The sequence below is a fragment of the Macrobrachium rosenbergii genome, chromosome 33, assembly GCF_040412425.1.
Source record: "Macrobrachium rosenbergii isolate ZJJX-2024 chromosome 33, ASM4041242v1, whole genome shotgun sequence".
Classification (NCBI taxonomy): Eukaryota; Metazoa; Arthropoda; class Malacostraca; order Decapoda; family Palaemonidae; genus Macrobrachium; species Macrobrachium rosenbergii.
In genome coordinates this window covers 7,141,979-7,270,000 of record NC_089773.1, presented here as the reverse complement: position 1 = coordinate 7,270,000, position 128,022 = coordinate 7,141,979, and the positions used below count along the sequence as shown (strand labels likewise).

At 36.6% G+C, this 128,022-nt stretch overlaps 2 protein-coding genes and 1 long non-coding RNA gene across 3 annotated transcripts; 1 reads left to right on the top strand and 2 right to left on the bottom strand.

The window, feature by feature from the left end:
• Positions 1–36,593: 36,593 nt before the first annotated feature.
• Positions 36,594–98,999, top strand: LOC136855877 (apolipophorins-like). Its single transcript, XM_067133286.1, is given in 59 exon segments — positions 36,594–36,783; positions 40,168–40,257; positions 51,506–51,714; positions 52,456–52,650; positions 53,114–53,269; positions 54,186–54,390; positions 54,594–54,840; positions 55,360–55,519; positions 56,487–56,619; positions 56,870–56,976; positions 57,381–57,530; positions 58,240–58,387; positions 58,875–59,089; positions 59,742–59,876; positions 59,878–59,952; positions 60,279–60,455; positions 60,851–61,038; positions 61,363–61,480; positions 62,128–62,545; positions 63,430–63,579; positions 64,244–64,353; positions 65,214–65,376; positions 65,581–65,720; positions 65,903–66,064; positions 66,523–66,709; positions 67,279–67,448; positions 68,391–68,602; positions 69,690–69,934; positions 70,629–70,773; positions 71,365–71,481; positions 72,779–72,878; positions 73,133–73,285; positions 73,803–74,075; positions 75,241–75,387; positions 76,000–76,185; positions 76,379–76,525; positions 79,785–80,044; positions 80,545–80,680; positions 81,130–81,387; positions 81,861–81,981; positions 82,638–82,897; positions 83,443–83,595; positions 84,038–84,250; positions 84,943–85,111; positions 85,519–85,694; positions 86,592–86,827; positions 87,338–87,543; positions 87,990–88,117; positions 88,571–88,645; positions 89,403–89,571; positions 90,748–90,953; positions 91,743–91,991; positions 92,146–92,291; positions 92,599–93,011; positions 94,027–94,192; positions 94,361–94,598; positions 95,150–95,264; positions 95,399–95,505; positions 97,916–98,999. Coding segments are annotated over 59 exon segments (10,341 nt in total). The 5' UTR covers positions 36,594–36,719; the 3' UTR covers positions 98,060–98,999.
• On the bottom strand, positions 95,967–103,059 carry LOC136855879 (uncharacterized). Its single transcript, XR_010858161.1, has 3 exons — positions 102,690–103,059; positions 99,834–99,974; positions 95,967–97,605 (listed from the first exon to the last, which is right to left on the bottom strand). It is a non-coding gene; the product is annotated as an uncharacterized lncRNA (long non-coding RNA).
• Positions 103,060–103,990: 931 nt separating this feature from the next.
• Positions 103,991–114,458, bottom strand: LOC136855878 (uncharacterized). Its single transcript, XM_067133287.1, has 11 exons — positions 113,965–114,458; positions 112,136–112,280; positions 111,706–111,849; positions 111,066–111,166; positions 110,641–110,851; positions 110,253–110,393; positions 109,150–109,544; positions 108,488–108,641; positions 106,884–107,062; positions 105,420–105,585; positions 103,991–104,898 (listed from the first exon to the last, which is right to left on the bottom strand). The coding sequence occupies exons 2-11, from the start codon at positions 112,235–112,237 to the stop codon at positions 104,722–104,724; spliced, it is 1,770 nt and encodes a 589-aa protein (XP_066989388.1). The 5' UTR covers positions 112,238–112,280; positions 113,965–114,458; the 3' UTR covers positions 103,991–104,721.
• Positions 114,459–128,022: the final 13,564 nt, after the last annotated feature.

The window sequence follows — 128,022 nt, the reverse complement described above, 5'->3', positions numbered from 1 at the left end:
GTAAACATCCATGAGAAACGTGACGTGTCTCCCTTACGTACCTTAATTGTACTTCGGAGGACTGCGCAGACACAACCAACCGTAGTGGTTGCACCAACCAGCCACCAGATGTCAGGTTGGTTGAGGTTAGAGCATCTGGAAGGGTCCGTACTCTTCTTCTTCTTAGCATTTTCATTCGTTATAATGTCTCGGGGCCCCAGGAGGACCAGATGTTCCGAAATTTTACAGGTATGAATATTTCTGGTGGTCCTGATACTCCTACCTGGAGAGATTTTGGTTAGAGTGTTTGCACCAGGTTAATTAAATTCTGGGGGGATGAGTCTGCCTGGGTCATTAGGACTAATCCTAGCGGATGATTTAACCCCCTACTTATAAATTTGTTAAATACATAAACAAATTAATAAGTATGAAGATAGAGAAATGGGAGAAAATATATGGTTTTGTCAATGATATTATTTATGGCCACTCTTTTCAAGCCAAAGCTGGGAACATCAAATATTTGATTCGGACATTCTTGACTTTTCACTGCGAAACAAAGCCTCTACGATCAAGAGCCACATTTATTTGAATAGTTTTCCCGCATAATCCTTATCTTAAATTTGGCTAAGTTTGAAAAATAATAATTCATTTTTAATATTTTCTTCAAGAAGTTGTAATCGTCTATTTCATTTTGATAATCATGCAGAAATCGTATAGGAAATGAGATTTAAAAAGCGAGAAAAAGCGTCAGTCACAAAAGCCGTGTCCCCTGTGCCAGGTAAGCCCTGATATCTTTCTGGCTTCTTCTTCTTCTTCAGCCAAAGGAGGAAATATTCTCTGTCCTTCATTACCTCTCAGACACCAGTTGCCTCTGTCCACGTTGGAGGGAACGAATAATATCATGGTGGTCAAGAGAACAAGTACCGAGGAAGTATGATGCAACATCCTTCGATATAATATAAAGAATTACTATATAGTCTATTTTATTCCAGTGTCCTATCACCCACCAAAGTAGGCTAACTGTGGCAAAATTTAGATCGTATAAATATACAGTATGTGTGTTTACCTATAGCATATATTTATTTACTGATGTAATTATATATATATATATATATATATATATATATATATATATATATAACTTAAATTTCTTTCTTTTTAGTTTCCTATTTAATTCCATTACGGCTTCGATAACGTAGCCTAGGCGCTGCCAGTTTCAATCACAAAAAATCAATCGATCAACCCCCTCTCGATATTTTCTCTCTCTCTCTTTACGCTTTTTCATATTCTTCATATTTAACTTTCTCTTTGTATTCCCGTTTGTATCCGTCTCTCTCTCTCCTTCTCTTCAACCTCGAGGGAGAAGTGAGCACTGAGGAAAATAAGTAGAAAGGAATTTCCTCTCGAAAGAGAAAGCAGCAGACACGCAAGGTCACTTTCTAATACAGAGCGGAGGCGTCTGATTTCCTTGAAGCGCCGAAGGTGAACTTGAGCGCGCGCACGCGCGCGCCCCCGCGTTTGTGCGCGTGCATATGTGAGCATGGGTGTGTGTTTAGTATGTTTAACATATTAATTATTCAAACATTTTCAAGTTTACATCATAACTACATTCAGTAATACTATTATTATTATTATTATTATTATTATTATTATTATTATTATTATTATTATTATTATTATTATTATCCACAAACAAAAGGCTTTGGAAACTATCTTCAAAATATAGCTATTAATACACAATCATAGAAGTGTATTTATCATCAAATATATTGATCTTTTAAGATTGTAAAAAATCACATGATATTGGACTTATACAGGTATTTTTTTTTTAATTAAAATATTGGAGATAAGTTATTTTATGTATAAATATCCTATACTGATATACATAAAATACAGTGATGTATAGCTCGTTGTTATAGGAATGTTTTAGTGAACAATACGTTTTGAATAAGATTATTCACGTGGTTTCAAAATTTTATAATGTTAATTCATATTTGGTGCCTAAAAGGACTGTCACATATATATGTGTATATATATATATGATGCATATATATACATGTGTATATATAGAAATATATGTATATGTATATATATTTAATATATATATATTTAATATATATATATATAATTTGAGCCCTAAATTCTTTTCCGTTGGCAGGTCCGAATCCAGAGATCCACACGAGAACACCTTTTTCCTTCAGCACCTTACCATACGTACGGGCAAGATTATCCCATAAATAAAGAAAATGAAAAATAAATAAAATGCGATAAAATAAAAATTTCTTTCTTTTTCCTAAAATCAATTTTCACTCGCCCAGATTTATATCTGAGGTCACCAAAGGCGTGTCTCAACAGTTCTCAGCGGGAAATCGGCAGAAGAGCAAAAATAAGAAAAGGATAAACAAAAATTGTCGCGCTCTGAAAATGTTAGTGACACCCAGATCGGTCACGTGACTTCGCCTTAAATCGGCTGCGCGTTGTGTTGTGTATGGTATTTAAAAAAAAAAAAAAGGCCCAGTATTATTTTAATTATCGTTAACACCTAGTTATTGAAAATTGTGGAATTTTATTCATTCCTTCGTGTATCCACAATCATTTTACCTGTACTTTAAAACATAATTAAGATATAAACAAATAAACAAGGAATTATGCCAGGTATAATGTCTTAAATTTCTGACAGGTATCAATTTTGTTAGATTCTGTCTGGTATAAAACTTGTTAAATTCTGACAGGCATATGTTTAATAGATTCTGTCAGGTATAAAACACGTTAATTCTTGTCAGAATAAGTTTTGTTAAATCCTGACACGTACAAGTTTAGTTTGAGTCTGACAAATATAAATATATGATTAGTTAAATGCTGACAGGAATGAGGTATATCAAATTCTGACAGGTACAAAAGGTCTATTACATTCTACCAGGTATCAGGTTTGTTATATTCTGCCACATACAACGTTTTTTTAATTCTATTCTTATTCAAGAAAAAAGTACAAATTTTTTGTGTTAAACTGACCTTGTTTTGGAGAGACATAATTTAATAAATAAATAAATAATTTTTTTTATTCTATTCAACTTTTCGGTAGACTTTGTGCTTCCCCATGAAAGAAAAGATTCTGCCTGCCCTAACGTCAAAAGGCGCCTGATGGCTTCCTTCCAGCAATATTTTTTCCCAGCGAGCAAAAACCAGGGAGCGAGAGGGAATATTTTTTCCCAGTGAGCAAAAGGCAGGGACTGAGAGAGAGAGAGAGAGAGAGAGAGAGAGAGAGAGAGAGAGAGAGAGAGAGAATCGTTCCAACATCCTGGTTGCTCTTTTTGCAAAGTGAATTTCTTATGCACAAAATCGCCAGATATTTTTTTATACTGATATTTTTCGCTTGTAAGGACAAAACCCGGTTTGTATATCATACAATTAATAAATTATTTATCTGCTAATTAATCTACATCTTGCCTTCTAATCTACAACACTTCTACGTCCCAGAATCCTTCTTTTTTCTCCCAATTCATAGTAACCAATTTCAGGACCTTCGTCTTTCCCAGAGGGCCAGATTAACCTTGGCTGTATCCTTCCTGCTACAATGCAAATTACCTGTAATCTACCTGAGGCAGTTTTCAAAGCGCACCGCAGAAATGCGCCGGATGATGCGTCTGCGTTTGCTTGTCACTGCTTTTATCACAAAGGGGAAACTAAAGTCAAAGAATTTTAGTTATTTTTGAAGATTTCTCAGAGTTTTAGTTATTGTACTGAGTCAGAAGATTTTATTGTAACTGATGACGTAGTTTTCTAAGTCAAAGAATTTTAGTTACTGTAGAAGATTCTAAGAGGAGTTTTAGTTACTATACTTGAGTCAAAAGATTTTATAGTCACTGTTGATGTCGTAATTGTCGCACTAAAGTCAAAGGAATTATAGTTACTGTAGAAGATTCTAAGGAGTTTTAGTGACTAGACTATAGTCAAAAGATTTATAATTAATTAATAATGTTGGTGTAATTAATTGAACTAAAGACAAAAGAATTACAGTTATTTCTCAAGTATTCAAAGAGCTTTAGTGACTATAGTCTAAGGATTTATAGGCATTTTTGATGTCGTAATTATTCAACTATAATGAAAACAATTTATAGTTATTGTAGAAAGTTAGATGGAGTTTTAGATACTAGACTATAGTCAAAATATTTATAGTAATTTTTGCTGTCATAATTATCGAACTAAAGTGAAGGAAATTATAGTTGCACTGAAGAATTCAAGAAGTTTTAGTGACTACAGTAAAAAAAAATCTTGAGTCATTGCTAGAGGCTTGAATACAAAGTTCCAAGTTTTAACAGAAACTTTAAATCGTTGAAATCAACGCTACGATTTTTAGTCAGTAATAAAAAACTTAGAAAGTCATTGAACAAAGAGCTTTATTTGAGACATTTGTGAAACCGCTAGAAATCGCGCAAAAAAAAAAAAAAATTCAAAAAGAGGTTTTCATCTCTACAAAAACAAACTTTCCCATTTTTTGCAGACACTTTCAGATTTCGTTTTACAAAAAAAAAAAAAAAGGGAAACTGATAAGAATATAACAAATAAAATCTCCACAAGACTGTATATATATACATACATACATATATATATATATATATATATATATATATATATATATATATATATATATATTCAGAGAAGTAATTAGCAAAAGAACACATCTTATAGACAAAGAAACAAACACGAACAAGTTTAAGTTTACCCTCAAAAACAAAAGCATAAAACAAATACGCATATATAATTTTTTTTAAAGAACCAAGACCTTACCAACACACACATAAACCACACCCGACAAGCATGACGACCTCGGAGTCACGCACAAGAAATAACGAAGGCGACGCAAAACAGAAATATGTAAAAAAAAAACTTATAAAAAAAGAGGATAAATTTAAGAAGGAGAAATACAGATAAAAATATGACATTTGCAAATCATGCTGTTTTGTGTTTCTCTTTTTTTTTTTTTTTTTTTTTTTTTTTGCTCAGAGGAAATTGGTGGAGAGACCTTGAGGTGGGTTACAAATACATACATACATATATACATATATGTATATATGTGTATGTATATATATATATATATATATATATATATATATATATATATATATATATATATATATATTATATTTGGAGACTTGAAGTACAGGAAGAGGGAGGTGCGTTTGGGAGTCTCTCTCTCTCTCTCTCTCTCTCTCTCTCTCTCTCTCTCTCTCTCTCTCTCTCTCTCTTCATATACACACACAGAAACACACACAAACGCAGCTTCATATACTGCACTAAATCAGTTGACATTGAAAATCTCTCTCGCTCTCTCTCTCTTTCTCTAAAACAGCTTCACGTACTTTACACCACTTTAACATTCAAATTTTCAATCTCTCTCTCTCTCTCTCTCTCTCTCTCTCTCTCTCAATAGCCAGAGGTAGATGCTGGCATATTGTCCACGCAGACAGGTTCATGTCAAAAGGTACAATTCTGTCAGTATCAAGAAGATAACTGGAAGAATTTCTCCATTTGCTTAATACTTTCTTCATCTTTATTTTGATAGCTTTATTTCTTCAATTTTCTAATTCACTGACGATGTATATACACATACATGCACACATACACACACATATTTATTTATTTATGCATGTATATGGCTTTGAAATAAAGTCGAAACCGGTCAGGACCTACACCCCGTCTCCTATTTTTCACCTGTGGTAATGTGTGATAAAAGAATCATGTACAAAAGTGATAATAATCATATATATATATATATAAATATATATATATATATATATATATATATATATATATATATATATATATATATATATATATATATATATATATATATATATATATATATATATATATATCAATTTGTTAAAAAATGATGGTAATATAAACGAGGGTCGACAATGTAGTTTACCACCAGTAAACTAACGTTATTACACACAGAAAAACGTAAAAATAAACACTGTGTTTTATTATATTAGGATACTATGCTGTATAATAATAATAATAATAATAATAATAATAATAATAATAATAATAATAATAATAATAATAATAATAATAATAATACTCTCCACGTAACCGTAGGGAAAAATTATTCATCTAACAGGAAACACCCAAAAATGACTTTTAAAGGACCCTTCAGAAATAAACAAAAAAACATAAATAAAAATTTAAAAATTTAAGAGATAACAGTAATATAAGAATTCATAATTATACCTGTCATTTGTATTCTTGAAAATAAGGTATATGCTTGTTTCCACAATAATAATAATAATAATAATAATAATAATAATAATAATAATAATAATAATAATAATAATAATAATAATAATAATAATAATAATAAACAGTTTAACCAACAAATGATCTGGATGCCCATGAATACAACCTGTTTGCTCAGATACAAATAGACCGAAGAAGATTATATAAAATATTCAAGGCAAGTGATGAATAATTATTATGAATACTGATTTCAATAACAGGTTATTCACCCGCTCATGTCTGTTAAATCACAAGATATATCAAGAACTAACTGATGAGTTTCAGTCAAATTTTCGGGAGGGGTTGGCTATTAAATATGGAATATTTGGATAAATTTCGAAATGGATCCAGATGTTTAATTAGGATGTTTTTTCTTATATCTCAAAAAGTTTCCTATGGAAAAGTCAAATTTTGAGGAAAACTGGGCCATGGGATGAAGAATATTGGGTTAAATTTTGAAATGGACTTTGATTTTTAAATCAGTTTGTTTTTTCCTTATATCTCAAAAAGTTCCCTATGGAATAAAGTCAAATTTTGAGGAAAGCTGAGCTATGGAACTAAGGAATGTGTGAGGGAGTTCTGAAATACATCCCAATATTATAAGCTTTTTTTTCTATTATATGAAAAAGTTAAAACCTGACCAGCAGAAGACTTCGACATAAAAAAAAGACCACAGTTTTCTTAAAACTCTCCTCGAAGAAGTATACTGAGAAACATAAAAAGTAGACTAGATAAGGCAAAAATATAGTTTCTCTCTCTCTCTCTCTCTCTCTCTCTCTCTCTCTCTCTCTCTCTCTCTCTCTCTCTCGTCTATTACTGTCGAAGGTTCTGTAACTGTCTGTCGCTCAAGGCATAAAATGAAGCCTTAACAAAAAAAAAAAAGTTTTGTTTCCTCGTAATTTCTCTCTCTCTCTCTCTCTCTCTCTCTCTCTCTCTCTCTCTCTCTCTCTCTCTCTCTCTCTCTCTCTCTCTCTTCACTATTTTTTTAAGGTCAAGCAAAAGTCAACCAGTAAAAGAAAAATAGACTTGAAAAAATTTCTCGCCATTCTCTCTCTCTCTCTCTCTCTCTCTCTCTCTCTCTCTCTATATTATTCAGGTTAAGCAAAAGTCGATCAGTAAAAGAAAAATAGAGATTTGAAAAATAATGTCCTCACTTCTCTCTCTCTCTCTCTCTCTCTCTCTCTCTCTCTCAGAGATAAATAGGATGGTATTTAACTCTGATAAATTTGAATCAATGAACTATGGTGATAAAGTCTATATGCATATAAAGGACCTCTCAATCACAAACAAGGAAGCAGTTAAAGACCTTGGTGTGATGTTGAATAGAATATGTTATGCAATGATCAAATAGCAATTCTATTGGCAAAATGCAAAGCAAAAATGGGAATGTTGTTCCGGCACTTCAAAACAAGAAAAGCTGAACACATGATTATGCTTTATAAAACGTACGTACGTAGTCCACTTGAATATTGCAATATAATATGGTACCCACACTACCAAAAGGATATTGCACAAATAGAGAGTGTACAAAGGTCATTTACAGCTAGAATAGAAGAAGTTAAGGACCTTGACTACTGGGAAAGACTACAATTCTAAATTTATATAGTCTTGAAAGGAGAAGAGAACGCTAGGTAATAAGCATGGAAACAGATCGAAAATATCATGGAACTAAAATTATCAAAAATAGATTAATAGTGCCAAAACTATACCAGGAAAATTAAGGAAAAATTAATCCACCACGCACCAGCATCGATAATGCAGCGTCTATTCAATGCGCTACCAGCTCATCTGAGGAACATAACAGGAGTGAGCGTAGATGTGTTTAAGAATAAGCTCGACAAATATCTAAGATGCATCCCAGACCATCCAAGACTGGAAGATGCAAAATATACCTCGTTAGCAACTCTCTCTAGACATCAAAGGTGCCTCACACTGAGGGACCTGGGGCAACCTGAACGAATTGTAAGGTCTGTTAAGGGTCAAGCAAAGCCGATAAGTATAAGAAAAATAGATTTGAAAACAATGATTTTCTCATTAGTCTCTCTCTCTCTCTCTCTCTCTCTCTCTCTCTCTCTCTCTCTCTCTCTCTCTCTCTCTCTCTCTCTCTCTCTCTCTCTCTCATCTATCTCTCCCTCTATCTCTCTCTTTCTGTCCCATCCATTCCAACCCCACGCAACCCAAAAGCCATTTAAATCAAATTTCTTAAACACAAACGAAGGCAGACAAGCGCTTTCGTACCTCAGCTAATGACTCACACAGGTTAATTACCCAATTACAGGTGTTCTTTAAAGGGTACGCTCTTTACGAGTCTTCCTATTGGCTGGGCACAGGGTATATAAATAAGAATTCTCATTGGGCATTTGAAGTGCAAAAGTATCTTGGCATTTTCCAATACCCATCTTCGAATAAGGATGGGTAAAAAAAAATTTTTTTGTGGGTGAGATATGGAATGCACAAGTCATGCACGCAAGCGCGCTTGCACGCGTGCGCGCGCACACACACACACACACACACACACATATATATATACATTGTGTTTTAAACAAAAATCAGAGAGAGAGAGAGAGAGAGAGAGAGAGAGAGAGAGAGAGAGATTAATCTCACCAGTCAATCAATTGACGTATGACTCTGAACTGGGTCAGATAAAGCACCATCTGGCATCTTTTCTTACGATGTTGCCATATGTAGGCGTTTATATTTTGTATTTTAATTTTCGTTTATATGCTTTGCTAATATATAGAGACCCTTTTCCAGCCCAGACCCGAAAAAAAGCACCGAAAAGCGGTGAAACGAGGCGGCTTAACCACCAAGAGGTGATGGACGCGCCTCTCAGAGGAAAGAAGGTTATATATAGACTATTTTAAGTCATGCTGAAGTTAGTGTAGTATGTCAGTTCTCAAGCTATTCAGCTGATATCGGTGGCTCTTGAACCCAGTCTGGGAACACAGAAATGGAGAGAGAAAACCAGAGGGTATTCTGATTAGTGAATTGGCACTGATCACTACTTAGATGGGTGACCAGCAAAGTAAGTCATGCAGTAATAAGTTGATACACAGCTGGTCTCTCAAATAACAAATAAAAAAAAAATTGGTCTGGTCATTATGCGGATGGGTGACCACCAAAAGCCATTACCACATTAACTGACCATTCCTGACCCTCTCCACAAACCTTAAGAGTCCGACGGAAGCGGCAAAGAACGACAAGAGTTCACGTGAGTTCAATGCAACACCAGAAGTACTGGAGTCACACAAGTGACCTTTGACCTCTGTAAAGGAAGTCTCTAATGCGAGGTCACGGCTGGTGGTGACCTCCCCCTCACCCCCACCCATCAGAAGACAAAATGGAGAGGTCACAGATACCTAACGGGATACAAGACTGGGTCACAGGTCAGCTAAGTCATAGCACTGGCTGCTTGCGAAAAGGTACTCAGGACTTCCTCTCTCTCTCTCTCTCTCTCTTTCTCTCTCTCTCTCTCTCCTCTCTTTATTTGCTCTCTCTCTCTCTCTTTCTCTCTCTTTCTCTCTCTCTCTCTCTTTCTCTCTCTCCTATGACTGATTGCTGTAAATTATTTCTCTCGAATTTCCACCTTCCTCTCCTTTCCGTATAACTGATGGCTAAAATTCTCTCTCTCTCTCCTCTCTCTGATAGCTGAAATCTCTCTCTCTCTCTCTCTCTCTCTCTCTCTCTCTCTCTCTCTCTCTCTCTCTCTCATTTCCGTATAACTGATTGCTGAAATTCTCTCTCTCTCTGACCCAAGAATCCTATTACTTGTTATGATGCATAAACAAAGGATCATTTCTTAAAGAAACTATTTACACTCAAAATGGAAAGATTATTTTAGTTAAAATAGTTTAACTACATCTAAAACGAGAAACAAAAACTTACACAGAAACAAAGTAAAAGGCAACACACAAACACACACACACAAACAAACAAAGCCCAATAATCATCATGCAAGACACGACAGATCAACAAAAACACAAATACTTTGTCTTTATTTTGCCGCAAAACAAATCCCATTCGCGTTAAAACATAAACAGTAATTACCCCGTTACGCATTTCCAAGCTCATCTTAATGCAATGGCTAACGAAATTCCTGCTCGATCTTACCCAAGTACCCACTTACCCACCAGACGCTTCGTTGGATCGCCTGACTGGCTGTTGCCCTGGGCACGAAAGCTTCGTACCCCAAGGTCCAAAGGTCCAAAGAAAGGGAGGTCAACCTGTGGCCACCGGTCAACCAAGAGAGGTGCAGAATTTGTCGCTACCTGGGCATCCCGGATTATGACGTCAGAGTAGACCCACCAGACCATGTTTACAAACCAAAATGGTGACTGTCAGGAGAACACTTGTATACTTCCCTATTTTCATTAAATCAGTAGGTCTTGTGTCTAACCGGAGTTGCGCTGCTGTCATTCAACAAAATGCCAAAATGCTGTACTGTGTGCTGTTGTTCACCAATTTTCAAAAAATTGGGTGACAGTGTTAGTTTTCACGGCTCCCCTCAGAATGAAGAATTAAAACATTTCTTTCTACGAAAGCTTCGTTCCCCCCCACAGCCACAGTTCTAGACTGCCCCACAGCTAAAGGAACGGGCAGGAAAAGGACCCACGTTGTGTCCCAAAGTGACCTCTAAATCTCCTTGACCAACCAGAAGGAAGATGAAAGAAAAAACTAAAAAAAAAAAAAAAAATTCTGGGTTTTCCAGCACTTTTCCCAGGGAGACCCTGGAATTTCCAGCCCAGAGTGCCTCCACTGGAAATATCTGGAACTGGTGGCCTTCACACATAGCTTTCGGCTATAGACGGGTTTTACCAGCCATCGTCTGAGTGAGTTACAGCATCTTGACGTCACATAAACCTAGGTTATTGATAGTGATGTTTAAGATATGTTGGGATGAGGCTGTCAGTCCCTACGCTTCTCCGCAATAGTAAGGTCCTACTATGGCTGACTAACTGTCAGGTATCATAATTCATAGCACATGTAAACAATACTCACACATACACACAAAAATAAAACCAGTAAGGAGGGTGTCCTGACCACTAGAGCACGAGGTCTCATTTGTAGGAATTGCTTGCCTCTCTCTCTCTCTCTCTCTCTCTCTCTCTCTCTCTCTCTCTCTCTCTCTCTCTCTCTCTCTCAACGTATGCCTCGCTATTGTTGGTAAACAATTCGCAAAAAAAAAAAACAATGTTTTTGCAGAACAGGCAAGAACACAAACATCGTTCTAGTGTTTATGTATGAGTAACACGTTCGCTCCCAGTACCTTCCCGCGCACAGCGTTCTTTCACGTACACATACAGTTGTGTACGTATGTGTGTATGTACGTGTATTGCACGTAACTGAACGTACGCAATGAAAATTACACACACACATATAAAATAGGCAAAGAATGTTTCATAATGTGAAGATACACGTCAGCTTTTGTGTGCATGAGAGAGAGAGAGAGAGAGAGAGAGAGAGAGAGAGAGAGAGAGAGAGAGAGAGAGAGAGAGAGTCTATATGACCCCCTCCACCCATCCGGTTGTGAAGGATAATGAACACATTCGGTTATTGGTTGTTATTATTACCTGGCTGTATTCTTCCGCCTCGTCAATATTTAACGAGAGAGAGAGAGAGAGAGAGAGAGAGAGAGAGAGAGAGAGAGAGAGAGAGAGAGAAAATAAACAGTTAACATCGAACGTGCTCTACCTTGGAAAATACATATCCCCATAGATTACTGTATTTTTTCATGAGAGAGAGAGAGAGAGAGAGAGAGAGAGAGAGAGAGAGAGAGAGAGAGAGAGAATTAATGGCAAAATCGTGTTTATATGACCTACCCTTAACCATTTTATCTAACCCTACTTCAATCGTCCCAGAGCTGAATTCAGAAAAAAAAATTTTTTTCACTATTTTCGTTCAACCTAAGTAGTGAAACATTCTGGAACTGGTTAGAGAGACGGCGCCCGAAGGATTCTGGAAGGTATTCCGGAGTCCTAACAGTTAGGACCTCATAGCTTGACACACCACTCCCCTCTCTCTCTCTCTCTCTCTCTCTCTCTCTCTCTCTCTCTCTCTCTCTCTCTCTCTCCTATAGTAGGATGTTTAAAGCAGTTCCTCGCTTGCACACATTAGAAAATAAACTTGCTTTGGGTTCTACGAAGGTGGGGTTGCATTCTCTCTCTCTCTCTCTCTCTCTCTCTCTCTCTCTCTCTCTCTCTCTCTCTCTCTCTCTCCTCAATTAACACGTAACCCATCTATGAGCTGTTTTTGAGCTAGAGCTTATGCTGGCATAAGGCCACAATGATGTAAACTTAGCATCTAAAGCTCAAGAGGAATAAAACTTGCGTGAGAGAGAGAGAGAGAGAGAGAGAGAGAGAGAGAGAGAGAGAGAGAGAGAGAGAGAGAGAGAGAAGGGGGCCTGGAATCAGGCTGTTCAAATTTTTCTGGTAGGCCTACGGTCCAGCGTAGGCGCCACAGGACGATTACAGATATGTACTGACAAAGCTAATCTTGTAAACCTGTCCTCCACACCTTGAAGAGAGAGAGAGAGAGAGAGAGAGAGAGAGAGAGAGAGAGAGAGAGAGAGAGAGAGAGAGTTTTTGTTATGTCAATTATGGGCTTATATTTGCCCAGTGCAGTATTGTACATCCCACTGACAATGCTAATCCCTATTTATGCATAAATCCAAAAATAAATAAATTGAATAAACAAAAAAAAAGCTTTCATTGACCATAGCTTTTGCGACGACAATAAACAAAAACTAAGGAAACGAAAATAGAAATGGTACAATAGAATAACTATACAGAAAATACGCATAAGTCCTATAAACCAAACAGGCCTAAAATGAAACAAAAAACGAAAAAAATAGGCCTAGGAAAGCAGCTAAAAAAATGAAGGTCTCTGGCTGCTTGGGCATAGTGAAGGTCAAGGGCCCGACATCCCTCCCCAGATTTGGGCATCACAGCCCCAGGATAGACCTGGGTAGGGTCATTAAAGGAAAGATAAGACAGAAAGGGCTTAATGGAATGTGGGTTGGAGGGAGAGAATGAATTGAGGTGTTGCTGACTAGGTTGTGTAAGGTTATTCTGGACCAGGGAAAAGTTCTTAAAGGAACAGATGACAATGAGAGGCAGCGATAAAAGATGGGAATATGGAAAAGGATTAAGAGATAGAGACTCAAAATATGAGAAAAAATGAGTGTGAATTACTTACCATATTTACTACGAATAAACACTGGCTGCGGTCAGTGCACGAAATGGTGACCACCACTGAATACCAGTTAGCAAGCGTTCTCTACACTGCTAATCACACAATCAATGAAGTTAAAAGACCTTGGGTATGGTCAGCCCAGGGTTTGGTGACCAGAAAGGAATAGCAAATGAAACTGGGTGACCATTGTTAAAAAGACGTTAGGTATGGCCAATGGATGGATGGGTTACCAGAAAAAACTGACAAATGAGCTTAAGTGACCATTGCTGAAACACAAAACAGACCCTAAGGGTTTGTTGTCTGTTGGGGGGTGGCAACAGGTCGTAGTAAATTTAGAAAAGGCAGTGGGGTGAACGGGTGGGGTGATTGTAACAGAAGGGTGAATGAGAGATGTGACTGTAATGGAAGGATGCAGAAAATATAAGGTTGTCAAGAGATACAATGCACAAGAACTGTTTTTCTAAAAACACCGCGCTCTGATAGCTACAATAAACATGTGTTTTTTTAATTTTTTTTTTATTAATGGTACTTTTTTTAGTTTTTGTAATATCACGCTTTGATACCGACATCATTATTCTTAGTGTGTTCATTACAGTTCGCTATCTTATTTATTATCATGACCGTGCGAATGTGATTCTTTTACATCTTTTTATTTTATTTTTCATTGTTATTTCTGTCATTGTTATTTTCTCTCAGTCTATCTCTGCATATATATATATATATATATATATATATATATATATATATATATATATATATATATATATATATATGTACATATATCATAAGTGTATACTATAATTCGACAGAGAGATAATCTCAAATGCCACATTTTATTTCACATACTTGAAACTTAGAGAGAGAGAGAGAGAGAGAGAGAGAGAGAGAGAGAGAGAGAGAGAGAGAGAGAGATCAAACGTGATTCTTGTAAAGTTCCACAAAACAAGAAAATCAAAACAAACCAATAAATTATAAAAAATAATACATCATAAGAAAAAGTTGTGCACTTTCTTATACTCCAGCAACATTCGAATATATACATAATTTATATATACACAGTAGTATATATATATATATATATATATATATATATATATATATATATATATATATATATATATATACATATATATATATATATATATATATATATATATATATATATATATATATATATATATATATATATACTTGTCATACATTACTATCATCATTATTTTCATTCACCAGCTGCACACGTTCTTATAAATTAGCAAATACTTACGAAAAATAAATAACGCCAAAATCGTCTTAGATCATCTAATACGAAATCACGAATTTCCCTTGAGGAATTAAATACGGACCCAATATATGACAACACCAACCTAAAACCTGCAGTACTGTTATAATTCTTCACTGTGAATTAGTCCACACGATTGTGGAATCTGGGTTTGCGCGAATAAGTTAACTCCCACGCCCATATTCAAATTCGCCAGCCAACGCCCAAATGGATGAGAGAGAGAGAGGAATGAGTTCACGGATTTCGGTCGCATAGAAACTTCTTTTTAAACAAATAGGTTGACAACGAAAACTGCTACGATTTCCCAAACGAGAGAGAGAGAGAGAGAGAGAGAGAGAGAGAGAGAGAGAGAGAGAGAGGAGTTCACATTTCCGATTGTATATCCTACGCATACTGTAGTAATCGCATACAGCATAACTCACACGAATAATATTATACTTCGATGTATAAATTTTTTTAGAAAATATTTGACGTCTTACCCCGTGACGTCACTACTTCCCCCCAGGAAGGCAAGCAATTCTGTTACATCCAAAGACCAACAGTCTTTTCTCGCTTTTTACATTTCATTTTACATTTTATTTAAAATTAAATAGAGAAATAAGACTTTTTGAGTAAAATATTAAAAAATAACGATTATTTTCCAACTGTAGCTAAATTTAACATAAGAATTCTTTATACAGAAAAAACAATCAAATAAGTATGGGTAGTGATCGTAGCGTTCACCGTTGGTCGCCGATGTTGATGTCGGTAGGGCGATTCCATTTTTGTACTGCTCACTTGCGAGCACTAATTATGTCCCATCTCGAATCTCTCCCCTTTACCCTATCTGGTGCAAGTGGTCATCAGACTTCTGAAATACCACGATGCAAACCTTTGACTCACTACCTTTACATCATGTGTGGTAACTGAGTGTTAATAATTATAACAAATTCGAAAGTTGCCCAAATGTCGCACTGCTTGAACTTCCCCAAAAGAAACTGATGGCGGTGGTTGACTGAGCACTGACGAGACAAAGGAAACTCTTGGGAAACGACAAATGTGCTCTAGATCGTCTGCCACTATGGTCTCTCTGAACTGCCCTGACCTCCCACAGGGGACGATGTGACATATGTAGCTCAAACTATTTCTTCAGTCACATATTTGGATGTTTATATATATATACAAGAACCCTCAGAGCTTCTTAAAAAGAAGCCGGTTTGTATTTACGATATACCAACACAAGCACAAGAAAGATGAGCTTGTATCAGCCTACTCAGATGAAAACAAATTGACAATAATTTTTATGTCACCGATATAGCCCAGGCTACACTTACACCTATGACCACAAACTGTTCAGATCATAGATTTCCTTTCATTCAAACTGTATTCCAAGTAGATTTCATTTCATGAACATGAAATAGCCTTATTGTGATACCAAAGTCAAATCTTCGTCCGTAAATTGGAAAAATAATCTTTAATGACGCTAACTACGAGAATGGATGCACTGACAAGCGAACGTTAGGCCTATGCAAGATATTTGATTTTACTGGCAGAGGCGTCGTGAGGGGGGGGGGCTTGGGGGACATATGTCCCCGGGCGCAGCATTGTGGGGGCGCCAAACTGAAGTTGAGAAGATTTCTATTTTGGGGGAAATTGGGTGATGAAACCAGTAACTTAGAATCTTTCAGTTTTTATGAGTTTTCAGTGCATATTTTATATTTAACGAAGATTGACTTTCTTTAATGTTCATTATATATAAATGTAATCGTTATGTGTTAATTACTATACTATCAAATTTTATTACGTACTTATCAAATATGTGGTTCAGTGACTGCGAGTCAGTGCAAAGATATTGGATAGTTACCCCCATCAATCTAGTATTTCGTTTTCTTTCGTGAGCATTTTTTGTGCATAACAAACTGTAAACAACAATTATTTCTGCAATTTCATAAATGATGTTATTATCAATACATAAAGTATTTTATTTATTTATCTTTTGCAACGAAAAATATAGTAAGAAATTTTAATTTATGCAACCTTTTTTCATTCTCGAATGAGAAAGACGTCAGTCACAACAACACTGTCAAGCTGTCAACACAATTTCACAATTTGATACACGCCGTGAGAACCAAGGAATGAAAAATTTAGCAAAGACGGTAGCCACAGAGCCCAGGCCCCAGAGGTAGACTAAATCAATTTTACTAATACTAGACTAGGAAGCGATTGCTAGTTTGTCTTAAGCGGCTATTACAAGGGTAAGTTTTGCGTGAGGACAGCACCTGGTATTCCATCAACCATCCTCCCAGCATGCTCAGGCTAGCATAATCACGATATACTGCTTAAACAAAGTGTCCAATCCAAAGTCCCCTTCATATTATTTGTCTGCTAAAGTTCAAAATGAATTCATCCAGATTATTGTATCTACTGTTAGAAGCACTTTACTGAATGACATCCGAAGAGCTAAGTGTTACGGTACAATGCTTGATTCCACTCCAGATGCTGCACACAGGGAACAAACGTCAGAGATAATAAGATATGTAGAGATAAACTATAAAGAAAAAACAGTTTGCGTGAAAGAGAGTTTCCTTGGATTTATTCAAGTACACCAAAAGGATGCAGCAAGTACGGTAAATAAAGTAATGCAGCAGTTAGAGAAAGATCATTTGCCTTTTGAAGACTGTCGTTCTCCTCAGTGTTATGATAATGCTGCTGCTGTCATGTCTGGACACAAATCAGAGTACAACAAAGACTTGCTACAGTGAACCTAAAACAATATATGTGAACTGTAACAACCACTCACTAAATTTGGCTGGGGTTCATTCCGCTAGTCATGAGGTGGTGATGGTCACATTTTTCGGAACTGTGCAGGCAGTGTATGTTTTCTTTTCAAGGCCGATCTATAGATGGGAGAGATTAAAGAAGAATTTGCCTATATCTGTGAAAGCTGAATCTGAAACACGCTGGAGTGCTAGAGCTGATGCAGTTCGACCCATACATGAAAATGTGGGGGATTTGGTCCAACTTTTAGAGACCACCGGAAGTCATTTGAATGAAACAGATACCAGAAGTGAAGCAACACAGCTATTGAGCAGAATTTTGACATTTGATTTCTTTGCTGCACTAAGAAGTTTTTGGAACATTTTACTTACCAAGATTGACAGAGTCCAGAAGCGGCTGCAGGATCCAAAATTGAATTTCCATGAGGCAGCACAAGATATCCAGGCGTTGCAAGTTTATTTCCTTGCTAATCGGGAGGATATCTGCCAGACATCTATCAAAAAAAGCAAAGGAGCTCTGTTATGCTTGGGATGTGAGAATTGCCAGACGATGTAGAGTGAGGAAAAAAATGCCTGGTGAAACTGGAGATGATGCTGCTTCTGCTGCAGGCCTCATTCTCAGCAGAAAATGAGATGCAACGTCTGCTAAAAGGTACTATTGACAGAATGCATAATGAAATGGGCGAACGGTTCATCAGACTACATAACTTGGATTCAAAGTTTGGCTTTCTTTTGGATATTAAGGAGTTGCTATCTACAACCAATGAAGCATACATCAAAGAAAGGTGCATTAATGTGGCAAGTTTCTATGACACTGATTTAGATGGCTTGGAACTGTTCAGCGAAATTGTAGATTGCAGAATGCTGCTTAAAACACGAGATGATGTTCTGATCACCAACCCACGCGAATTACTTCGTTTCATTGTACAATATGGGGATGAAAGTGTTTTCCCAAACCTTCGAGTTGCCCTTCAGATACTTCTGACCATTGCAGTATCAATTGCTAGTTGTGAGCGATCATTTAGTAAGTTGAAACTTATCTTGTCGCATCTGCGAACATCTATGGGGCAAGAGAGATTGTCAGCTTTAACTCTACTAAGTGTAGAGCAAGAGATCGCAAACAAAACAAACTTTGATGACGTGAGAAACAGATCTGCGGCTGTGAAAGCTAGAAAGGTAAAACTGTAAACACATTGTAACGTGCATCAATACTTAATGTCCTACAATTCATTGTCAATCCTTTTCTTTGTTTAGGTTTTCTGTTATCAATATCTGTCTAATTATCTTTACATTCTAATACCTTTATACCGTCTTATTTCCTTGTATATGGTTGATCCTAAGCATCCATCACTTCAATCTTTTTGTTTTCATTATTTTGACGCATGTTAAACATTCTTTAAAGAAACGTAAGGTTTATAGTTAGTTCTTATCAGTTTTCTTTTCAGGCATTATAACTATTCAGTCTTTTACCACAAATTCTATTTTTTTCTCTAGTATTAACTTCTATGCTGGCAACATATTGTAGATTTTCAAGATTTTCTTAGCCCCCTGTATTCCCTAATGTTTAACTCCTTTTTTTACTCAAATTTATTTAATTTGCCATTTGTCTTTGATTATTAATTGTTACTGGTTACTGTGATGCTTTACTATAATCTACAATTTTAGCTATTTTATCAACATTTTGGGATTTATTTATGAGGGCTAATGATTTAATTAATTGCAGTAAAATAAACTATTTCAGTTTGCAAATTCGTCCCAGAATATTATCGTCCCAGAATATTATTATGCAAATTAGAATGTTTTGTTTTCAACACAATATATCTAAAATAATGAAGGCAAACATCTACTGCCAAGATTAGCACACTGAAATGAAAATAGTTCTTCCCCCGGACGGGCCCCCTTTTGGGGGCGCCATAAAAGACTTTGGCCCCGGGCGCCAGCAACCCTCACGACGCCACTGGACCAACTCACTCATTCTCGCGTAGTAATACCTCGGAAAATTCTCAAATGACAAGAAACGAATTCTTTTATTTGGTTTTTCGATCAAAATAACACACAGTTAATTACACACAAAATCGCGCTGTTTCAAAGATAAACACTCACAAGAAGAAGATTCAAGCATAACGAAGTCCTGGTTCCTGGTTCCTAAGCGCTCACTCCGCAAACACAGTTGCGGGCACACTACACGGTTCTCATGAGGTGCGAAGCTTTATTCCCTTGAATACATTTTTACACTTTTATTTTTACTTTACCTTATATCAATACAATTTTTCTCAGTTTTATTTTTTCTTTACATTATATATATTATTTAACAGTTTTTCATTTAATTTAGCACCCTACCCCTTAACCTCCCAAATGATCCTTAATATTTCGAATTTATTTACTTTTATGACTCCTCCTTTTTACGTTACTGTTACTTTTTAACTGGTGCCGTTGTTTTCTGGGTTGGTGACGTCCTTTATTTTCATGGCTATTCTTATGTATTCCACTAGTTTTCTGTTCGGGGCTTTCAGAGTCTCTAATGTTAAGTTTTCTATTTTTTGTACGGTTTTACATCTGAACAAATGTTCTGTGCTGTCCTCCTCTATTCTGCAGTTATCACAGACCTCATCCTTATATCTTCCCCGGTAGTTAGCTTTCAGGTCCAACATATTCAGCCTGGTTTTCATTATTAAGCATGCATCCTTTGTCTCTAGTTCCCTTAGATACTTATTTTCTTCAAAGTTATCTATGAATCTCAGCTTCTTCATTTCTTTCTTCTTTTTTTCCAATGTCTTTTCGATATCTTGCGTTATTCTTCTCTTAATTTCCTGTTTCAGTTCTTTTTTTGCATATTTTCCCATTCCATTTATATCTATATTGTACTTTTCACCTATCTTTTCTATGCCTTTTGTCCAGCACAGCCCGTAGGGGGCTCTTAACTGGTCTTCTACTATTTCTTTGATTAGCCTTTTCTTGTCTGAATTTATAATATTGTGGAATAACATTATTTTCTTGTATTCAATTCTATAGGCAACTGGCCATATGCCGGACTCCGCTAAAATTCCCCAGTAGGGCGTGCCCTTTGGCTGTTCATACATTCCTCGGAGGATCCTGTATTGCAATTGCTCTAGAGCGTTTGACTCGTTTTCTGTTAAGTTGCTCCAGGTCTCTATGTTGGCAAATAATGTTGGGACCACCACTGTTTCATAGATCTTTTTCCTCACTTCTAATGCCATATTTCCAACTTTCTTTACGTCTCCATATTTTCTTATTTCTCTTAGTAGGTACTCTACTTTTGTTTTCTCGATTTAATACTTGTTTCTTGTGAACCATTTTGGTTGTACCACTCTCCTAGGTATTTATATTCGCTTACACTACTAATTGGGCCGTTTTTAATTCTGTTCTTATGTGGACTGTCTGGCCCTTTGTTCTTCTATCTATTATCAGCACTGCTGACTTGCTTGGCTTAGTGTTAAATTTGAACTTTTTTCAGTTGCTCCAGGCTGCAGCAGTTGCCAATTGCCATTTCTATACCTTCTTTCCTGCTGGTGGGGAACATTATATCATCAACAAATATTAGGGACTCTATTTCTATATTCCTTATGATTGTTATGTTCTTCCTGCTTATTTCATTCACTTTGTCTGTTGCTATGCTGCATAGTTTTGGGCCGTAAATTGTACCCTGCCTTACGTTTTCTGTAATTTCGATAGCGCCTGTTTCTCCCGCAGGGCATCTTATGACTGCTTTGCCGTTCTCATTCATCTTTCTTATCAACAGTGCATCTTTCCATCCTATCATTTTCCCAATCTCTTTAATGCAGTCCTTCAGGTCTAGTTTGTCAAAACATTTATACGCATCTCCAAACCATATGTACGTCGGGGCTCCAAGCACTGTGTTGTAGTCAATCACTGCGTTCAGGGTTAGCAGGTGATCAACTGTGGATCTTCCTTCTATGCCACCACATTGGAATCGGCTTATCTTTTGGTTTATTTTTTCGTTTGTTAATTCCAACCTCACTTTTTCAAATACCTTGCTTATGTTACTCGTGATAAATATTCCTCTCTTGTTTTCTAATTCTAATTTGCTTCCTTTTTTGTGAAGTGATAGTATTTTCATTTTCTCCCATTCGTCGGGAGTGTTTAACTCCTCTTCTATTTGCCCAATTAAGAGTGCCAGGCTTTCGGTCATTTCTGTCCCCATACTTTTATCATTATGTTATTTATTCCTTGGCTGTCCGAGGGTATATTTATTCTTCAGCTTGCTTACTGCTCTTTCTACTTCTTGAATGCTTGACCTCTGGATTTTTTCGTTTTTTCGTCCCATAGGGACATCCATTTCTGGTATTGTATATTAATTTCTTCTGCCAGTTTCCCTACTTTATCTTCAGGTTTGTCTAATATGAACAAATCTTTGTAATATTGCTCGTATTCTCTTCTAATTTCTTTCACGTTTTCTATTATTTTCCCTTCCTTATTTTTTATTGCCACCATGTTGTTTGACTTTGTGCCGTCAAGTTTTTTCTTGAAGTCCCAGAAGGCTGCTCCATTTACTCCCCCTTTCGATTTTATTTCGGCTGCTGTTTCCTTTATCCTGATTCCATCTTCCTTCCTTTTTTCTCTAATAATATATTCACTTATTAATCTCTCCTGTACTTGCCTTAGCCTCTTCTCTTCTGTACTTCTAGACTTTTTGTTCTCTCTTTTGATCCTCCTTCTGGCCCTCATTAGGTCTCTTAATACTTTTGTTTTTCTTTCCTTTTTCTCTTTGCATCTTTTCATGCACTTGCTTAATATTTTGTCTAGTTCTGTTTGCCATTTGGTGTACTTCTTTTTATGTCACTTTTTCTCTTGCTATGTCTACAAGGCTTGTCTGTCTCTGCACTCTTTAGCTTTTTTATGTCTACTCTGTATTTTTTCTTCCTGCTTCTCTCCCACACTAATCTCCAGTTCATGACCACTCTCACAGCACAGTGGTCAGAGTGTACCAGTTCAGATGTTATTCTGTAGGGAGTTATTTCTTTTGTTTCGTCTATTTCCATTATCTGTATTCCTTCTTCATCGTCTTCTTTTATCATTACATAATCTATAATAGACTTCTGTGTGTTTTGTATTCTTGTCCATGTTCCTTTGCACTTTCTGTGATTATTTATCACCATAAGTTTATTTTGTCTAATAAGTTTCAGCAATTCTTTTCCTCCTTTTGTTACTTCTTCCTTATTGTTAGAGATGATTTTTCCTATTTTGCAGTTAAAGTCCCCAAGGATCATGACTTTTTCACTGTTTTCTTCTGCTTTATTTATTTCTTCTTCTATTGAGAGTACATACTTTTCAGCTGGTCATTTTTGCACTTCCCTTCCTGAGGGGCATATATGACACCTAGTCTTATCTTGTTTGTGCCATTGTTAATGCTGACCCAGATGGATTCGTGAGATATGTTTTCTCCTTTGGTTTGGACTGTGACACTTGCCAGCTCATTTTTAATGCCTATTATGACTCCTCCTCCATCTTTCTTTCTATTGTTATGAAATACTTTGTAGCCAGTTATTTCCACATACTCATTTTCATGTAAGTGAGTTTCTGTTAAGCACACAATTACTGGGTCCACCTTTTCGATTATTTCTTTTAGCGATTCTAATTTTGACTTTATGCCCCTAATATTTACATAGTATATTCTACAGTTCGTATATAGTCTTTTTTTCTTTATACTTCTTCTTGTCTTCTTACATTTGTTTTTTGTCTTGTCCTCTTTTCTCTCTACTGTCTTCTCTCTAGGTATTGCCCTCTCGTGTTGTCTATTATGGGGTTTCTTAGTACTTCTGCCCATGAAGCTGGGTTTGGCTTCTCTACTTGCATATTCCTCATTTCTAAAAAATGGATCTTGTGCGCCACTTCCTCCATTCTCTCTCTTAGCCTTTCCATTTCTTGTTTTGTAGTGTCTTCTTGAGTTGTTTTCCTTATCTGGCTACTCCTTTCAGGGTTTTGTGTGTTGTAACACCTGAAACGGCACCCTCTCGTCCCATGGGCATGGTTCCCTATTTATGTAGTACTGGCACATGTCCTCATCCTCATCCCATCTCATTCTTTTGTTTTGGCTCTTGGTTCTTTCTGTGTAATTTCCCCTTTCATTTATTATCTCCTTATTTTGACTTCTTATTCTGTGATTGTACCTACAGTTTCTACCATATTTGCAATACCCCTCTTTGAAATACTTACATTCTACCCTTAGGCCAGCTTCATTTATTCTTCCCATATCCCTATTTTGGCTACTGATCCTGCTGTGCCTATATTTGCAATTCGTGCCATATTTGCAGTGCCCCCTTTAAAGAGCCTACATGCTATCCTTTGGCCCAATTCTTTTTCTGTCCTGACTGTACTGGGTTCTTTTATAGGTTTTGCTCTTCCAATTATGCAGGTACTCACAGGAATCTCCTGTGAGTTCATGTAAACAACAGCTTCTTCTTCTTCCTTGCTGGACGAATCTTCAGGGCATCCGCAACCTCGCTCGTTTTTGCCACGTAAATGTTTTTTTAAGTGTCATTTACATCTTTTATATCTTATAGAGTCGTTAAACCGTATGGCTGCTTAAACAATTGTGTAATAGTCTCTTGTAACGTCTAAATCGTGGCCAGAAGCATTTGAAATGAAGGTAAGCAATATCTGATTCTTGTTTGAATTCTGGTCAATTTAGACCTTGGAAGTTGCGTATGATGATAGCTTTATATATTTTTTAAATTTGAAAGTCTCATGTATTTAAGTTTATTTTCCACGCATGGTTAGACCATAAGCTTTAGGCAACCATTACCGGTAATTTAGGCTATTCGCCTTTCATTTTAGTAGTGTTACCAACGGTCTGTGGTAGGCTTGTGTAGGTTGTGTAAGGTAATCCTGAAGGCTAATGAGGTCGGTTATGATAGCTTAGCCCGTCCACCAATGCAGATGTCTCCTAGTATAGGTAATGGCCCATACTAGTGATTCTGATAGGCTACACCGTTATAATGAATGTGTTGGCCCGTTGTTAGGCCAGGTTGCTTTGCTTCACACAGTTCTGTGGCTTATCCTAGGTTAGCTTAGGCAAAAACTGAGTCTGAAATATTCAACCAAATGGTACAGTTAACAGTTGGGAGTCTCCGGTAGAACTGTAGGAGAGCTCCGCATCGCCGACGGCACTAAAACTTGACTTTTTCTACAGTTTTTTGGTTGCTAATTATGAATTTACCTTTCATTTTTGGCGCTCGAGTCTAATTAACCTGTAATTAACCCACGACATCCATCCAACAAGGGGTTTCCATACGCGATCTTCACAAGATAGAGCACGGGTACGTCTGTTTCAAACGGTTCATATCCCGTCCGGCAAGTGCAATAACTTGTTAACGTGTGGGTACCCAACCCCTGGGCCAGTACTAAACACGAGGCGAAGGACATTCCATTTGGCCGACAACAAATAGATGCACCGCCAGTATCAGAACCCCTAAAGTGTAGAAAAACCAGTTGAAAAGGTAAAAACAAGCGTGGAGCTAATATATAGAATTACCGTCTCCTTGTAGCCAGCCCGACCTGACAGGCTTCCCACATTTTAAATTTTCTAATTGATCAATAATCACTATTTTCGTGAAGTATGCCCTTATATATGCTTTCAGCTACATTGTAAATTATTATGTTATTGCTGGGTTATCTTTTAGAAGAGTTGCTTTTCATGGATAAATGACTTAAATTGGATGACATTTGTAAAGTACGGGTTAGCTCTGGCTAGATATGGATGGGGTAAAGATTTTGTAGTTTTTGTAACCTAATGAATAATAAAATTGGTGGAATATATCTTTAATAAGCTTGGCACACATGTACAAACAAAGATTTGAATTAATATCTCGTAGATTTTTAGTGTGACATATTAAAGTTCCCATACAAAACGTTGGGTACTAGCAGACATATGCATATGCGTGCTGTCATGTAGTACATTCAGTATTTTTTTACATTTTCTTTTGTCTACTGTTATAATGAAATAACAATAATTAACAAGAGAGACAAGAAAGAATGGGACAGATTTTCACACAAGTGCTACACTGGCTAGTGGGTATCCTGTAGTCTGTATTAGCGGGTCTTCATCACTTGTCAGGTATCCAGACACCTGAAGTCCTTTATGTTGAGGTACTACAAATCACTCTGTAAATAGGATACATCGAGATATTTTCTACTGAATATGAAACAGCATTATATTATTACACTTTTGGAATAGAGCTAAACAAGCAAGTAACCCCTTGATCATTCGCAATAATACACCCAAGGTGGGGTGTGAATACATCCCATGTGTGAAAAAGGGAATAGTGACTAGGCAAGCGTAGGCTATGCTACCACAGTATTCAGTAATGCCTCAGCTTAATGGACGTCAGCTGCATCATTATGATTGTTTTTTGCTATGCAGCCATTTTAGATGTAATGAATTTTTGGATGAATCTCTTAAATTGAATGTTAAGTATAAAGTACAGCTTCTTTTAGGTTAGGAGCCATGTGAAATTGCTGTTAGCTGCAAGCTATCCAAAAATATTCAAATATGGTCTTTGTATCTTAACAAACTGCTGCTTATCAGTAAGGCAGATGAACTGATGTGCTGTTGTAGTTATATCATTATCCAGTCATATGTACTGTATACCATTCACCCAAGAGTACCAATTGAAATACTGTACACATATCCAGTCAACAGTTGTACTATATAATGTTTATCTCTTTCTTGCTCGTAATTCTATCAGTACAGTATCCCAGGAAAGTAATTTCACCACTTATCAAATTGGACATTTCTTTGTTTGTGTTTGAAGGCACTATCCTATATGCATAGTGGTACAAAATTTGATCTTGGCTCTGCACATCCATTTGCACCAGTGCAGTTTTCTGGGCACTTTTTCCATTTCGTGCAAATTAAAACGTAGGCACAGTCTCTCTGAGAGAGGTGCAGTCAAGGCTGCAGTGTTTAAAGGATGTACAAAAGATGGAAGGGTTACTGTATAACACAAATAATATAGGGTCACAAAGGAGCTAAGAGTACATAGCAAGCAACTGTAGGAGAGTAAACGTTCATATTTTGGTAAATTAGATTGATTTATTGTCACATGGGTTTTATAGTAGGTAATTAAGTTGATAAATGTGCTTTTATGGTTATCAGCTAGCTTTAAACTTAACCTTTTGCAAATACTTTATGTCCCAGAACCAGAGCTTTGACAAAGCACAATTGTACATTATTTGCAGAGTTTATGAAAGCCCCATTCATGCTATGATACTCATTCTAGTATCATTTTAAAAGAGGATTCTTTACTTTTTTGTGGTATTTTTGAGAAAAAGCAGATAACAAGGCAAAATAAGGAGTTGAAAATCACTGACAGTAGTTTGTCAATTGCATAAATGGGTTAAGATTTCTGAGAGATGTCTAGTCAATATTTAGGTAAAATTCAGTTTCTCAATTTTGGAAGTTAACCATGGTTTGTTTTTTGTATCTCGTGACATCAGTCTGCTTCCATGATAATGTTGAAAGTTTTCCTACTCCAGTAAATAAATGGATAGGTACTGTACCTATGACTTAGCAGTAACTCAAGGGCTGTGAGTCAAAGATCACTCTCCATCAGTGCTAAGAGGCAGTGTGTTTAGGCAGCACTGTGTTGGAGGGTTGGGTTAGGGGGCTGTTTTTCGGGTATACTAGAGGGACCAAAGTGCGGGTAAGAGCCAAGGGCCCAGGCAAGGAGAAAGCCTTATCGTGTTGAAGCAGTAATGACAGCAGACTCCTTTGGATAAAGAGGATGTTCAGTATTGTTTTTATGTTGATGATCAACTGCACATTAGTAATGATGCTTTAAAATTCCTCTATTGTAGATACAAAACTAGGATGTCATGGTAGGTTCGCCCTCCATCCACTCTGTAGAGGCTATTGCTTTTCTTATGGTGCCAGATTTGCGAGAGCTTTGGAGGCAACTTTGTGTATTGTCTTTTATTTAGAAAGGGTATCTGATGTAAGGCTCCATGTAATATTTGTGAGAAATAAAGTAGGGTGATGACTGACAGAACTAAATAATACCACCTCACAGAATAGCCTACAGTAGATGTGAAACCTGGATGGATGCTGTGTGATTAATGGATGATTTTGTTGTCTTCCAGCAGACTTGTCTTCGTGATTGCTAGCAAGGTTGAACTAAATGCCCCTTTGTGGCATTTTGGTTGAAAACTGTAGTTGGAGGTTCTGTTTGGCTAAGATTTTAGAGTAGTGTTTTCCTAGTACTGAACAGTCTTCTTTAACATATTTTTGTTTGAGGACCAAGTATTACTTTGGCCTCATGTCTGTGTAAAATATCTCCTTGATCAGTAGGCTGTATGGGGAGGCACCTACAATTATTATGGCTTCTACCAGTCACCATTTCACCTCCATTGAATTTGATTAACCTCTTGGTATGCCAGATTTATTGGAAAGCGTAGTAAAACTGAACTTTTTACAAATTTGGTGTGATAGTATAAAACCAAGAAGTGCACTTTTACACAGCCCCTTCCAAGTTAATGTGGGAACTAGACTTCCAAATTAATGTGGAAACTAGTACACTTGGCTTTCAGCTTGATAATGTCAGAATGCTCTTCTGTGTTGTATCAAGGATACAAAGCTTTACACCCTTGGTCAGAGTTTTTTAATGTCATAACGTTTGGAAACATGTTCATTGCTCCAGTTAGCATCCATCTTGCTTAAGGAATGAGAGTTGTGTGAAATGGTTTTTCTTAGAGATGGTTTGTTCTTGCTATCAAGTAACAAAAAATAGAACTATAATTGTACTATAACAGGCAGGTATTCAAGGTAGTTAGACATTCAGTAAAGAATGAAGCTGTTTACTGTACAAGGCCATCACATTTGATGTTGGAGGTAAAGCAGTTTTAATTTTTTCTTAAAGTATACAGAGATATACAAAACATAATTAGTATAACACAGCCTTTATGCATAATGGGATGTTTAGTGATTAGTGATTACATTGCCTGGAGGTACAGGGTGTTTTACAGTGGTAATAAAAGATGTGTATATTTATTGTAATAATATTTGATGACTTTAGATAATATTCATGCTCATAATGATGGTGGCACAAATTCATAATGATGGTGGCAGAGATATTTAGGTTAGGACACTGTTGAACTTTTAAAGAGAAGAACAAAACACTTCTACTTATTCATTTCTGTAGGCATTCTTACTGCACAAGGCTATCTGTTCTCTGCCCCGTATATTCTGCACTCAGATGGTGCATCTGACTTTCCACTGCAACCTTCTCCAGTAATTGTTTCCACCTTCTCCAGTAATTGTTTCATAGTGCAACTGCCAGGTTTTCCTCCCATTACACCTTTCAAACCTCAGTACTGTCAATTTTCCTTTCAGTGCTGAATGACCTCATGGGTCCCAGTGCTTAGCCTTTGGCCTAAATCTTTTATTCTATTCTAGTCTCCTGTGGTCTGGCTTTGGTTGATTACAGACAGTGTCAAATCTACCATTGATGCTAGTAGCTTCTACTGTATTGAACATGTAAATGCTTGGATATTGGTTAGAATAACTGTTGGTTCTTGGTCTAATACTGACTTTCAGACAGTTAGTTCATGTTTTTAAATGTGTCCTAGGCATCTCTCAGTTCACCTTGCTATTTTACCTGGCATATGTATAGACTGTTACTGTATATTCTGATTTAAGTACTGTATTGTTTTCCCCTAAAGAAATTAGTGGATTAACTGATAGGCTTTCATACCATTCCTAGCAGTGTAATGTGTCAATGAAAAGTGCCATTAGGCCTATTGGGGAGTTTAAACCAAAGCTTTGCTTTACCAAAGGAAGGTTAATGTTGGTTATTTCTGGTTTTTAAAGTATTTCAAGTAAATTTATAACATGGTATTGGCCATAATCTAAATGATTTTAGTGTATATTACTTTTTATCCAGTCGTGTAAACTTTATATTAATAATGCATTGGAGTTTCACTGAGAATTGTTCAAAGACTAGTCTTAGCTTTGTTCTTGAAAGGGGGAGTGGGGGAGGAAGTTAGAGTAAGGTAAAGGTAAGGATAAAAGAGGTGGAAAGGTAATGGGAAAGGAATTAGACTGAACGAATTTTACCCAAAAGTGACCTTTGATATTAGGACACCAAGGCACTATAGACTTAAGTTATACCCTTACATTGTTAAGGTGACCGTGGATGTTACAAAGACTAAGAAGACATCTAAAATGGCGGGATATGACCATTAATTGTTATTAGCAATGAAATTTTATAACGGTTGACGAATACCAATGGTCTTTTTGTAGCCATTGTTATTTTTAGTAAACCAAGATTTATGAGAACAGAGTAAAAGTGCTGTGTATTCATAATAACTTAGGAATTGAATTGATTTATGGTATGGTGAAAATTTTTTTATTAATTTCTCTTATGCTGTTGGAATGAAGTTTGAAAAAGTATGTTAGATGTTAATTAATTCTAAATATTTGAGCTTAGGAAATTTAAGTTTTGTTACGATTTACGTAAGACTCTCCTGAAATAGTATAAACGTTTTCTTTAAATGCTGCACATGTATCGTTTTCAATGACATTTTGTTATCATTATAATTATTATTATTATCTGTTAATTAAGAGACCTCTACATTTCAATGTAGAAAACATCAGTAATTTGTAACTAAAAAAATACTTTACATAAAAAGACGAACATACGTGTACGATTTTAATACTTAATTAAAATCTGATTCCAATAGACTTAGAGGCATTTTAACGAGATTTTTAGATATTTTAGTGACAATTTTAACCGGAGTTTCACGTTTTAATGACTAAATTTGATAGATTTTTGTAGGATTTGCATATAGGCGTATTTGGAAAGTTTAAATAGATATATATAAAAAGATAATCCCATGTTTTACAATGGACTTAATGTAATTATTTTATTCATTAAAAACTTTATAAATATGAATATTTTGAAAGAAAAATTTATACCTCATAATTTGGTTGCCAATTTTTTTATTCGATATAAAATAAGAAAAATTGTGCATCTTTGGCAATTTAGAGTAAATTAAGCAAAATTATATTATATATATATATATATATATATATATATATATATATATATATATATATATATTTTTTTTTATTATATATATATATATAATATCCGTTTTGATTAATCCGTTTTGAATATCGACCGTAACGTAAGTAGTTATAGTGGATATGAACTCGACTCGAGAGAGAGAGAGAGAGAGAGAGAGAGAGAGAGAGAGAGAGAGAGAATATCTCACATTGCAAGATATATGCTTACTGAGGCTATGGGTTCGATGTTGCCATGAATGGTAAGATTTGGAATGAGGTGCTTTATGGTAATGACTCACTCTCTCTCTCTCTCTCTCTCTCTCTCTCTATATATATATATATATATATATATATATATATATATATATATATATATATATATATATATATATATATATATATATATATATGTATAATATATATATAATATATATATATATATATATATATATATATATATATATATATATATATGTGTATATAATATATATATATATATATATATATATATATATATATATATATATATATATATATATATATATATATATATATATATATATATATATTAGTGATATTAAAGACGGAACTGGGAGAAAAACCCGAATAGTTAGAGGTGTTGGACAGCAAGACTGTAGAAAGGAAGCGGGAATGGAGGTCAAGTAAAAGGCTTAAAGTGGGTGTAGCTTTGGGCCGAAGGGACGCTGCAAACACTCTTCTTTTTTGTTAATGCCTACAATGCACCATGTGAAGTGCACTGACGGCACTAACCCCTCGACGGCGGGGGGTGGTTGGGCGCTGGGGTGGAGGGGGTTCCATTAATGAGGTGAATCTTATTTTAGAGAGGATAACGGTTACTTAATTAAAAGACCTGCTAAGTGATATAGTACAGGTGTAGATCTGGTTAACATTAAGAGGAGAGAGAGAGAGAGAGAGAGAGAGAGAGAGAGAGAGAGAAAGAAACCATCTAGAAGTTGTGTAGAGAGTAGAGAGAGATATATATATATATATATATATATATATATATATATATATATATATATATATATATATATATATATATGCATTTATAAGAGTCCATCTATAGTTATATATATATATATATATATATATATATATATATATATATATATATATATATATATATATAAAAACTGAACCACGAAAATATGGAACATGATGAATATATATAAATAAAGGCAATGCTTTGAAGGAAAGTGAAACAATGGAGTGGTGCTAGGCCTTTCGACTCACTGTCCTTTACTTAGCAAGCTGATAGAAATATAAAAATAAGTTTACAAAGAAAGCTCATATAAATGACAGATGGGGATTACGAAGGAAAAAATATGTACCTGGAATCCAACGCAGTTGAAGAATTAGTAGACCTACCAAAACAAGGGTAAGTATTTAAGAGGTTTTTACAAAAGATTAGCCCCAACAGCTTGGAAGCAGGGACAAGCCAATTAAAAGGTTACACAGGGAAAGATAATGACCACCAAAAAATAACCGTGGAAAGAATAAGCTGATAACATATGTTATAAAAGTACAACTCGGTAATTCTACTTATGAAAAACAACAATTTTTGCAAAGTGAACATTTTCACAAAAAATATATTAGACATACAAATACATAGAAAATATATATAAGGTAACTAATTAGTAATCAAGTCAGTGATATTATCTTTTAGGTCATTCTTGAACATTTTTCTAATGCAGGGGTCCGAATAATACATGCCAGGGCTAAGGTTAACATTGCAACTGGAAGTAAGCTGTACAATAGCAGATTCTTGAACCCCTGTATGTATGTAAAATGTTCAAGAATGACCTTAAAGATAAAATCACTGACATAATTACTAATTAGTTACCTTATATATAGGCTATATTCTATGTATTTGTATGTTTAACATATTTTTGTGAAAATGTTCACTTTGCAAAAATTGTTTTTGTTTTCCATAAGGAGAATTATTGGGATATACTTATAGCATATGTAATCAGCTTATTCTTCCCATGGCCATTTCTTGGTGGTCACTATCTTTCTAACCTTTTGTCAAACTTCTTAAATATTTACCCCTGTCTTGGTAGGTCTACTAATTCTTAACTGTGTTGGATTCCAGGTTCATATTTTCCTTTATAATTCCCATCTGTCATTTATATGATCTTTCTTTGTAAACTTATTTTTATATTTCTATCGGTCTTCTAAGTAAAGGACAGTAAGTCGAAAGGCCTAGCGCCACTCCATTGTTGCACTTTCCTTCAAAGCATTGCCTTTATATATATATATATATATATATATATATATATATATATATATATATATATCCCATCTGTAGTTATATAGAATATAATATAATATATATATATATATATATATATATATATATATATATATATATATATATATATTCCTCTTAAAAATATAAGTAATTATCCTCTTAAAATACTTTTTCTTTCTTTCGTTAATATGCCCAATTCCTTAAGTGATAACGCCACGGCCTCGTGAAAATAGGCGTGTTATAGGTTTCAGAAAACATTGAAGAAGGATAATTCCAGCACATAGTAGCCTGAATGCTTATGAAAACGCTTACTTGTTTGGCTGACTGTCGTAAGGAATATTATAATAGGTATCTATGTTTCAAGAATATATGGGCACATGCTCTCTAAAGTGTGTAATCCTATAGTCGCGCTCTCGCGCAAATGCAAGCGCGTTTGCACGCGTGCATTACCATTGGAGAATTTTGGGTTACTGTGGGGTAAAGTAATTGTTTAATACGTGCATTAACACTTGCTATTACTGTACGTAGATTTTTGCACGCGCAGTACACGTAGAGAAATACATACACATGTAGTCCTCACGTACACAGGTACATACACTTACACTACTCTCATTCACAGGTGTATGCAAATACAATACACGTAGAGAGACACGTATACCCGTGCAGTCAGTACACCAAAGAATACATACATATTCCGTATTCACGTACACAGATACGTGCATATGGAGACGTACTTACACTACAGTAAATACATGCATAGATACATGCACATAAAGTATACAAATATAAATACGTGCGAATAGAGTATGCAAACGTATACACGTACAGGATTCGTATACAATCTCATGCGCATCAGTAGACTACAAAACAATCACACGTGACTGTGTTAGGGGTCAAGGGTTCCATTGTGGCCCGCGGCCGCTCATATCCGTCTCCTAAGGCACGTTGACAGTTTCTAAGACTTAATGGCCACAGGTCCAGGTACTGACCAGACCCGCCGAAGGCTGTGTACAAGTTGTTTGTAAAAATGGTGAATGTTTTAGCATAGATGGATTAGAAAAGGTGGTGTTCCTAAGTAACTATCATTCTCTCTCTCTCTCTCTCTCTCTCTCTCTCTCTCTCTCTCTCTCTCTCTCTCTCTCTCTCAGTCTAACCCCCCTTACTGAGGAAAATGGGAACGAAGATAAAAGGGAGCAAAGGGAGATAAGCGTGAGGACAAAGGGGGGTATATACCAGCAGATTAGGGACGGGTGACTGTGCTTGGTATAATCACGACCCACTGGCGTGGACATCAGACATCAGCGCCACTGTGGGCACTTTGAACACTCCCACAGCCCCGACGGGGTACGCCAGTGGGTATTGCTCAATGCCATAAGGTAGGGCAGGATACCCTCCACCATCTGGACCCCCTGGGAGACCCCTGGGATCCCACCCCGATCCCGTAGGACACTCTCAACTCAGGCACTACTTAGGTCCTGTCAGTGACTCTTAGTGACAGTCGGTAGCCGGGTGCCGTCGTAGGCGGTTGGCTTAAGTCTTGGTTGTTGGGGGACGAACTCTCCCCCCATCTCTCTCTCTCTCTCTCTCTCTCTCTCTCTCTCTCTCTCTCTCTCTCTCTCTCTCTCTCTCTCTCTCCCCTGGGATTGATTTAGTGGTGGTTCTCGGTACCAAGTGACTGAAATTGCTTACTGATAATTCGGTGGTGCGTTCAATCGTTCAAGTTCTTGGAATAACAGAATCGACAGCAGTGAACGACTGTTATTGGTCGTTGGAACTGAATGGGTTAGAGGTGACATGATCCAAATAGTGTTATTTGAGGTTCTTGAGAAAAATTACAATGGATTTTGACGAGAGCAGAAAGTTTTTGTAACAAGAAAACTGTTCGTCAATATATTATAAATTTTTAAATTCAGTTTTGACAAATGCATTATTTTACCTCTTATTATCCCCATTTTGTACAAATAACATGTGAATCATTTTCTGTTAAACAAAATATTGATTATAGTTTCATATGTTTTTAAAAAACAATGTAACATGTTTGTATCACCTAAGATCAACTTTCCACTTCAAGAAAGTTTTGTAATTAGTTTAGATACATTTTTATGTTTTTTGAAATATTTTTAAATTTGTTTAAAAAATGTTTTATCATCTTAAAGTAATTTTCAGAATTCGTTCAGAAATTGTTAATGGTCCTTGAAAATGTAATTTATTTTGATGTTTAAATATTATATAATCTAATCCTTTTGAGGTCTAAATATGATCAATGTACGCTTTCCTAATCTCTTTCGTAGCCTCAAAATGTTTTCTCAATTATTTGGTAGATGTTATTACGAACTTAGATTGTTTTCAAAACATTTTTGTGTTTTTAAGACATTTTTATGACCCTCTCAGACATTGTCAAAATGTTTTCACAATTATTTGGCAGATATTATTATGAATTTAGAATGTTTTCAAAAAATGTTTGTGTTTTTAAAACAATTTTATGGCCCTCTCAGACATTGTCAAAATGTTTTCACAATTATTTGGCAGATGTTACTACGAAGTTGAAATGTTTTCAAAACATTCTTGTGATTTTAAAACATGTTTGTGACCATCGTAAACATTGTCAAAATGTTTTCACAATTATTTGGCAGATATTATTACGAACTTGGATTGTTTTCAAAACATTCTTGTGATTTTAGAAAATTTTTAGGACACTCTGAGAGACATTTTTAAAACTAGAACATTTTTTAGTTCATCTCGTAGATGTAATTCCCTTTAAAATGTTTTTGTAATTCTGTTTGCGACAGAAGATTATATTCCTGTGGCCACTACAAGTGGCTTTGTTTTTTCGGTGTGGTGGCCAGTGGTGGCCTCTTCGGTGTCCACTGAAGATTTTTTGGACCACTTAAGTTTTTTGGGCCAGCAACTTTTTTTTGTAGGTCACTAAACAGTTTTTTTTTTTTTGGGTCCACTAAAGATTTTTGGGATAACTAAAGTTTTTGGGCCACAAAAATGTATTTGTAGGTCACTAAACAGTTTTGTGGGGTCCAATGCTTTGGGACCACTAAAATTTTTAGGCCACTAGATTTTTTTTTTAGGTCACCAAACAGTTTTTTGGGGTCCAATAAAGAATTTTGGGACACTAAAAGAGTTTTGGGGGCCACTAACAAATTTTTAGGTCACTAAACAGTTTTTTGGGGCCCACTAAAGATTTTTGGACCACTAAAAGAGTTTTGGGGGCCACTAAAAAATTTTGGGGTCATTAAAGCTTTTTGGGTTCACTAAAGATTATTTGGGGCCACCAAAGATTTTGGGACCACTAAAGATATGTTTGGAGACACCAAAGACTGTTTGGGTCCCTACAGATTTTTTTTTACCACAAATTTATTTTAGGTCATTTAGGCCTTATCATGGTGTTTAGAGATTACTGAAGGGTTTTTTATAAAGCCTCCAGAGGCACTCTCTCTCTCTCTCTCTCTCTCTCTCTCTCTCTCTCTCTCTCTCTCTCTCTCTCTCTCTCTCTCTCTCTCTCTCTCTCTGTTCTGTGATGTAATTACAGAATGTATGTGTCACCTCAATACAAGACCTTTTTCCTCATATAAACAAATTTTTCTATTACTGGATCAGTGATGAATGATAACCATCTAGGTGTCTAGGTAACTGACTTACACAAACTCGCAAAAGGAAAATTTCCAAAAACTCACTTCGAAGACAATTTTAAAACCCACATACAGAAAAAAAAAGCTTTAAAAGGTGAAACCAAGAACAGAACTCTTTAAAAACATCCCTTCGAAGTGTTTTGAAAACCCACCTCAGTCCAGAAAAGTTTTCACAAACGCGCCAAAAGGAAGGAGTTTTTTTTTTTTTAACACGCGATCGAAACTCACCGAGGGAAGGGATCAGTCAGTTTTGGCTCGATGTTCACAGAAGGAATTGAAGATGAAAGTTGAAAGTCGAATATTTGTTCAAACAATTTATTTTGTTCTGGCTTCGCTCGTAGCTGGTAAGTAGACTTAAATGTTGTTAAATTAATAACTCTGTATTGTTGATTATTACACTTTTGCATTTTTGAATGAATATATATATATATATATATATATATATATATATATATATATATATATATATATATATATATATATATATATATATATATATATATATTATACACTATATATATAATTTATATACTGTATATATATACATAATTTATATGTTTATATATATATATATATATATATATATATATATTATATATATATATATATATATATATATATATATATATATATCTTTATATCTGTATATATGCATTAGTTATTTTCTCCACTTTTTCTTAACTTGAGTTAAATAAAATGAAATTTTAATGTTAATTTGATCAGATTTTTTATATTTATTTTAAGACGAGTAGTGATTTATGATTATAAATATGTATACCTAATTCGTCCACTTTGTTTCAAGTTAACATTAAAAAAACTCGTGAGATTTAAAAAAATGATTTATTTTAATACGAGGAGTGAATCTGTGGCTATCAATATTTTTTCTTAATTTGTCCATTTTTTTAACTTACATTAAACAGTGGGTAATTTTAATGGTAAATTGATCATATTTTGCTAATAATTTATAATTTAGACATGAGTAACAAGTCCTATCTGTTGAATGTTACTGAACCCAAATTATTGTCTAGGAAAACAGAAAGTAAGAGAAAGTTCTAGGTCATTTCGAGTTGTCTATGCGTGCTCCAAGTAATATCTTCAGTCTGTGGGAGCACGGAAGAAGATAGGAAATTCCAGAGCTCAAGTTTCACTGTGTTAATGTTAGGACATTTTAATGCATTCTGGGGGATTTCTATTTGGTTTAAGGTGTTTATTTATTTGTTATAAGTACAGGATATGAATAGATGGTTTTTAATTATTATTATTATACATCGATTTTGTGTTTCAGTAATAATAATAATAATAATAATAATAATAATAATAATAATAATAATAATAATAATAATAATAATTTCTTTTATTTGTTACAATGTCAATAATATTAACATTCTGTTCTTGTTAACCCAGAGGACTGTATATGTCATCTGTCTTCGTTTTATCTGTGACAAATTAACTCGTATTTGCGACAAATAAAATCCTGTTTGCGACACCTCTAATCTCTACGCTTCGGAATTCTCTTCCAGTGTACGTGTTCCATCCCCCCAAAAAATTCCTTCCCGAAAATCAACGATATCGAGTATTTCGCGCATGCATGCTTTGCGTCACGTCACGCAACCTCAATGCTCAGGGCACGGCGGGGCATTGAAGCCTGGGCCTCTCATCAATGCCCAGTGCATTTCCTTTTAGTCATTCTCACACCTACGTAAGGTTTCCGAGAAGGTTTAGAGAGAGAGAGAGAGAGAGAGAGAGAGAGAGAGAGAGAGAGAGAGAGAGAGAGAGAGAGAGAGAATCATCAAACACTCACGGAAAATATGAAAATGTGTGTGTTTGTTTTGATAATTATTACGGGGAAGTATTATTACTGTGTGTGTTTTTTTCAAGTTGATTAAATTGGACTCTCTCTCTCTCTCTCTCTCTCTCTCTCTCTCTCTCTCTCTCTCTCTCTCTCTCTCTCTCTCTCTCTCTCGCTTGTTAATGAGAGAGAGAGAAGAGAAAGCTGATAGAGATTCAGGCCTGTACTAATCTTGGTCACCGTCTGAAAATTAGCGAATGTATTTTAAAAACTCAAAAAAAAAAAAAAAATGTCACTCTCAACTCCAAAAATTGACCTTACAGTCAGTTTTCGTTTTCCAGCATCAGGCTTAAAACTACTCACTTTGCTAGGAGTTCTAGAACAGTTTGCCTAGAGCAGTTGTGGAACGAAGGTCCACCCAAATGCTTGAGTGAGGAGCAAATTCATTCCTTGCTTCCTCTGCTAAATGATGACTCCTCCCGAATTTCAAGTGTATCCCTTTTTATTTTCCATTCCTTCATTTTTACTTATTTATCATCTTTTCCTATGAATTGTCACTCTTTCGTATTCATTTATTTGTCTCCTCTTCCTATAACTTGTTTCGCATTCGTGTTTATTTGTTTATCGCCTTTTCCTATAATTTTTATCTCATATTTTTGATTTATCACCTTTTCATATAAGTTGTCTCTCCGTCATGTTTTCGCATAAATTATCTCTCCCTCATATTTATTTGTTTACCGCCTTTTCCTCTCTCTCTCTCTCTCTCTCTCTCTCTCTCTCTCTCTCTCTCTCTCTCTCTCTCTCTCTCTCTCTCTCTCTCTCTCTAGTAAGGTGAGGTTAGACTCAACACAGGTGAGAATCTTTCAGCTAAAACGTATCTACTCTAAAAACTCGATAACGGCGACATATTTCAATGAATTCAGGAATTCTGTAAGATTGGATGGTTACTGAATTTTTTCTAATTGAAAATGAAATCCACATTTGTACTTCTGTAATATCGTCTGTAATTAAAGGCAGGGGGTATTTTGCCTGTTCAACAAAAATGCTTGTTTATGCAACTAGCTCTTGTTAGCAATAACAGAACATACGTTTTCCTCCTGAAAATTATTATTTTTCATTGACCTAATCTGCCAACTTCTTCTTCTTCTTCTTCTTCTTCTTCTTCTTCTTCTTCTTCTTCTTCTTCTTCTTCTTCTTCTTCTTCTTCTTCTTCTTCTTCTTCTTCTTCTTCTTCTTCTTCTTCTTATTCTTATTATTATTATTATTATTATTATTATTATTATTATTATTATTATTATTATTATTATTATTATTATTATTTAGGCTTTTACTTTACCGCCAGCCTTGCTTCTGTTCTGCCAGCTGGCTGTCCAACCTCTTTAGCTAATACTTCTTAATGTAAATGTGTGGTTTTCTCCCAGTTCCACTTTGTTTTGCTGTCCAACCACTCAAACTGCTTTTCACTGCCTTAAAACCTGAATAGCCAAAATAGTAACCAGTGCTTGGCTTGACAGTCTACCAAGTTTCATAAAAATCACTTGATTGAGTCCCAGTAATATCTCTCTCTCTCTCTCTCTCTCTCTCTCTCTCTCTCTCTCTCTCTCTCTCTCTCTCTCTCTCTCTCTCTCTCAGTCCAGGAATTACCGTAGGGGGTTAGTGTCGTCAGTGCACCTCATGCGGCGCACTGTAGGCAGTACTTAAGGTTCTTTGCTGCGTACCTTCAGCCCCGAGCTGCAATCGCTTTTATTCATTTTACTGTACCTCCGCTCATATTCTCTTTCTTTCATTGTGCAACTGCAAGGTTTTCCTCCTGTTACACCTTTCAAACTTTCTATTCTCAACTTCCCTCTCAGCACTGAATAACCTCATAGGTTCCAGCACAAGGCCTTTGGCCTAAATTCTGTATTCCATCATTCCATTAAATTCCATTCCATTCCAGGATCATCTGGAATCACCTCAGAGGACGATGGAGCGAAGGACCCGCTGGACGACTCCAGGATATGCTATCAGGATCCTGTTGACTGTGATGGTGAGTATTGGAGAATCCTTCAAGTGTTTCCTGTGGGGTTTAGTGCTGTTCATATTGCTGTGGCTTTCGTCCAGTGTCCTTGCTTGTGGTGCGTCCTTCTCTCTCTCTCTCTCTCTCTCTCTCTCTCTCTCTCTCTCTCTCTCTCTCTCTCTGTGTGTATATATATATATATATATATATATATATATATATATATATATATATATATATACAGTGAACTTCTGACTTTCGTCAAATGTACGTAAACTTTATTGTTATTTCTTTTAAAATTATTGTCAGCATTATATACCTTATGTTAACAATACGACACGCACGTGCGGACACTCACACACAAAATATATATATATGTATATATAGAATTCGTGGGCTAGATTAGAACGTCATGCGTAGGCCTATATTAGCCTTCCACGGGCTAAGAAAACAACTGATACTTTAGGCCTAGCCCTACTCACTAAGAACAAGTTTCGTATAGTGACAAATAAGTGCTATGAGGCTGTTTTAAAAGTGTAATTTCCACGAATTGTAAGTTGTCTTGAAAACCTTCCTAAACTGTAGGTTTAATCTTACATCTTCACCATCCTGACCCGTAGGAGGGTAGTGCTATCAGTGTGCCTCATGCGGTGCACTGTAGGCATTACTCAGGGCTCTCTGCAGCTTCCATTCGGCCCCTAGCTGCAACCCCTTTCGTTCCTTTTACTGTATCTCCGTTCATATTCTCTTTCCACCTTCTCCTAACAATTGAATCTTGGTGCTACTGCGAGGTTTCCTTCTGTTACACCTTTCAAACTTTTTTTACTGTCAGTTTCAGCGCTGAATGTCATAAGTCCCAGTGCTTCCTTTTGGCCTAAATTGTGTATTCTCTTCTGTTAACATCCTTGTTTATTTTTGGGGGTCCACCCTTCAGCCTGTAATTAGTTCATCAAACTGAACCCATGTGGTATTTGCCACATTCAGTCAGCTGATTTTCGTTCAAACTGAACCCACGTCTTTGTGAGCTACAGTCTGTAATTTTCTTATAAACAGAACCCAATCATTTTTGAGCTGCAGACTGTAATTTTCGTTTAACAGACACGTCTTTCTTGCCTCTTAGAATTTCTCAAGGTTGTCCCACTTCCTGGGAGAGTTTTTGGGGGCCAGCTTGCTGAATATTATTGGCCCTTGTTCCCAAAACTCCCCTGTCAAAGATCTTAACAGCATTGCCATCGTTTTCATCTATATTTATCCAGGCTGCTAAGTGTAGTTATGTTGTCTGTGTATATGTTGCTATTGGAGGCCCTTTATAATCTTTATTTTATATCCGTTTTTTTGTTGTAATTAGTTGGCAGTGAAGCTTGATAATAATAATAATAATAATAATAATAATAATAATAATAATAATAATGATAATAATAATAATAATAATAATAATAATAATAATAATAATAATGATTGGAAATTGAAAATACTTGTGCATAATTATGCAATTTTAAGAAAAGTCTACCATGAAATCTTCAGTAATGGTCTACCAGTTTATTTATAGTAGTAAATTACAATCATAATAATAATAAATTATTATTATTATTATTATTATTATTATTATTATTATTATTATTATTATTATTATTATTATTATTATTATTATTATTATTATTATTATTATCGCAGCAAACTTCATAGCAATGCTACAGATTGTGGCGTAAATATTTCCCAATTATTTATAAAGTACTTCATAATATCTTGAAGAAATGTTATTTTTATTTTTTGCAAAGTGTCTCTTCGTCCCAAGGGACGTGGCAGTTCTGAATGTAAATAATTATATGTAACTGAAGATTATTATTTTCATCATTATTAAGACATTATTAACACAAAGTAGGTCTAGTTTTTCAAGACGTCTAGAAACTAGAATTACATTAAAAAGGGCTCCCGAAAATATTTATAAATGCGAAAACTATAAATAGTAAAAGATAAACGAAATAAAAGGTCCCTCTTGTCATCTGTGATAAAAAAAAAAAACATTGTCGATACTTCCCTGGGCACATGGCATATCCAGGAATAACACGACATTATAAAATTGGCCTGATGGATGTTTTTTTGTGTTTTGTTTTATTCTCGGTTTTTTCTGTATGTTGAAGGTTTTTCAGTCACTAAGCTGAAGGCTTCTGCAGGGTGACCTAGATTTAATAAAATGATTTCTTTTAATTTGGCATATTTGTGTTTTAACTGAATTCAGGTCGAGTTTGACACATTTCAATATGTGGTTCGGCTTACGTTACCCCGTAGTGCTGTCATTGCACCTCATGTGGTGCACTGTAGGCATTACTTAAGGGTCTTTGCAGCGTCCCGTCGGCCCCTGGCATTCCTTTTACTGCACCTCCGTTCATATTCTCTTTCTTCCATTTGACCTTCCAGCCCCTCTAAAAATTGTTTCCTAGTGCAACTGCTTTGAGGTTTTCCTCCTGTTACACCTCTCAAACCTTCTCACTGAATGTCAGTTTCCCTTATAACGCTGAATGACCTCATAGGTCCCAGCGCTTGGCCTCTGGCCTAAATTCTATATTCTGTTCTGTTGGTCCTACGTTGTATTGTTGTAGAGGTCATCTGGTTTAGCTCACGTAATTCGACGAATTCTCAATTAATACGTAGTTTGATTTACACTGACTCAGTGTACACGAATACTTTGATCTTAGCTAGGTACAGTACATTTGTAAGTTGACTTGTATCGAAGCGTTGAATCGTTTTCGTAGTGTGACCTACGTGGAGTTCGAATACTAGTATGCTTGACCTAAAATTAAGTTTCCTTACAGTTCGACCTACTTTTAATGAAAGTTCATGTATGCATATGACTTGTGTTGTATGAAAGTGCTTGTATGGTGTTGTTTTTGTCAAAGTGTAAAGTGAAAGGCGTTTCTTTTTGACTGTTAAATGAAACTTTCATTGATAAACTGAGCCATATATTAAGAGCGATGTACAATATGACACCTTATGAAGTCTTGTAACCTTCCTCGGTACATGAAAGCTTCGTAATCCTTACCAGTTTGTAAACAGAAGTTCCGAATTGCTGCTTCTCTTTTCTTTCTCTCTTTCCTTCTTTCTGTTTCTGTTGGGTTTTCTCCTTCCTTTCTATTTTCTCTCTCCTTTCTCTGTGCTCCTTCCTGTGGTCCGAAATGCCGCTGCGAGGGGAAGGGAGGGAAAGCTAGCGTGGTCAAATTACGCTGTTATTGTCCTTTGTTATTTTCAGTTTGAGGTAATTGGACCGGATGGTGGAGTTGCGTTCTCCCCCCCACCCCCTCTCTCTCTCTCTCTCTCTCTCTCTCTCTCTCTCTCTCTCTCTCTCTCTCTCTCTCTCTCGTTTGGGAACAGTAGCTTTTACCTTGTCACATTAACTTTTTGAAAATAAGGTTCAGTGCTGTCGAAAACGTGAATCTCTCTCTCTCTCTCTCTCTCTCTCTCTCTCTCTCTCTCTCTCTTTTCTTGGCGAGGGAAGAAATCCCGTTGACACACCTCTTCAAAAATTCAATATGGCTTCTCTGACCAAGTCAGCGAATAGTACCTGGTTGGTAGGTGACTATTGTTGGTTTGAAAATGACAAGATGAAAAGATACGTAAGAACGGGAGCGCCTCGACGAGGTAATTGGTGTAAAGTGCATCGTAGGTGCCTCTGTTGGTTTCTTTTGAGAGAGAGAGAGAGAGAGAGAGAGAGAGAGAGAGAGAGAGAGAGAGAGAGAGAGAGAAGTACATGTTATTGACTGATAGACTATTGTCGCCCAAGCACAGTAAGCCTTGAGCATGGTAGCATATGTTTCACAGAGAGAGAGAGAGAGAGAGAGAGAGAGAGAGAGAGAGAGAGAGAGAGAGAGAGAGAAGTAAGTGCTGTTGACTGATAGTATATTGTCGACCAAGCACTCTACCATATGTTTCACTCACTTCTGTGTATGTGTAAACTTTTGATTGCTTCGATGTGTTTGTTTGTTTGTGGCTACATCAGTAAGAGAGAATCTTTGCCCTTGAGTTTGTTAGCATTGAAGTCAGTTTTTTATTTTGAATATTTTTTTTATTGTGTAAACATTTTTGATAGCGTTCTTTGTGTATTTTTAACAAAAAGACAGTGCTTAGTCCTATTCCAGGATTAATAATAATAATAATAATAATAATAATAATAATAATAATAATAATAATAATAATAATAATAATAATAATAATAGTAGTTCCTCATCAGTCCTATGAGATTGTAAATAATAATAAAAATAATATTAATAATTGTTTTAAAATATCAAATAGGTTTGGATGTATTATATGAATAAATAATAATAATAATAATAATAATAATAATAATAATAATAATAATAATAATAATAATAATAATAATAATAATAGTTTCAACATATCTAATAATTTCATATGCATTTCATGAATAATAATAATAATAATAATAATAATAATAATAATAATAATAATAATAATAATAATAATAATAATAATACATTGAAACCCCAGTACCTCTCAAACGCCCTCAAACTCTCCCACTTGACCAAGGTCATCCATTCGACCTCAGTGCCCAGCCGGGGAAGGGCAGAAACCCATCACACAGTCAACTGTAAGGGGGCCTCTGGCCACAGACTCCCAATACCCTACCCTATACCCTTGGTACCAGCCAACTTCAGCTAAAGGCTGGATAGAACAGTAGTCTGGATCTTAATCCAGAAGTGGATTCACACCAAAATCTGGTTGGTTATCTCTTAGATGCCCCTTAGAAGGGTAGTGCCCTTTGCAGCGTCCCTTCCTTAGGCCCCTAGCTGCAACCCCTTTCATTCCTTTTACTGTACCACCGTTCATATTCTCTCTCTTCCCTCTAACTTTACTCAACCCTCTCCTAACAATTGGTTCATAGTGCAACTGCTTTGAGGTTTTCCTCCTGTTACACCTTTCAGACCATTTACTGTCAATTTCAGTTTCAGAGCTGAATGACCTGATAGGTCTCAGCACTTGGCCTTTGGCCTAAATTCTAGACACTATTCTGTTTTACACCAAAATCTGATTGGTTGTTTCATAGATGATGGTGAAGCTTTGCATAAAATTTGGTGAAAATCTGTCCAATAGTTTTCATGTAATCCGCCCAACAAACTGACAAATGGAATCAATGATTATTATTATCATTATTATTATTATTATTATTATTATTATTATTATTATTATTATTATTATTATTATTATTATTATTAGGTTTTGGTTTGAAGTAATTGTCAATTCCAAAAGATAGTATTCCTCTCATCTTGTTAGAGGGTATTCAGAAAAGTCATGAACAACTTTATTAACATTACAGGATGGTGGTTTACAAAAACCACCCCGTTTGGATAGTTTCTAGACAAACTTTGTTTTCATATATTCCACAGTCCTTATAAATGCAGTGTAAGACATGGTTGAAATCCAAACACAACATCTGTCTTTCAACAACATCAAAACATGATAATAGATCCAGATATAGTTTGGTGTCATTCCTCAAGCTCTTGTCAGTCAGAAAACGCTGCCAACCTTTGGAGAATCTCCTTCTCGTCTGTAGAGTGTGAACTGGACGAATTTCGGAATACACCCATATTGGAGGCATCTCTTGAGTCCAGTTTATATTTCTCCCACCTTTGTGTGAATGTATACACTGGTTAAACTCGAAGGGAAGCCTGACATCTGAATTTAAAGTACTGAAGTGTACTTGTATCTCTGTGGCATATCCAGGCCCCTTGGTCTTCTGCTATTTCCACACGGCTGGTTATCTAACTCCCTGCTGATAGCCGTGAGTGCACCGTTTAGTCACCCAGAGGCTTTATCGTTCTACTCTGTAATAGTGTATACACTCTCTCTTCCCCTATAGACTGCCCTTGATAAAGGATGTGCCGTGTATTCGTACATTGTTATGGGAGACCCAAGTAGTGAAATCATCCTTAGGTTGTCCAGTAGTTGTTGGAGTGGTGTGCCTGTTGTTTTTAAGAATCAGTGCACTACAACAGTACATTACAGTACAGGAAGTATAGTAGAAAAGGTTAGGGTACAAAACACTACAGTTCAGTGTAGTAGAGTACAGGTTGCACAGTACAGCACAAGACAATCCAGCCCAGTGCATTAAAATATAGCTAGCTGAAGTACATCAAAGTACAGTACTATACATAAATTACTGTGCAATGCAGTTCAGTAGAGCTGAGTACAGTACAGTAGAGTGCATTTCAAGACAGTGTTGTTTAATAGGTCAATTTACATTATAGCTTAGTACAAGAGCAGTTGCAGTGCTTTCCAGCCCAGAATGATTGCAGTAAACCATTCCTACAGTACAGTACATACGATACAAAAAAAAAATACAACAGGGTTCATGATAACACTTATGACTTTGATGATGTATAGTGCAGCATAGTACACAGTAAGCCATTACAATTCTTTGGTACAGTGGAAGTATAAGCAATGCAGTTGATAGAAGAACTTATGAAGAAGATTGTATTTTGTTGCTGCTCATGAAAAATATGGTATGTTCTTTAGCCACAACAAAATATAGTAGTTTTTGTTCGATCTTAGAAAATGTTAGCCTGTTCTGTGTGTAACATTTAATTCTTGTATTAAAGACAATTTTTACTTTTAAATTGAGTTTTTTTTTCATGTGAATATTGATGTTCTTTAATAATGCTTTATTACAACATAAACGGAAAGTATTTGAAGTAATACTTTGCCTAATATCATCGAGTGCTTTTCAGAACAATTCAAATGTGCTTTAAGATAATTGCCCATTTCGTTATACGCAAAAATAGAAAATTGAAATATTACTTTGCACAGTTTATAACCAGCACTTCTGTCGATCTTGGTTACAAAGATTACATATATAAATATTTTTCACAGACCATTTTATGCAGTTTCACTCATTGTGAGGAAAAAAAGAGGTGTACAAAACTGCAAAAGGACTTTGCAATTTACAGAGTACTAAGCATCACTTGCTGACTGTGCTAAAAATAGCATCCAGAAGGTGGGGATAACAAGATCCATCGCCCTCCCCTCCCCCACTCCCTTCCCCAGCGTGATGACGTCACGCCGTTATCCAAGGGGCGAATCTAGTGTAGCCTAAGTCGGACCCGGGGAGGGTCGAGTGTACGTATGGTTGTATTCCCGTCATATGTTAGGAAAATGAGCCTTGCTGGACTCGCAACAGGCCTTAGGAGGGCGATATAAGCTGCGAGGCTCAAGTCCTTCAGTCTTTTAAAAGAAATACCAATCCTTAGGAGGCTGATATGAGGAGCAATAATGGGTGACGTTAAGGCATGTGAGTGAGTTATTGCCTCATGAATATTGCATGCAGTATTGTACCACGAAAGTTTTGTGCCATTAGTTGGACTCTCTCTCTCTCTCTCTCTCTCTCTCTCTCTCTCTCTCTCTCTCTCTCTCTCTCTCTCTCTCTCTCTCTCTCGTGTACCAAAAGAACCTGTTACCTAGGTACCAGTCACCCGTTTGTCATTGGTGGGATTAAGTGCAATGGTGGTACTTCCTCTGGTCGTTTGAACTTGTGTACTCTCTCTCTCTCTCTCTCTCTCTCTCTCTCTCTCTCTCTCTCTCTCTCTCTCTCTCTCTCTCTCTCTCTCTGTTCCTGAGTTTTTTCTTATTATTTTTGTCATTGTTAATGTACTTAAATATTCGAAAAATTATTTTCATTTTGAAAAGGACCACTGCAGCTAGTGGTCTAAGTATGGAGTCGGCAATAACATGTAGTGTATCTACAGTGCCCCCCACAAGGCTCACTGCAAGCACGTGCCCTTCTAAGAGTTGTATGCCAGCTATAAACCTTCATAACTTTGACGGGTTTTCAGTCATTTTTACCAACAAAGCAGAGGTGATAAACACACTCGTCTCCCCTCTTGCATCAGAACAGAATTCTCGTGAGGGGAACTTCCGGAAATTGTTGACCCCTGACCTCCTCTGTTTTGAGTGTTGATTTTGGGATGAGGTTGCTTGCCCCGTACCCGTGTGACCGACAAAGATAGAGTATTGTAATATGTTGGTTTGTTCCTTCGTATTTTAGATTTGTGCTTCTTGGCTCATTGATGTGGTATGCAAAGTTATAATCTCTCTCTCTCTCTCTCTCTCTCTCTCTCTCTCTCTCTCTCTCTCTCTCTCTCTGAATGTCGAAAGCTTGAGAATGGATTCTGATAAGTATGTTCAACACACACAGACCTGTACATTGCAACGACGGTTAAATACATGTTCGTGTTTTGTCTGTCAGTTAGCCTATGTCTTGACCAAAACCTGTTGCATTTATACTTTCTATTTATATGGATTTTTACATTTGGCTGCCTTCCATTATGTTAATTATCTAATTATTCCTGCCAGTCTTATAGTTGACCTTCTTATGTAACGTTCCACTTAACTTGACCACATCTCACCTTAGGAGATGACACTGCCCCCTGCCTCTAGCTTCTCGAATACTTCTTCTTCCCTTCTCACCCTTTAATCTCTGGTCATCAGATCTGGACCCAGTCTCGTTATGCTCTTCGTTAAGCTTCGCCGAAGTCATCTGGTTTGTCTCAGCACTGAGATGTCTTTTAATCAGTGCGCTGCCTGTCATCAGAATCGTGCGCTAACAAGGTGTCGGGTGACCACAGACATGTAAGAAGTGTTCCTGGAGAGAGAGAGAGAGAGAGAGAGAGAGAGAGAGAGACTCTGGAGTCTGGATCGTATGCTCATTAGAGGTCGACTTCTAGTGACTTTTCTTTCGGGCGTTGGTGTTGGTCTTCGTCCTAATTATTGTTGAGGAGTTGTGGGGAGTCTCAGTTTGTGTGTGTGGTGTGGCAGTTGTAATGTTTCTCTCTGTCTTTGTATATAAAATATACGAAACCACTAGGTATATATATCTGATTATTTCATTCTGGTTCTTGAGAGTACACACACACACACACACACACACACACACATCCCCATTTTGTGAATGTGAGGAGAAAGTATTTAGAATATTAGTTATTACTTTGAAAATTTGATGTACAATCATATATCTCAAGTCAACATAACTACTTTTATTTATTTATTGTATGAAACTGGAATGATGTTCCTTGAAACATTGCCATACTGCTCGGATGCCTTTAAACACATTAAATCCAGCTTTGTTACCAAACCAGTCACTCTCCCTGTTGCATATTTCAGCAAAAGCTTCTCTTTCATCATAAAACTTTATCATTGCTGACATCATGTACCTTCAAAGTCTTCCACATTGTGTTAGTTTTATTTTAAATTGTTAATGCTTCAACTTTTTCCATGTATCCCATTTTCTCCACATGTCATGTCCACCTAGAAATGAGTCTACATCATATTGCTTCAACACCCTCCACAGTGTACTATATTTATTAGGTATATCATATGTTATTCATTCAGTTTCAGATGTTATTTTCACCTTCTTTGTTTCCATACTTCCTCCCCCTATGGCTTGACTAAATAAGACCATGGAATTCCCCCCCCCCCCTCCGTCGGCCCCAAACAACAAAGGAACGGGAGCACCCAAAGCACGCGTGTCCTCCTCCCCCTCCTCCGGTGCGACATCAGCTGTTACCGAGTATAAAAAAGACACCAGGTCAACTGTTGACCCGAGAGAGAGAGAGAGAGAGAGAGAGAGAGAGACTGGGTGCTTGTTGCTAAGTGGGGAGGCGTATATATGCACTTTGTGTCTGCGGGCGTGCGCATGCGCTCGCTTCGGACTTGGTCTGGTTAATTATGTGTCAAGTGTGAGAATTATTAATTGTTTTAGGTACACCCACACTTATCTTGTTTCCTGTTTGGGAGTCTGGGTTATCCAGATTTATTTTTATGTCAGTTCTATTTAGAGGATGAAGTTGTATATACATATATATATATATATATATATATATATATATATATATATATATATATATATATATATATATATATATATATATACATATACATGGTATCTTGTTATCTTTTGGTCTAGTGGTTATGATGCTTGCCTCACTAGTGAGAGGGCCAGGTTCCAGTTCCCCAACTTTAGGTACCCCATTAAAATCCAGTTAAACCCCTGTTGCCTTAAAGTGATTTATTTACCTGGCAGTCACGGATTTATGCCTCATTGGAAATTCATTACGGTGTTATGTGTTTTTCTTGTGAATTAAAAAATTTTTCCCATGAATTCTTTGTATCAGGAATGTAATGAGAATATATTGTTATTTCATTTCCTCCAGGAATGTACTGAGAATATATTCTTATGTTCATTTCCTCCGGGAATGTATTGAAAATGTATTCTTCATTTATCAGGAGTCATGACCCCCCCCTTCCCCAAAGATAACCGTTTGTAAATTTATTGTCATCCGAACATTCCCTTATCACCAGACTGTCCTCTTTTGCACTGAGTAAACTCTCTTCTTCTTCTTCTTCTTTTGTCCTTCATGCTAGAAAGAGGTCCCAGTGTATGAATGACTTGAAAATTGCTCTCTCTCTCTCTCTCTCTCTCTCTCTCTCTCTCTCTCTCTCTCTCTCTCTCTCTCTCTCTCTCTCTCTCTCTCTCTCTCTCTCTCTGGCTGTGGTGGTTGCGAATCTTGAATCTCACAGAGTTTTCGTAAGGGACAGCTATATGTTTGACATGCCATTTTCAAGAGAACCTTGATAAGGGTTTTGAGTGTAGAGTAATTCAAATTGATTTTATTGCTGCTTTCGATTTAGTAAATCACAAGGCACTTATTCATAAACTTCAGAATCTTGGAGTAGGTGGATCTGTTTTATGTTTGATTTCCTTGCAGGTAGGCAACAACAAGTTGCTGTTGATGGGATCTTTAGCGAACCAAGACCTATTGTCTAGAGAGTTCCACAGGGCAGTGTTCTTGGTCCACTGTTATTTTTAGGGTATACAAGTGATATGATTGTTGTCTGGAAAACAGTATTATTCAGTATTCTGAGACAACACATGTGAAATGACCCTTACTGGGGAACAATTGGAAGACGATTGTCCCAGGAAAACAACCACAAAACGAGGTGCTAAAAAAACCTCACAATATACATACCTATAGTTATAATTAATATGTGTGCCAACAGCCCTTCTCATTCAGTTAGCAAAGGTAAGCTATGTTACCCAGTCAGTAAAGGTAAGCTACGTTGATCCAGTGATCACTATGGTGACTGATCAGTGAGATATCCCAGATGCTGTTAGGAGATAAGCATCCCTGAACACCTGTGGGACAGGGTATGGATCCAGCGCCCTCATCCTAAAAGGCTTAGTGAGTCATTTCCTTTTCTTTGTCCATTCCAGGCATTGGCATATCCCATCTGCCCCTCCAGCAGACATTACACTTTGCCTTCAGTGGCTGGTGGGATCTGAAACTGGACTCCCAAGATCAGGAAGTCAAGCCTCAAATGTCCTCGAAAAAAGCTTTTGTGGAAAGTGGTGTTTCTCTAACAAGGGTCTCTGAGTGTCAGCTGAGAGTAGTGCTTCGTAATTACTCTGTCAGTGATGGGGAGGTGAGGTGTTTGTCGTGATTTCTAATTTCAAATATTCAGAAGTCTTTATTGTCAAATTTACTCTTCATATTCATAAACATTGAATATCAGTGTACTTATTTATTATTGCACTTTGTTAAGAAGGCAATTTTCATGCCGATTGAGTTGAGGTTGTGCCATTTTAATTTTCTTCATGAGGCCCTCATTATAGTTTTTTTTTGTAATTTTATATATGCACATGTTATTGAAGTACAGTACCGTAATTTAGTTTAAGCCGATCTTTTTAAGATGAATTTCTGTCAATATACATTTTGATGTTAATGCAACAACAACCAATTAAGGCTGAGATAACTCGTTTGTATTTTATGAGGACTTGTCATACTTCATTCAAAGCAAAATGTCTTTAGTTTTTTGTTTAATAAGTGGCATCATTTATATGTTTGGTGCATGTGGATTTTATGAATTTTCTTTTTGTGCTTAAGAAAAGTATTAAAATTAAGGTCACGTGCCAACAGAGATTAATTTTGAGGTGCAAGGAGAGAGAGAGAGAGAGAGAGAGAGAGAGAGAGAGAGAGAGAGAGAGAGAGAGAGAGAGAGAGAGAGAGAGAGATGGAAATTACACATCTGATCTGTAAATTTTATTTCTTTTAGGACAAAAAAGATTAATTTAATAGTGTTTTTCCTATATCGTGGTCATTTTAGTCTCAAGCCATGTTGTTTAATACTATTCTCTATATTTATGCCCCTTCTCCCCATTCCCAGGTCAACCTAGAAAGAGCTGAAGCTTCTATCACAGTATCAGCAGGTTCAGTGAAGTCTTTATGTATGGGAGACGGAGCTGTTGTCGGTCCTTCGTCTACATTATCGAAGTATGCTGTGGCTCAGATCCACAGCACTGTTTCTGCAGTTCTGAACCTGAAGCCATTTGAGGAGAATCAGGATGATGTAATGACTGAGGTGAGTGGAAAAGTTTTATGATGCTTATATACAGTCTTAATTCATGTATAGTTACATGTAGGCTGATGATTTCTTTGAATTATAGTTTATGGTTAACACGAGTACTGTAACACCACAACTTAATGGACATCAACCTAGCAGGCTCCTGTACTTGTCAGCTACCATATTAGATTATTTTCTCCTCTGCTACCTTTTCAGGTGTGATACATTTTTAGATATATCTCCTAATATCTCCTAAACTGGATGTTAAATGTAAAGTTACGGGCTAGTTTGTATTAGGAACTATCTAGAATTGCTGTTAGCTATAAATTATCTAGAAACTATTCAAACATAGCTCTAATATAGGGTCTTTGTTACATAACAGACTGCTATTTATCCAAGAGGCCAGACCCTCAAAGTGCATGTTAAGTTGAGATGTGCTGTACCCTTGAGAACCATGCTTACTTATCTCCTCATTTTGCAGAGTGATTACTTCGGACAGTGCAGTACCCACTACCACACTCAAAATATGGATCCCGGTCATCATATTCTCAAGAGAAGCAAAGACCTCAGTCGTTGTGTTCACAGCATTGGGATGGGACAAAATTCCCAGAGCCTTTCTTATCTAACGAAGCATGCAGTAAGTCATTACATATTATGATTAAGGGGTATGTGGTCGTCTGTTGCACACGGAAAAGATTTGGCATAAAACCAAAACTTGCAGCATTAAAATGCAGTACAAAGGATGGTGTATGTTCAGTGCACGACAAGAGTCATAACCCTAGATATGTATGTGGTGTAGTGGATATATATTATAGTTAATTTATGAATACTGACATCAAAATATTATGATGTAAAAACACTTTTATCATTTACTTTTTTATCCATATTTACTTTTGCATATTTTTGTGATATTGCTGTGAAAAGTTTTTACAAATTGTTTTTTCAAAGTTGAGCATCATGAAGCAATGAATTTCCGTAATTCTTAATGCCATATGTTTATGTACAGTGAAGTGTACTTTTTTTTTTGTATCATTTATGAATATTATGTTTTTCATTGTTAATACAGGTAGTCTGTCTTCTATACCCTCTGCATAATTCTGTAAGAAAAAAATTGATAAATTAATCAAAGTCATTTTGATTAAATCTCAATTCTAATAAGCTTGATATATTTTTTCACAACCCCATTGAATTGTGATGAATTTAATGTCTATTCTGTTTATTTTAGTTGTTAATTTTTCAGTTGATGAAAATTTCATTGTACATTTTTAGGAAGCTTATTTTCTCAGGATCAGCCATCTGCTTCATCAGTGAGTCAGCATCTGAGTTTCTCCATTGATCAAATTTACTCTAGAATCAAATAGCTAATTAACCTGAAGTGGCAGTAATCAACCTGACACTGCTGGACTCAGAATTTGTCACTTTTAGCAACTGGGCTTCATCTGTTAGACTGTAGAACTGGCAAGTAGTCAGTTCAGGTTTTGTGAGATTTATGTCCCTCAGTTGGTATTTCTTCAACATCTGGAGCCACTTTTGCCTTTTTTTTTTTTTTATAGAGTTGGGAATGCCATCACTTATACCAGCTTCACGGAGGATTAGATCCAGGTCATAGAGAAGAAATGTTTGAAAGTGAAAATCCTCTGCTCAAGAAAGTTGTGTGTTACCAGAGGATTTCATTGCCTGAAACAGCAAATTTTAGTGTGAATCTGAACATGACTTTAATCAGCGTACAGAAATGGGAGCCTAGTGATGGCAGTGAGGGTATGTTAGTGGAGTTTGTATTTGTGAAGTTTTTGTACTGTATTTTTTGTGATGTAGATACCCAAGACATTTTTAGCAACCAGTGTGTCTTATGTAAAGGTCTGATAAAAATGTTTTTGCAAATATTCTATCAATATTTGATATGATCTTCACAGGGTAACAAAACTTTTAAGAAAACTCTTACACTAATATTTCTTTTGCAGAGATTTTCAACAAAGTCGAACTGAACACGAATGACTTTTCCTTGCCACCTGAAGGTGACCCCACTGTCAGAGTGCGCCATATCCTAAGTGATCTCTGTGGTAATGCGAGGCAGGCAATAACTGTGGCGGCTGTTAGAAATTATTTCCAGTTGCTAGAAGAGATTAAATGGCTAAAGGCAGATGCTTTGGTTCATGTGTACAGAGAGATCTTTGGGAGACACATTTGCCCAGAGCACAGAAGATTAGAGTAAGTATCAGATTGTGCACAATAGTCCTTTACATAAACAAATTTCAACTTACAAACTTTCAAAGATACAAATTTCGATGTCAGCATGATATACAGTATATGGATTATATGAAATTTATTTCATGTATTGCATTGGCATTTTTTTCAAGGAAAGAGTAATGGTTTTTGTGTATTAGAAGCTTTCATGTAAAAATATCAAATTGTCTTGATAGCCATAGTGAAACAGTTATAGGTTTTCAAAGAAAGCAGTGTATTTATTTACATATCTTAGCGTGTAAAATGCTGCTTATCATACATTTTTTAATGAATGATTGTTTATATGGTATTTGTACAATAGCATCTGATAATGTCATTTCACATCTTTTTCAGTGATGAATACATAACTTTTAATTTACTTTTTGGAAAGTTAATGAGCATTGCCCACCCCTTAATAGGTTGTCTGTTGAATTCATGATTTATATGATTTTTGTGAAAGTTCAGCTCATGTGTATTCTCAAAGAAAAATGTTGTTTTATTAAGGCAACTGTATGCATCTGCCTTACGTACTGTCACAACAGCATCTGCCGCGGCAGCAAAATGTCAGCTGATGGCATTGGGTACTGCTGAACATTCTCACCTGTGGGTATCATCATTGGCGAATGTTGAAGAACCAACAGAAGAGGCTTTGGAATTCTGCTCTGTGAGTATTGCGTTGACTTTTGTTTCGCATGTTTTGGAGGGGACATGATTAAATGTAAGTGTCTTATAGAAAGCTTCTGGTTACAGTTTTGTTTTGGGCATGAAACTATTACTTCGCTTTACGCATTTATTTCTTGTTTACTTCTTTAACTAAAGCTATTTTGGATCAGGTACTGTGAAAGGTTTTGGATCAGGTACTGTGAAAGGTTTATATTAAGCTATTTTTGAGGTGTTAATTGAAGAAGCTTGAAGCAACTTTGTTTACATGGAAATGAATAATGAATTTTCAAACTGCCAGTGAAGTTGAATTTTAATTTTTGGATTGAAATTGTTATTTAAGGGTCATTAGGAAAATGGATTTTGGCGTGTGATGTAACTTACCGAATCTGTTCTTGAATTTTACATGTCCACAATAAACTTGAGTGATGATTAGATTATCAAATAAATAAGGTGCACAATACTTTGATGTACATTTAGACAGTTACAGAGAATCTGAGTTGACTTTAAAATGAGACACGTTAATTCATTACATGTAACGGTAATTGGGCAATTGAAATGGATTTAGATTACTGTGAGAAAACCATTCAATAATGTACTTTGTCATCACTGAATATCATATTTTGAGAGCTCCTTCATTTGATTTTTCACATACACACGTACATCAATATTCTCCTTATCACTCCTCCAACACGGTGGAATGCAAAAGGCCTCTGCAAAATTCTGCCACTCATGTCTATCCTAAACTTTCACTCCCGCAAATCTCCACTCATCTCGAGCCTCCTGTCTCACATTTCATCCCTGAAGGACTTGGTCTTCAAGTCTTCTGGTATCAGAGTTGCCCATCTGACTCTGTCATGAACTGAGAACCCCTGGATGGTGCAAAGGATATGTCCAAACTACTCAGCAACATTTCATTATAATAATAATACTGCATTCACTTTCTTATGTTTGCATTGTTCTGCTTGCAGCAACTACTTGAAGGTTCTCATTGGAGAGATGCTGTGTTAGGGGTAGCAGCCATGGCTGGCAGGGCTGTAAGAAATTCTTGCTGGGGTGAAAGATCACACCAGTGTAATTTTGACAGTCCTGGTTGTCCCCAAGGTACGCTAATATGGTTCATATTATTTTGGAAATAAGGGTGTTTGTAAATTTTGATTTTACAATCATTATTCTACAGTGTGAAATAGAGCACATTTTTATATTAAGCATGGATTATTTCTAGACAGGACAGTTTATACAATAACAAATAAAATTTATACAGTACTGGTTTCTTAGTTTTAGGAGGAAATTTTGATATTGCTGAGGCTTAGAAGATGCAAAGATGAGTAATTGTTTTGATTTTGTTTCTTAGGAAATACCAGAATCTGTAGTTTGGGACAGAAATTGCAAGTTATCATACAGAACCTGGCGAGCCATTTGTCCGGATGTCTAGACCGACGCTCGGAACATAGGAATCAGGTAAGCTAACTTAGCGAACTTTTGTACTTATGAGCTACCATATTATAATGATTTTCTGTTAGCTACCATTTTAGGTCTATGCTGAACTTGTAAAGATTTATACTGCTTGTATGCAAAGTTCCTATTCATTCTATGGTCCTCATGTTGGTTTAATGTAAAGTAGAATATTGTATGTTATTGTGTCTGTTTAAAAAAATCAGTACAGCAGATGCTATGCCTGTTCATTCAGGTGGATAGGTAAATTGTTAAAACTTTGCTAGAAGTTGAAATTGGTGTGGTATTGCTATTATTGCGAATATTTCATACATACTTACAGTGTGTACAGTATACCTTAGTTCTGTATCTGATGGGAAGAAAGCATTGTGCTGTCAACATTGTAAATTAGTTTCATTTTAATTTGACAGCTTCTTCTAGCTATTCGTGGGTTAGGAAACATCGGCATTTACGGAACCGACGTGGAAAGGTCGCTCATGACGTGTGGTGGACTTGAAGCAGATTATTCTGTTCGTCTAGCTTCTGTGGCAGCAATAAAACATGGCTCCTGTAGTTTGCATGTAAGTTTTCTTCTGCTAAATACACATTTTCTTTTGTCACGATGACTTCTCTTTTGTAAGATGTTTGTTATCATATATGGTTATTTTTTTCTTAGCTGCATTGTTAAAGATTGTTTTATTTTTGTCTTAGTTTCTAAAATTAAATGATGATGAATGTGTGTGTGCATGTACATTTCTGTTAAATGACACAAAAATTTAGAATTTTAAGTTTTTTATGAATTGTTAATGCATGCATTCCATAACAGAATATATTTTATGAGAAGTAAAGATATTGTATGAGAAAATTTAGGGTCTTGCAGAACCCATGTAGCTAGAAAAACAGTCACTGAAATCCATTGCATAAATAATTTGATGACACATTTTTGGTGAGACTTGAAGATTGATTTGGTATGCAAATGTGATGGGGATGGATGAAGAACATTTAGGCGGGGAAGCAGTTGATTTGGGAATAGCAGGACGAAGACAGAAATAAAGTTCAATAAATCATGGAAATGGGAAAGAGATGAAGACCTAGACCAGGTGGTAATTCAGGCAGAATGGTTAAGGATAGAAGAAAGTAGAGAGAATATATTTTGTGTTTAACTGTATGAAGGGAAAATCTAAGTTAAAAACGTTAAAACATTAATGATGATAATGACGCATTGTTTCACCAAAACATATTTTAGTGATTAATCATGTAATGTATATTTAACTGAATTTCTTCACACAGGTTACCAACTGGTTAAAATGGCAAGCTCTGAACGAAACGGTGGAGGCCGAGCTTCGGATCACAGCGTTCCAGTCCTTGTATGCCTGCTCTCCCGTAGAGGCAGAGGCTGTTGCTTTACTGATAACTGAGAAGGAGTCGGACACTCAAGGTACGTGTGGGTCAAAGTTTTACCGTTTTTCATGAGAAGATATCCCAGCCATATTTCCTTAATATAATTTCATTCTTGTGCATTATAGACATTGACTTGATTTTATAAGATTTTATAAGGAAGATTGCTTTATAATTTTCATACAGATACAGTAAATGTATATGAAACTTCAGATGTAAAAAGTAAGCGTCTGTTCTGTTGCCATTTTTGAATTTGTGTAAATTATAAAAGTAAAATTGTAGGTCATGTTTAGGATATGTATATGTTTCATTCAAAAGCTTGATAAGAAGTTGATTCTCATTACCCACAGGTGTACAGTATGTTATTCTCTATTATGTTTTTAAGAAAAAATAATAAAATATTATCATTTTGAATAAATAAATTCATAGATTAAAATGGACTTTTCATTCATGATCTGTTAATCCAGAAAAGCATCTTTGAATCAGTTTTGAGTTCGCTTACTATATGAGACTGTTTTGCCATTTAGTCAGGTCGTACGTCAGTGCCTACGTTAGCAACGGAAAGAAACAAGGGGACATCCGTCAGTTTTCTCGCCACATGATCTTAAATTTTACGTCTGTGTTTGGGCTCCCAGAAACGCACTTGGAAACTGACGTCATTTTCCAGAATTCGTTTTTACCGCAAAGCCTTACCTTCAACTTCTCTTCAGAGTTACTGAGACATCTTGGAGGAAGCATTCAGGTGAGATAGACAAAACCATCTACTTTTTATGCTCTGCATATTTTGTTTAATGGATATTTTGTTTGTTGTACAAATCTATCACTTGCATTGTTGCTTCATTTGTGGGTCTGCAAATCTTTGACACTGTTGTAGCCTAGGTTTATCTACAAGAAACAAGTTGGGTTGGGGAGTGGAATGTCACACATAAATGATTAGTTTGTAAACAAAATATATTTTTATTTTTTGAAAATTACATTTTAAATAGTATGGGTCTCTACTGGGATACTGCCTAAATTGTACCTTGGTTACGCAGTTACGCTCTGTTGGCAACGATTAAAGTCCTTTGTAGCTAGGCATTGTTATATTAAAATCCTGCCTTTTACTTTTCATCCATTCTTTTTCATCTCTCCCCACCTATCTTTCTGACGTATCTTACTTTGTTCTGCTCCATTTTCACAACTTGTTGAAAACTAAATTTTTGGCAGTGTGAAATTACTTTAGAACAGTAAAAGAATTATGGGCAGATCAGTTAGGTACCAAATAGTATTTAGCTTCAGTGTATTTCAAAGAAATTTTTAAAATACTCTAATTGAAGAATCCTCTTATTCTTGTAAAGCTATAGTACTTTTATTATTGAAATTGCTCATGTTTATGGGATATTTGTTCTTTGCAGTTTGGTGGAAGACTAGAAAACCTTGAAGAAGTCCTACAGTCTGTGTTTGGACATGATAATTCTGCAGGAAATAATTTTCTAGAATGGGTCGGCATCTTACTTCACAAGGCTCAGGAGATTTTCAAATCTGCTTCAGAAGGACTTTGTTAAGGAACACGAAAGGGATAAACGTAGCTTTGATGTATCTGATGTCAGGAATTTGTTGCGAAAGGTAAGGAAGAAAATATGATGTGGTTAAGGTGGTGTAGATGCAATCTTGGAATGCAAGATCAGGAAAGCTTTGAATACTTTTATTTAGATTCAATGTTCTTTCAGTGCCACTTGGATGATACTGATCTGTGATATTTTTGCTGCAGATGAAAGCATTTAAAGAAGACCATGTGCCTTTGTAAATAAGTGTAGGAGGGGTTCGCAACATAAAGTCACTTAAATTGAAGAAGATTTTTTGTTTGAATCATACCTGCACTGCTAAACCTCATAGCAAGTGCTATGATTAATTTAAAGAGATAACTCACAACAGCAGGTCCTCTACTTCAGGTCAAGAAGAAGGTGATCACTAGCTTTAAGGGCTGGATATTTGCTGGGGTTGGAGGTGCTGATCATTATTTCAACATGTTCAACTTTGACCCGTTTTCTGTTGAATGGGGAGAACTCCTTGATGACTGGATGGAACAGTTCCTTGAAGCATCATATTCGTTTCTCCTAAACTCAAACGTAGGCAGTTTGTGTTCGGTGTCAAGTTTTGTCTTTTATCATTTGTGGTTGTATTTTATGCATTGAATATTGTAACGTGATATGTGTATATTGAGTAAAAACTTTCCCAATTTATTGTACCTAGAAGTTATTTTTTAGAAGAAACCCTGTAAGCATGATGTACAGTATGCAATAATCAGAACTTATCATAAATTACTTAACATATTGAAACAATTAATGTTTAGGGTAGTCAAGATTTATAGTTTTTGTTACGCATGATATTGTATATCTAGTATAAAGAAAGTTATTTTTTTCATTTTTATGTAGATGATGGTAGCACATAAAATAGTAAACATGAGACATGCAAGAATCATACGCTGTATGCCTCTGAATAATGATTACGAACTCCTCAACAGGTTGAGACAACGAATGCGTGGGCAAGTCAAGACGAAACGCTCACTTGCTGGGGCATGATGGGGTTCCCAGTCACACTCCATAAGAAGGAAGGATTCATGTACACTGCAGCAGGAAGCTCTCGAGTGAATCTGCTCAGCTTGATAAGAAACCCAAGTTCATCTAGTTTAGATTTGGAGGTGGCAGCAAGGTACAGTAATTTGGCAACTGGTAATAGATGTAACAGGTTGGCATTCAAAAAATTTTTAAATAGAAAATAAAAATTATTTGGTTTTGGATTTCTTAGTGTATTCTGTGTTGTCAATATTCTTGTTTTGTTTTAGGTAGTAAAAACATTAAGGAACATATTCTGTACAAATGTCTTTAGAGGCAGTTATTTATTAATTTTTATATGCAGTGATTTTATAGTTACAACAAAAGTTCTTGATACGTACACATTTTCAGATCATCTAAACATTGGCGCAGTTCCTGGTATTACTTATCAGTTGAAATTTGTCATTGAATTGCATTTCAGTGTTGGTACTTACTCTTCTTCCTATTTGGAATTGACTTCTTTATCTGGAACTGTCCATGCGGAATATTCAAATACAAGAAGCACAGCCTTTGATGTGTCAGCAAACTTGAAAATTCAGGTAAGTTGGCATTGTTTAAGTTTTCTAACAATAATTTGCTAAAACTTTCATTAAGATCATCTCTTACTTCTGTGATCTGCAGTTTTAGTATGTTAAGATTGATGAAAATAAGTATCATGAATACTTTGAGTTATATTATTTTTGAGATTATTTTTAGTATAGGATACTAAAAGTCATTGACTATTTTAATTGTTCTTATCCATAAAAATATTTGAATTGAAAAGATTTTGGGAAATTAACATCATATGTTTGAGGGTTTCTCTCAGCCTTACTACAGTATATGGAAATAAGTAGCCTTATGGCTGTTTTTACTTTTGTTTGTTTGTTTGTGTATAATACTTAGAAGAGCCTTATGAATACCTTTAAATTTCTTAGTTAATTCATAATACTTACAATACGAGTATATTACTATATTATACAAAGTCACTAGAAAATCAGGAAACGTGCTGTGAAGTGCCTCAGTTGCAGATGATGCATGATGAGTTCTAGTGATTGTGAATGTTTTGCAAGTTAAATTTCCCAGTCTTGGTTAGTTAAGTTACTGTTTCTCAACGAAAACTGGGAGACTGACTTTTTCAACACCTGACAGCCTCTTGAATATTTAATAGTAAACATGGAATGAAAATAACAAAATAAGTTATTTATAGGGAACAGACAGTGCTGAGCTGAAGGTAGATATACCCCATGGCGTGTTTGAAGGCGACGCATCCAGTGTTGTCCGTCGTCTTAAATCACAGCCATTCGAATCGGACAAGGATTCTCTCGGTAAAATAACGAAGGAAGGTCTTGATGAACTTTTGAGTGACAGAATGAGGTGTTCCTCTCCAGGCACTGGGAGTGACTTCCAGGAAGATGATGACATTGAGAGATTTGGAAGCCCTGGAGGCTATAGGATTAAGAGCAGCTGCAAAAGGCACTTCCAACAAGTTGTTGGTCTAAATGCCTTCGAAGCATTGTTTATGACGCAAGGGCCTCATGAAGTGATGCTTGAAAGGAGAAGGTTTATAGAGAAGTCAGAGGAGAGCATCACTGGATATAGAATTGGGTTTTCTTCGAAGAATCCAGGTAGGAAGTCACTGTTTAGTGTTTTATCTCAAAAGCTTTAAATGACGTATGTAAATCACAGAATGTAACTTATTGTTCATTCAATTAATTCGTGTTATCTGTAAAGATGTTTTTTAAGGGAACTGGCTTGTGTGCTGGAAATTTTTAAAGATTGGTAGTACTGTGAATGTTTACTTTATACTGTAATTCTCAATGAAATTTCAGAAAGAAATCATATCTGCAATTTTTCATAACCTTAATAATGTTTTATTTTGTAAATTGTCATTACACCTTACCCTTACTTTTGCTGTGTCCATCATGTCAACATTGTTTGTTACTGTTGAGCCCTATTTAAATAGATATCACCAGCTATTGGTATTGAAGCGTTAGATATCTGATTTATTTCTGTCTATTCAAGGTACTGTAGTAACGTATGTTATAGGAATTTGACATTTTTAACAAAAAATGGAAATAAGAAAAGGAATTAAGCCATTAAAATCTGGGAGTAAGTGGTCAGACCTCAATCAGGATATTCAGTAAAAATTTTACACTTATGTGATTTTTGTTTCTAGTAACATTTCAGCATTAAATATTCCATTAGCAACTCATTACAGAAAATATTTACACCTGCTCATCAAAAGCATTTATTTAATAAAACGAATATTACCATAAGGTTTGTGTTATACTTTAAGGTGCATTAGTAATGCAGTCTTTGAACTTGTGTTAATGATATTTGCTCTTTCGTCATGAAAATTTTATTTTTGATGTTATAATATTGATCTTTCAGTAATGGAGAATGCAATGAGTATTTCGGTTTTTTTGTGCAATGTTACTGTGGTTGGTAAAGGTTTATGAATCATTCATAACACTAATGACGATAACTTCATCAGTCGTTTGGTTTTCAGGTGTCAATTCTGTATTCCTGGATATATATGTTGAAGCAGATGGAGCAAGTGTGGAACAGAAGATGGGAATAGTGTTTGGTCTGACATATAGCCCACACTTCACAATCAAAGTACTTCTTCAAACTCAGCAGCTTATTGCATCTGGAGAAGGTATAAGTTTTGAATTTCTTTCTTAAGGCAGTCTGGTACCAGCATAAGTCAAAATTTCTTGAAACAGTCTTTGTATTTGTATCTGAGGATGTAATTGCTTTCAAGAATTTTTTTTTTACTATCCAGGCAGTGGAAAGCATTTCAAAAACACTTATCATCTCCACCTTTGTAAAATTCTTGGTCTTGCTGACTTATAATTGCTGTAAATCTTCACTCAGATGTGCAAACTTATGCTGATGACTCTGATGCATTCCACCTAAACGTTGATCTTTCACCGGATTCACAAGAATGATTGCTGTGATAATGAGTAAAAAGCAGATGTGCTGAATGTGACTGTACAGACTGCTCTATCACTGGTAGTCAGTAAAAAGTTAGCATGCATCTGGCTTATATCTGAAAAAGAATGTACATTAATTCAAACCTTGACCACTTTTAGAAATTATGTCACAATATATTCACACTAGTCCTGGTAGTATCATTGGTTGCTTGTAACATATCTGGCATCAGAAACTTAGCTTAGTGTAGAATGAGTGAAGAAGGGACATCATTCAAATTAAGTTCCATTAATGCTGAATATGCAAGGGATCTAATTACTCATATAAGGATCCAGAATGTTACTCTGCCTGATATTTTGTCAGCAAGATAATTTGGCATTTTTTTTCAGTTTCCATTGTAAATGATCCAAATCTGAAACGCTTCGAAGGCCACTTGAATATTGGAAGATCAGAATATGGAATTAAAGCTGAGCTACTGTTGGTTAAAGATGGGGGTCAGGTAAGGGTGAATTACTTTTACATAACTTTTTGTGCTTCTGCATAATTTTCCAGACACTCAAAACTTTATACAAGAAGGCTGCTACGTGGCCTGGTCTAGGATAAGTCTCCTTCAGGTATGAGGTAGCACCTAGGATCACTTGTTGTGTGTCTGCTGACTCGTTAGTAGCTCGTGATGTTTCCCAAATTGTTGGATTGTGTGTGATAACTTTTCAATCATTTTTAATTTCAAATAATTCATTTAAGAAATTTGACAATTTTTAAGAAATGCTGCAAATTTGTGTTCGAACAGTGGAGGTTTATATCACTGGTTCAGATTTTTCAAGTAGTGTCCTTTGCATTTCTAAGTCTTGGTCAAGAATTTTAGGAAGGCATTTACTGTATATTCATGTAATTGTCTTTGCTCTTATAAATTTTTCAGTTTTACAATTGAAATCAGTTAGAAATATTTCATAAGTGAAAACATTGTTGCAGTGCTGTAAAACTGAATAACTGTGGCATTTACAATTACATTTTTAATGCTATGTGATTTTGATGGAAGGGAGATTGATTGTTGAAGCAGAATAACTTACCAGTGAGTAAACTTTCTGAAATTTTTAAGAATTGTTTACTGGGTATTTTCATCTTTACCCATAACTTTTCATTTCAAATAGTTTTTAAGATAATTGAATGCATCGAAAAGCCTAATTGGAACTGCTAGTTTGTAAAGATTTGTCAAGTAATTAAAGAAGATTTTGGAATGCTGAAAGTTTATGAAACTATCATAAGTAACACAGGTTGACAATTGCTGTAGTATCTTACTAAGTTTTCATTTGTAGCTAGTTTTTTTTGTAAAAGAACAAATATGTTTCAAATTTCCAGGTTAGTGTCAAACCACGACTTGTCATCAGCTACCCAGCAAACCAAGAAGACGCCCTACTCGAGGGGTATGTGGCACGTTATTCATCTGATAAAGTGAGCAGTTTATCCCTTGATCTCTATACAGAGGGGACTCTCAGAAACCTCTTGGATGTTGCTATAAAAGGTTGGTTTATAGACACACGTTATGAAAGTTGATACACACGCTATTGCTTACGTGTGGAAACCTTTCTGGGTTTTCATATTGTCCATGTTGTAAGGTGTGGTGTCTCAAGGTCTTTTATAATTGTTTAGTTTTTCAACCAAGCAAGAAATCATATGTGTTGTCTCTCACGAAAATGAAATACTTATGAATAAATAAATTTTGTAGGCACAGCAGAGTACAGAGCACCAAAAGGAAGAGGAAAAGTGATAACACTCAAGAATGTTCACCTTTCAACACCTCATTTTTCACTGGGCCTAGAATCCACATTTTCTTTAAAGGAAACCATCATCGAATCTAAAGTACAGGTATCTTGTTAGTGTCACGTAGTAAGTCAATATACAAAATTTATCAGTAATGAAATCAGGTAGTCATGAAATTTAGAGATCTCATTTCCATGCACTGTACAGTACAGTACTGTATTGATTTCATATACTGTACTCTGTTTTGCAAACTGAAACTTTGTTAAAAACTCTGAAGTGTTTTACAGGCAACCTGGAATGGGCACTTAGTGGTCCTGGAAGGCAGCTTCAGCGATCTTGGTTCGGGACAGGACGACCAACACTACATGGTGAACCTTCAGCTGCTTCTTCCCGAGAAGCCAAACTTCGATACTAAAATATCTTGTGTTACCCGGGTTTATGCCTCAGAGGTGTGTTAAGGCAGTGTTCTTAATTTATCTTAATGTCTGGTTTGAATACCTTTATGTCTGTGCCAGAACTCACATTCTTCTCTCACTCTGTAAGTTTTAGGAGACCCTCCACCCCAAAAATCAGAAATTGTTAATTTGTAGCTTAGATTACTGAAGCAACAGTCTTGAAATTTTTTAAGCTTTTTAATTTCCATAAATTATTTTTTTTCCATTGAAGGGTATGAGGAAATAAAGCTCACACAGTATACGCAATGAGAAAAAATCATATAATTTGCTGATTTCCTTGACATTAGTCAAGAGACTGGGTCAGACTTTATGTAGAAACTCTGCAAAGATTGTCTCCAGTTTTTGGAGACTTATTTTGTGGCGTTGACATTTTGATACTTCTGGCACGTTAACTGCATGTTAAACTTTACGAGAAGCCTCTGTAATATGCATAATGAACCATTTCTTTCAAGGTGACTAACAATGTTACCCTTATCGTTGGAGGAGGAGACACACAACGAGAATTTAAAGCCTTTCACTCTACTTTCTGGAGAGTTACAAACCCAGTTTCACCTCCTCTCCTGAATCATGAAAACTCTACCATAGCAGAGGAAACTACTCTGCCTGGTCTTGCAGCAAGGATTGTTAATAAACTGCAGGGTATGTAGACTTGGGTAATTTTCAATGAGAACTCTGTGTGCTTCATTTTTTAGGGTACCAGATAACTTGAAATACAAAATTGTATATATATTGATCGTAATCTCATTCAGTCTAGGACACAGTATGCTGTTCAACTTATCCTAGAAAGCCTTGATCCTCAGCCCCTTGGAATAAATATATTTCCACATACTGCATATAAAAAAATCAAGAGCAGAATGATTCAGTTCATCCCCTTTGTTTGTACAGTATCCTTTTCTGCAAAACCCTACCATACATGGCAATATGTTTATAGTATTAATCGCATGTTATTTATTTTGAATTGATATTGTTCTGATGCCCGGCTGTTCATAGAGATAAAATAGCTTTGGATATACGTATACCTCTCCCATCTCCTGTTTTAGCCTTGATTGTATTTTATCATTTCTTTGCTGAAAACAAGACTTTGACCAGAGAGTATGAATTTGAAATGTAGTGTGTTTGTGAAATAAGGCTTTCTTTGCTAATTCAATATCCAATGTCTTTTGTTGCCTTGAAGGGTAAATCTTTGTTAAATTTGACACCAATTTCAGTGACAAGCCTGGCAGCTGATGTGAACTGGGACATCGAGCATGTGCTACAACTGACCAATAAATCTGTTGAGAACCTAGTTGTTGCCCAGTTTGGTGATGAAAATCATAAGATCATGAGTAATTTCTATGACCAGAGCGAAGAATTCTTCAAGTACCACATGGAACTAGAGGTAACATTTTTCCCACTTAGCTGTACAGGCAGTCCCCGGGTTACAGTTGCCTCGGCCTATGGTGAATCTGTACAGTACAGTACTTACAGTGCTTTTTCAAATGTATTCATAAAAAAAATTGGGCACTGTACTCAGATTATGGCGCTGAAACTAGGATTATAGTGCCAAAATCCAGTTTACCGGCGCTATAAATTTTTCTTAAGATTTTCTGGTTACGCCGATTTCCGACTTAAAGCAGGCTGCTGGAACAGAACCTCCGCCGTAACCGGGGACTGCCTACAACTTAAATTGCACAAAAGGTTAATAAAGAGAAATAGATTTTGAGATTGAGGGCTACCTGTTTTTTGAAATATATTTGCAAAAGAAGTTGTAGATGCTAAATAGCAGAGGTCTTTAAATGTACTCCTACTTTTGTTTCATTAGATTGTTTGGTTTTTAGTATGGATAGTCTTCCACATACAAGTAAGTTCCATTCCATGAGCTTCTTTGTAAGTTGAATTGGTTTCTAATAGCAACAATTTATCCTAGGCATCCAGCATTGTATTTAGCTTACTGCATATAGCACTGTGCAGCAATGAAGATTTCTATGAAAGAATTTGGTGTTTGTACATAAAATGAAGTTTATAATAAATACACTAAAGATATGTAATCTTTCCTTGAAAAAATGGCAGTAAAATACATGAAATAAAGTTTATACATTCCACATATCATGCATGTAATCTTTCCTTGAAAAAATGGCAGTAAAATACATGAAATAAAGTTTATACATTCCACATATCATCCAGACATGGCAGTTTGTATCTTTGAAAGTTTGTTAGCTGAAAGCTTGTATTTAGAGGGCTACCTGTAATTCATTTGTGTATTAGTAATTTTCATTGGCTGGATGAAAATGCAGAAGTGGGAGAATACAATAATTGTTCAATGTTATGATTTCTTTTGTAGATCAGGCTACCTGCATGGCATTTTAGTTACGTAGACACTCTTCAGCAACGGCCAAATGGAGATATGGTGGGGCACAGTACTACTGTAATGCCTTCCGGAAGAATTTACAGCTCCTCTTCGAGAATTTACAAAAACACAACGCAGAAGAGAGCCATCTTTGAGATGTCCTATGATGTACTGATCCAAGATGGAATGAATGTTTGGAAGATTGTGTAAGTAGGCCTTGTTTGCCTTACTGTACTTGATTTAGACTTATGTATTAGGTTATGTTTTATGGTAATGATGGTATTTCTTTTCTTATGTAGAATTTAAACAAAGTTTTTTACCTGAAGTACAAGTGCTTTGGCTTGAAATATCCTTTTGAGATAATGGTCATCTAGTTTTTGTGTGAATTGCAGTTCGACACACAGAAGGATTTTCCAGTGTGACATGATTTATTGTTCTGTGTCTGTAGTGTATGTATATGTAGTGTATAATGGTTTTCATGTCTTTATTATATTATACATACATATGCATAAGAAAAGGTCTGTTCCCTTTAAAAATAAGGATTTACATAGTTTTTGTAACTTATCATTTTCAAATTATAGATACTGTAATCATTTTCAAACTTTAGATAAGTGCTGGTCACTTTTGTATATACTTTAGTATATACTTCAGTATTATAATATTAACACAGTGGTTAGTTGAAGAATGCATAAAGCTTAAACTTAAACCAAGACATGAAAATCATTTAATCAAGCTTATTCCTCAAGTTTCATATAAATATTTCAGATTCCTAGATTAGTCAGCCTGAGAATTTCACATCAGTAAATAACTTTACGATCTGTGCAATGTTTTAAAACTTCTTTTTGGAGAGCTAATGGTTGTCCAGTCATTTGTATGGCTAATCTGCTCAATGAGAAAGTTACTCTTTCGTATTTTGTTTATTTGTAAACAAATAATTTTTCACCAACAGCTGTGTACAGGCTGTCCCCAGTTAACAGTGGGCTCAGTTAACAGCGATCCGGTTTTATGGCGCCTGCCTAGTGACAAAAATTGGCAATTTTTGGCACCGAAAATCACCGATTTCTGCTTATCGGCACCAATACATACCTAACAGAGGCGTCGGTAACGAAAATCAGCGCTTTTTGGTGCCGATAAGCCCTGAAATTTGCTGAAAAAGCGCGCAAATTGCCAATTTTCAGTTAGCTGTGATTTTTGGTTATCATCACACCCTTAGAACGGAACCCCACCGATAACTGAGGACTGCCTGTATGTAATTGTCATTTGTAAAACTTCCATCTCTTTTTTCCCCTCCAGCTTGCAAGAATCATTTGACTGGTCTTCGGAACATCTGCGCCTCCAGTCCTCTGCAGAAGTTGGGAATATCACTGTGTTTGGACTGGAACTTGCTATGGACGGCATGATATCCGGTGATATTGTATTCCACCTCAAAAACTGGGTTAAGGATCTCTATGAAGGAGAAATAACACTCAATAATGAGGGAAGGAGTACAGATTTCAATTTAAATGCTGTGATTGTTCCTTTCAACAGAGAAATTAAAAGTTAGTATACAAAGTAAAGTGTGTGTGTGTGTGTGTGTGTATAGTGGAATATTATATAGTGGAACCACAAGCTTAGGGTTCTGAGTTAATATTTATCAATAGTTTTAATTATTATTATGATAAGTTAGTTTAATAGTACCAGTGAATCACATTTGTGGGCTCACAGAGTTTGTTCAGAGGTTTTGTTCTTAGGTGAGGTGAAAATTGGAGGAAGGTATTGTGCAAGAAGTTGGACAGCTAGGTGAGAATAGAATGGTGAAACCAGATGACAAGTAAGAGGAAGAAAGCAGTGCACCTTGGGGAAATACCTGTACCTGTTTTATCTCAACTGCATTTCATCTGTTTTTATATTATGAATAAAATTACTAAAGAAAGAAACAAGAAGTACAAAAGATTAAATCTATTAAAGAACATGTAATCAATGAAGTACTGTACATCATACAGAAGAATTATTAAACAGCAGAGTAAATTATGAATACATGTAGACTTGGACTTAGGACCAGGCAGGTGGTTAGAATTTAAAGTTTAACAAATCTTCAACCTTCCTCACATGTGTTCACCACAACCTGTAAGATTTTAGCACCATACTAAACTAGGTGTTCCATCTATAGAAGAAAGCTGTATGGCGACTTGTAAATTAATTATTTTATATTTTAATGTCTATTAGTCATTTACGTCATTCTTTTTTTGCCAGGTAAGGTTGCGCTTGGTCATGATGGCTGTTCTGTTGGCCTCCTGGATGGAGAGTTCTCTTGGGATGTGAGGAGAGATGCGTCCAGGACAGTAATGTTGTCGTCTGTGGTCCAGCTGCCCAAGGATGGCAAACCTCTGGAACTAAAGTAAGTCATGGGAAAGTGTTCTTGATCTTGGTAGCCTGAGATTAAACTTGACTCTCATTAACAAAGAATGTAAAGTTATCCAGTGGCAGTAAAGAAATTCATTTCATGATATAGTTTCATTATTGCTGTCATGGAGATTGTATCACCAGGTACTGTACAATACCTTCAATGAATTTAGTTAAAGGTCTTTTCTTCAGCTTACTTCAAACACCTAATAAAATAGTGAATTTACCAAAATTAGATATGAAGTTTTAACCCTTTGGACTGATTTGTCTCACTGAGAAGTCATCCAAAATCCAACACCAGAGTTTGATGCATCCTTCTTGGCAGTGCTGCCTGTCATTTCAACCTTTTGTTGAGTTTTTTCCCTTTTTTTTAAACGTTCTTCTGTAAAGTGCAAGTATTCTGGTGTACAACAATACCAGACTAAGTGAAATTACATGAATAGTAAATTCACAGACAGCAAACAAAATAAAATGTTACTTACATTTCTAAAAATGGTGCAGACAGGACTCACAAAGGCACAGTCACCAAAAGGATTATTAATCACTGCTGAAAATAACATTCTTTATATATTTCATGTCCTTTCAGAGGTTCCATGTCAGTTTTGTCATGGACCTGGCAGACAGAACTTACTGTTGTACTTGGCGATGAAGTGGGCGACAGTCATCACCTTACTTATACTCTGATTCTCCCAGATGAATCCAAGTAAGTGTCCTGGGGAAAATTTTGGGGAGTAACTTTGTTAGACCTTGGTTGTCAAAGGTGTTTGAGTCCTGATTTGCTTGACAACAAACCCTTGTCTTCTGTTATCCCAGATTACCCAATTCATTTACCATGAAGTGTTTATGGACCCATTGTTCTTAGTCCTGTGCCTTTGTGCATAATCCTACTCTCAATATTCCCTCTGTAGGAGCTGTGGGTGTCTAACAGTGGTTCTGGTTGCTGTATACTGAAGTATATCTTCAGACTACCAAAGCTATGGGGCTCCAGTCACTATATTTCATTGTTATCAAGGTATCCAAATGGAATATCCGTCTGTGCTAGAGAGAATTGAGAGAAAATCATTACAATCAAATCACTACTTGTGTCTGGAAAAAAAAAAAGCAGGAAAACAATGAAAAAAAATAAAAAGAAAGGAATTCATTAGCAAAACAAGTGATAAATGTCTTGGGGAAACAAGTGTGATAGCAAGTTGTCCTGGTGTTGAGACAGAAAAACTGAGCCTGCTACCCTCTGGAGACTGGGATCTGTTCATGTGAAATGCTATCAGATCCCTGCTGCTTTGTTTTTATGAAGGACTGAAGTGCCTTGGACAATTTTGTGATCACTGAGTTTGCTAAATTGTAGATCATTGGTTTGTTGTGAAGCAAATATAAATTAGAGAATTGTGATTCCTGATTGAAGGGTACCTTGTTATCCATTTGCCAAGTTTGTGCTTACAACATGTTGTACATTGTTTTTTATGCAACATAGCTTCAAGGAAATGCAGGTTAATTTGAATTTTCAAAACATTTTTTAATTTTATTTGTTACAAGTTATGTTAAGGAACATGGCCTATTTTGTCTGATGCTGCAGTATTTGACATGAGTGTTTTACAATGTAGTTTTATTAGATAATACAGTATCAGAGGAACAGTTTGTATGATTCATTTGTGGGTTTTACATATGTGTCAAGCAAAATAAATTATTTATCTTTTACTACACTAATATGGTTCAATCTGTAGTAGAAAATTGACTTTCCACAATCAAGACAATGCAGTATAGTATTATTTTCTAATATTACTTCTTTTTTTCTTTTGATGTTGTTTTACAGCAGTCGTTTGCAGTAATGTGACTGAAAGACAGTAGAATATATGTCAGTCTTGCAAGCAGTTTACAATGCACTGAATTCTTCATGTTCCATAACATTTATGTCAAGTGTTGCTTTGCACATACTGTGTCCAGGTATTTCAGTACATATTAGTATATTATGCATTCACCGTACCTTTTATTTTGATATGCAGATTCCAACTTGGATCGGAACTTGTTTTCTCAGTAGGAGACAGGGATCTGGAACTGTCGACAACGTTTGAAGTTCAGATGCCAAACAAAAATGTTCATAATGTGAGTTTAGTATGTACTGTATTTAAGTGTCATGTAACCAGCATGAATGTTGATGAAATAAAGGATGTTGAATTTTAAAAACTGGTTGGTGAGGAGAATTATTATTGTTATAATTATTCAGAAGGTGAACCCTGTTCATATGGAACAAGCCCACAGGGGCCATTGACTCGGAATTAAAGTTTCACAAATAAAAGGACAAAAGAACCTCAAAGGAACGAAATTTCAACTTGATGCTTTATATTTATGCTTTGCAGATGTCCTTGGTCGTTCAAGGTATGGTGATGAACAATTATGAAAGTCGTGGAGTCGTCACGTTTAATGTGCAGTCTCCTATTACAGAGGAGGCAAATTTCCATATACACGTGAAGATGTCTAAGAATGCTAAATTCAGGAAGATGGATGTGGTGGTAAGGTTTTAAGCTTTTCACTCATTGCATTTTTGCTGTAATAACAATGTACTTGGTTCATTTAGCTCCCGGTGGTGGATTTAAATGTTAATTAAGATTTTGCCGCAGATGGGTTTTGTGGTCATTCCTCAATCTAAGTGAGGGTGTTTTTCTTTGCATTTATTATTTGTTTCTTAGAAACTGAATATAAAATTATTGTAGAAATGCAGGATATTTAGAGATGAGTAAATTCCATTGAACTTGGTAAAGTATGGTTGTGTTCCAAGCCCTTAGAAAGGGGAATCTAGTAAGTGAAAAGAATTAATTTCCGTGGGCTTTTGGATATTTAATTTTGGGTTACTGATGGAAATTTAGATAATTTTGGAGAGACTTCAGGAATTGCCAAAGGAATTTAGATATTTTCATGGTGAAAGAGAAAAAGGTTTTCAGAGAACTGCATGCTGTATTTATGTTTTGTCATCACTAAATTGCAAGAATTTCATAAAAGATGATAAGAGCAGTTACGTTCGTCCTTCAGGTAAACACCCGTTCAAAAGCTAATTATTGGGAGCTGTTGGAAATCAGCGCGAGTGGAGAATGGAATGGCACAACTGCTAACATGAAGGTGGACGGAAGCTGGGGCATCGAAATCGTCAACATCAACTCTGTGGGGTCATATTGGATTGTGGAGGATGAGCACCACATATCTGGGTCTGCAGAAGTTGAAATTCCTCTGGGAAAATCTTGGAAACAACTCAGGTCATCATTAAACGGATCATTCAGTGTGGGGCACAACCCTGGAAAGCTTAAAGTAAGTGCTCTGTGTTGTCATCTTCATGCAGTTGAACCAAATGAAAGTTTAAGTTTCATTTGTAGCAGCTTGGAGAATCTTCAGAATTACATGGAACAGACTTCAAGGGTAGAAATAAACTATGACAAAATGTAATGAATAGAAGAAAGTATTTGCTATGAATGCTTCAGCAGGACTTTTTTGTCAGAGCTTAGTCCTAAAACTGTATTGTGTTTTGTTGTTATTGACTCTGGCACACTGTAAGGGGAGCCATTAGTCTTACTATTATAAAGAAATCTAATAATTCTATTGTATAGAGATTTTCATTTCAAAATGTGCCCTGAAGTGAGGGTATTGCTTACCTTGTATGGCACACTGTAGACAGTTTTGAATGTCTTTACAGCGTAACCTTCTTAGGTCCCAGCTGCATTGATTTCTGCTTTTTTTTTTATTTTTCATCGATTCCCTTTGGTCTCTTCCTCCGTAGCTGTCCAGCTTCTCTGACTTTACATTGCTCCAATGTTCACTTATACAATGATAACAATTAAGTGGTGGATATACAAAATATGTTGTATATTTGTAGTTTGGAAAGGTATCAGGAAATATCCCTGCAGTTGCAGTAAGGCAATTTTTCATCAGTTCTCTTTGATCTCTTCCTTCTTAGCTGTCCAACTTCTTTAACTTTACATTGCTCCAATTTTCACCTTTTTTTTTTGCTACTGATAATGATAACAATTAAGTGGTGGAGACAGAAAATATGTTGTATATTAGTACAGTAGTTTGAAATATCTCTGTAATTGAAGTTAGGCAATTACGGTATTGGGATGTTTATTGTATTTAGTAGCAGTAAATGTGTGGTGTAAATAGGCAGTTAAAGTTTTGGGATGTTTATTGTATTTAGTAGCAGTAAATGTGCAGTGTATGTTTATTTGTTTTTCCATGAGTGTTACTTAGATTGAAATCTAGAGGTAGATATTTCTTTTGTACTTTAAGTTTTCACATACTATACAGCAATTACAATTGAGCTGAGAAGCACTGTATATTATTATAACCTCATACTTGTTCTGCATCTTTGTCTAATAAATGTTTTTATGTTCGAATTTGTTTAACGGAAGAAAAGGTAGGGTACATAATTTTGATTCTTATAATTTTATTGGCATTCTTTTCATTTGCAATTGTATTTCAGGTGACTCACTCAATAGATGTCGAGAAAGATCATGAAGAAATATTCAAGACTGCCGGAGAAGTTTTGGTTCACGTACCAAAAGTCAAGGGTCAGCTTGTTATATCCCACACAGGAGAGGTGGCCAGATATCACACATACAATTTAGAGGTGAGTTTTGTTAATAAATTAACGAAATTTACTTTCTGTACTGATGTATCACCAGAAGTTTAATACTGCCAGCTTTTTGAAATAGCAGTGTATCATGTAATGTATATATGCAGTATAATATTTAATGTAATTTTGTAGCTAATTACCAAACAGCCATTTTAGGAGTAGCCCATTTGCATACACTTACTGAAACACAGGAAGCCCTGTAGGGTGGTAATGCAGTACATCTAACACAGTGCAGCGTAGCCATTACTAAAGGTTGTTTGCAGTGTTCCTTCAACCCCAAGCTGCACCCACTTTTTTGACTTTTACTTTACCTCCGTTCCTGCTTCCTTTCTTCCGTCTTGTTGTCCAACCACTACAACTCTCTCTTTTCACTGTCCTAAGCACTGAATGGCTGCAATGCCCCTTCAGTGCTTGGCTTTATAACCAAATTTTCATAAATCAGTTAACTCAGCCATAATGTTGGAGAGAATGTGGTATTTAACAGTAAATGCTACCTACATTCAGTAGATTCTCCATGTTATATGCTGTAATTTTTATTATTGAAATTCATTGTTGGAGAATGTTAATTAACTTAAAAAATATAGCAATTTTCCCCCTCCATTTTAGGGTAGTTTTACAGGAAACGAACTGGAAATCGGCGTGGAGGGACTTGTCGACGAAGTGCCCTTAGAAATTTCCATCCATTACATTGACGGCCAGGAAGTCACCGTCAAGGCTTTTTATAGAGACGAGAGGTATTTCAGCACGACGGTGAAGACGGAACTGAAGGACGTGAGCATAGGAATCCGGAAGGTGAATAAATGTACCTGGAGATTCCGTTTACTTCTTGATTTATTGGTTTACAATTAACAACATTGCATTCATGAGACAGACTTTCGCTGTTGACGTTTTACGTGAAATAGAATTTCATATTTGCTTTTCCTGTATATTTTTAGAATCAGGAGGCTTTTTAATCATTCACAAACACTTATGTATGTTTTTCAAGGGAAAGGGCACTTCGTATACACTGACAACAAATGGTCTCTTGGTCTATAGAGGGCATCAGTCAAGGCTGCATCACGAGTTGTTTATCTCTCCCTCTCGCGGGTCGTCAGTTTTAAGCCTTTCACCAGTCCAGGGATATGAATTTAAGGTACTGTATGTAATATGCTTTTCATGCAATATGATAGTAAATTCGTTGTAATTCTAGAACCTTCCTACAGAAATGCAAGTGCTCATTTTACTAAACTGTAAAGTGTCGTTCTATGTAGATATGCCATTCTTCATGAAGAAATGGTTAATGAGGTGATCATGGATATGAGACCACCACAACTTAAGAGACTTCTGTACTTATCAGCTACATCATTATGATTTAGATGTGATAGATTTCTAGATAAATCTCTTAAATTGAATGTTTAGGTTAGGAGCTATGTTGACTTGCTGCTAGCTGTAATATACAGAAAATACACAGTTGTAGGCTGTAATATACAGGTATTTCCCCAGTTACGATATTTCATCTTAGAATAATTCGAATTTGTGATTGGGTTAACAGTTACGATGATTTCGAAGTTACAATGCGATACCGAAACGACAGTATTTTGAAAATATTTTTAAATGTTGCGTGCGGCAGGCGCAGGCAGCAGAGTATAGTCAGGCAGAGTATGGTGTATGATACGTTGGCCTGAGAGACTGGGATGTAGGTATCTCTTGCCCTGACTTGATCTCACTTGCTCTCTCTGTCTATGAAGTCAAGTTAGGACTATGTTTGTGTGCGATTTTTGTGCATTTGAATGTATGTAAACTGTTTAAAGCTCAAGTTTGTGTAATATCAGTATGTCTGCCAAACGCCCAAGTGAGTCTCCTGCTGTTAGTGCAAAGAAGAGGCACTCCATCGCTTTAGAACAGAAAATGTAAATTATCAACCAACATGCTGCGGGAAAGGCAGTAATGGTGATCGCTCATGACGAACATCTATCGCAGTCAGTGGTATCCATCATCATTAAGGACAAGAAATGGATAATGGATGCTATTAAAGGTATCTGCTTCAGTTCATTCCATGATTATAACAAAGAAGAGGACAGGGCCTTTGGAAGAAATGGAAGTGCTGACACTGAAGGAGCTGCTAAATTTAAGGATGCTTTGAATAAGATCATCGTTGATGAATGGTACTTCTTGAGAAAATCTTTAATGCCAATGAAACAGGACTCTATTGGAAGTGGATGCCTCAACAATCCTATATCCGGGTTTAAGGCCAAAGATCAACTGACTCTTCTGCTTGGGAGAAATGTGGCTGGGTATAAACTCAAGCCATTCATGATTTATTACTCTGCAAATCCGAGGGCATTAGCAAGAATCAGCGCACATATGCTTCCTGTGCATCACTGCCATAATAAGAAAGCACAGATGACTGCACTACTGTTTGAAGACTGGTTTGTGCGTTGCCTTATTCCAGAAGTGAAAGATTATTGTAGGGAAAGCAACATGCCCTTCAAAATTCTGCTGATTCTTGACAATGCTCCTGGCCACCCTCAGCACATCTGAGATATTAATGAGAATGTAAAAGTTGTGTATCTGTCACCAATCACAGCTTCTTTCATACAGCCCGTGGATCAGGTCACCGTGGCTACGTTCAAGGCCTGTTATCTTCGGAACACGTTTGCTCAGGCTGTTCAGGCTACAGATAATGAGGAGAAAGAGCTTAGAACATTCTGGAAGAAATTCAATGTTCTGAACGCCATTATGAACATCGGAAGGACGTGGAAGGAGGCAAAGAAAGTGTATGAATGGGATTTGGAAAAATCTGCTAAAGTATATGTGAACTTATTTAAAGGTTTCAATGAGGATGAAGAAGTTGGGGAAATTAATAAAAAGATCTTGACACTTGGGAGAAGTTTAGATTTAGAAATTGAAGAGGAAGATATCCAAGAACTCATAAATGTGCAAGATGTAGAGTTAACGGCAGAAGATTTAATTGCACTTGCAGAAGAGAGAAAATGAGCAGAAGAGGAAAATGAAATTGAAGAGGAGCCGGAGTAAAAGTTTATAACAAAAACAATGGCAGAGGCATTTGCCTCAATTGAACATGCAATAAAACTTTTCAGTCAAATGGACGTGAACATGGAAAACTTTGCTAAAGTTGAGCGAGCACTTCAGGACTCTATTACATGTTAACGAGTCATTTGTGAATACTGTAACAAAACAAATGCACTGTGTAAGCTACAGTGGATTGCTTCCTTAAGAAATCCATTGCTTCCTTAAGAAATGACTAGTGCCATCGCCTTCCACCATGCCTTCCCCCACATTTGAGCCTCAACCCTCTACATCTTGTGACAGCTCTTTTCTTGAAATCCTACCCCCTGTAACACCTGAACTAACAGCCGAGGAAATACTAGCTGAAGAGGAGCGAGTTGACGATCTTGCTTCTTTACCATCCTCCTCCCCTTCCAATTTTTAGTTATACGTAGCCATCAACAGCCTGACACCGTTCAAGTACTCCGACAATGAACCAAATCTTGGTGAGTACCTCTGTACAGTACGCGTCTGATTCTTGTTTGTGTTATTCAGTTTCTCTGTTTGTACTGAATTATCGTAAGTCAGTCTGCATTGAACCTCCAGAATTAGCTGATATTAATAATTATACTGTATATGTATAGAGTATACTGTATAGTGTAGGCTAGGCTACCATATATGTATAGATTGTACTGCATGCCATAGTGAAGGCTAAGCTAATTTCAAGTTACGTTTTTTTAAAAAAAGATGGGGTTTTTGTAACGTATCATTGTAACTGGGGAAATACTAGGGCCTTTCTTACTTATCGAAGAGTCAGATCCCCATAGTATCCCTCAAATTGAGGTGCTTGTATTTTGAATAGGGTTAAGCGAACATCCTGCGTGTATGAAAACCCTTGCTGTTCCTTCACTGTTACAGCTAAGACTTGACTTGTAACACAGCCTAACAAACAGTCATTCAAACATACCTTGTGTTCTAGATGTAGGAGGGAAGGCTTTAGTTTTTGTTGAAGTACCTCCAGTAGTTTTATACAACTGTAAGACCATTATTCTGCACTGAATGGTTATCTCTCGCCTTGTAATGTTGCTTTGAGGTGCTGAGATTGAGAGTTAACCTCATAACTGGTTTCATGACAGTTTAAGGTTTATGTTACATTGCAGTTTACCAGATGAATGGCAATTATCAAATTTGTGTTATTAATATTGTTTGTTATGCTACTGCAGAAGAGTGTTTTTGAAGAGCATAGAATATTTCCATTCAGTATGCGAAATTTAATCTAGTTTCCATTTGTTATATATTTTGTACTGGTCCTTGAAAGCTTTTGAATAGAATGTAATCATTTTTATTTGTCTCGTTAGGCACTGGTTATTTCTGAAATGATTAGAACTTGCTCTCTTTCACAGTTGACAACGAGTCGGACAAAGTATAACAATCACCACTGGGGAACTGTCATTAGCTTAGATTGGGGGGAGAAAACGTTTAGGTATCAAGATGATGTGTACTTCCCCAGCTTGTCAGAATGCATAATCAAGATAGAAGTTGATGCCCCGGACTTCAACATCACAAAGGTCACTGCAGAATTAGAAGCGGTTGCCGAATCGGATGGAGAACAAGCAGTCCAGTTTAAGTATCTCGTGCAGAATGACACTCTTCATAGCGCAAGGTATTTAAATCTTGCTAAGGCAACTGACTGTTGTTGAAGTGTGTGTGTGTGTGTTTAATCTCTCATTCAGAAGCTTACCTAATGAAGAATCAGTCTTGCTTGTACGTTACACAGCATGCATAGATTTTGTCCAGTTCAACCCATGATTGTCTTAGAGTTTCTGGGTGATCTTGAAAAGCTATGCATGTTCATTAAAGTTTTGATAATTACCAGGCCAGATTTAAGTGCAGTATTAACATGCAATGGTCAGGTGTTGGGATACCCAGCACCTTCATCATAATTTTCAATTCATGATGTATTACGTACTAGACCCTACTGGAGCTTGAAGGCTGCTTTTATCGCAATCATTACTTTTCGTGTAGCTTTTCAAATTCCTTACCAATAACTTAAGGTGATCTTAAGGGTTTGTACAGTGTTAATGTCAGAGAGAGTTTACGTGTATATGCAGAAATTTTAGTGTATAGCATTACTACCAGTAACTGAAACAACTGTCTATTTAGGTTGATGTATTACACTCATGGAACAGAAGAGGAGATGATTTGGCGAGCTGGAGCTCAAGATGTTGTGCTGAGTGCGAAGGAATACAGTGATCTCCTCATCTCTCACGCAATTACATTACCAGTTGGGGGAATGGAGGTATGTGTTATAATTATAAAACATTTTTCAAAGTGACAAGTTCTTTAATTATGTTATTGTGTAGAATTGCCATAGCGAGGAGAGTTTTGTAGTCTGAGGTCTCTGTTACAAAGTAAAATAATTTTCATCCTTTTAAATGTTGTACATATCATTTGCATTAATTTAATATCATCCTTTTGATTACATCTCATATGCTGTATCAGAAGTTAGGAGCATTATACATTGTTTTGTTTCCAACTTAAGTTAATTTCATTTTTTAATGAATTGTTTATTTGTAAGCAAGTGATTTTTGCTATGATAAATATATATCTGCAGTTTCTTTTAGCTGCATATCAGTATCTTGCAGTGTACGTTGAAATGTGCAACGAGATAAATTGTTCCCCTTAAATTCCCTGATAAAAAGTGACGTGACAGAATAGTACTGAACTTATTTTTCTTTAAATTTTCAGATCAAAAGTAACATGACAGTTGGGGTCATACCGATAATTGGGGTAGGAGTTACAGTCACAGCTCACACTAGAGCGCTCCTACTCTCTGTCTGCACAACGAGCGAAAAGTGTGTTCGTCTCCGAGCTCACGCACATGCTCAGAGCACCCCGTCGACCAGAACGTACTCGGTTTCTGCTCATGCCCTTAATTCACTGTTCTGGAAAGACGAAGAAGAATCCTTAGTCCAGAACTCCCTGACGTTCAGTGCCCAGGAAACTGTGAGTATTTTGGGCTTGTCTTGTTTGCTAATGCTCCAGGGAGATTGTTTTGATGTTTTTATTATGTAGAGTAGTTGGTCTTTTGGTTTTTTTATTTATTGGGAAGTTGTGCTGCTTCTGTAAGGGTTTCATTAGTTAGTTTTGTTTGGTTTAGTTTATATTTTGTGACTAAGAATTTTGAATCTGGATTTTCTTTCTACTGTGGCAAACTTTTAAGGGGAACCCCCAAGGAAAATTATTATACTACCGTTCTTTCCTGATCAATTGTGTGATTACACTGATGATTTTGATTGTCTGATTTTGATTGTTCAAAGATATTTCAGGATGCAAATGCTTCCCCTGTGAAACATGATTTATGCAGTTGGCCAAAAAAAATGTTTTGTGGACCGAGTTTCAACAATTTTATTAGAAAAATTGTATTAACTGTAGTCATTGAAACTGTTTAAATTGTACATGCTTTTATTTCTCTCCAGTCAGAAAAAGTTGTTGTCGCTGGAGGCATACGACAGATAGAATGTGGCCATGTCACTTGTGATGATTTTATCATTCGAGGAATTCTCCATGCCACTCTCCAAATCACAGATGACGATCTAGGCAAGTTTCTTCCAGTTTCTTTGTCAGTTTTAGTTACTGAATATTTTAGAATTCCTTGGTGCCAGTTTAGCAAATTTTTCAGTGCACCTTTTATTATTGTTTAGCCATCTGGGAATTCTTATGTCTGTTGCAACTTTGATTCTGTCAGATGCAAAGGCATATTATTGACAGTTGTTAATTTATTTTTGAAGGATTAAAAAACGATGAGTCCAATCATTAGTTGTAGTAAATATGCATTGACTTCATCATTCTTCACCTTTTTATTGTGGATTGCGCCCAAGATTAATGGAAGAAATTATTGTAGCTGAAAATTGACAAGTGTGTATAATGCCATTTAATTTTTTGAAATGTCGAATGACAAATGAATATTCTTATGAATTATTTTGTGAATATGTATGCTTCTCAGTTTTATCAGGAAGAAGAATTGACCTTAAACTTACTTTATTATGAGTGATAATGTAATTTATTATGGGTTCATTACAAGTGAGTACAAAGTGTGTGTAGACCTTACCAATTGGCACACAGCTACTAAACTGTAAAGATTCTGCATTTTGCATATGTACATTTGAAAAAATTATTTGATTATCCCTTATTTTAGAGTTCTGCATCATTAAGTTCAATATACAGTATTTTATTATCACAGCCTTTTCTTCCAGAAATTCTTTTGGATACAACAAACCGCACCATGAAATTGAAGAGTGTCGTGAGAAACAGCGACACGAGTGAAATATCTCCGGCAGTGCTTCCTGGCGGCCGCCTCATGAGTGCCTCGACCCTCGAAACTCACATCTGGATGGATCTAAACAGAGATCCAGATGGAATGATTAACTGGAATTCCACCGTCGTCCGATATGCTTCTTCCAGGGCCTCGGAATGGGTGTTACGCTCAGGTTTATACCACGAATCCTTCGGAAAGGTAAGAGAGATCATTTATTTCACTTATTTGATGGAAGTTGCTCATAGCAGAGAGTTGGTCTTCCTTGCTTTACAACATTCAGGAATTGTGTAGGCTCACTGTATGCAATATAGCAGAGGTTGCACTAGAATTTATACCAAGATCTTGAAAAGGCATCTTTAAAGACTACATCAACCACTATAGTTGTTGGGTAACCCTCAGAAGTCAAAGAGAGAGATTTTTTCACTGGTGGAGATCAAATTATCGTTCAAATGCTCATAAAACTTTAATGTCACATGTCCGAAGAACCTGGACAGATAAGTAGGAAGAAACACTGCAAAGGACCTTTAAGACCTACAGTGTCACATAGACTGGTATCCCCCCTATAGGGAAAGTTAGTCCCAAAAGATGACAGGTTTAGAATGTCAGTCCCTATCGTATCAAATATCTTTTGTGTTGAGGGGAATTCATTTTACTTTGAGTAAACTGAGTGAGAAAGAGATTACCGATTAGACATCTACAAAAATATCTTGGTTTAACTTTTTTTTATGGTTCCTGTAATCAAGGTACTGCGGCTGGGAGGTCAACTCACTGCTGAGCCAAGTTCTGCCCACATGCTGGTATTACTCGACATCTTCTCAGAGGAACGAGATGCACTGAAGTTTAATGTGGACATTTTCCAAGATCAAGGGAGCCATGTTGTTGTTGCAAATCTTACGGTAAGTATTACCTGATTACCTGATGTTGTCTCTTTCAATTAGTGCTCAAACACAGGAACTATATCCAAAAATCTATAGTTGCTTTGAGGTCCGGAACTATTACACCAGCCTATCTTTGGATTTTGTATCTGAAGGTAAGAATGTTTGCATTCAATAGCATTTTATCAAGTAATGATTTTTTGTGTGCTTTCTGTATAAATCTGTTAACTTCAATGAATCGGTTTTTTAAGATTTGTTAACTTTTTTAGTGGACTTTAGTAAGGAGAACTTATTCTGTAACAAAAACCAATTGAATTAGTTGATTTTCATATTATTTATAGAATTTGAATTCAGGATTTTGTGTAAAGTCATTTGATATTAGTTTTGTATGCTGAGTTCGTTACTTCAGACTTGAGACTTCTAAGCATTATTGCTAAATAATGTTTCTTTCATTTCATACCAGAAAGTTGTGGAATCTCAGCCAAGGCTTCTGGACCTTGTCATTTCATTCCTTCCATCACCTGATAGTGGTGAAGTAAGTATGGTGTTGATTGTCCCCACAAGTATTCGAGAGGACAGTCTTGAGAGTTACTCAGAGGGTATTTACACCGACACCCATTTCACGCTCACCTGCGGATTGGACTCGCCCCACAAATATACATCTGTGAGCTGTAGGGTGAGTACAGTACCTTGCATTACTCAGGATGGCATAAACGTTTTGAGTATGCAGTTAACACTTAAGCCTAAGGACATTTCCTCATAGCATTATTCTGGAAAACATGCTAGTACCCCCCTAATAATTGGGGTAAATATAATTTTCTTCTATGGAAAATGGTGGACACTGATATATAGTGAATAACTCCTGTAGTCCATGCTGATAAGAGACCTGTGTAGATAACATTTCGAAGTTAGGGCAACCACAGCATTTCCTCACAACCCACATGTTGAAAGTGTTTGCAGTATCCTTTTGATCCCAGCTACACCACTTTAATTTGTCCCTTTGGTCTATCCTCATTTAGCTGTCCAGCCTTTTTAATGTACCTAGCTCTAATTTCGAACTCTCATTTAATAACAAATCCTTTGGCTTATCAGCTTTTCTATAAATATGGCTTTAGGTCCACATAGGCCTGCTATTAGTTACTGCTCAGTTTAGACAAGTCTTCAAGTTATTTTTGTGATGAACCTCAGAATAATGGGTTGCTCTAAAGCTTATTTTCCTGTTTTGATGTTATATAAAATTGCCATTTGGGACATTTATAAAAAAACCACTGCAAGTTTTATAATGGTTTGTTTTTTTTAATTCATGTTTTTCTTGCAAGAAGCAATCAGATTGCTGCTAAAATTACTCTTGAATTTCTCTTACATCAGCTGACATCCCCGTCTGTAGACGAGAGAGTTTACGTAAGGTACCAGCTGATACGGGAGTCAGGCTGTGCCGGGCTCGGCACATCTCTGCGTTTGTTGAACCACAATTACAAACTGAACCAAAAGAGCTGCCACAACCCTAACAGCTTCCAGGCCAGCGTGTCAACGAAAAGTGAGTATTACTGCACTGTACTGGACTGCTGGTTGGTAATCGTATTCTGATTTACTGTGTGAGTAATAGAATTATTTTAGTGAAGCTATTCAAAGAGTTTTTTTCTGGAATTAACTTCAATGTCGTGTTTGATGTGATCTGCTTTCAAGCAGTGATATGTAGAGTAATATGACTAGAGCATTTAATGAACATAAATGGTAATTATTGGTACAGTATTATAGATTCATCTCTACATCAAGTTACTGGTGATTTAAAGAATTTGCTTTACACTATACCATTCTGAATACTACTCCCTAGAGGTCATTGCAGTAATATTATTAGAAGAGTATTGTGGTGCTGCTTTCTAAGACTGATTAATGAACATTTCAACAATAATTCATATACAGTATGTGCTGATTCTCCTACAGCTGAGAAAGTGAAAGAGAAGGAATTGGCCATAAGATTAGGTATATTAGATATGCAAAATGCAGAGCTGGACCTGGTCGATGCCGTCCACATGAAGTTCCAGCTTCACCCACCCTTCCTGTTGCATGCCATGGCTCATTCAAGAGGGAATATGTGGGACAGATGGGAAAATTTCAAGGTCAGTCCATTTGTCACCTTCAGTGTTACCCTTTCGTGTCAGCTGTTCCCATCACGGTTTAGACATGAAATGGGCTTTCTTCACTGTCATCTGCCTTGGACAATCCGGCTGAATGTGCACAAGATAGAAGATTGTAGAAAGAACTCATTACATAATAATTTAGTGTAGGGTTTATTTTTCGACTACTGAATGCTACAGATTTTAAACTCTAGGATAGTTTTGAATTAAAATCATGAAACATTATTTCAAGTTATTTTGAAGGTAAGTAAAAGTTGCCTCTACTGTATTACGTTTTATTCCAGATCTTGATCTTGACAGTCTCTTAAAATTTTTTTAGTAGATTTTGTTACTCAGGACACTAAAGGCACAGAAGCTTAGTTGTTACATGAAGGTGGTTTAAAAAAAGTGGCTGGCTTAATTATGTGCTTGTGCCTTTGTGGTTAACAGTTTTCCCTAAATAATTTTCTATTCAGCCTTAGCCAGCACATAGAAAAGACTTCACATGGCTGAGTAGCATTGCTGTGTGCTATAGTAAATAAAAATACTTTTAACTGTCTGTTGCAATTTACCATGCTTTTGCTTATAATTGTAGTGTTTACAAAATGTATATTTGTGTGCCCTCATGATTTTAATTTAGACAAAGACCCATAAATTACTGTCTTAAGTTCCAATATTCCTTGAAATTCCATTGGTAACATTCATATTGAACACAAAGTTCAAACAACTTAAGTTTAGTGTTGTTATGAAGCAGCATGTTGGGCCTATATGACATATTTTTTGATTCAGCTGACATGAAATCCTTTGGTCACAGTTGTAAAATGTAGGCTTCATTTTGTATTCTATTCTTTTAAATTGTAGGGTCTCCTAAAAATAATTTTTTACTTCTATCCCCTACAGAAAAATGTATTGATAGAACTTACCGAGCTGTTTGGAAATCTCAGATCTGTGGCACTTGCCTTTGTGTCAGATGTGAAGGAACTTAAGTCTTTGTCAAGAGTTTTAGCCCCTTCACCTGTCCACCTCCTGGCTAATTACACCCAGTCTCAAAGCCAGCAAATTTTGATAGAACTGGAGGGAGATGAGTTAATAAAGGAACTTTCTCACAATGCTCAAATATGTTTAGATGTCACAAGGTAAATATTTTGAAATCTAAATTTGTACTTTTCATAAATGGTTTCATGTCTGGTTAGTGAGCTGTGGTACAGTGTGACCTGACAATTTCCAGTTGTACAGAACTTTTCTGTTTCATTATTATTATTATTATTATTATTATTATTATTATTATTATTATTATTATTGCAACATTTTATTATTATCCGGTGGTTTAATTAGACTATCAAATTATTTTCTTAGATTCTCACAGGGTACATAGGTATAATTTGTTTTTATGAAGTCAATGAAAACAGGCTTAGGGAAAAGTTAAAAGAAGTGGGCCACCTAAGGAGGGAGAGACCGAAAGGACTGAATGAGAATTAGAAGGCAGAAAGTAGTGCAGCTGGGGGTTAAAGGAATGTTGTAAAAAAACCTGTTATGGCTGGGTTTGCATTTGCTAGTTTCTTGTTAATAGTTCTGATGTAATTAAAATGAAGTTGTATAACAGGAATAGTATTGACTGTGATTAATGAAACTGGTTTCGTTTCCAGCCTGGTAATAGAAGCCGGCGTTGCTTACCTGAATCGAAATTACGGCAAAATGATTGCCGACCTAGCGGCCAGGGCATCAGCGTGGACCCTAGAATCTGTTAAGTCCCTCGGAATGTTTATGCTAAATGCCATATCCACTGCGCAGGACGCTTTCACTTCGTCTGTGCGGTATATTTGCAGCGTACCGCAGAGGATGATAGAATACGGTTTGTAGATCCTAGATTAAATCTTATAATTATAATTCATTTATATTTCACGGCACTTTTAATAAAACTTTCCTTGGAGCTGGATAACATTACGTATATTTGTATTTTGTGAAGTAGTATTTGACTTTTACCTGTAAAACCCCTTTTTACTGATTCCTAGGTAATGTTATTATAACAAATAATGTGTTTGTTAGTGTCCTAATTCCAGTATTCTGATGTTTAAGCAGTCTCTTTCATTTTAAAATTTTGAATTTTCATTTACCTTTTTTAGTTTCTCCAAGATTAGCAGTTCATTTCTAATCAGGAAACTATGAAAACACATTACAGTACACTGTAAGTTGAAATGTATTATATGATTAGCACGCTTATAGATAAGAGTTTATATGTAATAGTGGTAATTAGGGTAGAAAATGCATTGAAATATTGTGTTATGTTTAATTCTCCAGCTTCCACTGTGCCTCTTCTTGCCGATGGCATCCAGTGGCTCATTCTCCGAGTAAACCTGATTCGTGAATCTTATGCATATGAAGTTACAATGGACGCATTATACAGTATGATTCAGCACATAAACCGGGTTAGTCGTTATCCTGCTTCTTTTAGTTTCTTCCATTATTTCAGCTGAAGAATCATTATATTTCTGTCCTAAAAACCCCTTATTATTTAAGATTAACTGTTCTGGTATTACACCAGCTGGTAATTCCAAATAATTTTGAATAGGTAACAATTATTAGAAATGATTTTGTGTTTCCCTGATGAGAATAATTTGCCTGTTGATTAGGAAAGACTTGTTAGTAACTGATGGAACCACATTCCTTTTATTTATTGCTGTTCTTGGAATGAAAGATGTTCTTAACCTGTCATTAAATATTTTGGTTGATGCTTCTACACCTAGACTAATAATATTTTGCTTTCATTTATTGTTAAGATAGAAATTGAGTGAACTGTCTTACATAGCAGTACACTTTGACAGAATGATGTCACACTGATGAATCATTGGTAATATATTATGAATATATTTATATTTCAGGGCATGTCAGTATTATATCCCAACAGCGAAGATCTATTCAGTGGGGAATACGTTACCGAAGCATGGAATGTGTGGGTAAGTTCATGGGAAAAGATGTAAGATAATTAAACCTGTTTGTTTTTGTGAATATTATATGTTTAGAGTAGGCTTGATATGTTCTGATTTTGCACAATCAAAGTTTTGTTTTTGAGATTGGAAATTTATAAATTATCAGCCTCGCAGGTGGGTGCTGCTTATAGTAGGCCTTTTGCAGTGCTTTTGCTCAACTCAAGTATATAGTACTTAGACTAGTGTTGACAATATTTTTAAAATGACAGTTGTAATTTCAATGGGACTCTTGGCCTCGTCCATTGACAAAAAGGGACTCTGACATCACAGACGAGGTTTGAAACTTCCCAACCTTCCCTAGATGTACGTTATTGCATGTGAAAATCAGCCGACAATGATAGTGAGGGTTTGCCATACTAAAATTAACCTCCATTGATTTTTCACTTAAAACTTAGGAAAATGTTCTGCATTTCTGTTATTGGACTTTGTGCTGCTTGTACGCTACATTTGATGAATTCTGTAGGGTTATCTGTGCCTCAATTTATTCTTCAGAAATGATTGGTTTTGAGGAGGTGAATATTCACCATCAAGATACATTAATGGTTTATAAGTTAAAAAAAAATAGCATGTATTCAGCCAAACCACTTCCTCATGAAGGCCTGTAACTTTAGTGCAAGGAAAACGAATGGTTTTCTTGCTTTAATAATATAATTTGTTTTGGAAATGTAGACTGCCAAACTAAATTTCACTGTCATGGTAATTTTGATTCTGTACATTCTAACAGGTACCCTTACCAGAATGCAGTCATTCTCTGCTTGATGTTTGGAACCTCTTGACTGGTACAGCAAGAACAGCCAAGCATAGAGTATCTTTGCCAACCGCCATCCTTCGATGGTGGCATTTGTTGACACATCCTTTGGCATTTTTCAATTTCTTCTTTCCTCCTTTCCAAGGTTGGTCTTGAGATGTGTTATTTAGAAATTTTAATGCTTGCTCTTGGAGTTACTTTGTTCTATTCATGATCACAGTATGGATGTGCATTTCACTTCTTTTGAAAAAGTTGCAGTACTAATGAGTTGACTTGGTACTCATTAGATGATGATTTTAATTAGCAGAATGTATATCTTAGCTTTTTCTAACTACGTACAGGAAAGTAACTGGAAAGCCTAGTGTTTACTTAAGTTACTATAGACAATTATATGTCTAGGAAACTTGTATACAGTGCTCCTTTCACACTAGCATGCTAACCCTTTCTAATATTTTACAAGAACTGGTTAAAAATGCCAGTTGATTTGTATGTGTACTTCCATTCGTTAGTAATTTTTTTGGGTAAAGACAAGGACATTTATTACTATGTCCATCTATATCATGAGGTTCTGAGATAGGAAGTAACAAACTTTCTGCTTTTGAAAAAGCATTTCAACCGGGTACCTATATCAGAATCAGGAGGTTGTAAGAAGAGGAGGATTGACGCTCATAATGCTGGGGAAGAAATAGATGTCTTCTATAGAAAGAATATAAGAAAAAGATAAAACATTATTGAACGCCTGGAAAAAGAGAGGCTACATGCTCGTTCTTATAAGGTGGTTCTTCTTACATGACCTTGATACACTGGCAGAATGATTTATAGTGCTGATTAGATTAAATGTGTTGATTTAATTCTTATGATGAGCAAGGTTGTGCATTTTTGCAAAAGTTGAAGGATATGGTTAGATGTCTGAATGAGTTTGAATTTTGTTAGTTTGGTACAGTTGATTTATGGTTGAACCAGATCATTGTACTTCACAGAATTAGAAAAAGGCTGAAAAAAAATAATGTAGGCAGCATTTGGTTTAAGACTTTAAGAAAACAGACAGAAATAAAACAAATGTACTGCGACAGCAGGACAGACAATGGTTCCATCATTGTATTAGTCTGTTAAAAAATATTTTCCAGTTTCAGTTTACTGTTATAGATAGTTATTCCCAACAAAACCTTTCAGTTTAAGCTTGTATGATTTCCCTTGCTAGCATAGGTGGTGTATAATATATTTTTAAGGTATCTTTTCTAATGTTTTTATCTTTTTGTGTATTTAATTGAAGTCTCTTCATTTCATTGAAATTATATATTTCTCTGGTGCTACTTCACAGCACATGGTGCGGTCATTGGCGAGTCGAACTTCATAAGCCTGGATGGCCGAACATTTGCTCTTAACACGTCGTGTAGCCACATCCTTCTTACTGACGCAAGAGATAAACTTTTCACACTCGTGTCAGATTTGCAAGGGTCGCCAGGACTGCGAAGTTACACTCTTCTTCTTGGAGGAAAGGTGGTTAAAGTTCAGCCAGATTACCAGGTGAGTTAAAATGTTGTTCTTGACAAAGGGTATAATATGCCTTGTCTCTGAAAAAATAGAGATGTACTTGTTTAGTTGAAGGAAATTTTTACAGATTTATCTTGTGTATTTTCAGAGCACTGGGAAATTTCATAATGTTGATAACCATTTGTTCCATTGTAATTAAATCATAAAGAGAATTTTATTGTTCATTGACTTTGTTAAATTTTGTATAGATTTAGTTCATTTTTACTGTTGTCTAGATTTTCTGACCACTGTCTTTATTGTAATAAAATGTTACTTAACTTTTTTCTTTGAAGAAAAGTTGGAATTGTTTCCAAGAAAGACTTGACTCCACTTTAGTCCTCCTGCTTATTCTGAATGAAACCCTACTATCTCTCTTGTCTCTTTCATGATAGTAAACATTGTAGCTAGTTTTATGTAAGTCAGGCTGTTACTGTACTTGATTGCTTAACCGTAAAATCCTTATACAGTAACATTACTGTATTTACAGGAGGTTAATGTAATACAGTCATTTTCAGGTCATGCACTCATACATGCAGTGGTTTGCCAAAGTAAATGTGTGAAGTGATGATGTATCTTGATAAGGAATTATGCAGATATATTCTAAACTGCCAGGTGGGACCACGAGACCTGAGAAACTTGGAAATTGCTGATGGCTAAGCTGCCAAAATCAGGAATAGACTCCATGGTTGTATCAGTAAAGTTTTGGTTGTAATTTGAAAACCTTAAAACTCTAAAGGTTTACTGCTTTCCATATGAATAATTCCCCTTTTGTCTTCTGCATAGGTAACTATAGATGGGAATTCTATCTCTCTTCCATACACAAGTGAGAGAATAGTCATTACCAGGGACCTGCAACATTTAACCGTAGCAACATTTGATAAGTTGAAGAGGAGTTTGATGTCATTAATTTGTTGGACAACCCATCGTTCGTGCATCATCACAGTGAGTGGATGGCTTCATGCTGACACTCGGGGGTTGTTGGGTCACTTGAATTTAGACCCAGCAGATGATCTCATGAGACCAAGTGGTCAGGTGAGTGTCAGAAAACTTTTAAGGCATTGCTTGCATTTTAGTACTTACATTTGATCTGCAATATGATTGCATCTGTATGAGTATCTGAGAATTGTATGTAACATCAGAGATTGCCGATAAAGCGTCAAATGATGGATGGCGCCTTTTGTTTCAGATTGCACTGAGTGGGGAAGTTTTCAGCCACAGCTGGCAGGTTGGATCCTTCTGTGCGTCAGAGAGGACGAAGATGGAAATTCCGTCTAGTGCCAGAGCGATTCATTTGTGCAAGAAGTTTCTCCTGGATATTTCTTCACCTACTTTGTGAGTCATCTTATTCCTTATCTCAAAAATTAAATCATTGGTCTGGTTAATTAATGATACTGGTAATGTTAAGCAAGTCAATGGTATCAGCAAAATACTTCATGTATTTGTTTTTGTTGTTCTACAAGCCAGTAACAATTAATTTTTAGATACTTGTTAAAAAGTTCCATTTGGTTTACTGAAATATGGTATAACTAATGTTGACATAGTTTTGCCTCTTGTTTTACTACAGTTTGTATTTGACTTTTGCAGTTGCTCAACACAAGTACAGTTATTATATAGCAATCTTTTCTTAACATTTTTACAGCCCTTGCCATGGCACTGTTGATATTAAGCCATACTATGAAACCTGCATCCGATACCTGGCCTCTTTTGAAGAAGAAAACATTAATAACTCTGGCAGCGTGCAAGCAAGATCAGTAGCTCCTGGAGTGAACAGTAGCGAAACAACTGGTGTTCACACAGACTGGAGTAGTCCCAGCTCAACAGATAACAGCAGCGTAGAAGAAACGAGTACTTTTGTTGAGAGCCCTGTGGACAATTACTCGCATGTTAGTGTAGAGATTAGCATTAAAGATTTGATATTTCCATTTACTTATGTTAAAGAGGACATCATAGATGCAACTAGTGAAGACCTGACAGCTATTTGTAATGTCATGTCTGCGTATGTCACAAATTGTAAAGAGGAGGCGATGGACTTATCACTGCCCCCTATCTGTGGTAAGTAGAATGTGTGTGTGTGTGTGTGTGTGTGTGTGTGTGTGTGTGTGTGTGTGTGTGTGTGTGTGTGTGTGTGTGTGTGTGTGTGTGTGTGTGTGTGTGTGTGTGTGTTTGCTGTGAAAAAAGTGTTCCAATTGCACTCAGACTTCAGTAATTGTGTATGGACAGAGTATTTAAATAAGTTACCCCTTGTCTTGACTCTTCAACTTCATGGGAGCACAAAGTTGTGTCCCTAATATAGAAGTTAATTTATGGAACCAACAGTTCAAGAAGACTAAGGCTCCTCTACATTTATGTAGTTGTGTCCTTAATACTATAGAAATTAATTATGGAATCAAAAGTTCAAGAGGCCTAAGGCTCTTCTGTGCATATGTTTGTGCTAAAATCATTCTGGATGTCTTCTTAGTAAGCTAGCTTTTCCACCTTTACTTATAATTATTTGTCTCTTAATGCTCAAATTTATAAAAATAAATCATCATTTCTTGGAATGGCTGTGTCACAGTAGGATATCTGGTGTCTATCATATGCTGTTGACAGTTGGGGCACCAAGTAGCCAGTGTTTTTCAAAGTATGGTAATGAAATTGGAGTACACTTAACATTTAGGTGCTTACACTTGAATGCCAACTCTTGTGACCAATATAAGAACTTTGTGCAAAGCTTAGCAGCAGGACACAATAAGAGGAAAGTTTATGCAAATGACATTAATAGAATAATTTGAGACATTTCATTAATTTACAGCCCTCTGTACTGGTACTTAAGTGTCCCTTGCTTGGTAATACAGTATCTCTGACTAAACAAGCATTGTACTTAATTGTGGCACAGACATTAGTTTTATCTTTGACAATGATTGCAAGAAATCCTTAATAACATAAGTATCAGTGTAATCATTGCAAAAAATCTTTAATAACATAAGTATCTATGTATTCTTGTCATTATATTAGGAATATGTTAGTACATTAGGAGTATATTACTATCACTCCATTTTGTTAATCACTTGCCTTTAATTTTCCACAGGTCTAACGAGCAAGCTTACTTATAGTGAACCAGTATTGCCTGATCAAAAGCAGGTCGATATCGTAATGCTAGTTGATGAAAGTACCTGTGACAGTTTCATGTACGAGAATCTCATCCGTCCTCTCCCTGGCGTTTTGCAGAGAATAGCTGAAGCAAAAAATATCACGTGAGTTTTAAATCCTTATGTTTCTGAAGGTACTGTATCTGCATTCTGCCTAAACTGTATTGTAATTTTTTGGGCACAAACTGTGGATCATAATGACTGGCTAAACTGTTTTGTAATTTTTGTTTATTAATGACTCCATAGCTATCTTTTTCCTTATTCCTAATTCAGTGATGTCAAGATGGCAGCCATTGGTTACGGTGTGGGCGGTGGAGATATAATTTATCATATACCAGGGTCCTCTCTCTTGGCATCACCGTCCTTGATAAAGCTCTCTCAGCCACACAACAGCGAACGATCACGCGGATCTCTGAGACAGAGCCTAAGAGCCGTCAGCAACTTTCCTTTCCGTCCAGGCTCTGTGCGCATTGCGCTTGCCATTCGTTGCAGTAACCAGGATATACCACATGTAAGTTTTTTATATATACTCATTAACAGAAGATATTATACAATCTTATCCAGCTTTTGATAAAGTTTTTTAATTTTTCACCAAATTATCAAGAAAATGGCATATCCTTTAGGTGGAGTTCAGTACTAAATTTGATTTAACAAGGAGTCCTGTTTTGAAGGTAACGCTACATTTCTGTATTATTTTTCTTAAGGAAGCTCTAGGTAACATGTTACATAGACTAAATGAACTTTACAGCCTTAAGTTGAGAAATTATAATATACTTAAGGTCATTTTTGAATTGTAGAAAGTTTCTTTTACATATCAGAACGTAAGAGCAAGTACATTTAGCCGTGTTTTACTTAGTAATATACAGCTTGGGAAAAACTGTACGACTGCACATACCACTATTCTCTCTACCATTTATTGTGGTACCTTTAGTCTTTTTATAAATGCTTGGTCAGGCAGTATACAGTTGTGATCTTACAGTCACTTGGATGTTAATAGAAAAAAAAATAAAGCTGCAGTTCAGGAATCACAGAATGTCTGAATCTATATTTTTTCCATTTCAGTTCACAGAAACATTACCAAAGGAGATGGTTCGCAGACGCTTAGTACTGTTCACCCTCACTCCAGAGTTGCTCATTTTTAATCCAAGCCGTCCAAAAGCTGTCAGGAATACTGTTGGTGTGTAGCATCATTTTTGTTCACTTTTGAAATTTTACATGCATTTAGCTCTAAAATGGAAATGCCTTTTGAAATCAGTAGATTCTGAAGTGTGTACCTGCTAGATCATTGACCACATTCTTGACATTTTACAGGTATAGATAGATGGCGAGTCTATAGCCTCAGGCACGACAAGCAAAAGTCTGTTGATTCTTGGGGAGTTAGAAGACCAAGTTCCAATATTGCACAGTTAGCTACAAAGGTAAGGTGATCTTAACTTGAATTTGTCTCTTCTAACATCACAAGAGCTAGGTCACTCATGCAAAAATAAACTTCAATTTTTGAAATGCTTTTTCAGAAACAAATTTGTAACTACAGTAAGCATTTTGGACCAGATTCATGCTCTTTTAGGTAAATTTACAGCACTGTGTACTTGAGAAAATATTGCATGGAACAGTGTGCCCTAACTAGGTAACAACATGTTCAGCAGCTATATTCCCAATTCAAATAAAGTAGCAGTATATTATTAAAGAGAACTGCATAAGTTCTCAGCTAGATGCACACCAGTAACAATATAATTTAGGGTTTGAATTCTATTTTCAACAACGGGAGACTATTTTCAGCACTTGGTCTGTAGTTTCCATGGGTAGGAAAGACAAGTATGAGGGGGTTAGCTTCAAGTATGAGGGGGTTAGGAAGCTAAACTATTGAAATGCAATTGAATTTAGTTGCAGTTCCATATATATTTAGAATCCTATTATAAACAGCCATCTAATAATAGAGGAAATGATGCTAATCAATAATGCTTGGCCAGGTGGATGATCCCGGTGATCAACTGTACTGTCTTGGTTGAAGCCAATTCAAGCATTTATCTATTGTCAACAGTACTACACTTTCTAGCTTGATGTGGGAATTGATGAGCTGCTGCTTCTTGCCAATTCTAAGCATTACCAATGTCAGTAGTGACCATGCAGTACATCTGCAGATCCTGTACTGCTGACATTTTTAAGAAGCCTGCCATGTGGCTGTTGGTAGTGTCTTGCCACAGCGCCAGCACTCTCTTAGGGCTGCTATTGGTATCTTGCCATTGAACTCTACCTCCTGGACTGCTGTTACAGAGGGGGATGGCCTGGCAGATGCTGGATTTCCCTACTGGTTCTGAGGCTGCAGGCACTATGTTCAGTGCTACCTTTTTAGCTGGCACTGTTCTTCCATTCCATGGTCCCAGAGTGCTGGCACTGCATTCATTGTTGCTCATTCAAGTTTCTGGTCAGCATCAGAAAGTCTTGACAAGAAGTAAAACAGGTAGATGATCCAGACGGGTTTCTGGGCCAGCTGGTCACAGTGTTGGCTGCTGCTGCTGCTGCTGCTACTTCGGGGGTGGTTGACTGTGGTGTTGACCACCAATGCTGCGTCTGGGCTGGCTGGCTGTGATGTTGACTGACAATGCTGCTTCTTCTGGGCTGGCTGGCCACATTGTTAGCCGCTGCTACTTCTGAGCTCACTAGCTGTGGATGTTGGCTACTGCTGCTGAGCTCACTGGCTGTGGATGTTGGCTACTGCTGCTGAGCTCACTGGCTGTGGATGTTGGCCACTTTTGCTGGCATTATTGCTCAGCGTTATTTTTAATTTTTATTGGGTAGCACTGAGGTCCTGCCGTCACCGGTACTGGACACGGCTTCCTAGGCTAGCTGCTTCTGGCTCTGTTGGAAATTCATGGATGCTTCTTTTGGGTCTCCTACACTGGATGCTGCCTCTAGGCCTGTTGGCACTACCTGCATGCATGCTTCTTTTGGGTCTCCAGTGCTGGCACTGGATGCTTCTGGGCCTGTTGGCACTACATGCCTGCTTCTTTTGGGCCTCCTATGCTGGCACTGCATACATATACTTCTTGGCCTCATGTGCTGACACTGGATGCTTCTGCACCTTTCCCGACTTTTATCAGGGGGCTGAAGTTCCTCTTGCAACCTTTATTTGACTGTTTGAATAATTATTGCTGCTGCACATATCTCCTTTGCTTGTTGGGAGGGCATTCAGGTCTGATGTTGCCTTTGTTTGCTGGTTGATGGATCTTTGATATATACTTCTCTAACTTGTTTGTTCTTGGAGAGGTGGCAATTGTTCACACTGCTCATCTGGTGTTTTTTGAGGACTCTTGCTGTAGATGAACATTAGTTATGGCAGGTTCTTTAAAGATTTTCCTGTTGACCTTCTCAACACCGTTTCTCTGAATCTCAGGGCTACTGTAGATTAGTACCACACTTACTCTCTCATTGGCACTGTATTTCCTTGCCAATTCTCAGAGGGCTTCACAGCCAGTGCTTGAGTTTCAGGCCTTTCTTGTAGGTACAATTATGCGATTCTGAAAAAAAAAAAAATATAAATAGAATTTTGACAATGAGAAGCTATTTTATGAATATATCTACACTTTTGTAGAAGTGGTGTACAGACTACGGTAGTGTTTAGGTGTTATTTAATGTAGTCAGTAGGGTGCAAATAATCTTGGTATTAAAATTATATTTACAACTGTTAATACATTTAACTTTTGCAGGTAGATTTTGTGACTTTAGTGATTGCTGCACCAAAACATAAGTATAAGGAGAGTATGCAGATTATCAAATTTGAATTTATAGATATTCTTTTCAGTATTATTTTCTTCCTCTTCATTACAGAGTGGAGGAGGCGTCTTTACGGTGACACCCATCCGTGAAGAGCCAAGGGCCAAGTACTACATGAAGCTATTTAAAAAGGTTCTGAGTCGAGCAATAATGAAAACTGTGAATACTGTATATAACAAAGCTGCCAAAATACAATAAAAAATAATTGAAATTTCTTAAAAAACCACACCAGAGGCTTCACTTTTAAATATGTATGGTAAATGATTGCGAGTGGGTGTTTTTCAGGAAACCTAAAGTTTTGTTAAAAGGGTCTGTGTACATTGGAAAACTATTCTGATTTATATAATGCTGGGTAGCTTAAAGTTTAACTGTTTCTTCTGAAGCCAAAAGCTTTCTGTGATTTGCGATTGTGTTTATTGCAATAAGGTGCTTCTCCACATTACCACAGAGAAATTACATTAATATTCCTTATTTACAAACATGTATAAAGTTTGGTATCCCTGAAAAAGCCATATTTGTGTAAGTACAGTATATTACATCACATGATTGAAAATGTTATAAGTAAAGTATAATATTACAACACATGATTGAAAACATACAAATTTAATAAAAACTTGTGTTAATGGACAATTTACGAGAAAAGGAGGCTCAGTCGTTAATTAAAGGATTAATCTTTAGTTGTAAAACTAGGTATGACTGCATTTTTCTATGTAACGAGTTATATTATGAACACTGAACGTTCAGAACTATAAGACTTGAATGTTTCGAACATCTCCATTGCATTCCTTTGTCACTCTTCAGTAGTAATACATAATCTAATTTGTCATTTTGAAAGAGAAAAATAGTATTTATTTCTTCATGTAATTAGTCAACCAGCTCAAATGTGTATGTACGTCCACTTGTAAGTTTAGAAAAAGTACTGCAAGTTTTTGTCTTCATGTATTAAGGATGATTATACTGCTGTGGTTACATCTACTTAAAAAGTTTCTCATGTAATTTTACTGTACTCTCTGTACATCTTCACATGAAACATAACTTATTATCTGTGTGTTGTATTGTGTTGAAGTTGATTATTCTCAAAACCAAAAGCCAACTGTATGTGTATTTATTGTTTAATAAAGACTATATTTGCATATAATTTGAGCATTTCTTCCCTCTGATTTAAATGCTTAGCACAAAGTTTGAAGTCTGTTGAACTGAATTACTGTATTTGCACTATACAAAGTTGTGCATGAATACAATTACTAAATACAAGAGAGTACCTTAGAATGCCCACCCTTTGCAACACTACTGCAACCATTTTTGGCTATTTTGTAATGCTCTTTTTGCATTGGTATGCATAGTTGTAGTTAATCCATGAATCACAAAACCCATGCTGTCTACTGAACTGGTGAAGAACAGCCTTGTCGTCTCGAGAGAGATAACAGCCGGAACTTAAGTACTGGACTTACTCCAGGAGGGTTGCTTTTTGGTAGAGCATGGCCATACTTAGTCTGCTGTTATAATAAAAATGGCTAGTCACGAGATATAATTTGATGGAAGGAAAGTGAACGAACATTAAACCGGTTAAAGGAAAGAATTTGTTACCCATGGGATTTTTGACAAGCCGTAGCTTTTAAACCGATTGTCCTAAGCTCATGGTACGAATGTTGTTATCCCTGGTTTGCAATACTTGAAATGAGTAACATTTAAATGTTAGTCAACCCAACAAGTATGAAACCAATGCTGTGTACCACAAGAAAAGATGAAAAGAGAAAGAAGAGATTTTATTTTTAAATCCGGTAAAGAGGTATGCATGGTGTATGGCACTGTGTCTATATTATACCCTTAAATATTCCCAAAAGAGAAGAAATGGATTTTTAAAGCTTATTACTCAGTTGTTTTCCAGACAATTCTGATTTAAATTTGATAATGAAGTAGAATTAAAGTGTTATAAATGTTAAGAATAGACAATAAAAGATTATTTCCTTACCTACAAGTACAGCAGAAATCTGAGCATGGCTTCTGTACCACCTTCTTGCACATCAAATCATTAAACTGTTTTCCAAATAAAAGTCTGAGAGCCTTGAGGAACTCATTTGGGTCCAGGTAAGGCCCCTTGAGATTTAAACCTCTGAAAAATGAAATACACATTAAAATAATATTCTAATATATTTAATTTTTTGCCAGCAAGGACTGTTGACTAAATCACAAAAGGAAAAACTTCCAGCATAACATGCTTCTAATTCATATCTCCTGCGTCGTCTACAGTAGGCCTACGTACCTTGACCACCCCTACAACTCTCTCACTGTGCATAGACAAATTTATGAATAAATTACGAAAATTGGTTGATGTGCTTTCATACATTTCAGATTTTGCTGAACCAAGTAAATGGTTTTTGCACTAGTTTTAAAAAATTATATGCAAGTAAAATCATTAACCATATTTTCTTAAATCATTAACCATATTTTCTTAAAAGTTCAAAACATGTATGGCACTAAACGTAATAGTTATTAAAACGTCTTATACTGATTAGACACCTTTTTAGACTTGAAGCACCCTTAAGAATGCTTGTATTTCACATAATAATCGAATAAAAATTTTCGAATTTCGTAATGTCGTAACAGATAAAAAAATTGGATGGAGGGGTAAGTGAACAATCATTGAACACTTTAACGGAAAGAATTTCGCTCTTCACAAGTCTTTGAACTACGCGAAAGTCAGTCACTGAACTGCAAGAATGCAGATCATTCTTAACTTTTAAATAATTAATAAGAGTCCTAACTTTTAATACAAATGTTGTGGTAACCGGTTTTATATGCTCAACACAATATTCACCTGTGAAACCAACACTAGTACATAAGAAGACCGGGTTAAAAGAAGTACAGTACATACTGTAGGTTTACGTTAAATTAGGCAGTAAATATGTTGTATGGTCTTAATGTACATTGTACATTTCAATACTCCCAGATGAGGGGAAAGAATGGACTTTTTCCATCAGGCTAGATGTGTTATTAAAGAACCTAAAATATTTTAATTAAATTTCTTGCAAAAGTAGGAACTGAAATGTTATACAATTTCAAGAGAATGACAACTGTTGTCAATAAAAACAATGCAAAGTAATTAACTTAACTCCAAGCACAGCAGAAGTCTGAGTATGGTCTCTGTTCCATCATCTTGCATGTCAAATTACCCTCCTTTTTACTGAATTGGCGTCAGTAAATAACCTTGAGGAACTCTTTATGTCCAGATATTTCCCCATGTGAAAAAAAGCTCACTTGGAAGAAAAGGCCACTCAGTTTTTGGAAATGAAATCTGCCATGTTTTATATGCTACAGTTATATAATAATATACGATATATATAAAAATAAATGTTGAAAGGTTATGATCCAATTAAATTATTTCTGACAAAAATGGCACCTTAGCTATGATGAAAAAGGGCAGGGGCTCATGCGCCCCAAGCCCACCCCGCCCCTCCTTTGCGCACGCCCCTGAGTTTTATCACCAAATCAAGTTGCCATACAGACTATCAGCAGTCCGCTCCAAATGTTTTATAACAGAAACAGATCAGCTCATTGTATCTATCATGTATGCTGTAGTTATCGTAAGGTTATAATTCAAATGCAATATTCACTTTTTTTATAATTATATATAACACCTAAAATCGACCTCAGAAAGTGGTTTCCATCAATCCCAATCTTCCACATCACAGACGTAACATATTTTTGGTTTCAATTCTCCAATCATTTTTGCGTCGGCGCCCTCTGCACTGCTACATGAACCGGTCGCAGCCTCTTCTCTGACATCAGCAAAATTTATAACTACACTACCCTCTTAAGTGGACTTCGTATCGATAATTGGAATATCCTTAAAGGCATTAACATCAACTTTCCTCGGATCTTTCCTAGATAGTGACCCGCAACAAAGTTCAGGGGTCGTTACCTAGGTCTAATATTCCTTGGGGTCATTATCTTTATGATATTTACAGTCTTTTATGTTTTATTTCCCTGAAGCTTCTGTAATATTCATCACTAAAAACGTTTTTCCTTGACCATATCTGCCTAAGTCTTCGTCTCTATAGCAGGAGCTGTCGTGTTCTTCATTTCAGCTTTTATTTTCAACTCCATGATATTCTCAATCTCTGAGTCAATGACTCGAGGAAAGTACTATTGAGTCATCATGTGACTCCCTCACTCACGCTCTGAGCTGAGCAGTGTACTCATTCCCTCAGCAATCAAGGCGTCTCGCCTCTGACAATGCATCAGCCGAGTTTCACATCCACCAGTTACTTCCGAATTGACTGAAAACCATTAATAAAACATGGGTAGAGCCATGTCAGATTCTATGTTATCTTAACCAACCCTACGCCTTTCCTTTATCAGATCGGAAACGAGGATATATAAGTCATTGTTTCCATTTTATAAGATATTTTTTTATCATCGGCAATCGTATTTTCTACCAATTGGTTTTTCCACGAGCAACATAACCAAGTTCAGCTAAAGAAAAAAATATTCAGTTGTCTCAATACATTTTAAAACAAATTTAAAGATTTTCTTAGTGCCATACTGACAACTGCACAATAAATACATATTTTTTTAAAGATATTTTCTAAATATTCTTTACATCTCCATTAATTTCTCAAAACCATACAAAGCAGCACTTAAAACGACAAATTATCAACCCCAAAAAACACTTGGAGCAATTTTTAGAACTTGGAGGGAGCGATAGGGAAAGAACCACGTGATTTCGCGGGCATTATACCTCTTCATACCCACCCACAACATAGCCTACTACCTTGTGCCCAAAATCAAGGAGCCAGAAAATGGAAAATTACAAAGAGCTACTTACCGATCGCAGAATCCTGTAGAAAAATAATCCTTCGCTGACGAATTATCCAAGTAAATGTATCAGTCCTTTGTAGGATTGGCAGATATCCTAAGAGCAAACACGCACCACAGACTTCCAAACAAACACACTACAGAACTTCAAATCACCAACAAACACTCACCGCAGTATTTCAAAACTGCAAACAAAAATACCCCACAGAACATCAAAACACCTACAAAAACCGCACCGCAGTACTTCAATACAACAAACACCCCCACAGAACTTCAAAACACAAACAAAAGACGCATCGCAGTACTATAAAACACAAACAAAACCACCCCCAGGATTTCAAGCACAACTATACGCCACAGAATTTCAAGGAAGACTGACTGACATCCGACGACGATCGCGTGGAAATGAAGTTACGCAGTTACTGCTGTACCGAACTTTCCGAAGTAACGAGGAAATTACCTTTTCTGACAATTACGTAGTTACGGAAAGCTGTCTATTTGCAGAAATGCAGTTAACAAGTCCCTGTATCATAAAAACAGATGGTTCTTTGAACTGGATCAATTTTTTGCAATAATTTTCCTCTTCAGTGCCGCAGTGCGCAATTTACGGTAATTACTGACACGCCAATCGACTGGAATTGAAAAAATTGAAGGAATGGAGAATAAAACTCGTTTACCATCGATGTATTAATACAATTCCTTCGTCTATTCATGTATACCATATCAATTTAAGTTGCAGGAAGTAACCATAGACTTGAGTTACAATGCTGTTACTGGCCATAATTATTTAATCAACGTGGAACAACAACTTTCAAGGTGTTAAGTGAATTCATCAATTTAGCTTTCATAGCTTTTTATACAAAACAACTAAAATTGTTTCTCATGTAAACATGTTGTTTATACATGCGGGATCCATTGGGTTCCTTAATAACACTGGCGTCGCAGTGGTTATGGTAATTTAAGTGACGTTTTTTAGTTTTTAGTTTTCGTGCCGGCTTTATCTGTCAGTCCGCACTTTTTCTGTCCGCCCTCAGACCTTAAAAACTACCGAGGTTAGAGGGCTGCAAATTGGTATGTTGATCATCCACCCTCCAATCATCAAACATACCAAATTGCAGCCCTCTAGCCTCAGTAGTTTTAATTTTATTTAAAGTTAAAGTTAGCCAAAATCATGCTTCTGGCAACGGTATAGGACAAGCCACCACCGGACCGTGGTTAAAGTTTCATGGGCAGCGGCTCATACAGCATTATACCGAGACCACCGAAAGATAGATCTGTTTTCGGTGGCCTTGATTATACACTGTTCAGAAAACTCGATTGCGCCAAAGAAACTCGACGCATTTTTTACTTATTTTTATTTTTATTTACAGAAAGATCTGTATTTTTTCAGAGTTCGTTGAGATGTACTACAACAGTTAAGGAAAACAAACTTATGGCAACAAATTTTAAACCTGATGACAATTAAGAGGTTGCCTTTTCAGACCATTACTCTAATTGGAAGTTAATCATGATTAGATGTACGATAATGATTTACACTGATGAATTACATTCTCAGCAGTGTAAATCATGATTATGATTAATTTCTGGTTGAAATAATGTCCATAATATTTTTCTTAACTGTCATAATATTTAGCTGTTTTGTTCGCCTTAACAAACTCTAAAAAAAACCCACAAATCTTGCTGTGAAACTTAAAGTATAAAATTAAAGTAAAAAATTCCTTCTACCTGAACAAGAAGAATAACTACAGTAGCAATAATACCATTTTACTACCAATAATACCAACACCACTTCAATGACCAACCGGTGTATTAACCAACCAGCCTTTAATGTATAAAAAGTATGTATACATGAGAAACAATCAGGATGCCACCAAATATATGACCCATATGATTCAAATTAACATTATCAATATCTCTGAAACTTGAAACAGATTCCACTTAGGGACAAAGTAAAAAAAAAAAAAAAAACTACCACGTTCAAAACTTCAAACAGAAGGAGTCTACTGTAATCAGCTCAACTTCCCTCCTAAGAAAAACAAAGCTTAGTTCCAGGCACTGCGAGACTTTGGAGTCCCGGAGAGGTTAAGGGAGTTTGAACTCCCTGTGGAGAGGCGTCTGTCCAGCCTCTGCAGGGTCCTGTGGAAGCCTACGTTGAGGGACACTTCGGGGAAGGCAGACTTCACGAGGGAGAAGGCTCTGCTGAAGGACATTTTGTACATCTGCAATTAAATGACATGGTTAATAACATCTGCAATTACAGGACGTGGTTAATAATATCTGCAACTATAGGACAAGGTTAATAACATCTACAATTACTATAAGACATGGTTAATGACATCTGCAATTATGGGACATGGTTAATGACTTTTGTAATCACAGGACATGGTTAATAATATCTGCATGTCCTAAATTAAAGATGTTATTAGCCATCTGCAATAGGACATGGTTCATTTCATTTGGAATTATAAGACATGGTAGACTAAAGCTGTGATTATAAGACAGCTGTCATCATAGGCCATGGCTAACTTCAACTGCAATTATAGGATATGCCTGATTGCATCCACAATGACTATAGGACATAGTTAAATACATCTATTATTATGTGACATGATTAGCATCACTTCAATGGCAGTTATTATCACCGGACTTACAACACTGAATCAGGAACTTTACAGTTATATGTCACGATTAACGTCTGCAATTATATGACATGTACAAAAGTGCTTTGCAGAGGACCTACCGTCATTAGGTACTGGATGATGACAGCAGGCGCCCTGCTTTTCCCATGAAAGCTGTGGATGAGAACATTCTTGCCCTGCTTGCGCGATCCCTCGATGAACCGGTTGATGTCATCTGCATACTGCGTGATGTCGATTTCCTCTGAGCTGGGGATGTTGATACACAGCCTAGAGAGAGCGAGGAAGAATCTGACAATGCCTTTGACATGTATGTCAGTTTCCAGCATCAGTAACATAGCTAGCGTTCTGACAGTTTAAGACCCAAGTCTAAATTAGTCACTAGGATTTAGACCCATTATTTCTCATCTCTCTATACTCAATTTCATCTTCCATACCTTGCTTCTAAGCTTTTACACCACACCTGTCATCTGGGAGACTGGCTCTGTTCTATGTCACTAAAGTCACGTCACTTAGAATATTAGTTAATGTAAAAGGCCTTTTCTCTACCTGGACAGACGACCTCTTCAACTCACCTTGGCCTCGGACGAGTACTGTTTCCAGATGTCAAAGAAATGTATACCTATCATTCAATGTTGCTACTAAACCACCAGTTCACTTCAGTTTATCCTTGAATGAGTTGCTTCCAGAGCCCAGTCAAAAGAACAGTTGAATAACTATCATTCTAGGGCACTTCCAGAACCCACTCTACTCACCTTATGCTCAAATGATCTGTTTCCAGAACCCAGGCACAAGAACAAATGGACAACTGTCATTCCAGGGACTTCCAGACACTCACTTCATTCTAAATTGAACCATTTTTAGGGGACAAGGACAAAGACAGAGGGACAACTGTCATTCCAGGGCACTTCCAGACACCCAATCCACTCATTTTATCCTCAAATGGCACATTTCCAGAAACAAGGCACTTCTAGAACCCCAGTCCACTCACCTAGTTCTCAAATGGGCTATTTCCAGAATCCAGGCTCAAGAACAAACGAATCACTATCATTCCAGGGGCTTTCAGACACCAACCTCGTTCTCAAATGAGCCATTTCCAGGAACCGGGCTCAAAAACAAATGAACAGCTATCATTCCAGGGACTTCCAGAAACATAGTTCTCAAATGAGCTATTTCCAGAACCCAGGCTCAAGAACAGATGTATAACTATTATTCCAGGGACTTCCAGACAGCTACCTAGTTCTCAAATGAGCTATTTCCAGAACCCAGGCTCAAGAACAAATGTATTGCTATTATTCTAGGGACTTCCAGACACCCACCTAGTTCTCATATGAGCTATTTCCAGAACCCAGGTTCAAGAACAAATGTATAACTATCATTCCAGGGGCTTCCAGATACCCACCTAATTCTCAAATGAGCTGTTTTCAGAACCCAGGCTCAAGAACAATTGTAAAGTTATTATTCCAGGGACTTCCAGACACCAAACTGGCTCTCACATGAGCTAGTTCCAGAACCCAGGCTCAAGAACAAATGAACAGTAATTATTCCAGGGACTTCCAGACACCCACCTGGTTCTCAAATGAGCCGTTTTCAGGGGACATGTGCAGGGACAGATGGACTTGCTGGCCGAAGGCACCTGAGCCGGCAACACGTTAGAGAGATCTACGACGCACTCGATGTTCAGTTTACAGAGCAAAGGTTCACAGTAGGCAGCTTTGATGTTCCCCAGGAAGAGGCCATCAATAACCTTGGGGTAAAACATAATGTATCAGGTTCATTGAATGCTAAAGTTTAAGGAACCAGTAATGGCCATGAAATAGCTATATTTACCTCTGAAAAATAGTTTGATAAAGCAATAATCTACATATATATAAATGGATGTATGTGTGTGTGTGTCTGTGTGTGTATGTGCCAGAATAACTCTGAAACGCATTGAGCAATTTCAACTAAAAGTGGCATACATATGACTTACTATCTGGAAAAGAATACTGTCGGGGTAAGACATCACTAGCACCAAAGGGGAGGTTGTGGGAAGGGAGTGACATGTGAAAATAACAGAAAACAACAGATATTAGTGTCTAATCCATAGTTTTCGAGGTCACTGACATGAATAGTGAAACTCCTGATTCAGTCCTGATAGGAAGGGGGGGTTGTGAGAAGGGGTGAGAAGGGGGTGACATGTAAAAAAATAACCAAAAACGACAGATATTAGTGTCTAATCCATAGGTCGCTGATATGAACAGTGACACTCCCGAAGCCCTTAAAGTCCAAGTTCAACCCGATGTGAAGAAGGGGTGAGAAGGGGTGAAAAATAAAATGTAAAAAATGACAGATATTAGTGTCTACTCCATAGTTTTTGAGGTCGCTGAGATGAACAGTGACACTCCCGATGCCCTTTAATTCCAATTTCAGCCCCGATAGGAATGGGGGTGAGAAGGGGTGATATATAAATTTCAAAAATGCTGGGCAATGTAACTGAAGCAACCATCTCAACAGGAAAGAGAGAGAGAGAGAGAGAGAGAGAGAGAGAGAGAGAGAGAGAGAGAGAGAGAGAGAGAGAGATAGGGAAAGGAAGTGAGAGAGTAGAGGGGGTGTTAGGGGAGAGAGAGAGAGAGAGAATTTATCAGTTGTCATTTAGAGTCTTCTCAGGCAGCGCTGGGTTGGTCAGCTAGTGTCCGTGTAAAGCATCAGTGCTCCAAGAAACTGAAATTGTACAAGAAACAATGTCCCTAAAACAGAAATAGCCCCACAAAAAGTCCCTAATACAAAAAAAATCCCCCAAAATGTCCCTAATACAGAAATAACCCCCAAGAAAATTCCCTTAGACAGAAATAAGCCACGAAAAGTTTCCCTAAGATGGAAATAACCCCTCAAATTTGCCCAAAACATAAATAACACCCCAAAATGTCCCTGAAACAGAAATAGCCCCCCAAGCAGATCCCTGAAACAGAAATAACCACCCAAAATGTCCCCAAAACAGAAATAACCCCCAAAATGACCCTGAAACAAAATAACCCCCGAAATATGTCCCTGCAATAGAAATAACACCCCCAAAATGTCACTAAAACACTAACGTAAAAACCAGCATCACCTCAAAATCAAAAATACCCCCCCAAAAAAAAGCAACGCCCCATTAACCAGGAAAGATCAACCAGCATCTCAAACAACCTACCTGGCATATATTCCCGTCCAGAAAGAGACAGCTTCTCTGCACATTCATGATCTGAGCGTCACTGAAGTGTCGAGGTTTGGGATGGGCTCCTGACGAATTCTTCCTCGCTTCGAAACTGTCTGCATGGCTGCCATCTTTCCACTCTCTTTCCTTCCTGTTCCGTGATAGGTATTTAGTGTGATGGATGAGTGTGGTAGATAAGGGTTAGTCTGTAGCCTAACTCCAATAAGCAGTAGTACACGTCTTCAAAAAAAAATAATTGAAATACTTTATTATCGACTATACATAGAAATAGGTGTAACACTGAACCGGTAGGGTTTTAGAGATAAACACGATTTTAAATATTCATTAATTCTATAAGCAAGATTTGCAGTAGTAAAAATACATTGAAAATAAAGAAGATATGAATGAAATGTATCACTATAAAATTATTACTAAATTCAAGTCATAAGGAAAACTTAAGCTTGAAAAATTAAATGTCATGTTCAAGATTATAGGAAAAGGTATAGAATAAAGGTTATACCTGTACGAGCCTGAAAGAAAATGGGAAGAGGTGAACTGACAAGTGCTACAAACATACCAGTAAAGACAAGGAGGAGGAGGAGGAGGAGGAGGAGGAGGAGGAGGAGGAATACATATGGAAATATCAAAGGGCATAATACCTGAGGGATTGTGGAACAGCAGAATTTTTGTCGCCATGTCTGGATTTCTGTCTGCCTGTGTCCCTCTCATTGTCCGTTAAAACACTTTTTGTGTGTCTTTCATAATCTCTTTCAAGTCTTCTGCTATCAACATCATCATCTTCATCTCCAGAGTCAACAGATTCAACATCGGTATGGCCCTCGTTAGCGAAAACATCACTCTCTTCATCAAGACATGAATCGGTATCAGTGTACTTCCCTACAGGGATTTGAGTCACAGCAGTAAGTTCTTGACTGGGTTGCTGGAACCAAGATGAATTTTGTGGAATCTGGGCAGGGCTGGCCTCATCCTGGAGTGTCTGGAATCGCCTTTGTATGTCTTGCTCGTTTTCTTCGAGCTTCGCGAGGTGGTCAGCCTTTTGGATAAACGTGGCAGAAGAAGAAGTGCCTTGTTTATATATTTCACCAAGAATACAAGAAGATAGATATGGCTCATCAGTAGTGTCTCAGTCATCATACATACACACACACGTACGTTGTGCTACTGAACCTACCTAACCTAACCTAGCCCTTTCTTGATTCATTCTTTCAACGATGATAAACGTTTTACACTAAGTATACATCTCTACATTTCTCATCCTAATCATTCTTTCTACACTTCATATACTATGTATACAGTTTGTTTAAACAGCTTTTATCTTCTTTCTTATATTCACATTCAATATCCAAAGGTCACCTCCATAAAGGGGAGTTGGTTCAACAATCTTTTCTTATATTCCCACCTCGTCATCTGCAGACTATTCAAGTCTCCACAATCTTTTGCACACACTCTGCTACCTTTCTGCGTCACCTATTCTGTAACTCGTCACTCACTTCCCACATCTTAGAACATCTGTTATATTCATTCCCAAACAGTACATGAAACAACAATTTCCATCATTACACCAAGACTAGAAATAAACTAAGATATTCTAATAAGAATTAGTAAATGGGGAACAATGGATACAAAAGACAACAAGACCCACAAAGGTCTTAGGTTAAGAAAAGGTTCAGAAGTGACCCCTCCATAAGATCCAAATTAGGGTAATAGAAAATACAGAAGGTAAGGGTGACTGGTGACTCACCAATGTATCTAGGTTGAGAATGACTTCTTGTGGGTTATCTGAGTGCTCTTGGTGGGAAGATTCGTGGAGATGGAAGAACGTTTTCGGACTCACTGGTGACAAGGAACCATAAGGTGATGAAGTGGTGGACTGGGATGGTACCTGGGATGTGGGAAATTTGTATCTAAGTATATTTTCTGTTTCTACTACATGTGGTGATGATAATACTGAATTATTTTCCCAGTAACGGGAAAATGAATACAAAATTATGTATATACTCTTGTAGTTACAAAAAAAGACTGACTAATAATATACAATTCACCCTTAACACATACGATGGGTGAAAATCACCCGGATAAACAACAGTCTCAGAATCTTCAGTACTGGAAAGCACCAAATGCTCACGAACCTTTAAGAAAGAGACTCCTTTGGCAGACGGGGTGATTTCCAAGTCCTGCATCTTCCTAGAGTCCCTTTTCGACATGTGGTGCTCGAAGGGGGGATCTGCCGGAGGCGAGGCTGACTGACAGTCTGGAGTGCCCCTGGAAGCTGCTGAAGGATACCTTGATTCTCCTCGATCTTGGTTTGGGCCTAACGAAGCCCTGCGATCTCCTTGGTAGCTGTAAATGAAGAACTTTTGCAAGGACTTGACCTACTGCGTAAATTTCAATAAACCTACACAACAGATTTACTGTGGGTTTTATATTTCATTTCACTACCTAATAATAATAATAATAATAATAATAATAATAATAATAATAATAATAATAATAATAATAATAATAATAATAATAATAATAATAATAGTAGCTTTCGATAGCTCAGACTATTCACCTGAAATTAGTCGACCATTGCAGAGGGAAGGCTGCGCCAGCTGAAAGGGGCGAAGATCTATATAGTGCAAGGGTCGCCACATCAGATGGCTTTCTGGCGCTCTGAAAACAGTGCCAGAAAATCTCTTGGTCATTTATGAACTCAGCTGAAGTCCTCCGGAAAGTCTGTGTTCATAACCTGGGTCAGATTCTTTTTTTATAAGAAACTTATAACTTTCCTCTTGTGCCACAATTTTTTTTTTTTTTTTTTTTTGAGAATTTCATTATACAATCTTTTCAGAAGAAACACTGATCTGAAGAAAACTAAAATTCATAAAAGTTTTCCATATTTCAGAATTTATATTTAAAATTGTTGCTTGTAACCTGCTGAATGCTTTGGAGATATGATATCAAGAGTTATATTGATGGACTGCATTCAGTTAGATTAATTTAAATGCAGTGGATTCTTTTTCCATTTTACAAGTAACTTATGTAGTAAAAACAAAGCAGTTATGAAGAATTAACAATTCTAAATCTCAGTCACTTCTTCTTTGCTTCAGTCTAGCAACATTCAAAGTTCTGCTCAAAATGTCGAAGAAACATTTCTGAAATTTGCTGTTATAAGTTACAAGGACAAAAAAAAACCAAGACTCTTAACTTACAATGATGCTGCTCTTCCGAGTTCTCGATGTTAGATTAGGACAGGAATATGAGGACCCATTCCTGTGCAGAGGATCCCCAGTCACATTCCCCACTTCAAGAAGAGGAGTGCACTTGTCCCAGCGTGTTCCCACCTGGACATACATCTGTGAAGGAAACCAGTGACTTTGGTGAGAGCCGCTTCAAAGGCAACAATACTAATATTAATAATCCTACAACTAAGTATGAGGCCTTTTCAAAGGCAAATCCCCACTACTACTAACACTACTAAAACAACTGAGTTTGGAGCCCTCCCAAAGGCAAAATCCCCCTGCCAAACTACTACTACTACTGACTGAAGCCTTTGAGAGACTGGTGCGAGAGTGAATGGATCCTTGTGAGTGGCGAAAAAGCTTTTGTGAATGATTGATTGAGTGATTACTATCCACTCACCTGAATCTGAGAAGGCGTGAGTGAACGCTCAGAGTCTGTGCTGGTCCTTCTAATTTGGGAAGCCTTCATGGGTATTATTTTATTGCCCCTGATGCCTTCCATCTTGTGGGGGGTTGGGGGTGGGTGTGATTGAGAGGGGACGACTCTGTGAATAAAAATGACAAAAGAAAAATGTTATTCATTTTATGGGAAGAACGAGAAACTGTCAAGTAAGAAGCTTGGAAGGTTTCAGTATAAGTTTTTAAATAAAAGATGAGATATATGATACTTGTTTATATATATATATATATATATATATATATATATATATATATATATATATATATATATATATATATAATATATATATATATATATATATATATATATATATATATATATATATATATATATATATATATATATATATTATGTATATATATACACATATATATATATATATATATATATATATATATTTATATATATATATATATATTATATATATATATATATATATATATATATATATATATATATATATATATATATATATATATATATATATATATATATATATATATATATATATATATATACATACACACAAGAATATTTCTACAACTTTCAGTCAGTCCTAGTGAAAAATTATTCAACTTTAATACATTGAAATATTTGACCCCACCTTAACAGTAAGCGTGTAAACGAATGAGAGATATGACAGTAACTACGAAAACACTAAGCAGAATCGACAATCTCTTCACACAGAGAAATATACCGCAGTCAAAACCACCGTTATCATTCTCCCTCTTAGGCTAAAAAGTTCTCTATTTTTCTGAACATTTCGAAGTCACTCTCGAATAATAACGAATCCCTAGTTATAACTTATATATCATTACACTTATGACACTTGCAACACTCGATTTGGGGGCTCAGCGGTCCTCAGTTGGTTCCAGAGAGCGACTGTTGCCTAAATTTATCTCAGGGCGTTTTCAGGTTAATCACAAAAGGCATCTTTCCCAGCTGTCGTCTTGGTAACCAGCTGAGGCCATCCACGAAAACACAGGCATTGCGGAAATGGATGCCCTACGCACATACGTCTCTCTCTCTCTCTCTCTCTCTCTCTCTCTCTCTCTCTCTCTCTCTCTCTCTCTCTCTCTCTCAGTACCGACGAACGCAAACATACGCGCATGCACTTGCGTGTACTTTTGTGTTGCGTAGGCATACCTACATATTATACATACAGTTCTATCTACATATTCACATACGTAAACTTGATAAGGTTTAATAGGTCTCTCTCTCTCTCTCTCTCTCTCTCTCTCTCTCTCTCTCTCTCTCTCTCTCTCTCTCTCGTTATTAAGTACTGCAATACGTAGAACATGTTTATGTGTTATGTACCAACATACTATACACACATTCCTGTCTATAAATACACTTACGTTACAAATAACCTAATCTACAAGAAAATAAATAGAGTCGTCATGCATAAAACGCAAACAATTCCAAAATAGAAACAGTGCAGGGTAAACAAACAAACAAAAGCAAACTAGGTTAATTGCGACGCTAAAATAAGACTAAGGAAATGAAGACTGACTCATCACGCCATTTGTCTATTAAGCGTCTGGAAATAGACCTTAGTCCATCGCCGTCTTTGTTTTTCATTTATTTATTAATTTTTTTGCTTTTATTTATTTATTTTTTAATCCTAAAATGATAAATTGTGATAAAGTGTAAATAGTATTTTAATAGTATAGGCCTAGGATGGACCTATGGATTATGGGAATAACGAACCAATATGATTTCAAGTCAATGATTTATCATTTTTCAAAAATTTTGAAGATCAAACTTACGTTTTTATGTTGGCTTATTGAGTCCGGAGGTCCACATCAGCCTCTAATCCCACCTTGGAACTACTGTAGATCTTGGCGCCATTTGTATTTGGCCATGTGTGAGGGACCAAGTATATAAAATGCTTCTTCCATTTGCATTGTCCGCTTTTTAAATTCTTGCCCAGTTCTTCCATTGTCTAACAACAGATTTGTCTAAATTTTGGTCTAAAGGAATATTTAGACTTTTTGGTTAATAATAGCCTAAGTCTAACCACGTCGTCGTGTTTTCTGTCTTTATGGATCAATTAGGTAAAATTCCTTCGGCTAAATAAGTATTGTGAATTAAATCAATAATAAACACAATAAACTTCCGTATTGTCTATGGAGTTTAAAGAAACATAAATAGATAAATAAAATCAAAATGCGTAAAGTTAAGCTGGTTTTTCCCCGTAAAATATCTATAGTTGAAAATTGCCGTAAATAAGTTGAGCACTTTACTATACTTTACACTTGACTTTTTGAACGTAGAACCTTTCACCCACTTTACAATACGCATAAAGTGACCGAAGGACTAGAAAAACCTACACAATAAAAATTCATGAATGAGATGTGGCGTTTGGAAGTTCATTTTACCGCCAATAGATGGCAGAAAGGTACAGCGTTCGACGTTAAATGGATAACTACGGTAGTTAAAAGACGTTTACAGAATTTGCCATTTTTTGTGTGATTTACACAACATTTTTACATTTTACCGATTACGTGTGTGTATTTTTTGGGCTATATATCCTATATAAAACAATGTATAATACTTCGTGGAAAGCAACTTCAGTTATGTAGGGCATGAAATATGTGTTTTAGACTTTTTGATCTAGTCTCAAATATTAGATTTCCCTGTTTATCGTTCAACAACGGCAAACAAAAAGGCCAAATGTCTTTCGAATCTCAGAGGTTACATGTATATTCATACTTAGGAGAGAGAGAGAGAGAGAGAGAGAGAGAGAGAGAGAGAGAGAGAGAGAGAGAGAGAGAGAGAGAGAGAGAGAGAGAGAGAGAGAGGTGTCCAGGCCAATAAGAATGAAGTACAATGATCTAAAGGTGGAACTGTGAGAAAACCCAGCGGTTGTATTAAGAAATAGCAGTTAGAGATGCTGGACAGCAAGACTTTGAAAAAACGGAAGGGAATGGAGGTTCAAGTAAAAAGCTAAAAAGTGGATGCAGTAGGAATCAAAGGAACGCTGCATAGACTCTATTTTAGTAATGCTTACAGGGCACCACGTGAGGTGTGCTAATGGTACCAACCCCTGCCAGACCCAGCCAGATCTTTCCTGTGATTTGTCTTCCACAAATCTCCACGCATCCCCAGCCCAAATGTTCGTAGTTCTCATCCAAATAGGTCTAGATCTCTCAACTCTTCTGGTGTCCACAGGAACCCAGCTGACACTATCATGTAGGCCTACTATTTTCCCAGGGAGGTGTGAAGATCATGGCTAAGCCACCTACATCTCCCTTTCAACATTATCTCATCTCCATATGGTGTCATGTGTTACTCTATCCTTCCATCTGACTCCTAATATCCCTCTTGAAAGCATGATACTGAAATCGACAAGATCTCTTAGATATGATTTCATTTTCATTATATATTAAGTATCTGTATAATGGTACAGATGTACAGGTTGTACGTTCATTGTATTTGATTTCAATTTTTTTTTTATATATATATATTTTAGCCTGCCCATAGTTTGATTTGCCTTTTTGAATCTTCCATTAAAGAGAACCTGTAGTGGATATCACTCCTCCTAGATTTTTAACAGGTTCAACCTCATTAGTCTTTATGCATTTGTTACTTCCTCCCTTTGTGTCGACTCTTTCGTCATTACCTCGTTTTTCTTGAGACTCATTTTGAGCCTCACCTCTCAAGATGTATGCTGTGATGCATCCTCTTTTGCAAGTTCTTTAAATCTTGTGGTGTTTTGAGGATTAAGACACCATCACTTTCATTAGCTAAGTCTGTTGACTTTCTGTAGTTGCTCAATACAGCTTAACTGCTGACTGTGTGATGGATGGTAGGGTGAACTCTCCCTTACAACAAAATATGACAAATTTTTCAAGTAATTTGTATTTTTCCTAACTATACAAACCTGAGGTCTTTACATGAGGAATCTGCTTCGGCGCAGCTTGACATGGCCGTTTAACTTTTACACAAGGTGGCTGGGTAGTCCCACCTACCCAGCCGGAGGGGCACGTGTAGTCACACTCGACACTTTGGCCATGGCGGACATCGTGACAGTCGATGTAGTGGCTGTCACACCACAATAACCCCTCAAGTGATTGAGCAAACTCTGCACTGAGGGCAAGCCTGAGAGACCAAGAGAGCCAAGTCTCTGGAGATCCTTGGTCTCCTCCACAGCTGAAAGGGAAGTTGGGCTAAGGTTGGCAGTCTCATCTCACCCTGCGGGGGATTCCTCCCACCTTGAGCGAGCAGAGGTTGTCCTGATCACCAGCTCCCCAACGCCGACTCCTGCCTGACGAAGCACGCAAAGACTCCTGTAGGAGTGACGGCAAAGCGTGGAAGTTCTGCAGGAGGAAGGAAGGAACTAGAAGGATTAGCAAACAATGGTGTGGTCGGGTGTTTTACCACCGGACGGCACCTTGGGAGCCTTCTTCTTGTACTTTCTCCTCTTGTGGCGGTATTCACACCCACAAACAACACAACACGCAACACTCACCCTGATCTTCGGTTGCTGGAGATGGATAAGGTCCACGGTCGCCAATCACAGCACACACCCACGAAACAAAAACTTAAACCGACCCTCCACCAACAACGAACCAACAAAAAGAAGAGACACATGAACCATTAATGTGGTCCCAAAAACAGACGAACTCCCGTTCACTTTCAAGGTTGGACCTCAACTGCCCAAAACCTCCCAAAAACGAAAAACTCCCGACAGACCGACAGACAGAGAGACAGCCGTAAAACCAACTCCAACAACCGAACCACTCACAATGACAATTACACTCTCTCTCTCTCTCTCTCTCTCTCTCACAAAACGTTGGGAAATGCTAAATAAAAACAAATTTCTTCATCCCTCTATATTTCTCCCCCCTTTTAGCATTTCCCAACCAACACCTTTCACACCCCTTTCAAATCGCCTTACGCAACACCCACGGATGCTCACTAGCAGGTCCTCTAGATCGCGTCATGCGGCACGCAATCATTCTCTCAGACTCGCTCTCTTCCAGCAACATTCAGATTTACATTTTCTCCTCCATTCTCTCAGATTCACGCTATCTTCTTCACTATTACCACTCTCAATTTCATCCACAATCTCATCTATACCCTCTAACTCGTTCCCAAATACCTCCCAATTCTTCAACTAACCCATCCCATCTGCTCATTGACCTTTCCAATTCTTGCAACGATTCATTCATGCTTTCAATCACTCGTCTATCACTGCTACGCTCTCTTACTCTTACACTTTCGCTCACCTCCAACCGTTCACTAACCCTACACGTTCAGTCAACTCAGTTATATCAAACCCGCATATGCTATACGTTCTATCCATACCATCCCATTCATCCGTATTACACGCTTTATCACTCATTTCCACTTTGGCACTCACACCCCTATCACACAACTTACGATCATTCCGTTCACTTACGTTCTTCCCTTTCTTACGTTTTCTGCCATACTCTATCAAAACAAATTGCTTCATGCACTCGTCAGTCTTTCCAGCAAAGCCCCCTCATGCAACAACCCTCACGTACATGCATCACACGCACCGCTTGCATCCTGGAGGATCCACCCATTTGAACCCCTTCACACTCAGTTTCCCGAATTCGCTGTCACAGTCACCCTCTTTCGTCTACATACACTTGATACATGCCCTTCCATTCCACATTCTGACACACTTCGCTCTCGGTTCTGAACACATTCTCGCATAATGCCCATTCTTACCACAGTTGCCACATATTACATTCACTCGGGTACCCCTTACAACCATTAGCAATATGACCCACCTGTCCGCACCTGTAGCATTTAACCCCCTATCTTTCGTACACTCCTTACCAAATGTCCCGGTTGCCCACACCCGAAACACGCTCCTAAAGCCCACCTACACTCATTCTTTGTATGTCCTTCCTTTCCACATCTAAAACACTTCGCCGACTTCCACTCATCGACCTTCCACTTTGTACACTACTATCCCTAACCCGTCCAACCCGTTGTTCCCTTTACAAACCCACCATTCATCCTCACTGGCACCTCCACATTACTTGCTCTTACACTCCTATCTATTACACTATCGGCCATTCTCATTGGGCCCTCAACACTGCATCCCTAAAGCCCTGAACTCTGGTACTCTCTCATCTACCCCAGCCCTTACACTTACACTTCTGCTCTCTTTATAACCCTGTCAAGCTCATAATCTTCTACAATTTCCAAAATTTCTCCCCAAGTCAACCTTTCATTCGTCCATCTTTTCTTCTCCTTCCGCTTCAAGTTCACAAAATTCTCTAACTCCATCTGGCACTGTCCCTAACAACTTCCGTACTAACTCCTTACATTCATCTATCCCATCATCCCCAAACTTCTTCCTTGCCAACGTCTCCAGCCGACAAGCATACAGTGACAAGGTTTCCCCAGCTTTCATTCTGCCTCATCAAATTCATTCTTCCTCTTATACTTAACACTCGCTTTCATACGCCTCAACTTGCTCAACTAATCTAGCTTTCACCTTGTCATACTCAACATCTCCCACACTCATAATAACCCTATACATGTCAAGTAAAAACCCAGTCAAATACTCTCCTAATTCTCGTGCCCATACTCTCTTACTTTCCCCATACTTATCCTGACAAAACCTTTCATACTCCCTAAAGAAATCATGCACATCCCTACTTCCATACTCATTATACTTTTCACACCGGGGTACCTCCTCACATACATAGCCTTTCTCACTTCTTTCTCACTTTCACTCACTTTCGCTACTTTCTGCTCTGTCCTTTCATACCCTCTTCCGAATACAAAGAGTCCACTTCTGCACTTACATTCATCTTACTCATTACACTCTTCTTCCCCTCTTTTTATCCACTTTTATCCACTCACCTCCATCCACCTCACTATCACTACTGCCTTCACCCTCTCCCTTCTTTCCTGCCTTTCCCACTTCCTTTCCTTCTACCAGTTTCCTTTCCCTTTCCTTCTTCTTCCCTTTTTCTTCCCCTGACTTATCCTTTACTTTCCTCTGTTCCTTCCCCTTGCTTTTCATTCCCCTTTTCCTTACCCCTGCCTCTCATTCCTCGTTTCTTGCTTCCTATTCCCATATCACTTTCATCACTCACGCTTCCATTCACTTCTTCCTCCTTTTCTTTCTCTTGCCCCTTCACACGTTCCAGAGAACCTGCCTCCAACAGCCCCTTCTCCAAAAACACCCTTGAACATACCTTTTCACCATTTCTTCCACACCTTTCATCATTCCCTCCAACTTTTTATCCATCCTCTCTTCTGACTCTTTCATCTCCCCTTTCATTTCTTCTTTTGCACTTCTTAGTATTCCCTCCACCTCCTCCAACTGACTCCTCAATCTCTCATTCTCACCCTCAACCACGTATTCTCCTCTCTCAACCTTACCAGTTCCTCTTCCATCCTTCTCTTCAGTCACACTACCAGCCACCAACCTCACCTGCAGCTGCAATACCAGCTGCCCCACGTTGGGCGCCAAATATTATGTGGCGGTATTCACACCCACAAACAACACAACACGCAACACTCACCCCTGATCTTCGGTTGCTGGAGATGGATAAGGTCCACGGTCGCCAATCACAGCACACACCCACGAAACAAAAACTTAAACCGACCCTCCACCAACAATGAACCAACAAAAAAAGAAGAGACACATGAACCATTAATGTGGTCCCAAAAAAAAACAGACGAACTCCCGTTCACTTTCAAGGTTGGACCTCAACTGCCCAAAACCTCCCCAAAAAACGAAAAACTCCCGACAGACCGACAGACAGAGAGACAGCCGTAAAACCAACTCCAACAACCGAACCACTCACAATGACAATTACACACTCTCTCTCTCTCTCTCTCACACAAAACGTTGGGAAATGCTAAATAAAAACAAATTTCTTCATCCCTCTATACTCTGCGAGTACTTCACCCATTGCGCTGGTGACCAGTCACGACACTCGTCACAAGTAGAATCAGGATTGCAATCATGCCACCCTGCAACTGGTGCATAGGACATGATGGTCCACATCAGGTAATGAGAACAGGTCTTAGAGGTGGTACTGGGGCATTTGCGCTGAGTACCGGCCTTACGCTCCTTTGGCTTAACTGAATTGTGGGTTTGCGTACTAATATCACACAAACACACAAGCAAAGCACAAGATAATATAAACCAAACAGAAAAGGTAACGATTCCACTGGGAAAGTAGACCACAACCAAGTAAAACAGCAGACAGGGCGGAGGGAAACACAGGAGCTCCACATAGCATGACGGCCAAGAGCAAAGTGAATGCTTACCAGCTGGGTGGGTGGGACTCCCACCCTGCACCAAATAGTTAACTACCTAACCACCTTGTTTAAAGATTAAACAGCCGTGTCCAGCTGCGCTGAAGCATATCCTCATGGTTTGTATTTTGTGAAGGAACAATTATTCAATTATTTTTTCCAATGGCCTTTTCATCAAAACAAAATTTATACAAATTATTTTTTCCTGTGAACTTTCCATTAAAACAATACACAAATTATTTTCCTTTCCAGAGAACTTTTCATCAAAACAAAATTTATACAAATTATTTTTTTTAGTAAACTTTTCATTAAAACAAAATATATAAAAATTATTTTTCTTCAAAGTGAACTTTTCATCAAAACAAAATTTATACAAATTATTTTCTTTAGTAAACTTTTCATTAAAAAAATATATAAAAATTATTTTTCTTTCAAGCAAACTTTTCATTAAAACAAAATTTATACAAATTATTTTTCCTTCCCGTGAACTTTCATTAAAAAAAATTTATAAAAATGATTTTCCTTCTTTCTTTCTTTAAACTTCAGCTGAAAGCCTTTATGGACAGTCAATAGTCTATAAACCCAAGAAGGCTCCAAAAGGAAAGCAGTCTGCATAAAGAGACTAGTTATAAGAAGAGGTGATAAATAAATATGAGGGAATAGAAAATAAAAACCAATACACTGAAACTCAGGAGACGTCAGTGGCAGAGAGCAGGAGTGAATTGATCCTCGCTTAAACATTTGGAGATCAGAAGATTAAAAAACTTCATCATGCAAACTATTCCACATCTTAGTTTTGCCACTCCTGGCAAAATGATTAGTATTAAACTTGATGCTAGAAAATGACAAACTTTTTGCAGCAGCAGTCTTCATTCTTGATGGATATTCCATCCAACAACATCCATAAATATTATTCAGCAGCGTGCTGTCTCCTTACTTTATACCGGGCTCTAACCAATGCAAATTTAACCCATGACCTCATTCCGTAGAAAGCATCAGTCCTACTTCTCATTTTCCTTATTAGAGTAATGGTGATGATTTGAAGAAAAACACATCTATGTAGCATATATATCTATAATTGCTGTCTCACTGTCACAAGTAGTTGAAAGTTGATCATAAAACTGACAATGTTTCTTTTCCGATCTGCGTTTGGAATAACATTACATCATAAAGTAATTAGAACACAGAATTATGGCATCACTTTACATATTCATAGACTGTTTATGAGAGTTTCTCACCCACATAAAAACTGTGACAAAGACAAACACATTTTGAACACTGAAACATAATTAAGAAAAGGAGTTTCATGAATGAATAGGAACAAAAAAACCAGCTAACCAACCTTACACTAATTATAAACAGCAATGATTAAATTTCTGTTCCGAAAATATAATATGCTGTAATCTCTGAATGTTATAAATTTAAAAAAACAATTAAAATCATGCATGTAAATAAAAATATGAACAAAAGGTTAACCAATTCTACATACAAGAGTAAAAATTTCACACTAAAATCAGGAGGTACTTGTCTGACTAAACAATTTAGGACTAGCAATTAGTTTCACAAAAGTTTCAATACAAATCTTACTTGCAATGACCTATGGACATGATGTATAAAATGGAATTTAGCAGTTCACCTGCACAGAATATTAAACCCTAAATTTAATTACACCTCATTTGATTGGGTTTACGACAACACTTCGTGTGACACTTGTAGCAATTTTCATGGATTTTGAACAAGAAGTTTGCCTTCAAAAAGGAGGATAACTGTAATTTCCAAATTGTTTGTATAAATTACAACCAAGATTTTGGCATGACACTGCTACAAGGTAAATAAATATCTTATGTATATACATATGAGACAAAACCTTTATCTTGATTTACTGGTCATTCTTATTTTACTAGAAGTTGGTGTAATTCATACATTTGTTCTGCATTCAGACCTCATTTATTTTTTGTATAATCACTCCATACTGTGTACAGAAATCGAGCATATGCTATACTGAAGTTTATTTATTACCATCGTATTCTCGTACTTTTCTTTGATAATATTCACAGGATCCGTGCCTTGTTTACCAACTCACCAATGAAATACTGTATGGAAATTTTTAGTTCTTCGATACAAAACAGCTCCATATCACATGCATTTATTAAACTTATGGCTTGGCACAGACACAATAATCTCTTCAACTGCGACCGATAGTTAAAGCTGCAAACCACAGTCCCAACGAGGCACAGTATATTACTGGCAGTCCAAGAAGTATTGATATTTGAAGCTTATTTCCACAGCTGACAGAAAGGTATTAGAAAAATGTTTGACACTGAATCCTGACAGACTAGGACAAACTGAGTCATAAATTAAAAAATATCCTATGAAATTCACTTGCTAATAACGCTAAACCAAGTTATAAACAGCTGTCAGCAAAGAAATCTTGTTAAAACTTGCATGGAGAATGTAAATGCAAGGAGAAACATAATGGTAGCAGTAATGGTAAGCACAATTTCTAAAATCATTCTCCTTTGTACCCAAAAAAAGTTCCGCTACAAAAGCATTATTAATAAGCCACGTTCCTACTTGAATACCTGATGGCGTAAAGACAGTTTCAGTTTTGACTGAAAAAATTCAAGTTGATCCTTGAAAAAATATATAAATAATGTATGAAATTGTTAAAATGTCCACATTACATGCAAGTATGAGGTTGATATACGAAAAATTATATAAATATGCCATCATGTTAACAACAAAATCTTTTGAACAAGTACTGTACTAGTATTTAAAACTGACAGAGTAACTTTTAAATAAACATTAGCTTTCAGAGAAAGCCGACTACTACACCTACTCAAGACTAGATAATTATAAAAGCACGCCACCCCTACAACAGCGGGGAGTGAAAACTGATAACGTAATTCCTATGGCATAACTTTCAAGATGGAATTTTGGGAGGGGCGATGTTGAACCACCTAAACAATGCATCTTAGGTGTAAAAGTACAATTAACAAACTGCTATTCCCGTAAAGAACGTTCAAATTAAATATTATCTGATAACAATAATGAGAAGATTCACACTAACCGACAGAGTGGTCTGGTTAAGCCAAATAAACCAAATTCAAAGTTCACTTCCCCACAGTTGCCTGACAGTCTCCAATATGCATACAAATTACATTATCAGAAGCTTACTATAGCTGAGAAATCATTTAGCATGATTTTCTCACTACCTACCTCTCACTTATCTAAACCAAAAATGACCTTACTTACTGATACCTGAAAAATTTTTCCTTTCATGCTATTCTGAAGCTACAAAATAAATTATGCAAGAAGCCTGGTAATAAAAAAAATGAAAACCTAAATGTTGATTCAATTGACTTAGCTCTTTACCACCTGGCTGTGCTATATACCAGCCCTGTAAACCAACTAACAATTCCATTTAATATTACCAACTAGGTTAACTTAGCCTTCTTCTAGAATATGGCACAATATGTTGCACTATGGGTATGCTTTTTAAACACCTCACTTCAATCACACATGAAATTTAAGGTTCTACAACTGCCTAACCTCTCACAGCAAAGAGGGTCAAGTCCAGCACTAATTTCAACTTTGCTACTGATAACACAACGACAGCAACTTGCGCGCAGCATATATGGTTACTGAGTAACACCACAGACCTTGTTCTAACACATTCAGTTCTCTCTCATCACAAACTTTGACATGAAAGACATATATAAGCTCTATCCCACTCAGCACAAAAAATGCCACAGATGCAACCTGCCAAGTTCAACTTTGAACGAAACACCATCTTCCTCCAATCTTCATTTAAGAATGGCCACATTACCTCATCTCACAACACTTCTTTGTGAATCTACCTGGAGCAACAGCCAAAGTATGGTACTAATGCATAAATATTCCAGTTCCTTAATATCTACGACTAATATAACATGCTTTGTAGCCTCCTACCTTTTAACTTCTAACTAGTACCTTTTCCCCACTGATGTTTCCTGATCATCAAAAATTAACCTGGACTTGCAACAGTTTGTTTTTCTAACCACTACAGGCTGCTTTTACTTTCCAAAACGTGAAGCATTTTACTGGCTGCACACTTTATAAGTCATGAAGCTAAATACGCAAGTACAATGCCTAGTCAATGCTACATAACCGTATACTGTACCATTTTAAGTCACGCCACCTAAGTTTGCAAATTTGTCAAACTGAACGAACAAAAGATGATGACGCTAAACATATACCTGAAAATCCTCTGATAACACACTGACAGCACGTACAAAGGCCTTCCTTGCTCAACGTTTGTGGTAATGATTACGTTTAAGAAAGTCACCGGTAAACTTATGAACTAACGTCTATGCAACATGAGACTATCGTTCCCTAGATTGTCTTAAATTCATAAAAAAACTACATAAAATACTGGACTTTTACAAGTTAAGATTGTTAAGGTTATCTACAAGTGCAAAAGAGAATAGTAGTTGTTTCGTATTTATGTGGAATAAACTATATCATGCAACAGTAACCCACTACACAAAAGACACAGTGCCAGACACACACAAAGTAAAATAATATTCCATAAATACAAAACCTCTTATTTTACTTATGCTGTGTTAGGTGGTACCGTAAGATGCTACCTGAGAACATAGTCCCCAGCAGGTGAGAGATGTCTCAAGCCTTCGTGGAACAAACCCTTTCTCAAAGTATGTCACAAATATTGCTTCTCTGTTATACAGGTGATGCAAATGGAGGAAGGACCCTTTGGATGAGCTGGGTGGAGGGTACCCCCGGTAAAACAAGATGAAAGATGAAAATATTTTTAGACTTTCAAAGTGCTGTACAAACCCCTTATTTTGCCTAAATTGTTAATACTTACATAAAATATGAGTCTGCTATTCTTCAGCATTTTAAGTTCTACTGGAGACAGTCAAGTATATAAAAACTCACTAAACATAATTTTAGGGTCACTGGCTTCCAAGACGGTTGTAAAAAAAATTTACGAAAAAGATGGTGCAATGCTGTAATTACACCACATGACAATCAGACTGCCATTGAGTAATTGGAGGCAATAAAAGCAAAAAGAGTGATGTTACATAAACAAGGAGTGCAACTGATCAATGGGGCACCACAAAAGTAAACCCATTCAATGTTCTTCAGGAGTGACAATCTCAGCTGGCAGCATAAGATGAAGATAGTGCTCTCTTGAATCCTGGTAATGGGAAAATTTTTTAATGCTTTACATTCTTTGTGGCAAACTTATAAAACCTTTTCCATACTCTGAAAGGAAAATATACCACAAGAGGTTGAACAAACAGATCCCTTTTGTCAAGTGGTGCAATAACAAAATACATTCCAGTAACTTTAAATAACTGAGGGACTTAAATGTCTATGCCATCTCTGGTGTGGAAATGTGAAGACTAGTTCCCAGATGGAATAATTATTTAGCTGTGTCATTATCCATTAGACAACACTGTCATTCAACCCCAAGCAACAGGAGCCTCATAAAACCACTTTATACTAAAATTAAATCAAACTGGCTTGGCATGCATTTGCAAGAATGCAAATGCATGCAATATCAATAACCTGTCAACTACAAATTCCGTTTATTTGGACTTGATACGCTAGGCAGCCCTCAAATTCCTAGGAAGTATGTTGAAACCTGCAGGATTCTGTGCCATCTCCCTCCACAGCCAGAATGAAACTTTGTATTGTATGCAAATCATTCTGAAATCACAATGTTCCTAAATGAAGGTGTTATTTAGCATGTCAAGTAATCCTGTCAGGATACAGAGGCTCCAGTGATATAGGCTCCCATGCCCCAGTTCCTCTAGTACGTAGGGTTCCCACGTCTAGAGTGATATCAGGATGTCCTGTGCCAATGATAGGTAAGGAAGCTCCCTGTCTTAAGGGACACTAAACCTACGAAGTCGCTGACATGCGACCTCTTATGCTTGACGAAGACTTGTATTCTTAGCTAACACCACAAGGTACCAGTCTATGTAACACAAGTAAAAGAAAAGTTTTGTACTCTATCTGGACACCTAAAGATCAATATGAATCTTCAGCATATAATTATGACAGTCTATACACGTATGGTACGTTCTTCTAAAGGCACGATCCAGCTAGTACAAGAGGTAGCATCAAATGAAAACTAATTACATACCCCTACACTACAGGGAAGAATCTGGTGTGTCTACTCTTCACTAATCCCTACACAAAATTATCCGACGTCTACACCTCGCCTATGTAAATGTTTACCAAAGTAAAATGCACTGTGGAATGAATCATGATGAAGTAAATATGTATATAGTACATCTACTCATACGCTAAAAAAAAAGCAGCATCCCACAAATGCTACATTTTCAAGTAGGTACTAAAAGTAATGGCCAAAACTGGAAAGCAAGATAACAAATGTTGAAAGCTGAAACACACTTTTATCTTCCACGGGGCAAATGGCTTCAAATGACAGCGTGTCATTCCTGGAACATGAAATTTATAATAGACTACTATATAATCCTATCACAGAATTATATATATTTATTTTTCATTTCCACAACACATAAGAAAACATAAATAACGTATTCCCTTGTACTTTATACAGTATTTTAATCGTCAGCAAAACATACAGATATACATAAAACAGAAAGCATTCTACCCTCAACAAATCACCCACACGCTGTAGCTTCCTATGATTCTAAATCTGACAAATCGTGGGACGCTACAGCAAGGATGACGACTCATCTGGACAAAACGCTGCGACATCATACAGACTGTAGTGAATGAGGAAAATATACGCAATACTGTAGAAGTATTTATAAAATTGAAAATGTACAAAAATGACCACATGAGCATGCCTGAAGTACTTACACTAATAATCGTACTCACGTTACGCTACACTACGAGATTTGCATGAGCCGGCCACATGCACAAACCTACGTTATACCCATGCAGCAGACACAAATAGGCACTTTATCATATGAATAAATTATATACTGCTCATGCACGAGGAAACTATGCGTAATGTGCACATGCTCGTAATGGCTGAGCACAACGACAGACGCAGTGCTATGTAAGCTTAGATATACTGTACTGCGATTGCTCAAGTAAGCATTAAATCATTGCGAGAGTAACAGGGCAACTCTTAAACAAAAAAAAATTAGAGATTTTATGAAATGACAATATGTATAATGGTCAAAATTATTTTCTACTTTTATAATGAGAAACTGTACCAATTCTAATTCAAGTTGATAAGTAATACTAGATTGTTTGTGCTGTTTACACAAGAATCAACTAATCTAACAAATGACTTACGTTACGATAAAAAATAATTCAATAACCAAAATTATGGCATAGATTCTCTGTATCTATTTCTGTCCTTACTTTAAGCATGATAGATTTCCCATCCTTTATATGAGTCAATATGCTACATAAGAATGGCAAACTGCACTTGAGCAAGTAAAAGTTCCCCAAATAAGCATGGACGAGAAGGTCTCTTGACGCTTATTCGCTATCTCTATGGTTTCGCACAATCCACGTAAGATGAGCAGGTCACATTAACCAAGTAACCGCGAGAG

What these genes read in the sequence shown, in the direction of transcription:
- LOC136855878 (XM_067133287.1), bottom strand. Translation starts at nt 112,237, where the DNA reads ATGGAAGGCATCAGGGGCAATAAAATAATACCCATGAAGGCTTCCCAA. An exon ending in CTCGGAAGAGCAGCATCATT is followed by an intron (nt 111,167 to 111,705) that starts GTAAGTTAAGAG and finishes CACTGTTTTCAG; the next exon opens with AGCGCCAGAAAGCCATCTGA. An exon ending in GCTGTTCCACAATCCCTCAG is followed by an intron (nt 108,642 to 109,149) that starts GTATTATGCCCT and finishes ATCACGGAACAG; the next exon opens with GAAGGAAAGAGAGTGGAAAG.